The 126783-nt window shown below is 46.1% G+C and overlaps 2 protein-coding genes across 4 annotated transcripts; one reads left to right on the forward strand and one right to left on the reverse strand.

Annotated features, from left to right (window-relative positions):
* Positions 1-13253: 13253 nt before the first annotated feature.
* On the reverse strand, positions 13254-84835 carry MAP2K3 (mitogen-activated protein kinase kinase 3). 3 transcript variants are annotated; one of them, XM_081889323.1, is made up of 13 exons: positions 84616-84835; positions 26874-26906; positions 25763-25832; positions 24831-24879; positions 24286-24399; positions 23784-23903; positions 23287-23403; positions 21382-21433; positions 20534-20661; positions 18423-18500; positions 17442-17581; positions 16425-16470; positions 13254-15567 (listed from the first exon to the last, which is right to left on the reverse strand). In XM_081889323.1, the coding sequence occupies exons 1-13, from the start codon at positions 84629-84631 to the stop codon at positions 15484-15486; spliced, it is 1047 nt and encodes a 348-aa protein (XP_081745449.1). In that variant the 5' UTR covers positions 84632-84835; the 3' UTR covers positions 13254-15483. The 3 variants fall into 3 exon arrangements, with proteins under 3 accessions (XP_081745449.1, XP_081745450.1, XP_081745448.1); XM_081889324.1 differs by lacking the exon at positions 84616-84835 and adding an exon at positions 43862-43885; XM_081889322.1 differs by lacking the exon at positions 84616-84835 and adding an exon at positions 42035-42827.
* Positions 84836-95267: 10432 nt separating this feature from the next.
* NATD1 (N-acetyltransferase domain containing 1) lies at positions 95268-121591 on the forward strand. The gene is made up of 3 exons (XM_081889436.1): positions 95268-95809; positions 107626-107744; positions 118271-121591. Exons 1-3 carry the CDS (start codon positions 95713-95715, stop codon positions 118385-118387), a joined length of 333 nt encoding a protein of 110 aa, XP_081745562.1. The 5' UTR covers positions 95268-95712; the 3' UTR covers positions 118388-121591.
* Positions 121592-126783: the final 5192 nt, after the last annotated feature.

A 126783-nucleotide genomic window follows, 5' to 3' on the forward strand; every position in this document is an offset into this window, starting at 1 on the left:
AATAAAATTACATTTTTTTTAAAAAGATAGGGTGGTAGGTAAGGTGTCCAGGTGGACAGGGCTCTTGCACATTTAATGGTTATGCATAAGAGGGAATTTCAACCACCGTCTTAAAAAATAATAATAGTGACTTTATTCCATTACGTTTGGCACTAAAATATTTCACATTATAACTGTTAAAAAATCTGGAAGGACTGATCTTCCTCGCGGCAGCTGAAGAACAGGCAGAAACTTCACAGATGAGGCTTATTTGAGCAATCAGAAAGCTTCCTGAGCGGAGTTTGCCTGCCAACCACACGCAGCTGTTAAAGGCAGAGGAGTCCTGCCAAGGTGGGCAGGCCAGGAGAGGTTGGCACCCTTTTCTGCTCTCAATTCCAGAAGTGCAGTTTTAGAGGGACAAAGAGGAGGGGAAGGAGGGAGGAGATGAAACACTTTGTCGAGGGAAGGAACAAATAGTTCAGCAGAGGCTCGTGATTGCGAACTCTGGTTATACAGGTATTATTTTTAGAAAGTTTCCAGAGGGGTAGCGGCATCAGTCTCTTGCTGCAAAAACAAAGAATCCCGTGGCCCCTTAAAGACTTGGGCCCCCTACAGATGATATTTATTACACATTCATGATTGTTTGTGCTCGCGATGTTGTCAGGGAGGTCACACAAGATGCTGCTTTCATTACTGTTTCCATTTCAAGATGTCCAGGGGCAGTCATACGTTGTTTCCTTTTAAATAATTTTTATTAAGTTTTACAATTTTATATTCAACGCAATCATTACCATCACAAAAAGAATATATAAATCCCATTCTCCTCCACCTTCCCTCCCGTGACTTCCCTCAACTTCCTCTTCTGGTTCTTTAAATATTTACTTCTCTTGTTTGTTTTATTCTACCCTAATTTTGTAATCATTTACAGTGGTACCTCGGGTTACATACGCTTCAGGTTACAGACGCTTCAGGTTACAGACTCCGCTAACCCAGAAATAGTACCTCGGGTTAAGAACTTTGCTTCAGGATGAGAACAGAAATCGCGTGGTGGCAGCAGGAGGCCCCATTAGCTAAAGTGGTGCTTCAGGTTAAGAACAGTTTCAGGTTAAGAACGGACCTCCGGAACAAATTACCATATTTTTCCATCTATAAGATGCCCCCATGTATAAGAGGCCCCCTATTTGGGGGGGACTCAGATTTAAGAAAATGGGTGGAGATGTATCCGTGTATAAGACGGCCCCTAATTTTTGACATTATTTTTAAGGGTAAAAAACCTAGTCTTATGCATGGAAAAATACGGTAAGTTCTTAACCCGGGGTACCACTGTAGTTTGATATTGGTGTGATCTTAGCATGGTTGTACCATACCTTTTCGTATTACATCTTACCCTTCATTATTTTCTCATTATTACATCTTAACTTTTATGCTTGTTTTCTTAACTGTAAGTGTTCACTCAAACCCTGCTAGTGAGTCCACTTCTTTACAATATTCCTGTAAATACAACATATACTTTTTTAAGTCTCTATTGTCCTTGTCTCTTAGTTTCCCAGTTAGTTTTGCGTACACCAGTTTTTCTTGCCAGTCTTCTTTCGTTGGTATCGTGTCGTGTACTTTGCTTCCAATCAGAACTCTTGCAGCTGAAGCCCTGCAACTTTCTGTACTACAAATGCTTTTTTCGATTGTGCCACATCTTCTCTGGACGGCAACGATGTTCGTTGCACCGTAGAAGCATTGCAGAAGAAACTAAAGCAGGATAAACCCACCATTAATGCAATATTATTGGGCCTTAAGAACATGCTGGTAAAGACACCTGCAGCGCGGAACAACAGTCCCGAGGGACCCTAACCGATTTAATATGGGCTCTACGGAAGCTTAGGCCCTAATATATTTGTTACTCTTTAAGATGCCGCGGGGACTCTCGCCTTATTTTTAGAAAGGTTATTTCAGGTTATTCTGCCTTGAGATGGTCTAATTGCTTCAACATGCCTTCCTGGTGCTTTTCCAGATCCACAAATAGGCCTCCCACATTGCACTAACCTTTCTTTAAATTCCCCACAGTCGATTCCAAAGAAGGTTGCCAACTTCTTCCTCTAATACCAGACCTGCTGCTGTGCTTTTCAACAGTACGTGTGTACTGTAACAAAAGGGGCACCTGAAACTTTTCCTACTACTGTATATAGCAGGAAATGGGAACCTGTGGCTTTTTGGGTGTTGCAGGACCAACTCCTGCCAGACCAAGCCAACGATCAGGGATGGCAGGAACTGTACTCCACCAACATCTGAAGAGCTGCATGTTCCCCCATCCTTGTCTATAGAAACAAAGTTAAGAGGCAGAGCCGTCTTTCCCATATGGCTTAGTGGTTCGTTGCGCCAAGGTGCCAGCCTCTCAGGGGTGCCCCAGCGAGTGAGGGAGCTGCGTGGCTTTCCCGGCGGCCTCCCCTTTTCCTGCAAACCCACCAGCTGCTCCCCGGCAAACATATGGCTGGCGGACATGCAGCTTCCCTCCCAAGCCTCTGTGGGGATTGTTCTCAGCAGCATGGGGGAGAGTTGCACACACACACACACACACCCCATGGCTGGCAGTGCACAACTTCCCACCCCCCACTATCTGTGGTAATTTGGGGGAGCTGAGCGGATATTTGCACCTGGCGCCGCATCTGCTAAAGATGGCCCTGTTAAGAGGGGTGAGCAACTCACAACTTCCAAGCAGAGGTTGAATAACTGTAGAATTTTGAGGCGTGTAATGGTGGAATTTTGTTTTTGCTACTTAATAATAATAATAATAATAATTTATTATTTATACCCCGCCCATCTGGCTGGGCCTCCCCAGCCACTCTGGGCGGCTTCCATAGAAACAAAAAATACAGTAAAATATTAATTATTAGTAGGGATAATGATGATGATGGTGATAATAATAATAATAATAATAATAATAATAATAATAATAATTTATTTATACCCCGCCCATCTGGCTGAGTTTCCCCAGCCACTCTGGGCGTCTTCCAATTGAGTGTTAAAAACAATAAAGCTTTAAATATTAAAAACTTCCCTAAACAGGGCTGCCTTCAGATGTCTTTTAAAGATAAGATAGCTGCTTATTTCCTTCATATCTGAAGGGAGGGTGTTCCATAGGATGGGCGCCACTACTGAGAAGGCCCTCTGTCTGGTTCCCTGTAACCTCACTTCTCGCAATGAGGGAACCGCCAGAAGGCCCTCAGTGCTGGTTCTGTGTCCGGGCTGAACGATGGGGGTGGAGACGCTCCTTCAGGTATAGGGATGAGAGGGGAATTCAACTCAGGTTGAATTTAAAGGCAAACCACCACTATTTTCACTTTCTGTGGGATAGCCAGCCTTGTATAAGCAACATGCTTAAGTCTACTGAAGCCCTTTCACCTCAGCATTCCTCGTTTGCTCTTATTCAAAACTAATCCAGACCAACCCACCGAGTGATGCTTGCAGATGCTCTCCTAATCATGGAGGCTCTCCCTTTCTCATTCCCATGGAAAACTATGTACTGTATCCTTGGGGCAGACCTACAGTCATGGTTTTTAACATTAAGGAAGGGTTAAGGAATGGTTTACATAGCGTATTTGGACACACAAAGTCCCACTTTTAACCTTCATAACGCGTTATTAAAATGAGATCCCAGAGAGCTCTGCAGAGCAACCAGCAACCAGTAGCAGGGAGACAACGTTTTGACCACACACACAAAACAAAGGTAAAAAAAAAGCCGCTCTAATTTACGAGTACGCCCTGTGATGTTTTAGAACGATATTATCTAATATCGTCCTAATAACATTACACAGGTCAGAGTAGATACACCTCTTACTGCTCTCTAGGAAACACCTATGTTTTGTGTGTGAGAGCATCCTTAGAATTCTGGTCCATTGAGGAAGAGAAAGTTCAATTAAATCAGGCTCCTGTTTTTTGGCACAGCAAGTCTGAAATAATATAGTTTAGCCGGGAACAGCAAATGCATCGGGGGACTTTGGGAAACAGCTGAAACCTTATTTCTTTTCGTTTTTTTTTTCTTTTGGTCAGTGTCTAAAAAAAGAAAAGGGGTGAAATAAAACCCTTTTGAGCTAATAAAGTAATTTTAAAATGATGGATTTCTATCTCTCTCTTCTGTTCCTTTCCTTACTGGGGTCTAATGCATTTTTAATGCTTCTTGATGTAGCTATTAAGTTTGTAATTGAAGGAGAGGGGAAGGAAGATCTGTGTAAGTTGGACTTGACCAGCATGGAGGAATGGACAGATCTCCCAATTTCTGGATTTTTCTATTTTAAACTCGGTTCTTCCCAGTTCAACATCATTTTGCTATTTATTTGTTGTTGTTGTTTAAAAACCTGCAACAAAAATTCACACACAGTTCAAATCAAATCAATAAGCAGCATTTTTATGCCCAGTTTTGTATGCCCATTGCACCTCGATTGTAAAACGTTTCGGAAGTCAAACAGTCTTCCGGAACAGATTACGTTCAACAACTGAGGTACCCCTGTAATTTTGTTATTGTTGTTATCCATTTCTATTGATTTATTGGTTGGTTTGTTCCTTGTAGAGGATATTTTGTGTTTAATGTTTGATGTTTCATTGTGTTTTTATGTATGTTGTAAGCTGCCCAGAGTGGCAGGGGAAACCCAGCCAGATGGGTGGGATATTAAAAAAATAATAATTAAGTGACCATCCCAAGGTGTAAGCCTGGGCAGGGGGTATGGGGGTCCTGGGGTACCCAGGCTTGCAGCAGGAGGGATAGACACCTGTGACTCTTCATTCTAGAAAGACCTACATTGTCTCCCTCTACGTTTCTGAGCACAACTCAAAGTGTTGGTGCTGACCTTTAAAGCCCTAAATGGCCTTGGTCCAGTATATCTGAAGGAGCATCTCCACCCCCATCATTCAGCCTGGACACTGAGGTCCAGTGCCAAGGGCCTTCTGACAGTTCCCTCACTGCAAGAAGCCAAGTTACAGGGAACCAAGCAGAAGGCCTTCTCGGTAGTGGCACCCGCTCTGTGGAACACCCTCCCAGCAGATGTCAAAGAGAACAACAACTACCAAACTTTTAGAAGACATCTGAAGGCAGCCCTATTTAGGGAAGTTTTTAACAACCGATGCAATATTGTACAGTGGTGCCTCGGGTTACAGACGCTTCAGGTTACAGACGCTTCAGGTTACAGACTCTGCTAACCCAGAAATAGTACCTCAGGTTAAGAACTTTACTTCAGGATGAGAACAGAAATCGTGCTCCGGCGGTGCGGCGGCAGTGGGAGGCCCCATTAGCTAAAGTGGTGCTTCAGGTTAAGAACAGTTTCAGGTTAATAACGGACCTCCAGAACGAATTAAGTTCTTAACTGAGGTACCACTGTATTTTAATATTTTGTTGGAAGTCACCCGGAGTGGCTGGGGAAGCCCAGCCAGATTGGCAGGGTATAAATATATTATTATTATTATTATTATTATTATTATTATTATTATTATTATTATTATTATTAGCTAGACTCATCTCTGCCTCTTGGCCCTCCTTCAGCTTCATCCTCTGCTTCTGGACTCTCCCTGCTCACTAAGCCCTGTTACCTCTTCACCTTCCAACACCTTCCCAGTCTTCTCCCTTCACCTTCACCTTCCCAGTCTTCTCCCTTTTCTGCCTCTGACCGCTCAGGGACATCCCACCACCACTCCCCAGGACCTGAGCCTTCTTCCCTGGATGGTTCTCCAGCTGGTTCCTCCCAAAATGCCTCTGCGTCCAACCGGTCCAGGACAGCACCCTGTTCCCTGCTAGCGTTGTCTCTCAAGAGCCCTCCCTTCTGGAGAACAAGAAAGAGTTGCTCTTTAGTCGCACCATCTGGTGGCTTCTGTTTCTGTGGGTGGAGGCCCCCCCTCTGCTAAGGCCTCCGGTGACCAATGGCCCCATTGTAAAGGGGGAACAATAGCAATGGTCTCCACCCCTAGTCCCACCCAATCGCGTCCCGTCCCCGCTGCAACAATGACAACAAACGACTTGTGTTAGAGCAACAATGCATATTGTTGAATCCCACACTTCCTTTACGACAGCAAAGGGGGGAAAACAGAAAACTGGAATCCTGGCAGTACATAAGCCTTTGTCCACTTCCTCCGATAGGGCAGGGCCGAAAGCGGAGGAGTTGGGAGATGGGTCAGGAGCGCCAATCACAGGCCTCGTTGTAAACTGGGTGGGTGGTGGCATCCAGTCACAGGTCTTGACACAAATCAGGTGGGTGGCGGCATGTGGCTATTTGCTATAGTTAAAACCTTTGTGGAGCAGTGGTAAAATTCAAATTACAGGGCACTGCCAAGGAGAGTCCTGCGAAAACCTGTGTGGTGTAGTGGTTAAGAGCAGTTGACTTGTAATCTGGTGAGACGGGTTCACTTCCCCGTTCCTCCACATGCAGCTGCTGGGTGATCTTGGGTTAGTCACACTTCTCTGAAGTCTCTCAGACCCACTCACCTTACAGAGTGTTTATTGTGGGGGAGGAAGGGAAAGGAGATTGTGAGTCGCTTTGAGACTCCATAAAGGTAAAGGGACCCCTGACCATTAGGTCCAGTCGTGGCCGACTCTGGGGCTGCGGCGCTCATCTCACTTTATCGGCTGAGGGAGCCAGCATACAGCTTCTGGGTCATGTGGCCAGCATGACTAAGTCGCTTCTGGCGAACCAGAGTAGCGCACGGAAACGCCGTTTACCTTCCTGCCAGAGCAGTACCTATTTATCTACTTGCACTTTGTGCTTTTGAACTGCTAGGTTGGCAGGAGCAGGGACTGAGCAACCAGAGCTCACCCCATCGCGGGCATTCGAACCACGACCTTCTGATCGACAAGTCCTAGGCTCTGTGGTTTAACCCACAGTGCCACCCGCGTCCCTTTTGAGACTCATTAGGGTAGTGAAAAAGTGGGATATCAAATCCAAACTACTACTCTTCTTCTTCAAAGATGCAGGCAGATTGAACCTTTGGTGGGGGACACCTCATACTCCTTCCGGGTTAGTTTGTCACCTTTGGTCCCCACCCTGCACTCAGTTATCACCTGCGGCTCCTAGAAGCTGTCAGCATGCAACAGCGGCCACAATCCCAGGAAAGTGAGTTAGGGACCTCCCCTGCATGCAAAGACAGATTGTGGTTGATTGAGCAGACAAGACCAATAGCAGGTCCAATGGCCCAGAAGGTGGTTTCTGCACATGCCATAGAGGGAAGTGAGGGGCAGATGGGGCTCCTCCGCCTGGGAAGGAGGCCCATCTAGAAGGAAAACTCTGGTGCTAAACGTCCATGGCCTTGGGACTAAACTCATTTGTGAGAAAGGCTTTGGGAGTAAACCCAAGGGGAAATCTGTACCCCCTGCCTTGTGGGATGTCTTTGGGAGAAGAAAAGGCTGAGTAAACGCTACACAAATCCAGAGTGGGGTTCCTAAGACAGTTGAATGGTGCCTTGTATGCTCCTTCAGCCAAGCTAGTGCCAAACGTCTTGCTCTGCTCAGGGATGCCGGGGGGGTGACTTCTGGGCAGCCCAGGACCCCCATATACACTGCCCAGGCTTGCACCCCGGAGAGGTCACTTTGGTCCTGCTAACACAGTGGTTTGACTTCACCCCCGGAAGCAAACTCCACTGTTTCTCAAGACAGACAAATGCCTAAAATTCTATTTTTACCGCCAGGGAATTACGGGAGGTGGGTTTTCTTTTTAAAATCCTTTTAAAAATTGCATTTTAATATTATCATCTCTCAATAAACATATTTTGCATGTAGTTTTGATTAATAAACACATTTTTGCAGTCTGGCATACCTCTCAGGGTTACCGTGAGAATAAAAACGGGATGACGGCAGGTGCCATCAGCATCTTGGTGGAAAACTGGGATCTATGAATGTGATAGCTAGTTAGCAAATTAAGCCTACAATCCCAGCTCCACTCACCTGGAAGCCCCGTCGAATTCAATAGGACTTATTTCTGAGCAGACATGGTTAATACTGTTTCACAGTGCAATCTTCTATGGTACAATGTAGAGGGGTAAACATATGTCAACAGTACCCTCTAGTGGTGAATCATGGGAAAGTTTGGGTATCACTTTTCTTATAATGATCAGAAAATTTCCCAGACAATGGGCCAACAAGTAAGGGAAACTGTATTGCAGTGCCTGATGGGATGAATAGCACCTGTGAGTGGAGACACAATGTGCATTTTTATGTCTACTCAGGTGCAAGCTGCAGTGTAGTGGCAAATTCAGAAGTACAGGGTCCCTTCGCGATAGTCCCCTGTGTGGGATAACTGGCCTTATATAACCAATACTGTATGCTTAAATCTAATTAATGCATGAAGGGGTTAAAACCATAAAGTAAGCTGTCCTGCCAGGCCTAGTTATGTTACTTCCCCTTGTCTTGGGAGGAAATAGGTAATCAGATCTGTCTGCCTGAGAAGCTCAGGATGTGAAGAGCTTTGGACTCGTTGCTCCAGCTCTGCTGAATGGCTCTCACCAGCCACTTTTGAGTTCATATACCAATAATCTAGGAACCTTTACCACTTTGTAACTAAACTAAGTTCTACTGCCTCTGCAATTTTTCTGAAGCACATGAACATGACCTTTGAAGGCTTTGCAAGTAAACCAATTTTTAACTTAACATATATGCCACATTTTTCCTATGAGCGAGGAGGGAAACTTTGGAAAGAAACTGTTTAAGGGGACATTTTGGAACTCACTTGGAGGGTCACATTTTAAAGGACTAACAGCCTATATTTTCACAATTTACTTTGCTGTATACTTTGTGACTTTAAATCTCTGCTGGGGTTCTCATACTAAAGACTACTTGCCACAAACTTGGATCTTGGCATCCAGTAATTTATTTTGCACCAATACTCTTACAGCCACATCTCCTCACAGCCATTCCTCCTTCTACAATTATACAATAATCTTATAACTATGCAATAATAATTATAATTGCAATGTATCCCTAATTATAATTATGCAATAGTTATAATTAGGGATACATTGCAATGATCAGTGGAGATCTCCATGTGTTGCCTTTCAGCTAGATGTATTATTTTCCATGTACATACATAGGCAAATAATTTGGAGTGCTCCAATATCTTATTTTGAGGTGGCTTAAGCTGTGTTTTCGCCAAAGAATTGATGTTTTTGAATTATGGTGCTGGAGGAGACTCTTGAGAGTCCCATGGACTGCAAGAAGATCAAACCTCTCCATTCTGAAGGAAATCAGCCCTAAGTGCTCACTGGAAGGACAGATCCTGAAGCTGAGGCTCCAAGACTTTGGCCACCTCACCAGAAGAGAAGACTCGCTGGAAAAGAGCCTGATGTTGGGAAAGATGGAGGGCACAAGGAGAAGGGGATGACAGAGGACGAGATGGTTGGACAGCTTTCTCGAAGCTACCAGCATGAGTTTGACCAAACTGCGGGAGGCAGTGGAAGACAGAAGTGCCTGGCGTGCTCTGGTCCATGGGGTCACGAAGAGTCGGACACGACTAAGTGACTAAACAACAAAGCTGTGTTTTCCTTGAAGAATTTAAAATAATGCAAGTAATTCCGGTCTGAACATCTGTTGCACAGAGGTATTGAGGTTACCGGGGGGCGGGGTGTGTGTTAAAAATGGATCATTTCACAAAAGCATCAAATGGAATTTCTTGCACTTGCCCCCGGTATGCATCTATTACATTCACCAGGAAGACAACTTTGGCATCGTTAAGCCACTTTGAGTAGACAAAAATGCTTAAAAATAAGCACAAAGCCCCTTACTTCTCTTTTGAAGCTGTGCCGCTATGAATAAAAGATTAATAGGGATATGGTACCCAATTCGGAAGGCATTCGTCAAAATGATGTGATAGCACTCTTGAAGTACCTTCTACAACCCCTCTTCCAACTCTGTGAAAAAGGCAAATGGCACTTAATTCCTTGCTTTAAGGTATAAATTCAGCATGGATAAGAATAAGGAACTAGGTGAGAATCTGCACTCTGCATTTAATCTGCTGGTTAGCCTGCACTTTCTACTGCAACCTTCTCATCGTTTTTTTTAACCGCACCAAAAAATGTGGCGAAATGATAAAACGATGGCAATAGCGTATGACATTTTAAGTTCCACCAGGAATTTGGGAATAAGTCAGGAGACAGTAGGTTGCTCTTGCTTATGCATTCATGGTGGTTTTCTACTCCTGCTGGTACTGAGATGGTTATACAGGATTATTCCAATACCTTTTGCACCTGCAAATGTTTTGTGGCAGACGTACTTGCTTTGTTCCCCATCCTTTTATACAAGTGATGCTTCGGTTTAATTTGTTTATTGCCCTTATTTTGTCATGCAGCGGGACCCCTCCAGATAGCACTAATGCAATTAACATGGGGGAAGTATTGCAGAACCAATAGAGCAGAATGATTTGTCAACAAGTCCAGTGTAAACCCACCGCTATTGCACTATTATTGCATCCATGTCATGTTGCAAAAATGAACAGCAGCGTAGAAGGCCTTGACGGAATATACATTTTAAAAACACTTGGGTTTAACAGTTTTCTGTGAGTTGTCCTGTAAACATGTAAGGCAGTCTGGAGCTATTGCAAATAGGCAATCAGCTCTGATCTAGGTGTGCAACTCATCACAGAATAATGACAACACATTATAGCAAATGGACAGAACAATTTGGGTCAAACCAAGGATGCCTTAAGCAAGCAGTTCTCTTCCCCCAGCTAGGGATTAATGCAAGATTTAAGAGCTGTGATGGCAAACAGCTTTAGAACAGTGTTTCTCCAGCTGTTTTTGGACTACAACTCCCATCATCCTAGCTAGCAGGAACAGTGGTCGGGAATGATGGAAGTTGTAATCCAAAAACAGCTGGAAAGGGACCCAAGTTTGAGAAGCACTGATTTAGAGTAAGAACATATCATCAAGGAAAGCTTGGCTGTTCCTTTTATTTAAAGTGTTTTATAGAAAAAAACACTTTAAATAAGGATAGGGACACGGGTGGCACTGTGGGTTAAACCACAGAGGCTAGGACTTGCCAATCAGGTCAGCGGTTCGAATCCCCGCAACGGGGTGAGCTCCCGTTGCTCGGTCCCAGCTCCTGCCAACCTAGCAGTTCGAAAGCACGTCAAAGTGCAAGTAGATAAATAGGTACCGCTCCGGCAGGAAGGTAAATGGCGTTTCCGTGCACTGCTCTGGTTCACCAGAAGCGGCTTAGTCATGCTGGCCACATGACCCAGAAAAACTGTCTGTGGACAAACGTCGGCTCCCTCGGCCAATAAAGCAAGACGAGTGCCGCAACCCCAGTGTCGGTTATGACTGGACCTAATGGTCAGGGGTCCCTTTACCTTTAAGAAAAAAATCACAGAAGAAACCGGGTTGGGTGGCTTATTTTATTGAAAACCAATGACCAAGTTCGTTGTTATATACAGTCTTCCAATTCATAAAAGCATCCAGTCCTTTCCTAGATACAAAACCATTTTCCATCCCCACCGGTGAGCCTTTTTTTGGAAAGGACCCAGACGGGGTAGGGGAAGCGGAGCAGAAAAAGCAAGCAAGCTGCAGTGTAGTTTAGAGAGAGGTATGTGCTTCTCTCTAAACTAAGATCAACCCAGAAGGTTCTCTCTGGCTCCACGTAGTTCCAGCTCATGTAACAAGGTCAGGAAAGCATTTTCAGACTGAGGGCCACATTCCTTTGGTGGGCCACGTTCCGGGAGCAGGCAAGGCCAGAGGCAAATGCTGAATGTGAATTTTACCTACATACAATAGGCTAATTTCTACACACACACACACACACACACCATTCACCATCCAGGCAAGCGAGAGGCATTTTTAGGACACATTCCAGTCAGGCAAAAACCACTCAACAAGTGTGTGAGGTAAGGTCAGTTATGGGCATGGCCATGACAGAGGGGGCCAGGATTCTCTCTAGTGGGGAAGCGGCCATTTTGTTTATTGGGTGTTCAAAATGGAGTCACTCTCGCTTTCTCAAACCAGGTTTTTATTAGAATATAAAAGTGGAGAAAAAGAGGCTGAAAATCCAAAACCATGCAGTTAAAAAAATAATAATTCACAGAAGCTTTGAAGGAAGAGGAGGATGGGAGATATTTTCCAGAAAAGTACAACCGCAACGTTAAAAATAAAGACGAGTGATAAAAATTATACAACACCTGCAATTCAAAAAACCTGCCACACAACACTTGCAGGGCTAACCCATGACAAAAGTGCAGCAGTTTGCCTTAGGAAGAGGTGAAGGGAGGGGGAATTCAGGAGAAAAATGGAAAGTGATTCATCATAAAAAAAAACATTAAAAATGGTGAAGGCATGGGTTTTTCGGGACAGACAAAAGAACGAACTTGATCATACGACACCTATTTAATTTAAGGAGGTTGTAACGCAATAGCCGCTGGCTTTGGTGGCTACAAGAAGGGAGGTTGGGCAAAGTAATAGGAGCCATGATGGCAATATACCACCTCCACTTTCAGTTGTGGCATGGCTACTGAAGCCCAGGTGTGGAAAGACAACACAGCCAGTGACGGCATTGTTGCCAGCGTGAAAGCAGATGGCGCCAACTCTCTTCACCCATTCCATATACCAGACGTGGGGAACCTTTGCTGAAATACAACTCCCATCAGCCCCGGCGGGGCCACTGATCCCAGGAGTTGTAGGTCAGCAACAACTGGAAGGCCAAAGGTAACTCCACCACATGCAGAAGCTACAGTTCCCATGAGCTCTTTATAGCAACCAATCCCTCTTCCCCAAGGGACTCTGCGAGCTGAATGGGGTTCTCCCAGCAGCTCTCAGCAGTTTCTGGCACTGTTTAAAGTAGGAAGAGGCTACTTCAAATGTATAGAGCAAATGGGGCCAGTGATGGAACTGCTTCAACTGCCCCCCAAATCAGCTTGCTAGCTTAGGAGACATGCGGGTACCACTCTGTAGCTGCTCCCAGCCCCTCGGCAGATGTAGCCTGAGGCAGACACTTCACGCTGCCAAATGGCAGGACCGGTCCTAACAGGGGTCGAGGGCCCTTAGCTCCCCACTTGCAGGTTTCCCGCAGGGATGTGGCTGGTCAGTGATGGAGCTTTGGCCTGATCTTGCTTGCATTTCTACGGTTCCAGAACCCTGGACCTTATTCCACAGAATTACGAAAGTAGTTAAGAACTTTTAGGAGCATTATTGGGTTTGGGGTTAGGAAGGAGGGAAACCTAATTTCTCCAAAGGAGGTGGCCACTTTTGAAGACCAAAGGCATGCTTTTAAGAATCCAGGGGTGCTTCTTAAAAAGGACCCGTTAAAAATTAGGTGGCTTGTTTCCCCCCCCCCTTTGAACCACAACGCTTCGCCAACACTCCCTAAGGCTGGTTGGTCTAACTGAAACTGCTGGTTGTTTTGCCAAACCTATTCCCACCTGGACATAATGCTGAGTTTTCAAAATATAATTTATATGTACAAATATATTAGAAAGAAGGAAGATAATAATAGATATGACTTGGCTGTGTGTGTTTAGGAGAGGGGAGAGAGACGTAATCCACAGAAACCAAGTGGGGCTATATAATATCACAGGTAAATGCTTCCCTTTTGTCGGTCGTGGGCAGGGCATTAGAGTATGACTTAGAAACAAGTGTCAACTGTGTTGGTAAGCACCTTTTCTGAGAGGATGAGGCAGGTGAGCAAAAGGAGGCGGGTCCCTAGCTCACCTGGCTTTCGCATGCAGAAGGTACCAGGTTCAAATACCAGCATTTCCAGGTAGGAATTGAAACGGACACTGCCTGAGAAATCCCAGATAGGGACTGCCATTTAGCACACCCGACACTGGACAACCTGACTCGCAACTTCCCCATGTGCAGGCATTAGCTGGCATGACAGAAAAAAGCAAGTCTGCTTGTCCTCGTGGTGGGGAAATCGACATGGATGCTTCTATCCTGCAATGTGTCACAGATGAAAAAGTGTCTGTGGATTTTAAAAAAAGTCTTATTAAGACTACAACTCCCATTGTCGCCGACTGGCTGGGTGGTACTGAAGCTGGTTTGTGTGTGTAAACTTTGGGGGGGGGAAGAGCAGAGAATGTGTCAACACGCCCCACCCCAATACATATAGACACATTCAACTGCTCTTTTCATTAAAAAGGAAAGAAAGAAAGATCTGGGGATTTGTTAAATAAATCTGGACGTTAGATTCTTCCCTCCACTACGTGAAATATGGCTATGAACTGCCTGCCTGTCCTTGGGACTCTTTCTATAGCGGGAGTGGGAAACACGTGGTGTTCAAAGCGTTGCTCAACTAGCAATCCCATCAACCCCAGCAGAGAGCATGGCCAACGGGTGAGGGATGATGGGTATGGCAGTCCAACAACAGGATGCACCTGTGGTCTTAGGTCAGCAGAGAGATGGCAGCTCAACTCAATCACTGCTTCCAGAACAACTTTGGAGAGGGCGAGACTCTGCTTGTGTTTAAAGAGGGGTTTGTGTATGTGTGTGTCTACTGATTTTGCCACACAACTGTGACTGGACAGAGCATTTAAAAGAAACTGATAATATATTACATTTAGCTGTGGAAAAGTGAAGGAGACGTCTGTTTAGGCCTAAGAAAAACGGCTGTTAGAATTAAATGAGTAAATGGTTTGGGGGCGATAACAAAACTAAGAGTCATGTTAAAAACAGAATTATAGGTGAGAGTCCTTCCCAGACTTCCATAGTGGAGAACATTTAAATAACTCTTCCATTCTGCTCTAAGAGCTAGTTTTCTACATACAGGGAGTAACTGGGGTGTGGGTTCAGTTCATAGATATCAGATCATAGAGTTGGAAGGGACCACGAGAGGCATCTAGTCCAACCTCCTGCAATGCAGGAATCTTTTGCCAACGCGAGGCTCAAACCCACGACCCTGAGATTAAGAGCCTCATGATCTACTGAGCTTTTTTATTATTTTAATGCAATCTGTCACTTGCAAGATGACGTGACACCACCCAAAAAACAACCAGCCCCACAGGTCTGCTGGTTAACCTGCGACAGGTGACACTTCTGTGGCTGCTGTGATTTTGTATGCAGTTTCAGATGGGCTCAGATCTCTCCAAGCAAAAGTACACATGCTCATAGACACACAAACATACACACACACACACACACGTACACACACACACACAGCTGCATTTCAAAAAGGCGCCTGGTTTTAAAAGTAACACAACGTGCTTTTCTCAAAACCCACCCGAGGGGGCGTTGTCTTGAGCGCCCTTCAACCCTTAAGCAGATTGTGCGTGGCTACAGTTGGGATCGAAGACGTCTACGTGTCAAAAACATGTCATTCATAGAGGCCTCTTGTTAAATAATAATAATAAAATCGCTCTAAGTCCAGCATGATGCTGAGAAAGGGGGTGGGAGGGAAGAGAAAAATTATTTGGGGTGGGATGGGGGGGGGAAGCAGCGAAGACATTCATTCTCTTTTGTGCAAACCACAGTTGGTGCTATAAAAATCCTTATTCTGTTTTCTCTCCCTGCCAGGAGAAGGCAGAGCTGGTTCTTTTGTTCCGATGGCGAGGTTCCGTGGGACTTTTAGGAGTCATCTCCTAGGATTTCTGTGACGAAGGAGACCATATCAGTCTCGCGGGTGTCGTGCATAGTGAAGAACGGGTGGGCCTGTTGGGAAAGGAGAAGGGTTTCAGTTTGAGACGAGAGAAGAGGTCTCATCTTGCACAAGGAGCAAAGGAAGAGGCAGTCATAGAATTGTGGACATGGAAGGCACCCCCAAAGGGTATCTGGTCCAGCCCCCTGCAATGAAGGAATCACACACTAAAGAGTCCCTGATAAGATGGCCGTCCAAACTCTGTTTAAAATCCTCCAATGAAGGGCAGTCATTTCCTGGATAGTTCAGTAGGTGGAACATGAGACTCAGGATCATGGATTTGAAGCCCATGTTGGGCAAGATTCCTGCATTGCAGGGGGTTGGACCTACGGGGTCGCCTCTCCTGGTATGCCCCGCGGAGGACCTTAAGGTCCACAAATGACAACATTTTGGAGGTCCCAGGTCGCAAGGTGGTTAGATTGGTCTCAACTAGGCCCAGGGCCTTTTCAGTACTGGCCCCCAACTTGGTGGATCGCTCTGTCACAAGAGACTAGGGCCCTGCGGGACTTGACATCTTTCCGCAGGGCCTGCAAGAGAGAGCTGTTCTGCCTGGCCTTTGGTTTGGACTCAGTCTGACCCTTATGTTTCCCTCCCCTTATGGTTTTTGATCTATGGGCTACTTTTAAAATGAGGCTGCATTTCAAATTGCATTTTGAACCTTTATTTTAAATTGGTTCCCCCCTATTATGTTTTTACTGAGCCCAGCTCTGGCCAGGGCGGGCGGGGTATAAATAAAATTATTATTATTGCTATTATTATTATTATTGATGACTCTCGTGGTCCCTTCCAACTCTACAATTCTATTAATTCCTTGCTGGCACCACATAACCCTTAACCAAATTTGGAGAAGGAAGGAAGAAGAGACACTCACCATGAGTTCCACATAACTCAATCGTTCGGCAGGATTCTTCCTCAAACTGAGAGAACGAAAAACAAGGAAAGGAAATTCGTGAGTGTTAAGAGGTCGGTTATACAAAACATTAAGAACTTTAGAGAAAAGCTGGATAGACATTATGTTGCTATGAAGGAAGTAAACATTAAATGTAACTTTTTCATAGCAAAGAAGCCATTGGTTTTATTTGTGTGGCATTTTAATATAGTCCTGAATCAGGTTGTTTTATGTAAATAGAGTTTTGTGATATAACATCAAAATTATCAAACTGAAGCCTCTAAAAGCCCTTGAATAAGTCACGGTGCCAGATTTTAAAGCTTTGTATAATCGGCAAATGTCCAATTCTGATGTCCAAATCTGAACTCTGCTGAACAGTGTTTCCAAACTTTTAGAGACTTCAGATTGATAATTTTGATGTTTTGCATTATTCCATAAAGTTTTCTATACTGTAAATGTTTCTGGCCATCGTGTTGTTTTTGTTATTGCCGAGTCACATTTTGCAACACAGGGGTTGTTTGTTTACTTATTGCTACCATGTGACTACAGGGGTAAATCTGGGCTGGGGCTGGGGGTGGTGAGAGTTTGGCAGGTGCCCCTCGTTCCCAAGGCACAGGTTTGCGCATGAATCATCCACATGAACCCAGAGATGCTTCTCCCAGGAATTTCACATGCTGGTGAAGTTCACTGCAAGCTGCTAATAACAGACGGTGGGAAAACGAGGTTCCTATTCCTACAAATCACTCCAGCAGCAAAGCTCAGGTGGTGAAGAAGCTGTATTGCCTAAAACCATCAACAGCCAAGGGGCACCTAAACCAGATTAAAATACCCGAGGGTAAAACCTACTTCGATAAAAACCAACTTGGGAGATGTTGCTAGGGACGTTCTGCATGCAAAGCTAGGGGTGTTTTGAAGCACTGTGCTGCAAGGAAATGGATCACCTCCGGTGCAGTGCATTCTGGGAGACAAGATGGTGGCCTGGATAGGAAGAGCACCTACCACTGGGCTGTGAAGTCCACAAAGTTCTGTGAGAAGTGCTCCGCAGGCAGCTGAGGCGAGGGCTCTTCCACCACTTGCTTCAGCTGCTGGAAAGGGGTGCCCCAGGATTCGTACGGGAATCGGAGAATGGCCATTTCAATCTGAGAGGGAGAGAGCAGAACAGAACATAAACAGAGAGCCCTTCCTGGTCAAACGGAACCTCTACCTGGGTCCAGTGTTTCTGCTTGCTGCAGTGGCCAACCAGAAAGCCTGAAGGCAACAGTTTCATAGTCCTACATCCCTGATATTTCTTATTTGGAGGTATCCTGCCTTGGAACAAGGAGGCTCTATTTAGCTATCACACCCAGTAGCCACTGATGAAACTCTCCCTGTGATTTTTTTTTTTTAATCCTCTTTTAAAGCTAAGTACACCAATACACAGGGACGCGGGTGGCACTGTGGGTTAAACCACAGAGCATAGGGCTTGCCAATAAAAAGGTTGGCAGTTTGAATCCCCGCAACGGGGTGAGCTCCCATTGCTCAGTCCCTGCTCCTACCAACCTAGGAGTTCGAAAGCATGTCAAAATGCAAGTAGATAAATAGGTACCACTCCGGCGCGAAGGTAAACGGCGCTTCCGTGCACTGCTCTGGTTTGCCAGAAGTGGCTTAGTCATGCTGGCCACATGACCCGGAAGCTGTACGCCGACTCCCTCGGCTAATAAAGCGAGATGAGCACCGCAACCCCAGAGTTGGCCATGACTGGACCTAATGGTCAGGGGTCCCTTTACCTTTACACCAATACACACCCCTGCACCTGGTAGCAGGGAGTTCCATATGTCTATTCTAAATTGGGGCAAGCCCCACAACAAGGTGACAATATCTCATGCAATATATTTCATAGATCCCCAACAGTGTTCACGTGTTTCCTGACTGTAGAATTCTTAAACCCACTAGATTACTGATGCCTTTACACACAGACACACTTCTGAGTAGATTTCTTACCAAGGTGATGCCCAGGCTCCAGACGTCCGATTTCACATTGTACCCCTGCTGGTTCAGCTCAGGGTTTATTCTCTCTGGCTGCAAAGGAAAGGTATTGAAAAGGGTTGGCACGGTCTGGTGGTTGAGCTACAGAAAGCTGGATTCAAGTCCCTGCCTGGCCACAAAAGCTCACCTTGAGCCAGGCCACTCCTTCTCTCAGCAAACTACCCTGCACGGTTGTTTTAAGGATAAAAAGGGGAGGCGAAGAACCATTCCCCCAAGTTCCTTGCAGGTAGGGTAAGATATAAATATACTGTTTGTGCCTGCAGAAATTTCAGGGCAGACACACTGCACATTACGTACAGTGCTACCTCAGGTTACGAACAGTCCTGCTTACAACTGCTTCAGGTTACGAACTCCACAAACCCAGAAGTAGGTGTCCCGGGTTGCGAACTTTGCCCCGGATACAAACGCAATCCGCTTCCGGGGTCGCAGGAGGCCTATCTAGGGAATGCGCGCCTCAGGTTAAGAATGGACTTCCAGAATGAATTAAGTTCGTAACCCGAGGTACCACTGTTAATTCCTGCTGAAATCCTGTGGGGGGGTTTTAATACTGCAAATACCCAGATACGTTTTGCTGTGCCCTACAAGAGCACAAGAGTTATCCTCCAGGCAGCAATCGTGCCCATTCACATTGGGGGAAGCATCACAGAACAACTAACGAAGTGGAATGACATGTGGACAAACACTACAGTGGTACCTCAGGTTAAGAACTTAATTCGTTCTGGAGGTCCATCCTTAACCTGAGGTACCACTTTAGCTAATGGGGCCTCCCGCCACCGCTACACGATTTCTGTTCTCATCCTGAAGCAAAGTGCTTAACCTGAGGTACTATTTCTGGGTTAGCGGAGTCTGTAACCTGAAGCATCTGTAACCCAAGGTACCACTGTATACACTCCCACCCATTCACCCCAAAGAGAGCCTGGAAAGGGTCCTCAGCCAAGTGACAATCATTCTGTTGAAGCTACCAAGAAGGAGGAATTGGGTTCTTTGTGTGCTCTTTGAACATCACGGGGCATTTATTCTGGCACCGTTAAATGCACTTTTGGAGGGGAAGTTCAAAGAAGTCCCCTATTGTCAATGTAAACGTTTCTGTGAATCCAGAGAGGCAGACTAATAATAATTATTACTACAATTATAATTATAATAATTTTTATGCCACCCATCAGACTGGGTTGCCGCAGCTACTCTGGGCGGCTCCCAACAAATTATAAAACCACAGTAGAACTTGAAAACGCATGCACTTAAGCACCACTTCTCTTCCTGGGATATACGTAAGATTTGTACTTGAACTCACTTTATGGAAATTCCCAGGATGATCAAATGCATTTTATGTTTTTTGGGGGGTCCTTTCAGATAAGAACACATCCATCTCTTTCTTCCAGAGCAGCTAAATATTGCGCATGTGAAACTCACCAGAGTTCATTTGAGCAAACTTATAATTTTGTTTTCCATGCTTGCCTAAGACTGTTATTAGTAATTTTATCAGTCTGGTTTCCCATTATTGATACAATTTATATTACCACCCTTTATCCGAAGATCCCAGGGCCTGGTATTATTGTATAAACAGCTCAGGATCGCAATACCTCAAGGACCACCTCTCCCCATATGAACCCACCTGGACCCTACAGTCATCACCTGCGGCCCTTCTTTGTGTGCCTCCTCTGCAAGAGGTCCGGAGGGTAGCAACATGAGAGGAGCGGGGCCTTTTCTGTGGTGGCTGCCCACTTGTGGGATGCTCTTCCCAAGGAGGCTTGTCTGGTGCCTTCATTTAAACGCCAGACAAAAGCATTCCTCTTCTCCCAGGCCTTTGGGCTAATTAAACAATCTATAGCCTCTTATACTGGTGAGTGGTTATTGTTTACATTTGTTACCAGGTCATGTATTTTTGTGTTTTTATATTGTACACCACCCTGTGATCCTCGGATATAGGAAAAAAACGAACCAACAAATAAATAATTGTGCATGTTTCTTCCTGAAGGCTGATCACAAAAAAACTGATTGATTGAACAGAGGGGGGCTGGGAGACAAGAGAAGGGCGGTGCGCCCCAAACAACTGATCAAAAACTCACCGCCATATAAGGTTTGCAACCAGCATCCAGGGTCTTCGCCACAGAATCTACCAAGTATCCACTGATCCCAAAGTCACACATTTTGACATGTCCCTGTTTATTGATAAGGACGTTGGACGGCTTCACATCTGTTAAGAGGAAGATGCACAAAGAGAGCGGTTAACGCTTCTTTCTCTGGATCGGCTAGGGAGACTTCCCTCCGTTAATTATTTTTTTTTAATGAAAAACTGAGGTCCAGCTCCGAGGGCCTTCTGGCGGTTCCCTCACTGTGAGAAGTGAAGCTACAGGGAACCAGGCAGAGGGCCTTCTCGGTCGTGGCACCCGCCCTGTGGAACGCATCAGATGTCAAGGAAATAAACAACTATCTGACTTTTAGAAGACATCTGTTTAGATAAGTTTTTGATGTCTGGTGTTTTATCGTTTTTTTATTATTATCATTGATTCTATTGGGAGCCACCCAGAGTGGCTGGGGAAACCCAGCCAGATGGGCGGGGTATAAATAATAAATTATTATTATATGCAAGATAAAGATGCAAACATGACAAGGTGTGTCCAGTCAGGCAGAATGGAAACAAACTTTAGTGGCTCTGGAATGATTAATGGTGAAGCCACCTTCTATCAGCTCAGACTGTTCTCTGCCTCTATCTAGCTCAGTATGGCATATTGACTGGCAACGGCTTGGCAGGGTTCTGGGCAGACAATCTTTCTATATTGTCTGCAGCCAGGATCGTTCCAACAGGAGATGCTGGAGGCTGTCCTTAGGATCTTCCACATCCCAAGAGGTGCTCTGCCTATTGAGCTCCATGCTCCCTGCTCAGCTCTTGTAATGCACAAACTCCAATGCCTACCTCTGTGAATCACAGACAGCTTGCTATGCAAATGCTCCAGGGCTCGGACAATCTGGAGAAAGACAAAGAGAGAGAGAGGTATAATTCTAGCTGCAGACCTGCATTGGCCAACAAGGTGAGCTGCCGTGCCTGGAGCGACCCAGCAGTAAAGTCTCTCCTCCTAACAGAGGGGAGGAGTTGTGAGCGGGAGTCGGTTCCCCTGACGGCAGGGGGGTGTATTCAGCCCCCTACGTCAGCTTACCTGGCTGCCGCGCCATGCCTAGGTAGGACTGGCTTGTGGGCAGGGTTTAGCCACATTTAAGCAGCCGCGGCAGCTCCATCTTCTCATTCTGTGCCCCTCTGTCGTCGGATCACCCGCCCACCCTCCCTTTAGATCCTATTTATGCATCTGACCTTGCTATGGACTCAGGTTGGTTGCCCTGGTTGCCCAGGGGGCCTGGTAGGAATTTTTATCCATTTGGCAAATTGGAACCAGCCTCTTGATTTTTCACCTACCTCGTAGCAAACCGTCACAACTTTTTGGGTATTGGCAGTTAGGCATTGGAATACAGTTGTACCTTGGGTTACATACGCTTCAGGTTACATACGCTTCAGGTTACAGACTCCGCTAACCCAGAAATAGTGCTTGAGGTTAAGAACTTTGCTTCAGGATGAGAACAGGAATTGTGCTCCGGTGGCGCAGCGGCAGCAGGAGGCCCCATTAGCTAAAGTGGTCTTCAGGTTAAGAACAGTTTCAGGTTAAGTACGGACCTCTGGAATGAATTAAGTACTTAACCCGAGGTACCACTGTATATGTCGTGTGTTGGAGGGCAGGTGTGGCCATCACCTACCCCTCCCCTTATTTGGGTATTCTGTTAAAGGAATCCGGCGGTTGTGGATCCTGTCCAATGCCCTGCTGATGGCTAGGGCCGTGGCATGACCCCCGGTGACATCATGGGAAGCTTCAGTTGTACAGTGGTACCTCGGGTTAAGTACTTAATTCGTTCCGGAGGTCCGTTCTTAACCTGAAACTGTTCTTAACCTGAAGCACCACTTCAGCTAATGGGGCCTCCTGCTGCTGTTGTGCCGCCGCGCACGATTTCTGTTCTCATCCTGAAACAAAGTTCTTAACTCAAGGTACTATTTCTGGGTTAGCTGAGTCTGTAACCTGAAGCGTATGTAACCTGAAGCATATGTAACCCGAGGTACCACTGAAATTTGCATCAACAAGCTCCTCCCACTGGTTGTTAACCTTCGGACGACTCCCCGCTGAGCAGGGTGGAGTCATGTATAGACTGTCTGATCCAATGCCTAAAGCCAATAGCACTCACATGCTGTAACCAATAAAGTTGTGGCCTTCTTTAGCCCATTAACCTCAAATTCATGTGTCCCTGTGTCTTATTTATCTCTAAGCGGGTGGCGGTTCCTCGACTCACCAATCACGCTATGCAAGCTAGAGTTAACTCTATTAGCAAAAAACACAATCTGCAAAGGAGTGTCAGGCCTAATGAGCACAGCAACTCATCTCCAATAAGTCTTGCCCCCATGAGACTGAAGGTCCCCCATCTCCCCACAGTTGCCTAAGTCTCCTCTTCTCCAAATAATCAGAGACTGCGCCTGCGGGCCGCCCATCTCTCCTCTGCCCATTTCATGCCTCTTCTGGTTCTGAGAGGCAAGCAGGGAAGGGAGTTTGTTGCAGCAGGAGGGGGAGATACACATGCCTCTTCACTAGCGTGAAATAAGCAGCTTGGGAAGACAGTCCTCGGTATAGAAGCTTAATTAATAAAAAGGGTTTTGCATGACCCCACCCTGATTTTTAAAAGAAGCTTGGCTCTCTCCATCTGTGTTGGCTGCTGCATTCTGCACTTAGCAATCATGCAAACTGCCCTCCCTGGCTCACTTGCAAAGAAAGAAGGTGCCACTCACAGACACGGTTATTTTCCCGAGTATGTCTTCGGGGATCGTCTTCTTCTTTTCCAGGACCCTCTTATAAAATTTATCCAGAGACGTATCCATTAGCTCCATGCAGATCCACACATCACCCTGAAAAAGAAGGGAGTGAGAGAAGGAGGAGAAGAAGGGGGAGAGAGATGAATTGGTTGCCCTTCGTCAGAGGACTGAACCTTTAGCAGGTCCTGCCCTGTGAAACTCCCTGCCAATGGAAGGGTGTGGCAGGAGTCATCCCTACTTTATTTTGAGACATGCCTTTGGAACTTGAATGCTATTTGTTTAACCAATGTTATTACTTAAGTGTGACATTTTTTGTGCTGTATACCTCCTTTAAATAAATAAATACATAAGGCATCTGGAAGGCACCAGGTTGGCTTCCTCCTGCTTTTCAGCAAATGCTTCAGAAGTTGTGCTCGCTGTCTGAGGTGGCCAGCAAAAACGAAGAGGCTCTGGCCTTCCCGCTGCTCACCTACCTCTCTGAAAAGGGCTCCGTAGAACGTGACAGTGTAAAAGCAGTCCACGGTCCTCATGGAAATGTCCAAGTCCATCACTAGCCTCTTCTGTTCCTGAGAGTTCACAGTGGCTCGGATTCTCTGCAGAGAGTGGGAAAGGAAAAAGAAAATAACCATACTGTCAAGGCTTCGGGAAAACTATTCCTCCCCCGGTTGTTTTTAAAAGTCTGGAACGGATTAATCCATTTTGCATTACTTTCTATGGGAAAGCGCACCTTGGTTTTGGAACGATTTGGTTTTGGAACGGACTTCCGGAACGGATTAAGTTTGAGAACCAAGGTACCAGTGTATTATAAAAGACGCAGGAGGAAATGACTAACAACAGGACCCACAAAGGGGAGGAGGGACGTCCAGGAGATTCTTTGGAATCTTGTTTTTATGATGTATGTTGAATATGTGATTGTAAAATTTTAATTTGAAAAACCAAATAAATAAATTGTTTATATAGTACTGCAGCCCTTACCTTCACAGCCATGGTGGTGTCGCTCTGCGCATGATACACTTTCTCCACTACGCCATAAGCTCCTCTTCCCAACTCCGAAATGCTCACCAAGTCGTCGGCCTCTACTTCAAAGTTCTGTTGACCGGGAGAGAGAGAAAGAGAGAAAGATGCACAAAAAATTGTCAAAATAACACGTTTAGGATCAAGCCAATATTCGTATTGCTAGCATCAGCCGGCGACCTTCTTTATCTCTTTCGCAAACAAAATTTGTTGTCAAAGAAGTGATTCGCCTCAGAGAAACACACATAGCAAGGGAACGTAGAAGAATATTGAAGAACTAAAGGACTTTGGGAAAGGACTTTGTAACCTCAGGTGTAACAAAAAAGGAAGGAGCTGTAATCCATATAAAACCGGACCCAAAACAATTATTTAAAGATGAACAAGGAAGAATCATGGATAATCCAGATAACATCACAGGGAGAAAAAATGTTGTTAATCGGTGTGCATGTGCCAAACAAGTAAAAAACAAACAAAACAAAAAAAGAACAACATCAGCATCAACATACCTTCTCACCAACAGTAATGAAAGTCCTGGAATCCAAGTTTCTTGGAGGTCTGCAAGACAAAGGCTCTATTTAAAAATCCAATCCCGTATCCACCACCTAGTGTCGATTTTCTGAAATTTTTCAATTTGGCTGCTGGTGAGTGTGAAACAGGTACACTCAGTAAAGTCACTGGGGCTCCAGCAAAACTGAGGGGCACATAAATGGGGAGGAGAATCTAAAGAAGAAGTGGGCAACTGTGCCCCTAACAAAGGTGATGTTTGACGCCAACTCCCATCAGTCCCAAGCCAGCATGCACAATGGTCAGGGCTTTATGAGAGAGAGATAGTCCAGCAGAGCCACAGACTCCTCTCTCCTTATGTAGACAAACAATGAGCTGGAGAGTTCCAGCTTTATTTGTTTTTATTTATTTATTCAATTTATAAACCGCCCTTTATCAAAAACATCCCAGGGCAGCGTACAACACTAAAAACACATTAAAGGTAAAGGGACCCCTGACCATTAGGTCCAGTCGTGGCCGACTCTGCGGTTGCGGCGCTCATCTCGCTTTATTGGCCGAGGGAGCTGGCGTACAGCTTCTGGGTCATGTGGCCAGCATGACTAATCCGCTTCTGGCAAACCAGAGCAGCGGACGGAAACACCGTTTACCTTCCCGCCAGAGTGGTACCTATTTATCTACTTGCACTTTTGACGTGCTTTTGAACTGCTAAGTTGGCAGGAGCTGGGACCAAGCAATGGGAGCTCACCCTGTTGTGGGGATTCGAACCGCTGACCTTCTGATCAGCAAGTCCTAGGCTCTGTGGTTTAACCCACAGCACCACCCATGTCCCTCTGAAAACACATTACAGAGCACCAATAATTAAAAATAATAATAAAAAGTATTACAGCATACAGCATATTAGGAATTTGCAAGAGAGCAAAGCAGCGGTTCTTACGTTGGTGGGACGGATGACTGCCTGTTTGCTGATGGCATGCTCAAGAGGGGCGGCCGTTTCTTCTTCGGCCCTGGAAAGAAAGAGGACACACACTCTCTTATCATCTTTTTCCACAGAACTGTAGAATTGGAAGGGACCCTAAGGGTCATCTAGCCCAACCCCTGCGATGCAGAAATCTTTGCCCAACATGGGCCTCGAACGCAAGACCCTGAGATTAAGAGTCATATGCTCTACCAACTGAACTACCCCAGGTTATTTTTAATAAAGCAAGAACCAGCAGGGGCATAGCAGTGCTGAAATGAGGTTGGGAAGACTCAGGTTCGAATTCACACTCCAACACAATGTTCACTGGACTGGGTGACCATGGGAAAGTTACTATCTGACCTGCCTCACAGGGTTGTTTTAAGGGAGAGGGGTTAACTTGAGCTCTTTGGAGAGAGGAGAGGGAATAAAAAAATGTACACCCAAAATGTAATCAATTAAATCTTGATGTACCATGTTCAGAATAGGACCAGGTCCTAAACATTGATTCCAAGGTGTTGACCTCTCAAGCAAATATGCAAGACAGGGTCTTTTCAAGAGTGGCACCAAAACAATGGAACACAACTCCATGGAGAACCACCAGGGTGTTTCTCCTTAAGGAATCAGTTGAAAACTTCCCTTATGTCACTATGCTTTATTCTGCAACTTTATATTAGCCCACAAAATATCAATTTTAACTTTAATTTTAGTCCACAAAACTTTGTATGAAAAACCCTTTAATTAGAATCCTTTAATTTAGCCTTTTTCAGCTGTCTGCTTCTTGACCTCCTCTTCTGCTTCAGCTTCTGCCACTGAATCTGGACTTCTCTCTGCCACAGACTCTCCCATCTCACTAAGCCCTGTTACCTCTCCAGCTTTCAACACCATCTCTTCCCAGTCTTCTCCCTCTACTTATCATTGTCCCACCACCAATCCCTCGGCTCCGAGATTTATTCTCTTAAGAATTCCGAAGTTGGTTCCTCCCACCATTTGTCTGCTTCCAACCAGTCCATGACAGTCCATGGGTGGGGAGAAGAAAAAGCACTGTGGAAACGAAGAAATGTTTCCGAAAGTTCAGGTGATCCCTTACCTCCTTTCCGCTTTTCCGAGGATCCTTTAGGATCTATGAGAAAGGAGAAAGAGAAAACAAACTAAGAGCCCAATTCTAGCTAAGCCGTTATCCAGGTACTAAAGAATTCTAACCCCCCTGCAATGCAAGAATCTTTTGTCCAATGTGGACCTCGAACCCACAACTCTGAAATCAGGAGTCTCATGTGAGAAGTGAGGTTGCAGGGAACCAGGCAGAGGGCCTTCTCGGTAGTGGCCCCTGCCCTGTGGAACACCCTCCCATCAGATGTCTGGGGCAACCCAGTCAGGTGGGCAGCATATAGATCAGGCAAACTCGGCCCTCCAGATGGTTTGGGACTACAACTCCCATGATCCCTACCTAACAGGACCAGTGGTCAGGGATGATGGGAACTGTAGTCCCAAAACATCTGGAGGGCCGAGTTTGCCTATGCCTGATACAGATATTGAGTTATTATTGTTTTTATTATTTATTTTGTATTTTTTTACATTGTGATTTTATGCTGTAACCACCCTGAGACTTGCAGGTATAGGGCAGTACAGTGGTACCTCAGGTTAAGTACTTAATTCGTTCTGGACGTCTGTTCTTAACCTGAAACTGTTCTTAATCTGAAGCACCACTTTAGCTAATGGGGTCTCCTGTTGCCGCTGCACGATTTCTGTTCTCATCCTGAAGCCAAGTTCTTAACCTGAGGTAATATTTCTGAGTTAGCGGAGTCTGTAACCTGAAGCATATGTAACCTGAAGCGTATGTAACCCGAGGTACCACTGTATACAAAATTAATAAAGAATAAATTTATTATTATTAGGCTCTACCAACTGAGCTATCCCTCTCTGCCAGATGTACCAATGATCAATCCATCAATCATTTCATTTGTATGCCACCTTTCCAAAGTTTAAACCACGCTCAAGGCACCTTACAACACATGTACTAACCATGAACGTAAGCAAAAAGCAGTCAGAGGCAAAACATCAGAACGTACACAACCAAACTGAACGATTTCCACATAAACCAACGATCTGATTTGGTACAAGGCAGCTTCCTATGCCTGGATTTTGCCATTTGACTCCTAACCAGCACGAACCAGCTCTGGGCTGTGGGATGCACAGCACAGTGCCGAATTTCAATTCCCAGGGGTCCTATCAGTACATGTGAAAAGGATCTAGGAGTCTTGGTTGACCACAAACTTGACATGAGCCAACAGTGTGACGCGGCAGCTAAAAAAGCCAATGCAATTCTGGGCTGCACCAATAGGAGTATAGCATCTAGATCAAGGGAAGTAATAGTGCCACTGTATTCTGCTCTGGTCACACCTCACCTGGAGTACTGTGTCCAGTTCTGGGCACCACCGTTCAAGAAGGACACTGACAAACTGGAACGTGTCCAGAGGAGGGCAACCAAAATGGTCAAAGCCTGGAAACGATGCCTTATGAGGAACGGCTAAGGGAGCTGGGCATGTTTAGCCTGGAGAAGAGGAGGTTAAGGGGTGATATGATAGCCATGTTCAAATATATAAAAGGATGTCACATAGAGGAGGGAGAAAGGTTGTTTTCTGCTGCTCCAGAGAAGCGGACACGGAGCAATGGATCCAAACTACAAGAAAGAAGATTCCACCTAAACATTAGGAAGAACTTCCTGACAGTAAGAGCTGTTTGACAGTGGAATTTGCTGCCAAGGAGTGTGGTGGAGTCTCCTTCTTTGGAGGTCTTTAAGCAGAGGCTTGACAACCATATGTCAGGAGTGCTCTGATGGTGTTTCCTGCTTGGCAGGGGGTCGGACTCGATGGCCCTTGTGGTCCCTTCCAACTCTATGATTCTATGATTCTATCCTTGGGGAGCCAAAGGCGAACAAGCTCTGGGCTTCTGCCACTTCAGGCCTTTCTTGACCGCTAGGGGTCACTACACCTCCAAGCATTTGGAGGGGGGTGGAAATGAAGCAAGATATAAAACCCAGTTTGGGACAACGCCGCCTTTTTCCAGAATCCGTTCAAGCTCTTCATTCAGAATGCGGTGGCGGCAGCAACCGCTCACAGGGGGTTATGATCGTTCAGGTCACCAAGTTTCCGAGGCTGGATCCAGCTGGACAGGACTGGCGTTAGCAGCAATCGTTGCTATCCTCAGGATAACTCGAGAGACGGTGCAAAATGCCCATCCATTCCAAGGGGAACTTTGGTCTTTTTTTAAAAAGAATATATAGACGATTTGAGAAGGTTGTAGAATGCAAAGATTATTGTAAATTGTATAATGTGGAGGAAATCGAGTGGGGACAGAGGAAAGTGGGAGGAAGGAGAAAAGAATAATATGATGGACTGAGGAAATAGAAATGTAAATGTATGGGGGGAATGAGGAGGAAATGGTGTTTGGGCTTTGGTACATTTGTATTGTAATGTAGTATGTGAAAACCAATAAAAAAGGGGGGGGGAATTAATAGAGGTGAAGGAAAGAAAAGGAGACAACGGGGCAGATAGATTGTCAAAGCTGGGGGGAAATACAGTGGTGCCCCGCAAGACGAACGCCTCGCAAGACGGAAAACCCGCTAGACGAAAGGGTTTTCCGTTTTGGAGGCGCTTCGCAAAACGAATTTCCCTATCGGCTTGCTTCGCAAGACGAAAATGTCTTGCGAGTTCCTGCGGGGTTTTTCCCCGTTTTTCCCCCTTTTCCTAAGCCGCTAAGCCGCTTAACAGCTGATCCACTGATAAGCCGCTTAACAGCTGATCGCTAAAAGCCGCTAAACCGCTAATAGTGCTAATCCGCTAAGCTGTCAATGGGCTTGCTTCGCAAGACGAAAAAACCGCTATACGAAGAGAATCGCGGAACGGATTAATTTCGTCTTGCGAGGCACCACTGTATGGGAGAATTGTGCATTGAAAATGTTGTCTATAAGAAGACAAGAAAATTATTATTTTAAAAAAGGGAAACTTTGGTCTTAATGGCTCGGGCACCAAGTGTAGGGTTCTTAAGGAGAGCTCTTCTCAATTTCCACATAACAGCATCGGTGGGAGCGGGGTGTTGCTGTGTGTTGAGTTATTCCTTGTTCATTTCTTGCAAAGAGATGAAGGTAGCATGCTTGTTTCTTCCTCCCTCCTCAATTAACTGCCACAACAACCCTGTGAAGTAGGCTAGGCTGAGATGCAGCGACTTCCCCTCTATAGCAAAGTTTTTAATGTTTGGTGTCATATTGTATTTTTTTTATATATGTACTTTGCTGGAAGCTGCCCAGAGTGGGAAGCTAGTCAGTTGGATGGCATATAAACAACAACATTACAAACAAAAACTACTACAGCTACCCCACTCACCCTGTGAGCTTCAAGGCCAGTATCACTGGCCGACACGGGTACTATGGCGCCCTGTGCAAGGCCAAAATTTGGCACAGAGACATGCCCATTCCTTGCTGGGCCTTGGCAGGATCTGTTGATGGCCCTTGATGCTCTGTCTGATTAACGCCTGGGCTCCCCTGCTAGAAAGCTTTCGCCTGGCACATTCCAAAATGCACACCCATCATCAATTCTGCAGAAGTAGGCTGCATAAAGCATGGGGGGGGGAGGATTGTAATAATTCTGGTAAGGGGGGGGACTTGCAGCTCCAGGATTGCAACAGCAGCTTCAACACAGATGATGTGAGCTAAAGGGAAAATCTGTAGTCAAGCCGTAGAACATCTGCCTTGCATGTAAAACATGGGTAAGCAAACTAAGGCCCGGGGGCCGGATCCGGCCCAGTCACCTTCTAAATCCGGCCCTCGGACGGTCCGGGAATCAGCGTGTTTTTACATGAGTAGAATGTGTCCTTTTATTTTAAATGCATCTCTGGTTATTTGTGGGGCCTGCCTGGTGTTTTTACAGGAGTAGAATGCGTGCTTTTATTTAAAATGCATCTCTGGGTTATTTGTGGGGCATAGGAATTTGTTCATTATTATTTTTTCAAAATGTCCCCACAAGGTCTGAGAGACAGTGGACTGGTCCCCTGCTGAAAAAGTTTGCTGATCCCTGATGTAGAAGGTCCCAATTCCATAGCACTTCCCGGCACAGTTAGAGAAGACTCCCCATCTGATAGCATGGAAAGCCATTCCCAATCAGCAGAACAGTTAGAAGGATCAGTCATCTCACTTATTAGAAGACAACTTCCTGCGCTGCCAACCACAGTCTAGGCTCCAAACCACAAATTGTGCCCCCAATATTCAGGCAGACCATAGCATCTATTGCTTCCGTTCCCCTCTGCCTCAAAAGTCCCCAAATCCTACCCCCAAACCAAAGCCTCTCGAGACCGAAGCAACATCACAATTTGTCAGTTCACATGCAACACCAAACCATGATCCGCCTGAACCATGGTTTGAAAAAAAACCAGCTTCAACAGCCACTCACAAACCATAGCTCTATACGGTGGGAGCCGGTGCAGATGCCACAATAAATCAAGCATGCAAAAAAAATCACAGTTTCAGAGTCGAGTCCGAACCCTCTCAGTCTCAGCCAAGCACCCTGAGCAAATTTGTGGTTCTCCTGGAGACATGAAGATGTTGAATGGGGCTTGCAAAACTCAAAGAGATCGTGGGAAGGGTTAACTGGGGAGAGGGAAATTGTCCAACACCATCGCAAAAGAGCGCCAGTGATGTCAGACTGGCACAGCAGGCAGCAGGACAATGGCCATTCATTCCGGCCTTCATGAAGGAGGCGGCAGCAATGGAATATCCTCCTATTTTCTGCTAGTGTGAAAGGACTGAGAGGAGCCATTAACTGCAATGGGCCTCTACTGCTCGGGACAGGTTTACATGGAAAAAATGTTCCGGAACACAAAATGGCCTCCATGCACTTTTCAAGAAAGAGATTTTTGGGTAGAGGGGAAGAGTGGACGGCCAATATTCAAGTTCTGCTTCTGGCCTCATCTGCACTAAACATCTGAAGCAGTATCATGCCACTTTAAACCACCAAGGCTTTCCCAAAAAAAATTATGGGAGCTGTAGTTTCTTAAGGGTGCTGAAGGTTCTTAGGAGACCCTCGTTCTCCTCACTGAACAAATTCCCAGAGTTCCCTGGGAAGAGGGATCGACTGTTAAGCCACTCCAGGAACTAGCTCCGGGAGGAGACTAAAGGGGGGGGGGTGTTCCCTCTCCTAACACCTCACTTAACAAACGGGGGAAGCCACGACTTTTTAAAGTGCTATTACAGTCATACCTCAGAAGTCGAACGGAATCCATTCCAGAAGTCCGTTCGACTTCCAAAACATTCAGAAACCAAAGCGCAGCTTCCGATAGGCTGCAGGAAGCTCTTGCAGCCCATCAGAAGCTCCGTCAGACATTCGGGTTCCAAAGAACGTTCGCAAACCGAAACAGTCACTTCTGGGTTTGCGGCGTTCAGGAGCCAAAACATCCGAGAACATTTAAACCACTTAAACCATTCATTGGTTTTACAGTATGTGTTGTACTTGTTTGAAACTTAATAAATATTATTGGGGGGGAAAGCAAAGATGGGGCCAAAAAGAGTTCGGAAAGATAGATAGATAGATAGATAGATAGATAGATAGATAGATAGATAGACAGACAGACAGACAGACAGACAGACAGAGTGGTACCTCGGTTTATGAACTTAATCCATTCAGGAAGCCCATTCTTAAACTGAAACCGTTCTTAAACTGAGGTGCCTTTTCCCTAAGGAGGCCTCCCGCCGCCGGTGCACTTCCACTGTTCAGATTCCACTCTTAGACCGAAATAAAGTTCTCAAACTGTTTCCGGTTTTGCGGAGTTTGTAAACCAAATTGTTCTTAAACAGGACTGTTCTTAAACCGAGGTACCACTGTGCCCTGTTTCCCGTTGCAAACGGGCAGCCAGAGCATGCATGGGGAGGCCTGTTCTAGCTGTCACCCTTTTCAAAGCTGGGGCTCACTTGCTCCCCAAACCTGGAACCAGCTACTTGGTGTGATGAGTCCGTTTTGGCAACCTGCAGCTCCTGACCTTTCTCCAGCCCCGAAGTTCAGAGGAAGCCTGGGATCTCTCATATCAAGAGAAGATGCAAACAACTCACAAGAGCTGAAAAAGCAGAGGTGAAGCATGCAAAGGCCCCGTCTTTCTTTTCCATTTACCTACCACGTCCCTGAGATCTACTTGCAAGCTGGCAAGGAGGGGTAGAGGCTCCACATGGGCTAATTTCTCCCCAAGAGATGTGGCTTCATGCAAAAAATAATGGAACGCGGAAAATGTCCCTTTGCCCTAAATTGAGTGTGTAACCTGGACCCCGAAAGGCAAACAGATATGAATTAAAATATTTGATGGGTGGTGAGGGAAAACCCATTAAAAACATTTAATGTTACATTTTAATAATAATAATGCAAAGCTTTACCTGGAAAGTAATTTTCTCCGAATACCTGGTAGTATAGTATTTGATGCAAAATAGCATTGTGTTCTTAAGACATATGAAAACTCAAGTGAATATTATTTACGAATAAATAAATAAATAAGAATACCCGGAAGTATTTCAAGGCACGGCCTGTAGTTTCCTTACATTGTTTAAGGTAAGAAAACCATATAGGCCATGCCTTGAAATTACTTCCGGGTATTCTTCTGTTTTTATCTCTAAGCTTTCTTGAGTTTTCAGATGTTTTAAGGAGGGACAAAGGCACCGGGGGGGGGGGGCATTAGCATTTGTAAATTTTAGCACATCCCAAATGTGGTGCACCCATACATACACACACACACACACGTGTGAATTAATTGCAACTCTAAAACTGCCTGATGTTTGACTGGCATTGCAGCTATTAATAATGTCTTTTAGAAAATGAAAAGCTTTCCAGTTGATTTCTCTTCCTCTCCACCATGAAAACTTCCCCAGCCATGTTACTACCCACCTCCCAAATTCAGGAAGATTTTAAAATGTAGGTTAGTGAGGGGTTGCTAAGGTGTTTCGGGGTGGGGGAGAGAAACCTGCCAAGGGCTCGGCCGTAGACTGAATTACTGTGTGAACCGTCCCTTCGTCACCCATAAAATGAGTGACTGCAACAAGGCTAGTCTGCGTAGTGTCGGGTGCTGTAAATCTTTTCATAGCTGAGGGGGTGTATGTTCCCCGCTGCGGCTTTCCAGCGAGCAGGTAAAAGCCCTTAATCTTGCCCTCCGACTAGACACCAATTTATTAAAAAAAATTAAATGCCCATCTAGTAACAGTTTGTTAGTGAACTCTGTTCATAGGGAATTTAGAATGCTGCAGAAGGCAAAGGGGTAGAAATTTGGGATAGGCGACAAGAAAGGTCCTGAGAGAGAAATGTTCAACATTTACCAAGCGCATTTTGCACCTGGCGATTATCCGCCACCTGCAACCAAGTGAAGATGCCCAGGTGCCAAAATGTCACCTGACGTTTGGATCTTGCCTGTTTTCATAAGCTAACAGCAAATCCTGTAGAATTCGACCCATGATATTTTATCTCCACCATCAGAACGAAATTCAGGAACCCAAAAGTAGTGTTACAGAAAAATAGAACTTTCGAGCCATCTGGCCCCCAAACGGCATCTAAGGCATTCGGTTTTGGCGACTGTAATCCCAGTTTAAAGGAGCCATTTGCTGCCTAGTTTATATATCCTAGTTTCTAACACTGAGAGACCCCATATTAGTGAGAGAAGGGGGGGGAGCGTATTTCTAGGCTAGGCAATCCAATACCCTGCATGAAGGAAACCCAAAATTCTACAATCAGCATAAAATTAAGCCAATTGGCTTATTTTCCTCAAGGAACTTCTGCAGCAGTCTGCTATTTTTGCTCCTCAGCTTTCCCAAACTGTTAAATGAGAAGCAGAGCCACCCAGAAGTTCTTACTCAGATGCTTCCCTGGGATTCTGGGATTCCGGCAGCCATCGACCCCACTCACTTTCAAGCACATCCTCGGATCCTTGAGGCCTAGAGACTTGCTCACCGCTCCCCCAAAGTGAAATCTGGGGTGGATCAGGAATCTGGAACGCCGGGTCCACAAACTGCAGCCCACAACTTCTACCAAGAGTGTGTGACACACAAGGGAGGAAGTTCTGCTCATCAGTAGACGGGCACAGCTATCAGTAGAGAGGTGACCAGTCTCCCATAGGCGGCCAGATACTCAGGTCCAAACTTTACCCCCTTTCCTCCACAATCAGGGGCGCTAGTACCACGTCGCCAGCAAATCCTACTTCAAGGATCCAGAGTCTAGTTCCAGATTACCGGTATTATTACTCATTTATTTTATTATCCGCATCTTATCTAAAGGACCGCTGTAAACAGATGAAAACACTAGCAGGATCGCAATAACACTTGTAATGTGGCAAATATTACGGACAAAATGGGAGACATATAACATGTAATACGAAATAATATGCAGTTGAAAAGGATGACAATAGGACCCCATGGAGGGGAAGGCGGGAAGTCCAGAGATTTGGATAAATCTCTAAATATGGATATCTATTTGTATTGCACTGTTATAATTCTATATTTGTAAAACCAAATAAAAACTATTTTTTTAAAAAAATACATAAAATTACTAGTTGCATATTTTGCCACAGCAACTCAAAGCGACTTACAATATTTTAAGCAAAAAAACCATACATTAAACCAGTATTTTAAAAATCTAAAAGATGCATGGGGTTTTTTTGGGGGGGTGGAAAGCTACATTTAAATAAGAAATAAATTTAAATATTAAATAAAATGATAAAAGATGAAACCAGGGCAGTTATATGCAATTCCTCTTTCAATACTGTTTGTGCCTGCAATGTTTTGGGAATGAACCTACTGCTCTGTTTCCAACTAATTCATTCCCCATAACTTCCTACCAAAATATGGCATTTTTTTAATACCACTATTTTTGGAGGGTTGTCCCTCCAGATGGCAATAATGCATTAACACTGGGGAAGCATCACAGAAAAAATAAAGCAGAATAATACTGCATTGAATGGTCCAATATATCAGTCCAATATATATCTACCACCAAAGGACTATCATTACATCTCTGAAAAGTTGCAGGAAATGCTTGCAAAAAGACCCCACACATCTGGAGGGGTCCTACATTAGAATAATCACCCTGTAGGCAGGGGTGAGCAAACTTTTTCAGCAGAGGGCCAGTCTACTGTCCCTCAGATCTTGTGGGGGGCTGGGCAATATTTGGGGGCGGGGGAATGAACGAATTCTTATGCCCCACAAGTAACCCAGAGATGCATTTTAAATAAAAGGACACATTATATTCTTGTAAAAACACACTGATTCCCAGACTGTCCGTGGGCCGGATTTAGAAGGCGACTGGGCCAGATCCAGCCCCCGGGCCTTAGTTTGCCTACCCATGCTGTAGGGGGGCAGGTTGGACGACAACCCCACCCCTCCACAGATCTTCAGGCTGCAGTTTACAGCAACCAGAAAAGCATCTTCAAACCCACCGGCCTCAATGCCTGCGCCCTTGTTAACATTTTTATTTCCTCAGCGGCACCATTGCAACACCTCCGAGATTAAAGGATGGGTTGCAACCTCATGTTGCATTGCAATCTCCACCCTTCTGACGCACCATCTTCCTGGAACACCTCAAGCCAGGAGCATGCATGAAAATATGCACATTTGGTGACCTGTTCCTAACCCAACAAGCTCTGCTGGAAATTCCGCCTTTCTGTTTTGGAGGCCTTGTCAACTGTTTGCTGCGGCTACAGTTTCAGGGTTGCCTCCTTTGCTAAGGCTGCAGCGCAGTTCCCTCCACCTCTTGTATACCTCTTCATCACCGCACAAACACACACACACACACACACAGGGCAAAGAAAAGCTATAAATAGCACAAGGAGATTTACACTCAGCTGACACTTCTCCGAATACTTGTCTGAGCAAGCAGGAGGATGACAAACCAAAACGGAGAAACAAGGAAAGAGAATTCCAGCTGGTCTAAAAATCCCCCCAAAAAAACACACCCCAGGAATTGCACATTAACTAAATGCCAGTTTGCAGGGAAGGGGTCTGTAAAGTACGGGGATAACAGGACCGTTCCCTCGCCTAACCAAGGAGAATGCATACAGCTTAGGAGCCATCTTTCTGCCTTAATGTGCTACAGGGAGAAGCAGCAAGACTCTGTATACCAGCTGCAAGCGAAAAGACTGCTGTTGCACCCAGGAGTCCTGCTTGCGAGCTTCCCAGAAACATCTGCTTAGGCAGCTGGATTAGGCAAGGCTTCTGCCTGACCTGGCTGCCTCTTCTTATATTCTGATGCTCTTATACGGTATGAGACAAATGGACCAGAGCTAAGGCTGTATGCTGTACCTCTTCATTTTGGAGGGAGTCTGCCTCTGAACTGCAGCTGCTGGAAATCGCCAAGTCCCAGGGGAGCAAAGCTGCAACTCAGATCCCCATTCGTGGGTTTTTTATTGGGACAGGACATCTTTTTGGCCACAGGGCACTGGACCAGAGAGAGCTATTCTTAAATCCTCAAGGCTGCTCCACGCATCTTGCAAAGTTCACTCGCACGGGCTTGCATGTTAGTTTGCCAACAGATTCCTAACTTGCAGGCTGGTTTTAACAATGCAGCAAGGAAACTAGTTTAATCACTTCATTACTGGCAATGTGCAGCCCAGACAGAGATGCAGAAATTCTGGTGTAGCTTTGTTTATTGGGGGGAGGGTTCTCTAATTTTTTTGGCTGGCATGGGTAGCCAAAACACATTCCTCCTAATACACGCAGCTAACAGCCGCTATAGCCAGTAGGAGAACCTGTGCTGTGCTAAAGAATGTGCCGCCACACCGGTTGCGGGGAAAGAGAACAAGCAGTCCTCGCTCTTGTCGACCAACTAACCCCGTAAATAAAATCAAAAAGATAAAACTGCTGTTCTGCACAGTGTCATTCTTACCTTTAGGAATTACAGAGAAGCCGATTGTTGACATTTGACCTATTAGCGGACAAGCATGCAGCACACTCAACTATCCTCAATATCTTGCCAAAACAACCCAGGCAACAATTGTTTTCCAAGGGGCGTGCTTTTAAATTATTTCACTTCCAGTGCACTACCTTTTCTTTCACCCTGAGGCCTTCCTTCAATTCCCCTAATGGAAACCCTTCATAAACACATCCAAAATCACTTGAAGGATTAGGGTTGCTGTGTTTTTTTTAATGGTATGTTTGGGGCATCAAGCACCAGCCCTCTCCTAAATCCTTGATTTGTTTGGTACCAAGTCTGGATTTTCACTAGCCTTCCAGACGATCATTCCAACAATATCAAAGCTCCAGGAAGAAGCCTCTTATTATATTCTGGGTTAGCAATTCTACAGCGGACGACACGTAGCGTTTCACTTTGAACTCTCCCTGCCTTGCAGACCATGCGTCATGAGAGAATTGCGCATGTGCATTCAGCGCATGAGCAGAGTAAAGCACAAAATGATCAACCAAAGCCGTGCACATCCAGGAGAGCTGGGTAGAGATCCCTACTCAGGTGCCAAGGTTTCACGGAGGATCTTGGCCCGTTCACACTATACCAGTCTAACCACAATCACAGGATGGGTTTAAGGGATAAAAACCCAGAAGGCTACTCTGAGCTCCTGGAAGACAAGAATAAACACTGTAGTAGTAATGCTGCAAACAGAGACCAATGTGCTGCAGTTTGAAGAACTCCTGTTCCTGGTTTAGAGGTCCGTCCCCCCTCCAACAATCAAGAGGTATATACGTTTTATGGAATAAATAAATACAAAGCCAGCCTGCGTCTCTTGCAGAACACACATTCTAGCCTCCCCCCTCATCCAAGAGAGCTCAGCATTCTATGGTCACTGAGCATCTTCAGGCTTCACTGGACAATACTGTATTTTGGGGGGGGTGCAGAAATACTCCAAACTCTTAAATTACTCCACCCCCATCATTCTACTCGGACACTGAGGGCCTTCTGGTGGTTCCCTCACTGCAAGAATCCAAGTTACAGGGAACCAGGCAGAGGGCCTTCTTGGTAGTGGCACCCGCCCTGTGGAATGCCCTCCCACCAGATGTCAGAGAAGAACAATTACCAGACTTTTAGAAGACATCTGAAGGCAGCCCTGTTTAGGGAAGCTTTTAATGTTTGATGGATTACTGTATTTTAGTATTTTGTTGGAAGCCGCCCAGTGTGGCCGGGGAAGCCCAGCCAGATGGCCGGGGCATGTATAATTAATTAATTAATTAATTTTATTTTTATTATGGGTAACATGTAAGGGTTTGGGGGTACTTCTGCAAAGCTCGAATTTCCTCTGAGCACACAGGTGACCTGTTCCAACTTGGCTACAGTTATGTTGGCACTCACCAGCCGCGTTCACTATTAGATGGAGATACACCTGGTGTCAAATACCGCGCTAAGTGCCAAGCTGACAAAACTTTTATTTGCCCAGACATTTCGGTATACAATGTCTTCAGCTGTTTGGATGGCTTTATTCCTCCAAGTCTCCATCTGCACTATATTTTTAAAGCAGTATCATATCACTTTCAAGAGTCATGGCTTGTCACCCCAAGAATACTGGGAGATTCCCAGTGCCCCTTTGCAGAGCTATAATTCCTGGAGTTTCCGGGGGGGGGGGGTAAAAGGGCCTGGAAAATGATTGTCAAGTTAAGTGCAGCTGGGCCAGGATCAGTGCAATATGCTCAAACCATCCTGTCCTCTGTGTGACATAACCGCTGGCGTAGTAAGTACACAAGGGATGGCCTGGAAAGCCTTAAATCCCACCTCTGCACAAACTGAATGGGTGGTCTTTGGCAAATGAGCAAGCCCTTCCCACGTGTTGACAACAGGATATATAAAACCACTGAGGTGGGTGGCTTGAAAAGCGGAGTGAACCAATCATAAAGGGCAAAGTTATCAATGGCTACACAAGCAAGATGGCTATACACAGTGGGATTTTTTTTCAGGGGGTGCTTAAAGGTATGCAGTACCGGCACCTCTTTTTTTTGTTGTTTTTAAAAAAGTATGGCACTTACTATAACAACTTCATTGCGAGTAAAGGTAAAGGTAAAAGGACCCCTGACCATTAGGTCCAGTCGTGGCCGACTCCGGGGTTGCAGTGCGCATCTCACTTTATTGGCCAAGGGAGCCAGCGTACAGCTTCCGGGTCATGTGGCCAGCATGACTAAGCCGCTTCTGGCAAACCAGAGCAGCGCACGGAAACGCTGTTTACCTTCCCACCGGAGCGGTACCTATTTATCTACTTGCACTTTGACGTGCTTTCGAACTGCTAGGTTGGCAGGAGCAGGGACCAAGCAACGGGAGCTCACCCCGTCGTGGAGATTCGAACCACCAACCTTCTGATCGGCAAGTCTAGGCTCAGTGGCTCATTCATTGTGAGTACCGGCACCTATTTTTCGGGGGGCTGGGAATCACTGGCTACACCATGGGTAGGCAAACTAAGGCCCGGGGGCCAGATTCGGCCCAATCGCCTTCTAAATCCAGCCTATGGACGGTCCGGGAATCAGTGTGTTTTTACATGAGTAGAATGTGTCCTTTTATTTAAAATGCATCTCTGGGTTATTTGTGGGGCATAGGAATTTGTTCATTTCCCCTCCCAAAAGAAAAATATAGTCCGGCCCCCCACAATGTGTGAGGGACAGTGGACCGGCCCCCTGCTGAAAAAGTTTGCTGACCCCTGGGCTACACTCTGTCTCTGGAATTAGCAGTGGGTCTCGGAAGCAGCAATACTTCTGAATATCAGTTGCCGGAAACCAGGCGAAGGGAGAGCGCTCTGGGGCTCAAATCCTGCTTGTGGTTTTCTGGCCGGCCACTGTGAGAACAGGATGCTGGACTTAGAGGAGCCACTGAAACTGATCCAAGCAAGCTGGTTGCATATTCTTACGTCTGCGTGCAAGGATTCCTGCCTGGTGCGCACTGCACAGATGTTGCCTCAAGAGGAAGGATAATAGGCTGCGAAGCAGGGTGCCTTTCCGCGTCCAGCCCTGCCCCTCCCCGTGCAAGAGATGCGGCAGGAATTCTGTGCATGTCTGCAAACTTTTCCTTTCTACAGCCAAACTTTTCCTTCAGCCAGCCCCGAGAACTGGAAACTTGCTCAACGCGAAACCACCGCAGACATCAAGAGATGTTCCGAAGGCATGCCTTAATCCGGCAGAGATTGCAAGAAAGTACACGGAGTCCTGAGCGAGCGGGGCAAAAGTTCGAGTTTCTTTCCCACCCCTCTTCGCCAAAGAGGCCTTTCTGCACCATCAGGTCCCCGGGAGCACACAGAGATATTACACATGTTGCGAACGCATGCATGGGAAGGCAAAAAAAAACACCCTGCTTTTGTGCACGTGCAGAGTGCATCGCCTTAGACCCCAGAATTATAACACCCCCCATGGTCCAAAAACAAGTGGAGACTGCAGAACAAATAAATGGACCGAGCACATCTTGGTCTAGGAACAGAGAGCTTTTAGGTGCGTGCGCGCGCACGTTCTCTGTCATTCACACACACACACAAAACAACTATGGTCATTGCAAGCTTTGCAAGCGCTTGGGGGGGGGGAGCCTCTAGCTGCCGCCCATCACCCCGTCGCCGACCCCCGGAGAGCTTTCTCCTGCAAGGGCCAAGTGACCTTTTTGTTTGCAGAAGTTGCAACTGGGCGTGGGGGAGGGGAGGCGGCCGAGAGAGGAAAAAGCAGCTCACTAAGAAAAGTCCCCTTTCCAAGTCGCAGAGGCCTGTGCAAAGGAAGGGAAAAGAAGGGGGGGGTAAAAACTCAGCAGCAGCAGCAGCTGCAGAGGCAACCCCAGAGATTGTTACCTGTCAACTGCCAAAGCTAAAATCAGAACTTGGAAAGGGGGAGCGGGGAGGGGGGCTTGCAAGGCAGCATGCAACGTTAAAATGCTCTGCAGAACAATAACCCGGCGCCTGGGGGGGGGGGAGTTAAGTTGTGCAACGGGGAAGCATTTCCGCGCAGATACCCCCCCACACAAAATGCACCACCCAACTCTTCCCCCCTGCAAAACTTTTTTTTTTTTTGCACGCTCATGATTGAACCAGGATGACATTTCAGCCGCCCCCACCTTGCAAATCCCTTCCTCCGGCTGTTCCCGGCACCTCCCCGCAAATGCATGCAAGTTTCCTGCGACTCTCCGCCGAGCACAGAACCTCTTTTGCAAAATAAAAAAATTAAAATTAGCAATTGCACGCAGGGCATTTAAAGGAGCCTCGGGAGCAGCACGAGCTGCATTGCAATCGACCTCTTTAAGCCTTCCGCCACCCTTTTTCCGACAGTTGCAACACATCTACCTTGTTTTCTGTCCATGTTGGTTTCCCAGAAGTGAAAGAGCAGCGAACGGCGCGCCTCGGAGGGGCGATTTTGCGCCCTGCAGAAAAGCAACCCCGGGTCGGCTGCAAGAAGCGGCGGCTAGTCGGAAAAGCACGGGTGCATGCTCCCAAGTTCTTGCGGACTAGAACCTTTATCCGCCAGTTGCTTCTTTTCGCCTCCTGCTCCCTTAAAAAAAAAAAAATCTTCCTTCGTGCTCTCGGCGTGCAGAAAACCCGCAGCAAGGAGGCGAGTGGAGGGAGGAAAGGTTTGCACAGAGTCAAAGCAATCCGAATTTTTTATTTTTTTTCCTTTTCCTCCCGCAGGCTAAAAAAAGAGACCCCGCGAGAGAGGCAGCAGGGAGGAGGGAGAACCAACTCCCGGCGGTAGTAAAGCGCAGCGCGATCTCTCCAGGCGGCAGCTGAGGTTGCCCCGTTCCGGGGGCTTCTCGGATTACAAGCGGAACGCAGCGCAAGTTGCAAAAAAAGAGCAGCGGCAGGAGAGAGGAGAGAAAGAGAGAGGCCCGTGACGTCAAACAGGAAACTGGAAGGCCGCCAACTCGGGGAGGCAGCGGCCAGGCTGCCCGCGGGGGGCGGGCGAGGAAAAGCCCCGGCTCCCGGGAATCGGGGCGGAAGGGAGACGGCAGCTCTGGGACGGAACAAGAGGCTGGTCATTGCAGCCTCCTCCTCCTGCTGCTGCTGCTCGCCCAAAAAGGAGATTGATCCAGCAGCCCAAGCGAGACTTTTGCATTGGAAACGCCGGCGCAGGATTCGAACCGGGGACCCTTTCTCTGCAAGCGCGGAAAGGGGGGCGAGCGGCACCCAAGGGGGGCTAGTGGCACCCATGGGCAGCTGCCGCCCCTCCCTCCCTCCCAATCAAGCAAATAAATAAAAAATACTTAACCACAAGTATACACTGTAGCGGTATTGTTTTTTTTCCTAAGGGACGCATAGAACTAAACATGTTGCGAATCTAAAGTTTGGCCTCATTGAGGGGCAGTATTTCAGTATAAATAGGAAAATGAGAGTATGTACCCCTAAAAAATTTTTTTAGGGGGGAAGCACTGCACTGTAGAAAGGTGGGCAGATTTTTCTAAGCACTTGGGGGTCAAAAGAAAAGGAAAAGAACTGTTGTGGAGACATTTCCTTCGGAATTGTTGAGTCTTGCCCCTCCCACCCCCCCCCCCAATCCTGGCTACCTGCCCCCCCCCCACAATATAAATCCTGGCTATGCCCATGCCAGCACCCCAATATTTCGCTCCCTGTCTGTTGGCTCACGGAAAGCCATGCCCCATTCATGTACAAAATTGTAACTGAATCAAACCAATGTGCAACCCAAAGTAGGCTTAGGAAATAATAAGATCATAGAGTTGGAAGGGACCCAGGCGGTCATCTAGCCCAACCCGCTGCAATGCAGGAAGCTTTTTGCCCAAATTGGGGCTCGAACCCACAACCCTAAAATTAAGAGCCTTGTGCTCTACAGACTGAGCTATCCCACTTACTAGAAATTAAATTTGTTAGTCGCTTTTTCTTGCCCCGAGGCAACTCTGGTTGCACAAAAAGTCCCCAAGCAGCTAATCACATAATAAAAACGTATTGTTGTTAATTATAACATTTTATTATTTAGCTATAAATATTGAGTACTGTTTCTAAAAACCTTGCCAATGTTGAATTTTAGTATTCTAAAAACTGCTTTGAGGCTTCCTTGTTGTTGTTTTTTAACAATCAGGTGGCATATAATTCTTATGAAATAAATGAGTTATGAAACAGCAGAAGCATCTACTAAGAACTGTAGGCAGACGGAAAAGTTACCTGAAAGTCGACTTCAGAGGAGATAGTTACCTCAGAGGAATAATACTTTAGGGGAGAGATCAGGTTCAGAGTGGGGGCGTTTGTGAGTAATGTGCTGTTGTTTCTCGGCCGGAAAACTGCCCACTTTCCTAGAAATGTTCCTCTCTATGCACAAAGGCAGAATCTGATTTTTATTTTTAGGTCAGGAGTGACCTCGATGACCCTTGTTTTTAGCTTAAGCCAACAGATAAATGCCAAATTGCTTGTAATACGAATTGAAGGGGGAAAAGTAATAAAAATGTGGATAGAAGATACCTTTATGATAAATAGATTTGAAAGAGTCATTCCTTCCTGGATAAGAGAAAAGGGGATTTCCCCTTCAAAGATGGTGCTCAGCTACACCGCAGACATACACGAGCCAACAATCACACTTTGTCTCTCTAAAACAGTGCTCCCAAATATTTTGGGTAACAGGGTAAAGGGACCCCTGACCATTAGGTCCAGTCGTGGCCGACTCTGGGGTTGCGGCGCTCATCTCGCTTTACTGGCCGAGGGAGCTTCCAGGTCCCTCAGCTTCCAGGTCATGTGGCCAGAATGACTAAGCCGCTTCTGGCGAACCAGAGCAGCACACGGAAACGCCATTTATCTTCCCGCCGGAGTGGTACCTATTTATCTACTTGCACTTTTGACGTGCTTTTGAACTGCTAGATGGGCAGGAGCAGGGACCGAGCAACAGGAGCTCACCCTGTCGCGGGGATTCGAACCACCAACCTTCTGATCGGCAAGTCCTAGGCTCTGTGGTTTAACCCACAGTGCCACCCGCGTCCCCAGTAACAGTAGGCGGAGCCTATTGGACATTGGGTGGAGCCAAGAGCGAGAAACTGGTCAACGGAAGGTAGCTAGACACGAATTCTAGCACCTTCCACTCAGATATTCCTTCCTGCCCTGAAACTTCAGATCAAACACAGAGGGTTGCATCTAAGTTTTATTTAGACTGGGCCCACTGAAATCAATAGATCACGTGCATTAATTTCAACGGGTCTTCTTTGGGTAAGACTAACACTGGAGACAACTCCGAGACTTGGCAACCCTTGTGTGATTTCACACATTACATGGACAAACCCGGGTTTCAGAACTCCAGTGGGGACACACCCAAAGCAGGTCTGGCCTACAAGTTCATGTCCAATGGCACCATCATCCTTTCAGGGCCTGTGGGTACATTTGCAAACCAGAGGAGTTGCTGCTGGCCGAAACTCCCCTATCTCCCCATCTGTGGCATCACTGAAATTGCCCCTGCACCATGGTTGGGCTTTTAAAATGAGTCTTTTATTGGCTAAAGGCGGCCTCTTTCAAGCACAATTTCAGCAGGGATTGTGGGGGGCGGAGAGAATGGAACCCTGTGGGCACGAAGGCAAACATTTGTGGGCAGATGTGTGCCCACAAGTGCCACACTGGCAACCCACATTTCAGCCCCTTGCAAGGCTGTGTGTGTGTGTGCCCTTGGCAAGCGTAGAATCATGGAATTGCAGAATTGGAGGGCTCCCCGAAGATCATCTAGTCCAACCCCGCTGCATTGCAGGAACCTCAACTTACACAGGCCTGCAGACTCCCTGCATTTGACTTAAGAAGCACCATGCATCTCTCCAAGATATCGGAGGGGAAGCCGACGACGGAAACAAAGGCTACCTCGTGTGTGTGTTTTTAAAATAAACCAAATAATAACAGTAATATAATAATAGCACCGGTGAAAAGGTTTTGTTTGTGTTCCACTGTAGCTGGGTAGCTATGGAACTTCTTTGGGAGAGGGTGCCTCCTGGTGACAGCTCTCACCTATCCCGGTTGACGCCAAACTGCCAAGCCCGGCCTCCTTCACAGCAACCTGCGTCAGGAGCGAAACAAGAGATCCTCTTTTGGAACATGAGCAAGCCAGCTGTCAGGAGGAGAGTGGAATTGGTAACCCTATGCCAGTGTGCTTGCGGGGGTTTTGATTTTTTTCCGGGGAGGCGAAGGAGGGCGGCCGGGAGGGAGGCAGAAAGGGAAGAGATTGGATGGACTTGTTTGAAGTCAGGCGGGCACGGGAGTAAAACACAACTCGGTGCAGGATCTGTGCAAGGAGGAGCATTTGTACACTGTTATCGAACTGATGCACCATCAGCCACAAATGTACGATTATTGCATCAATACTGCAAATAAAAAAACTGTCTGGAGGGGCTCATAATGATTTAATAATGTACCTCTCTGCTCAGTGCGGGGTGGAGTGAGAGAGAGATTTTAAGTAAGCACTACAGCATGGTTGCAAAAGTTAGATCCTTTCCTCTGCACCAAAGTCCCAATCAAAACAGGGACCTCTCTGGAGCTGAGTTTTAGGAAGGGTGAGGGGAGACGTTGTTTGCTCCCAAGACGGATAAACCTCCCTCTTCTGCCCAGCTATTAAAGGTAGCAGAGGTCCAGTCCTGATTATTAACTAAGCTGCTAGACACCATATACTTAGTACGATTCCCAAATGCATCTACTCCTTTAGGGACAGATTCGAACACTCAATCCCTGACATGGTACTAAATAGATTCCCAGCTCGCTTTTGGGGGTAACTAGCCCCTCGTAAAGCAGATTACAGCATACTTGTAAAAGCAGAATGAATAAACAAACCATAAATAAATAGTTAAGGTGACGGCAGCAGAGAAAACCTCTGTTGAAAAGCACGGGGCATTGAAACTAACCACATGCAAAAAGGGAGGCCATACGTTCTTCCAAAGAAAATGTGGAGTCACCGTAGAAGAGGCTCTGTCCTTGGTACTCACTAATCTCACAGCTTTCACCAGTAGATTAAGGTAAAGGGACCCCTGACCGACTCGGGGTTGCGGCACTCATCTACTCAGAAGTGTGTCTGTGTGTAAAGCGATCAGTAATCTTGTGGGTTTAAGAATTCTACAGTCAGGAAACACGTGAACAATGTTGGGGATCTATGAAATATATTGCATGAGATATTGTCACCTTGTTGTGGGGCTTGCCTCAATCTAGAATAGACATATGGAACTCCCTGCTACCAGATGCAGGGGTGTGCATTTGTGTAAAGGTAAAGGGACCCCTGACCATTAGGTCCAGTCGTGACCGACTCTGGGGTTGTGGTGCTCATCTCGCTTTATTGGCCGAGGGAGCCGGCGTACAGCTTCCGGGTCATGTGGCCAGCATGACTAAGCCGCTTCTGGCAAACCAGAGCAGCGCACAGAAACGGCGTTTACCTTCCCGCCGGAGCGGTACCTATTTATCTACTTGCACTTTGACATGCTTTTGAACTGCTAGGTTGGCAGGAGCAGGGACCGAGCAACGCGAGCTCACCCTGTCGCGGGGATTCGAATCGCCGACCTTCTGATTGGCAAGTCCTAGGCTCTGTGGTTTAACCCACAGCACCACCTGCGTCCCCTTCACCAGTAGATTACATAGCCTCAAATGCTGATTATAAAGCTCGAGCAAGCTCATATGAACTGATGCAGATCCTGCAATCATCACCTGAGGTCCTTCTTCATTTGCCCCATTCATGAGCAGTCCGGATGGCAGCAATACAAGAAAGGGCCTTTTCTACTGTGGCTCCCCATTTGTGGAAGGTTTTCCCCAGTGAGGCTCGCTTGGTCCCTTTCATTACATATCTTTAGGCGCCAGGAGAAAACATTCCTCTTCTCCCAGGCCTTTGCTTACCGTATTTTTTGCTCCGTAAGACGCACCTGACCATAAGATGCACCTAGTTTTTACAGGAGGAATGCAAGAAAAAAATACTCTTTAAAGGGAGCGCTGAGCAGAGCCTGTATGCATCCCAGGCTCTGCTCAGAGATCCCTTTCACGAGCCGCATGGAGAGTGTGTGCGGCACTTCCAGGCTTTTCCCCCTCCTCGGGGAAAAGCGCCCAAGAGCTGCACACACGCTGTGCGCAGCTCTTTAAAGGGAGCACGGCTTTTGGGGGCTTTTCTGGGCGGTGGGGGAAGGGACAGAGCAACACGCAGCGATCCCTCTTGCTGTTCTGGCTTCTGGGATAGCTGCACAGCCTGCATTCGCTCCATAAGACGCACACACATTTCCCCTTATTTTTAAGGAGAGAAAAAGTGTGTCTTATAGAGCGAAAAATGTGGTAATTAAACAATCTATGGCAGGCTTCCTCAACCTCGGCCTCCAGGTGTTTTTGGCTTACAACTCCCATGATCCCTAGCTAGCAGGACCAGTGGTCAGGGATGCTGGGAATTGTAGTCTCAAAACATCTGGGGGGGCGAGGTTGAAGAAGCCTGATCTATGGCCTTTTAAACTACGGAGGGAGCAGTGTTCGAAATTCAGGTATATAAGGTCATTGCCAAATGGCAGTGAACCCTGCACTCCTTGGGGGAAAAGGTGGGATATAAATACAATAAGCTCTTCTTGCTTACCTGTGTAGGAAAGCTGGTAACAGCCAGCCAGACGGAGATGTCGGCTGCCAACCTGACATCCCAAAGATCTCCATGTGCTCACAATTGGACCAGCACCAGACAAAAAACGCGCCTGGCGCCTGGCTAATTTCGAACATTGGGAAGGGGTGTTGTTTTGCTTGTTACTATGTTATGTATTTTTGCATTTTTATATTGTAAACCACTCTGTGATGTAGAAATTTTAAAAATACATACAGTATATAAATCCTGCTGACCAAGTCAAGCGTTTCTGTTACCTGCTGGGAACAGAATGCAGTCAACGCAGAATTAAACCCCGTCCTCCCACCCATAGGCTGATGTCACCGTGGTTGGGGAATAGCCTGGCAGGCCGAATTGGACCCCATTTTTGACCCATGAGCTGCAAGCTCCATACACTGTATTAAGGGAAATTGCATGCATGGATGTATATGACAAGCTTGCATACCTAAATGTATATACTGTACAGTATCTGGATAAATTTGAGACTAAAAGGCTGGTGAATTTTCATCAGGACTTTTTTTTAAAAAATCACTTAATGTGGAGAACTGAACTTAGGGAAAATGAGAAACCAAATTTGACAGATTCACCAACCTCGCAGGGTGGTTGTTGTGGCGGTGATGAAATAGGGAGAATCAGGCATGCCACCTTGAGTTCTTTATGGGAAAGACGGAACACAAATGCAATAGTAACAACATAATGGAACAGAAATGCACACTGTCTTATTGCTTCCCAAGGGCTGGTAGGAAAACTGGTCATCGTTACCTGATCAAAGAGAAATCGAAGTTTCAGTGCGGCTGGAGTAACTTGTTCATCTCTCTCTCTCTCTCTCTCTCTCTCTCTCTCTCTCTCTCTCCCCTCCTAACTATCATTCCAAAGTGAGTCAGTCTAGGAAACAATAGGGCACCCAATTGCTTTACCTTCAAACGAGCAGAGAGTTTTGTCATCGCCAAAAAATGCCCCAATTACGTTACGTTAAGTTAAACCATATACGTTGAGTGAGGCTTGTGGGGAAAGGGGGTGGGGAGGAGGACCGTGGCTGAGTTAACCGCAAAATTCTTGCATTATGAGGCTGTGCCTCTTCAGCCCCTCTGTAATGGGACCCAGATGGGCTGCAGAGGCACAGATCTCCATATACAGAGAGGCGCGATGAGGTTTGCTCTGCAGAAAGCCTAAGAAGTGGATAGCAACTTTCCCCGCAAGGCTGGCTCCATCGGACCATTTCTGCTGATTGGGTTGTAGAACTGTGATCTCATAAGCCCCTAGAGAAAAGGGGCGGGGGAGACTTTTTTTTTTTCATCCAACTCAGCAAAAAAATTCCAGCTCATGCAAGACTCAGGCACATGAGCTGACCTGGCACTAAACCCGAGATCCAGCGGGCTTGCAAGGCCGTGGGCACAGCAGATTCACCAGCTAGAGGAAGAGAAACCAGGAAGGGGCTGGGTGGGAAGCAGCAATTGAGCCTTGGAGGTATGGAGAACCAGTGGAGAGGAGGGTTTTTGAGACAGACAGTAGATGTGTGGAAAGGAATTGAACACTCATGGCATGCTCTCTCAGATACAAGAAAAAGACGCATCACAGGCAGAAGCAGGGGTGTGGCCAAGAGGCAGGCCCAAGACACAAATTTACATATGCTAATGTATGTGAATAGATGCTAATTTAAAATCCAATCACAGCAAATTAAGATGCACAAGCTCTCTGCTTTGCAGCACAGCCACAAACCCCGTAAGAAAATAATTATATCTCTCTTGGTTATGTTTTTAAAAGTTGCAGAGGGGAGAGAAGGGGATGGAGATATGGGGCCCAGGTAAAAAAAAAACCCAGGTCTTGAGTCATTCTTCAACACCTGGCCAAAAGGTTTCAGATTAGCCTCCTGACCACCAACATGCACTATTTTTCAGCCTGCAGGGAGAAGGAATGTGAGGAGGCAAGGATTTCCATCCTGCTCTGCATTTGTCACAATCAGCGCCGTTTCCCTTCGGCTGCAGTTCGGCTTCCTCCAAAAGCAACATAATTAACATTGGGCATATGCAGCTTTGTATGCCATCGCTCAGTAGAGGGCAGGGTTGAGTGCGCACTCTCTCTCCCCCTCTCCCTCCTGCATGAGACAACCATGAGAAACTAGCTGCACTGTGTAGGTTAGAATCTGATGCCATCCTTGTACAGTGGTACCTCAGGTTACATACGCTTCAGGTTACACACTCCGCTAACCCAGAAATTGTGCTTCAGGTTAAGAACTTTGGTTCAGGATGAGAACAGAAATCGTGCTCCAGCAGCGCGGCGGCAGCAGGAGACCCCATTAGCTAAAGTGGTGCTTCAGGTTAAGAACAGTTTCAGGTTAAGAACGGACCTCCGGAACGAATTAAGTACTTAACCCGAGGTACCACTGTAAATACAAAGAAACTCAGCATGTTCTTTTTCCTTTTTAAAAAAGTAATGTTTATTGGTTTTCTTTTCACATGTCAAATATCCAACATCCTTACTAAACATTCATTTTCCAACCCCCCCCCCCCCCACTGCTGACTTCCCTCAGCTTCCATTTCTGGTTTGTTACATCAAATGATACATTCTGCTGTTTGTATATAATACTATGTTATACTTCTTGCTCTCTGTAAATCAAACTGTACATGTTTATTTAAATCCTGCCAACGAGTCCTTTTTTTTTTTTGTTTCTGCAAATATACTGTAAAGGGTTCCCATTCTTTTTCAAAATCATTGTTGTCCTTTTCACGCAGTTTGTCCGTTAACATTGCTAACTTGTAAAGAACCTGTTCTGTACCAGTGGGACCTTGGTGCAATCCATTTACTCTTCTTAAGGCCATGGTAGTGAGACAAAATGGGCAGACCCAGCTTCCAAACTATTAAAACTCTCCTATAAACTAACTGATTTTCTTTATTTCTTTAGAAACCCAAGGATTCATTATGCTGTTACATAACTAACTTCAGTCAGTTTTAATGGGAGGGAAACATCAAAAACGATGCAGAAAGGTCATCGGCAATTTCAAGTGGGAAAATACTAGGAAAGGTAAAGATTAAGCAGCTCATCTCCCCGTTGCACGACTGCTTTCCAGGACAACCAGTGATGATTGAGAAGCACCAGAGCTCAGAGGTGGAGCATCAGCCTTGCATGCAGAACAACGTCCTAATGTTTGATCCCAGACATCTCCAGTCAGGGCAAGGTGAGGCCTCTGTCTGAAACTCTGTCAGCCAGAGCAGACGCTCTCAAGCCATATGGGCCAATGGTCTGCTCCCAGGCAGCTTCCTATGTTCCTACGAGCAAAAGAAATTTGTATCTGCATATCACAAAAGAAATTTGCATCTGCAATTACACAGCAAGATCCTAGCGTACTGTTTTTCCGCATGCAGGCAGTGTTCTAAATTAAAGGTAAAGGGTCCCCTGACCATTAGGTCCAGTCGTGGCCAACTCTGGGGTTGCAGTGCTCATCTCACTTTATTGGCCGAGGCAGCCAGCGTACAGCTTCCGGGTCATGTGGCCAGCATGACTAAGCCACTTCTGGCGGACCAGAGCAGCGCACAGAAACACTGTTTACCTTCCCGCCGGAGCGGTACCTATTTATCTACTTGCACTTTGACGTGCTTTTGAATTGCTAGGTTGGCAGGAGCTGGGACTGAGTAACGGGAGCTCACCCCGTCGCGGGGATTCGAACCGCCGACCTTCTGATCGGCAAGCCCTAGGCTCTGTGGTTTAACCCACAGCACCACCCACATCGTGGCAAGTGAAGATGCCTGGGCGCCAGGATGGGACCTGGTATCTCTACCATTTGGGGATCATTGGATCTGGGCTGTTTTCACACACTGATACCCCGCGTCCTGTAGAATTCTGTTTTTATGTGCACAATCGGGAGTGAACGTCTGGAACTGAAATGCAGACTGCCCCTGGATCAGGTGACTTTTCTTCTTTAAGTTCTCAAAAGTTCTTAACCTAGCTCAAGGTTGTCATCTGAACTAGCCAGAGGTTTAACTGAGAATCAATCACAATCCGTCCATCATTTGAAAAATAAGACTTTGCAGCCGCCTTGCCCAAAAATGGAAACTAGACATTCCATTTTGGCGACTGCAGCCTTGGGTTTAAAAGTAAAAGGTAAAGGTACCCCTGCCCGTACGGGCCAGTCTTGACAGACTCTGGGGTTGTGCGCCCATCTCACTTAAGAGGCCAGGGGCCAGCGCTGTCCGGAGACACTTCTGGGTCACATGGCCAGCGTGACATCGCTGCTCTGGCGAGCCAGAGCTGCACACGGAAACGCCGTTTACCTTCCCGCTGGTAAGCGGTCCCTATTTATCTACTTGCACCCGGAGGTGCTTTCGAACTGCTAGGTTGGCAGGCGCTGGGACGCCTTGGGTTTAAGGAGCCATTTAATAATAATAATTTATTATTTGTACCCCACCCATCTGGCTGGGTTTCCTCAGCCACTCTGGGTGGCTTCCACAAAGACCAAAAAACACTAAGATGTCACACATTAAAAACTTCCCTGAACAGGGCAGCCTTAAGATGTCTTCTGAATGTCAGGTAGTTGTTTATCTCCTTGACATCTGATGGGAGGGCATTCCACAGGGTGGGTGCCACTACCAAGAAGACCCTCTGCCTGGTTCCCTGTAACTTGGCTTCTTGCAGTGAGGGAACCGCCAGAAGGCCCTCGGCGCTGGACCTCAGCGTCCGGGCAGAACGATGGGGGTGGAGACGCTCCTATCTTATGTAGCTGAGTCTCTAAGACTGCATGGGGGGAGTTTGACATGGGTGGGAACATTCAGATGTGCAGCTCTCCCCCTTGCACTTTGAAGAGGTTCAGTTCCAGCAACACCATAGCTCTTGCTTCCCACTGGCTTTTTACATTATTATTTTTTGGCACAGACTGTCCACATTCTTGTGCTCTTGCAGGTCAGCTCTGAAATATGCGGTGCCCCGAGACCCCGTCTGCCAGCAGCAGCGTGGCTGTCCTCGCAGAACGAAAGCGGGCTGCACACTCAACTCTTCCTGCAAGGGAAGAGATTCTCAGAACGAGGAGCGACTGGAAGACAGGCCAGCGTGACTCAGCGCCTTGCCGACAAGCCTGGAGCTCAGCCAGAGCTCACTTCTATCTAGGGCAGGGGGCCTTTGCAAGCTCTGAAGGTAGCACAAGGAGGAAGGCTGGAGGCAGAAAATGAAAATGCACCCCTTCGACACCGTTGCACCTCTTGTGCAGCTCAGTGTACAATAGAATAGGGACTCAACCATGGCAGATGGCCATGCAACCTCTGCTTAAATGCCTTCAGTGAAGGCAAGCCCCTTTGTTTTTGCATGTTGTTCTCCACTAACACTTGCATTCTTGTGCATATACTTTTATGCAAATTTTACACTAATAAGTGCATTCTTGTGCACAGCACGTGGCTGGAACAGTGCATGCATAATTCAGAGACGTGCAAATCTCAAGGAACTGCTGTGTTTCAGTTTGTTTCAGGAAGGGCAAATAAATTAAGGCTCGCCTTTAAATGCAAACCAATTCCAAATTCTTTCTGCTTCCCAACTGATCACCACCCCCATCTCAAAGATTTCTGCCTAAGACCATCTAGTTTTAAAAAATGGGATAGAAGGAAAGGAGGATTTTTTAAAAAGCATCATTTTAACTGAGATGGTAGTTTCCAAGATTACATGGAAATCTAGCTTTGCAGGTTTTCCCCCTCCGCCATCCACAATTATGACGAAGGAAATAAAAAGTCATTCAGTTCTATGGAAATTGAATTTCCCCACAGCAGGCTAGCCCCAGGCACAAAAGCACCCCATCCCTTTCCAGCTCAAGATCCCAAAGGCTGTGAATCAACCCAGCAGGGCAGGACTTTCAAGGCAGAGGTCTGGGGCCCCACCCAGAAGAATGGACAGGAAAGCCCCCAAACAGATCAGGGCTGCCTTGCCCCATTTTGAAGTGAGTGAAGGAATATACTATCAGGAGCGGGGGGGGGGGGGTGACACATTGCACCCATTCAATGCAGCCTAAAAGTACCTAATGATTGCTTCTTCTTCTTTGGCGATCACTCATAGCCGAGTAAGATTGTCTTCCATAAACACAGTTTTAACAGTGAGTCCATAAGTGACTGGAGGCCAATTCTGGATCCACACGTCCTTCCACAGTGGGGACATAGGTTTCCAGGCGGGAGTTGGTCACGGTGAGGGTTTGCCAAGCATGATTTCCTCTTAGCACATTTCTCCCTTGTGTCCTGAGTTTGAGTGTCTTCAAAGCCCATAACAACAACAATAATTTATTATTTATACCCCACCCATCTGGCTAGGTTTCCCCAGCCAACAAAATATTAAAATACAGTGGTACCTCGAGTTAAGAACTTAATTCGTTCCGGAGATCCGTTCTTAACCTGAAACTGTTCTTAACCTGAGCTACCACTTTAGCTAATGGGGCCTCCCTCTGCCGCCATGGAATTTCTGTTCTCATCCTGAAGCAAAGTTCTTAACCCGAGGTACTATTTCTGGGTTAGCAGAGTATGTAACCTGAAGCATCTGTAACCTGAGGTACCACTGTACAATAGTCTGTTAAACATTAAAAGCTTCCCTAAACGGGGCTGCCTTCAGATGTCTTCTAAAAGTCTGGTAGTTTTTCTGTTTGACATCTGGTGGGAGGGCGTTCCACAGGGTGGGCGCCACTACCAAGAAGGTCCTCTGCCTGGTTTCCTGTAACTTGGCTTCTCGCAGCAAGGGAACTTCCAGAAGGCCCTCAGTGCTGGAACTCAGTGTCCGGGCAGAACGATGAGGGTGGAGACGCTTCTTCAGGTGTCCTTCAGCCCATGACACCTTTGGTAAAGGCTGCTCTCTAATTGGAGCACTTGCAGGCCAGTGTGTCCCAGTTGAAATTTTTTTAGATTTGCCTTGAGAGTGTCTTTAAACCTCTTTTGTTGACCACCAGCATTACGCTTTCAATTTTAAAGTTTGGAATAGAGTAGTTGCTTTGGAAGATGATAATCAGGAATCTGCACAACATGACTAGTCCAACAAAGTTGATGTTGAAGAATCAACCTACAAATTGCACCCAAGTCGTCGCTGCCACACTTTTGCCTTCCAGTAACATTAAGAACAGCGTGTGACCTACCTACATGTCTGCCTTTCCTCTAGCTACAGTTGCTGTGATGTCCAAATGTCCATTTTATTTTTTTAAAATACATTTTCCCCTGTTTTCTTTTATATATGTGAAAAAGTCAGAGCAGCGTACAAAACAAAGTTCTGTTTATTACATTTATAAACCATCTTTATCCTCCAAGGAGCTCAAGGTGGTTGTTTTCTTCCCCGTTTTATCCTTACAGCTACCTTGTGAGGTAGGTTAGGCTGAGAGATTGTGACTGGCCCAAGGCCACCCAGTTAATTCCATGGCCAAGTAGGGATTTGAACCCGGCTCTCCTAGGCCCTAGTCCAACTGTTTAACCACTACACCACCCTGGCTCTCCTCATACACTCAGATCAACTTTAATATATAAAGCTCTTAACCGCTTAGCACCAGTTTATTATGGAATTGCTTTTTCCCCTATATGCCCACTTGACAGCTTCAGTAAACAGAAGTCGCCCTGTTACACATACAGTCCACATTTGTGAGAAACTGATCTTTAACTGTGGTAGCAGCTACACTTTGGAACTCCCTGCCGATTAAAATCAGGCACCTTTGCTGTATTCTTTTCAGCACCTGCTTAAAACTATTTTGTTTAACGGTAAAGGGACCCCTGACCATTAGGTCCAGTCGTGACCGACTCTGGGGTTGCGGCGCTCATCTCGCTCTATGGGCCGAGGGAGCCAGCGTTTGTCTGCAGACAGCTTCCGGGTCATGTGGCCAGCATGACTAAGCCGCTTCTGGCGAACCAGAGCAGCGCACGGAAACGCTGTTTACCTTCCCGCCGGAGTGGTACCTATTTATCTACTTGCACTTTGGCATGCTTTCGGACTGCTAGGTTGGCAAGAGCAGGGACCGAGCAACGGGAGCTCACCCCGTCACAGGGATTCGAACCGCCGACCTTCTGATCGGCAAGTCCTAGGCTCTGTGGTTTAACCCACAGCGCCACCTGTAAGGCAAGCCTAATGCAGACATACAGATGTTGATGTGTTCTTTTTAGATTACTGCCGATTTTAATTACTTTAAGCAACTGTAAACATTTAAACTGTTATTGATAATCTGAATATTTCTTGTAAACTGCCAGGATGTTTTACTGCAATCATAAATAATGAAATATTAGAGGTCCTATCCCCCTCTCCTGCCAGATAGGTAGGCAGAGAAGAAGGATGGTGCTGAGGCTCTAAAGTCTGCAGTCTCCCCAAGGAAGTCTGTCTTGCCTGTCATCATAAGACATTTTCCCCAGCTAATTAAAACCTGACTTTCAAGATGCCTTTGGGGAGATTGGCATTGATCTGCTGCAGCGATTTTGCTGCATCATCAAGAACATGGGTAGACAAACTAAGGCCCAGGGGCCGGATCCAGCTCAATTGCCTTCTAAATCCCGCGCACGGGAAACACAAGAATCAGTGTGTTTTTACATGAGTAGAATGTGTCCTTTTATTTAAAATGCATCTCTGGGTTATTTGTGGGGTCCTGCCTGGTGTTTTTACATGAGTAGAATGTGTGCTTTTATTTAAAATGCATCTCTGGGTTATTTGTGGGGCATAGGAATTCGTTCATCATTATTTTTTCAAAATATAGTCCGGCCCCACAAGGTCTGAAGGACAGTGGACCGGCCCCCTGCTGAAAAAGTTTGCTGACCCCTGATCAAGAACATAGGATGTTGCTTTCTATACCACAGGGGTGTGGAACCCTGCGGCCCCCCAGATTTTGCTGATGCACAGTTCCCACTATCCCTGACCACTCGTCTTGCTGGTCAAAGCTGATACAGAGCTGGAGGGCCACAAGGTTCCTGACCTCACTTAAGCCAAATCAGATTGCTGGTTTATCTTCCTCAGTAGCATTCAAGATTTCTCCAGGGGTCTCAGGCAACTGCCTTTCCCAACCCTTATCTAGGGACATGTTTTGCATCCAAAGATTGTGCTCTCAACTCACTACCATTAAGCAGCACGCTCAATGTGCAGGCCTGCTAGATCTGCAGCTTACACCCACCAGGAGTGATGCCTTAATGGCTTCCACGGCTGGACAAAAATAAAAGATCTTTTAAAAATAAAAAAATGGATCCCCCCCTTTAAATTGGATTTTTAAAATAAAATGCTTTCAGAGGAAATATCTTTCTAAAGATAGTTATCTATTTAAGTTACATTATAGTCCAAAGGCTATTCATCAGGAAATAAGGATTTGGTTTAAGTTTTTCATGTGTGCTAAAACTCAGTCTAAGGCGTTTTTGTTTAAAGAAATTGTTTAACCGCCTCAGTTAACAAACAGGGATACATGTGCTATAATGTTATTGTTTTAGTTAAATAAATTGTTTAAATCCTTATTAAGGAAATGATTATTTTTCTCCTTCCAATGAAGTACAGCAAAAAGGTTGTCCAAATATAAACAGTTAACTTATTAACCCTCACAATAATTTCATAATTATCTGTCTCTGTATTTCTAACAGCATAACCAAATCAGTCATTTTTGATACAACTGTAAAAACTACTCTGAAAAATTTATTATTCCAAAAATGAAACCTTCCTCTGGTTGTAAATATTAAGATTATACCAGCAAGAATGAGTCTTTCTGTAAAAATAAAAAATTCTAATCAAGTCTTAGTAAAGATAAAAGGACCCCTGACCATTAGGTCCAGTCGTGGATGTCTCTGGGGTTGCGGAGCTCATCTCGCTTTATTGGCCGAGGGAGCCAGCGTACAGCTTCCGGTTCATGTGGCCAGAAAGACTAAGCCGCTTCTGGCGAACCAGAGCAGTGCATGGAAACGCCGTTTACCTTCCCGCCGGAGCGGTACCTATTTATCTACTTGCACTTTGACATGCTTTCAAACTGCTAGGTTGGCAGGAGCAGGGACCAAGCCATGGGAGCTCACCCCATCGTGGGGATTCGAACCGCCGACCTTCTGATTGGCAAGCCCTAGGCTCTGTGGTTTAGACCACAGTGCCACCCACGTTCCTAAGTCTTACTGACTAGTGATTTAAAGCTTCTGTGCTTTTATGTTTGTACATATTTTATGGGCTTATAGCCGTAAATAAATATAAGATAAGATTTAAATTGATTTGATTAAAATCAAATCCACCCTGGTCAGGAGGATTTGGGCATCACATGGCAGGACAGAGTCTCAAACATAGATGTGCTCTTGCAAGCCCACATTCCCAGCATGTTCGCAGTCCTGTCTCCGCTACATCTGCGTTGGCATGGTCATGCCAACAGAATGGAAGATGGCAGGATCGCCAAGGATGTGTTCTATGGGGAGCTGGTTTCAGGCACCGGGGCCCATTGCCAGACCCACTCTATGTGTTACATAGATGTCTGCAAACATGACACGAAGGCTGGCAACGTCAACTCCGCCATGTGGGAATCCCTCGCGGATGACTGCAGTGCCTGGAGACAGGCAGTCAAGTCGTGTATCCACAGCAGTGACGAAAGGAGGAATGAAGGCTGGGAGGAGCTCAGAGAGAAGAAACGCAATGGTGCATCTGCAGCAACAAAACTGGGCGCCTTCATCTCCCCCAGCTGCAACAAAACATGTCTCTCCTGTATCGGTCTCTACGGCCACAGCAGGCGCCGTGACTCTCCAACAGATTGACTTTACTCCCAAAAGGCGCAAGCCTCCATGGCCTCCAGAGACAGACGGATGTCCAGAGACAGAGCAGAGGTTATATTTTAATGGACTTTATGGACTTTAATGGACTTTATGGACTTTAAAATCATAATGATGGGAGATTTTAACGGAGTTGTCTCCACAAATATGGACAAGGCACAAAGACAAGTAATATCTAAGGACGGGAGACTACCAAAGACCTTTTTTGAACTTACTGACACCATGGACTTGATTGACATTTGGAGAACTAGGAACCCTCTGGAAAGAGAGGAAACCTTCTTCTCTGAAGCAAAAATGACCTGGACTAGAATTGATCAAATTTGGATTTCTAGCAGTCTGGCACCAAGAGTGAAAAAAACAGAAATCTGCACAAAAACCTGTTCCGACCATAATGCAGTCAAGATGGAAATGAAATTAACAACGGCTGGAACCTTCAGATGGAGAATGAATGACACCCTATTTAGAGATGAAGAAATTTATCATAAGGCCCAAAAAATATTGAAGGACTACTTTGAGATAAATCTGAGAACGGAGGTGGAAAAAAGAACAGTATGGGACGCAAGCAAGGCCGTGATGCGTGGATTCCTAATTCAGCAAAATTCTATAAAAAGGAAGAAACAAAATGAGAGGAAGGAAAAGATTTTGAACCAGATAAAGGAAGGAGAAAAGAAACTGAGATCTAAACCGAAGTCTCATGAGATTTTAAGAGAAATAAAGTACCATCAGACGCAATATATGGAATTGATGAATCAGGAAATAGAATGGAAGATAAAGCAAATGAGACAAAGGACATTTGAATCGGCAGATAAATGTGGGAAACTGCTGTCATGGCAACTGAAAAAGAGGCAAAAGTTAAACACTGTGACATCCCTGGAAATTGATGGGAAAATTATCAACAAACCAAATGAAATAAGTAACTGTTTTCAAAGTTTCTTCAAAAAACTTTATGCACAAGGGCCTACAAACGAACAAGAAATAGAGGAATTTGTTAAAAAATATGGACTATCAAAGATTTCAGAACAAAATAAAAGGATTTTGAATGAAAAAATTACAGAACAAGAAATAGAGGGTGCCATCCAGAATATGAAATTGGGGAAATCACCAGGACCAGACGGTTTGACTGCGAAATACTACAAAGATCTTAAAGAATGGCTAATACAGCCATTGAAGGAAGTATGCAATCAGATATTAGAGGGGAAAAAGGCTCCCGAATCGTGGAGAGAAGCATTCATCTCACTTATACCGAAGACAGAGACTGAGAAATATCAAGTTAAAAACTACCGCCCTATATCACTCTTGAATGTGGATTATAAAATCTTTGCAGACGTTTTGGCGAAAAGATTTAAGAGAGTTTTGGTGGAGGAGATTCATAAGAACCAAACAGGCTTTCTCCCAGGGAGACACATGTCAGAAAATGTGAGGAACATTATAGACATTTTGGAGATGCTAGAGGTGGACATTAATAGGAAGGCAGTTTTGATCTTTGTGGACGCGGAGAAGGCCTTTGACAACATTTCTTGGAAATTTATGAAGAAGAATCTCCACGGGATGGGGGTAGGCCAAAGGTTTGAAAACGGTATAGGTGCAATATATTCTGAACAAAGAGCGAAACTAATTGTGAATAATGTGGTAATGGATGAAATACCAATAGAGAAAGGTACACGACAGGGATGCCCTATATCCCCTTTACTGTTTATATCTGTCCTGGAGGTTTTATTAAACATGATTAGAAAGGACCAGCTGGTAAAAGGAATACAGGTCGGATCTAAACAATATAAGTTAAGGGCATTTGCAGATGACTTAGTGCTAACTTTGCAACAGCCAGAAGCTAGTACCAAAAGAGTTTTAGAATTAATGGAGATATTCGGCCAGGTCGCAGGATTCAAACTAAACAAACAGAAAACAAAGGTGCTGGAAAAGAATCTAACAAAAGAGGAGAAAGATAGGTTTCAAAGTGAAACTGGGTTGGAAATAGAGAAAAAGGTTAAGTACCTGGGGGTAAATCTGACATCAAAAAATGTGAATCTATTTAAAGACAACTATGAAAAATGCTGGACAGAAGTTAAAAAAGATCTAGACATATGGTCTAGGCTGAAACTTTCCTTGTTAGGCCGAATTGCTGTTATCAAGATGAATGTATTGCCAAGAATGTTGTTTTTATTTCAGACGTTGCAGATTCTAGACAAAATGGACTGTTTCAAGAAGTGGCAGAAAGACATATCTAAATTTGTCTGGCAGGGCAAAAAGCCCAGAATAAAATTTAAGATTTTAACTGATGCAAAAGATAGAGGGGGCTTCGCCCTGCCAGACTTAAGACTTTATTATGAATCAGCAGCTTTCTGCTGGTTGAAGCAATGGCTACTTCTTGAAGACACAGACATTCTTGATCTGGAAGGATATGACAATAGTTTTGGTTGGCATGCATATCTGTGGTATGACAAGGTAAAGGTCTACAAAAGTTTTAAAAACCATATTGTCAGGAAAGCACTGTATAAGGTGTGGAATAGATATAAGGACTTATTGGAAAGTAAAACCCCTAGGTGGTTGTCACCAATGGAAGCGAAAGCAGTGAAAAAAATCAACATGGACTCTAATTGGCCTAAGTATTGTGAAATTTTAGAATATGAAGGTGAAAAATTGAAGCTACAAAATTTTGAGAAGCTAAAGCATAAAGTTCGAGATTGGTTACACTACCGTCAGATAAATGAGATGTTTAAGCAAGACAGGAAACTTGGTTTTCAGAAGGAGAGGTCAAAGTTAGAAACAGAATTGTTAGAAACCAATACCAAGAATTTATCTAAAATGTATAATTTGCTGCTGAAATGGAATACACAGGATGAAACGGTGAAATCAGCTATGATTAAATGGGCACAGGATATCGGTCATGATATTATGTTTGATGACTGGGAACAGTTATGGACCACCGGTGTTAAATTTACGGCATGTAATGCCTTGAAAGAGAACATAATGAAAATGATTTATAGGTGGTACATGACCCCAGTCAAACTTGCAAAGATCTATCATCTGCCCAATAACAAATGTTGGAAATGTAAGGAAGCTGAAGGTACTTTTTATCATCTTTGGTGGACTTGCCCAAAGATTAAAGCCTACTGGGAAATGATCTATAATGAAATTAAGAAAGTCCTTAAGTGGACATTTGTAAAGAAACCGGAGGCTTTTCTCTTGGGCATGGTCGGCCAATTGGTACCAAAGAAGGATAAGACATTTTTTATGTATGCAACCACAGCAGCAAGAATCCTGTTGGCAAAGTATTGGAAGATGCAAGAATTACCTACTCTGGAAGAATGGCAATCGAAGGTGATGGAATATATGGGACTGGCAGAGATGACTGGCAGAATCCGTGACCAGAGGAAAGAGACAGTGGAAGAGGACTGGGGGAAATTTAAAATATACCTTAAAAACTACTGTAAAATTGTGGAATGATAAGATGTTAAGGGGTAGGAAACAAAGAATTACAGCTGTAAATCTTAAACTTTAAGAAAACTCAAAAGGGACTTGATTAAAGACTGATTGATGAGTTGCTCGAAAAAATGGTAAAACAAGGATGTGGCGAAGGGAAGGCATGGGGAAGTCAATTTTTGTTGTTTGTTTTTAATGTTTATGTTTGTTTTGTTTGTTCTTATTATGTGTAAAAACCAATAAAAAATATTATAAAAAAAAAAAATTCTGAGAATCCTCTGGAAAAACAATCTCTCAAAGGACCTGTTGATGGCATTTTACCATTGCATTGTGGAGAGTGTATTAATTTATGGTCTGTGTGTGTGGTTTGGGAGCTGCACAGCCAGGGAAAAAACAATGCTGTCCAGGGTTGTAAAGACTGCAGAGAGAATAACTGGGCGCACTCTTCCCACCTTGGATCAAATCTATGCTGTCAGGTGCCATAAGAAAGCGGCAGGATAGTACGCACCCCGGAAATGATCACTTTCAGCTTCTGCCTTCTGGAAGAAGGTACAGGGTTATAAAGGCCAGGACTAGACGCCTGAGAAACAGTTTCTATGCAAATGCAATCCTGGTTCTAAACACAGCATAAGGGGTCTCTATAGTATAGTGTATTTTAAAATGGGGTTTTAGAGTTTTTAGGGGTTTTTGAATGTTTTATGTAGTTTTTCAGTTTCATTGTTCTGCATGGGACAATGACAATAAAGATATCGTATCGGATGCCAGGCAAAGATTGTGCTCTATGCCTGAGCCACCTGTTCGTTTTCCTAAGATTTTTATTTATGGTTGCTGGATTTGAACATGCTTTGCAGTTAACTGATTTGGGCTCTTGAACGTAAGAAAAGTAGAATTTTGTAAATATATTAAGAAGTAAAAAAAAAAAAATACAAAGGACCCCCCCAAAAAAACCTTTAAAAAACCCCACTTTGTCATGAAGCTTCATTTATTTCTGTTCTTGTTCAGTACATTTCCACGCCACCTTTCATCCGAGGATCACAGGGCTGTTTACAACATAAAAACACAAAGATAATGCACGTAGCATAGTAACAAACACTAACAAGGATCATCGGGTGACCTTGAGCTGTCACTCTCAGCCTGACTGACCTCGCAGGGCCCTTGTGAATAATAAAGTTATGGTGGAGGAAAGGACTGATCACACTGTCCTGAGCAGGTGGCATTTTTAAAAAATGGAATAATTGGAATGACCAGTACAGTGGTACCTCAGGCTAAGTATTTAATTCGTTCCGGAGGTCCGTTCTTAACCTGAAACTGTTCTTAACCTGAAGCACCACTTTAGCTAATGGGGCCTCCTGCTGCTGCCGCGCCGCCGGAGCACGATTTCTGTTCTCATCCTGAAGCAAACTTCTTAACCTGAGGTAAGATTTCTGGCAGTGGAGTAGCGTGGGTTGTCAGCACCCGGGGCAAGGCAAGTAATTTGTGCCCCCTAACCCGTGGATTTGCGCCCCCTAACCCTAACCCCCAGATGTTGCGCCTGGTGCGGCCGGCCCCCCCTGCACCCCCCACTCTATGCCACTGATTTCTGGGTTAGCAGAATCTGTAACCTGAAGCGTATGTAACCTGAGGTACCACTGTTACAGAATACAACAGCAGAAACAGCAGCCAACAAGTCAACTCAAAGGCTATTTGGAAAAGGTATTGATCAGTCTTTGAAAGGGAAGCATTCATACCAACATCCTTAAGGAATAGTACTTTGTTTCCTAGGCTTAACAGCATGTTTCCATAAACCTTTATTTTAAACCCACAGGTGTTTTGTGTGGTTTTAAAGCATATTTTGAGCCTGAACCACAATAGAGGATTGAATTCAGGAAATCTTGAACTGCACCAACATTCCTTTGCTTGTGTAAGAGAAACACAGAATAAATAAAGCGGGGGCATCATACAATTCTCCAGGGAGGAACTCAAGAACAGCGCAAACAAGAAGGGTGGTAGTAGTTAGCATCTGAAGATGAAAGAGAGAGAAACATTCCTCAGCTTCTTCCCGTGCAATTGTTACCAGCACAATTCAAGGAAAGGACGTTAACAAGGAAAACCCAACTTCTAACTAAAGCCTTGTCCATCCCAACCTAAAAAGGCTCAGCGAAATGTTGATTTTCTGGCAGATAAGGCGTTTATAGCAGGCCTAGGTTCAAACACACCTGGAAAGTCTGTGGTTCCAGACATTACGGAATGGTTTGGAGACACAGGGAGGAGAGGAAGCACATGTCCCTTCACGCTTCCTGTTCCCTTCATTTCTTGGTACGGTATATCCGACATGGACATTATGCATCTCTCCATCTGTTAGGAACAGGTTTGCACAACAGGGATGGGGAAGCTGCAGCCCTCCAGATGTTGCTACACTGCGGTTCCCATTAGCCCCGTTCAGCGTCACTAATGATCCAGGATGATGGGAGATGTAGTCCACAGGCACCCAACGGAACCATGAGACAGGCTCTTGCTGTGTGTTGTCCCCACACATTACATCGTGTCCGAAACCACTTGTACATTTTTATTTTTATTTTTATTTTTTATAAATATTTTATTAGGTTTTTGATAAACAAATTTCCACTTTCAAATACATACTTCCATAAATCCAATGGACTCCCCCCATCTCCCGGGCACTGCATTCCCTGTGTAACCAAAACCTCAGCAATTTGTTAACTTGTTTTATACATAACAATATATCTTCCATTTTATCGTGTTATCTGATGTGAACATTTCAATACAATTGCATTAATTTTTAATTTCCACACAATAAAAATATTTCGTTACCTCACTTCTGTCTTATAGTGTCTTATTTATCAATTCAGAAATTTGCCGATACTGAAGCTATACCTTCCTAGAGAGGAGCATTTTTTAACATTCATACAACTTATAATGCTTTTTCAAATAGTCCTTAAATTTTTCCCAAACTTCCTCCGTTTCTTCTTCTCCCGAGTCTCGAATTCTGCCAGTCATTTCAGCCAGTTCCATATAGTCCATCAGCTGCGTCTGCCATTCTTCCAATGTGGGTAGATTTTGTGTCTTCCAGTGCTTTGCCAACAGAATCCGCGCTGCTGTAGTAGCGTACATAAAGAAAGTTCTATCTTTCTTGACCATCCTCTGGTCTACCATGCCCAGAAGGAAGGCCTCCGGTTTCTTAGGTAAGGTGAATCTCAGCACCTTTTTTAATTCATTATGTATCATTTCCCAGAAGGCCTTCACTTTCGGGCAGGTCCACCAGAGGTGTAAAAATGTCCCTTCCTCTTCCTTACATTTCCAACATTTATTATCGGACAGGTGATATATCTTTGCAAGCTTGACTGGGGTCATGTACCACCGGTATATCATTTTCATAATGTTTTCCTTCAAGGCAGTACATGCCGTGAATTTCATTCCGGTGTTCCATAACCTTTCCCAGTCTTCAAACATAATGTTATGCCCCAAATCCTGTGCCCACTTTATCATAGAGGATTTGACAATCTCATCCTGTGTGTTCCATTTAAGCAGCAAGTTATACATTCTCGAAATTAGCTTAGATTTTGGCTCAAGCAACTCTGTTTCTAGTTTCGATTTTTCCTCCTGGAAACCCACTTTTTTGTCTGCTTTAAAAACTTCCTGGATTTGAGCATAATGCAACCAATCTCGCACCTTGTTTTTTAACTTTTCCATACTCTGTAACCTCCATTTATCTCCAATTTTTTCAATTATTTCCCAATATTTAGGCCAGTGGGCCTCCATATTGAGTCTTTTACGTGCTTTGGCCTCCATCGGTGAGAGCCACCTCGGAGTTTTACTCTCCAATAAGTCTTTATATTTTGACCAGACCATGAAAATTGCCCTTCTGACAATATGGTTTTTGAACAATTTATGAACTTTAACCTTGTCATACCACAAATATGCATGCCACCCAAAAGCATTATCAAATCCCTCCAGGTCAAGGACGTCGGTGTTCTCCAATAGAATCCAATCCTTCAACCAGCAGAGGGCTGCAGCTTCATAATATAACCTCAAGTCCGGCAGGGCAAACCCCCCTCTTTCTTTCGCATCTGTTAGTATTTTAAACTTTATTCGGGGCTTTTTGCCCTGCCAGACAAATTTAGATAAATCCCTCTGCCATTTTCCAAAACATTCCACCTTATCCACGATCTGGAGGGACTGAAACAAAAATAGCATTTTCGGCAATACATTCATCTTTATAGCAGCTATTCTGCCCAGCAAGGAAAGTTTTAATCTTGACCATGTTTCCAGATCTCTTTTTATCTCTGACCAACATTTCTCATAGTTATCCTTAAATAAATTCAAATTTTTGGAGGTCAAGTGCACCCCTAGGTACTTTACTTTTTTAACCACATTTAATTCTGTTTCTTTTCTGAACTCCTCTATTTCAGTAGTTGTCAAGTTTTTTGCTAGAACTTTAGTTTTTTGTTTATTCAGCTTGAATCCCGCCACCCGACCAAAATCAGAAATTAATTCTAACGCTCTTTTAGTACTAGAGGCTGGCTCCTGTAATGTTAATACCAAGTCGTCTGCAAAAGCTTTCAGTTTATATTGTTTCTCTCCGACCACAATTCCCTGTGTCAACCGGTCATTTCTAATCATGTTCAGTAGCACCTCCAGGACTGAAATAAACAACAGAGGAGATAGAGGGCACCCCTGTCGTGTCCCTTTTTCAATTTTAAACTCCTCTGTCACCACGTTGTTTACTATCAATTTGGCTTTTTGTTCTGAATAAATTGCTTCTATTCCATTTTCAAACCCCCGCCCTACTCCCATCCTTTCCAAATTTTTCTTCATAAACAGCCAAGAAATGTTGTCAAAGGCCTTCTCCGCATCAATAAAAATCAACACCACTCTTGTGTTTGAATTAATCTGTAAAAACTCCAAAATGTCAATGATGTTTCTTGTGTTGTCAAATAAATGCCTACCAGGGAGAAAGCCTGCTTGGTCCTTATGAATCACTTCATTTAAGACTTTCTTAAACCTACTTGCCAAAATGTCTGCAAAAATTTTGTAATCCACATTTAGGAGTGAGATAGGACGGTAGTTTTTAAGTTGAGTTTTTTCAGATTCTAGTTTTGGAATCAACGTGATGAAAGCTTCTTTCCACGTTTCCGGTGCCTTCCTCCCCTCCATAATCTGGTTACAAACTTCCAGCAATGGTTGTGTCAATGAGTCCTTCAGTACCTTATAATATTTGGAAGTAAGCCCATCAGGTCCCGGAGATTTGCCCAGTTGGAGGTTCTGAATGGCGCATTCAATTTCTTGGGTTGTAATATTACAGTTCAGGGTTGCTCTCATTTCCTGGGGTATTTTTTGTAATCCATTAGTTATAACAAATTGGTCCACCTCTAAGCTTTTTTGTGGCCTTTGAGAGTAGAGTTCTTTGAAATATCTCTGAAAGGACCTTCTAATTTCATCGGGTTTCTGAACCATTCTCCCTTCAATCTCTAGATTTGTAACTGTATTAAGTTTTTGTCTCTTTTTTTATTTTTTGTCTCTTTTTTATTTTTATTTTTAAATCAGGGTCTGTATGGTGCAGTATTGGGACACGGGTGGCACTGTGGGTTAAACCACAGAGCCTAGGACTTGCCGATCAGAAGGTCGGAGGTTCAAATCCCCGCAACAGGATGAGTTCCCGTTGCTCGGTCCCTGCTCCTGCCAACCTAGCAGTTTGAAAGTACATCAAAGTGCAAGTAGATAAATAGGTACCACTCTGGTGGGAAGCTAAACAGCGTTTCCATGCACTGCTCTGGTTTGCCAGAAGCGGCTTAGTCATGCTGGCCACATGACCCAGAAGCTGTACGCCGGCTCCCTTGGCCAATAAAGCGAGATGAGCGCCGCAACCCCAGAGTCGGCCATGATTGGACCTAAGGGTCAGGGTTCCCTTTACCTTTTTATGGTGCAGTGGTTAGAGTGTTGTAGGACCTGAGAGACCAGGGTCCAAACACACACCCAGCTTTGAAAGCTCACTTCCCTTAGCCTATAGTCTACTTCGCAGGGCTGTTAAGAGGATGAAATGAAGAGGGGAGAACCATGCACAATCCGGTGAGTCCTTGGAGAAATGGCGGGATATAAATGTAAATAAACAAATAATGCACTCTTGAATTTTCAATGCCCGTGACTTCTTGTGTTGAGGGTTGTGGTATGTCGCACTGACCAACATGCCCTGTTGTAGCCTTAGCCCTGCCCACAAAAATTTCCCCAGAGTCTAGTTTTTTGGGGGCCTGACCCTTCATAAGGAGAGAGGTTAGGCTGGCCTCAACCAGAGCCAGGGCTTTTTCGGCCGTGGCCCCGATCTGGTGGAACGCTCTGTCACAAGAGACTAGGGCCCTGCGGGACTTGACATCTTTCCACAGGGCCTGCAAGACAGAGCTGTTCCACCAGGTCTTTGGTTGGGGTTCAGTCTGACCCCCTCCTTTGGCAATCCTCACAGAACTTCTTGCCCAATGGTTGCCATTAACTTGATTGGAATTAATTTTAGAATGAAATGATTTTAGAATGTTTTATCGTTTTACTGTTGTTAGCCGCTCTGAGCCTGGCTTCGGCTGGGGAGGGAGGGATATAATTAAAATTTATTATTATTATTATTATTATTATTATAACAAAAGCACCAATAATCTGAAGCAATGAAAGAAAATTCAAGAGAATCACACCCGTGAGAAAGTTGCAAGTGCAATAACTTCCAGCCAAATGCTTGCAGATTTTACAGGCTGCAACACAGTTTCAGCCTCGAAAAAGGAAATGAAACAAAAATAACAGTTCCCCGCCCCCGCCCCTTTGTCAATGCTGCCAGGAAGATAAGAGAGCAAGCCGCAGTTATGATCCCATTCACAACTGAGCTACCCACACAAAAAGCTCTCTCCACAGCAGCCGGCCTGACATCCTCTCTTTATATACTGTTGCTTTATTTGGCTTCTGCGAAACACCAGCCAATAAGGGAGGGCGTCAACAGGAAGTGTTGCTAGCTGAGCGAGTTTGAATTAAATGGGCAACGCTGGGTGGAAAGCAAAAAAAATTCACCTAAAGAAAAGGAGAAGGGATACTTATTTTTTAAAAAGAAAAGCAGCGACTCGAGTTAATGCTTTCGACACTGTTTTAAAAATAAACCCAAAGCCACTATGTGGAGCTCTTGTACAAATGCACTCCAGAAATGCAAGGCTGTAACTAGTCAGCAAGGCAGCCTGGTGTACACCAGAGAGAACTCTGCTTGTGCGTCATGTCCAAAAACTTTCCAGGAATCGCAGAGCATTGGGGACATTCATGGGGGATTGAGACAATCAGTGGCTGCTTGGCTAGTCATCCATCTTGGCTGCTTTGTACGCCCGGGATGAGAGGCAAAAATGCCTCCAGATTCTGGGGGGTGACAGCAGGAGACAGTCATTGTACTAGTGACCTGTTTGCGAGTTTCCCACTAGGGTAAACAAAGATGATGAAGTGGTTCAGAGGCGGAGAATCCGTAGCCCTCCAAATGATGTTCGAGTAATACTAACCCATTATATTTGTTTCACTGCAAGCCAGAACAAAGGGGGAAAGGCATTCAGAGCCGAGTCACAAAGTTGGCCGATGCAAACAGAGAACAAGGCAAGACCACGTTAATTTCCCTTGCGCGGCAGCAAAAAGAAAGCAAACTCCACTTGATGGAGCAAACTTTGCCGAGTACAACTTCCATCACCCCAAAGTCCTCTCCTGACCCATTATGAGCTCAAGAGATCTAGGTCTACCTCTAAGAACCTCACGGTCTAAGACAGTGGTTCTCAAAGGGTGTGGCAGGAGACAAGGGCAAGTGTGTTGGTGTTTAAGTGACCAATGTAACACTTAAACATTCCTGTGTCGTATATCATGCTGTGGTTGGACTTGACCGACAGAGGCTCATTCCATTGTCTCTTCAGACAGGTGGATGCCAACAAAGCACAGTACAGTATAATATAAAAATGATTATTATAATTATTTTACTATTATGCTGTCTATTATGCTTTTATTATTATTTAAATGATGTACACTACACTAGGATCTTTTGATTGGTGAAGATCAGTACTGTATATAAATCAATTTATTATTATTAAATGTTATTTGCAGAATATGTAACTGCTTTGTTTTATGCTTTCTGGGTGCCCCAGCTGCATCAGCTACTAGCCACAATGGCTAGATCCTGTCACAGAATTGTGTAGGGACTCTGAGTGAGGATCAGTCCAGCCCTTTGCAATGCAGCAATATGCAGTTGCCCCAAACGGGGATCAAACCTGCAGCCTTGGCATTATCAGCACCACGCTCTAACCAACCAAGCTATCAGGCAGTCTGCCTCGGAATACCAGCTGCTGGGAATTACAAGTGGGGAAATGCTGTTCCACTCAGGTCTTGCTGGCAAGCATCTGGCTGCACAATGTGACCAAAGTTGTTGGACTCGAAGGGCCTTTGACCTTTGTCTCCAAGGAGGCTCAGGGTGAAATGCACAACCCTCATTTCATCCTCACAACAACCCTGTGAGGTAGGTTAGGCTGAGAGGTCAACCCAGTGAGCTTCACGGCCAAGTGGGGATTGAAACCCTGGTCTCTATCAGGTCCGACGCTAACCACTACACCACAATGGCTATCGTGCACAGCCCTGGTGGCATAAGATCCAGATCAGCACCTCCCAGAAGGAGCATGATTAGCCTTCAGGGTTCAGAATAACTTCCATTTTCATTGCGCAGAAAGGGGAAGGAAGAGCTGGTGGGTTTCAAGAGCTGTAGGCGTACTTAAGAGGCTCAGGCACCTGATGGCTCTTTCGGCCTGTCCTTCCTGTCTTACTGGATAACCCCAACCCGCATTTCCTTCCACTATCTGCAGCCACCACCAGCCAGAAGGAACTTGCCCCATTCCCAGCACAGCCCCTTCAGCTTGCTGCACTATTAATTTCCTGCCTCGCCAAGTTCCAAGACGGCACGGTTTGTTTCTCCAGAGATAACGTCTCCCACCAAACAAACCTTCCCTCTCTTATGCATCACATTCCATTAATAGAATCACAACATGACCCCTTTTTTTTACCTGGAAATGTACCAAATTTGTGGGGTCTCCTGGACCAGATTAAAAACGGCTGCTGTGCTAGGTGCTCGTTTCCACGTTGCACACTCGCTTCGATGTCGGGAATCTCAGCTCTTGTGCAAAATCGGGGCTGGTGTACTTACAGCACAAGTTCAGGCACGTGAATGCATGCAACCTCCTTACAAAGGTGCGGTGGACACTTGGACACTCTCAGCACCAGACCAATTTGAGTCAAATTACCAGGACACAGTGGGACACTTCTACCTCAATGGAACCAGCGGATTTGGCAGCATCAACCAATTAATATCACAACATGGCAGATGCAACGGAGCAGAGTTTCTCCAAGTTGGGACAATCTCTTGGCCAACTAGCATTATGCAGTTGATGCCCGTTTCAAGCTGTCTGTTTGTGCATTAAAAAAAATAACATTGAAGGAGCATCTCCAACCCCACGGTTCAGCCCGGACACAGAGGTCCAGCCCGGAGGGCCTTCTGGCAGTTCCCTCATTGTACGTGAAATTACAAGGAACTTTTCAGCAGACACAAAAGGGCAATTAAAGGCATAATGAAGAGAGACACCTTCAAAGACACAAGGGCCCCCTTTCTTTAACTATGTTAATGACCAAAATCAAGACCTTGTTATACTAACAGATCAATATTCTCAGTGGAGAGGTTCCGTTAACTAATCACACCCTCCCTGTGGAACACCTTCCCATCAGATGTCAAAGAAATAAACACCTGATTTTTAGAAGACATCTGAAGGCAGTCCTGTAAAGGGTAGTTTTTATTGAGGTTTTATTGCAGGGGTAGGCAACCTAAGGCCCATGGGCCACAAGCGGCCGACAGGGTCATTTAACCAGCCCACGAGCTACCCCCGAACCAAGCCGCCCACTCAATGAGTCTAAACTTATTGTGCTAAACTGGCGCAGAGGAGCGCGGGGACTCGCTTCCGCAGCGCCGGAAATCGCATCTGCACAGACGCAGACACCGGAAATCGCGGGTAAACCTTGTCAACCCCTGTTTTATTGTGATTTTAATATTTTGTTGCAAGCCACCCATGGTGGCCAGGGCAACCCAGTCAGATAACATCATTATCATCATCATCATCATCATCATCATCATCATCATCATCATCATTATTATTATTCTGGCAACAATCAGGTCTTGTTAGTTCCCAATATCTCCTACTGCACCATATGATTCTACTCTCAAGATATCTCAGCTGTGCAATGCCACATTAAAAAGCTCAAGCTGTTCAGTATTGTTGCTGCTGCTGCTTTTAAACAAAGGAAGAAATCTAATCCCTTCTAGCCAGTTCTATTTTCTACACAAGGAATGCATTTTGCCTGTTGGGTTTATAAATGCTGACCCACTCCAGGGAAGGGTGGGTAGGAGAGACACGCCCCTCAAACAACTTGCAGGCACCAGGCTTAGAAATCTGAATTTATTATTATTAATTGCACTTAGTCCTCTCTTTTCCCCCCCAAAACGTGAACCGGCGGGGGGGGGGCGGAATGTGAGTATATAGAGCTGGGAGGGGGCACAAAATTTTGTCCTTGCTCAGAGAGCCACATTACCAACGTTCGCCCCTGAACCCAGACCTCCACCACATAAGGGAAACGGAAACTGAACCAGTCGGGATCTATCCTTATACAGTGGTACCTCGGGTTACATACGCTTCAGGTTACAGACTCCGCTAACCCAGAAATATTACCTCGGGTTAAGAACTTTGCTTCAGGATGAGAACAGAAATCGTGCAGCGGCAGTGGGAGGCCCCATTAGCTAAAGTGGTACCTCAGGTTAAGAACAGTTTCAGGTTAAGAATGGACCTCCGGAACGGATTAAGTACTTAACCCGAGGTACCACTGTACTTGTACTGCAAACCCTGTCACAACTCAAGGCCACACCATTTCCCCTTTAAAAGGCAGAGCCGCTTGCTTCAAGGACCAGGAAGCCGGGCCCAGCCTACACACTTCTGCCGGTGAATCAGCTTCTTCATTCAGAAACATGACGGTGCTGACTCATAAGAGGGTTACACGCCAATAGACAGGAAATGCAAATCCAGATTCTCTCTGGTTAAACACACACACACACACATATACACACACACACACACAGCTCAGCTCAACCCACAGGGACGTGTTGTGGCGTCCCTCACTGAAACCCAGCAAGAATCCTGCACACCACCTCACCGGAAGGAAGATCCCCCCTCAGTTGTTGAAACCTGGTGGGATACCTAATGCGGAAAGACAACAGATGAGCCCACCTTCGCCAACACACTATTTGTTTAAAGCGGTATTGTAACACTTTAAACCAGGCCTATCCAGCCCACTGCTCTGTTTAATCCAGTCTATCTCCCGGGGTAAAATCCTAAAAAAAGCTCAACAACGTCAATCCTCAAAAAAGCTGAACAACTTTGGTTGGCCCTCATGCATGTTCATTTCATCAAATCTGGACCTCTTTGAAAAAAGTTTGGACACCCCAAAACTGTCATGGCTTCCTGCAAAGAATCCTGGGAGCAGTAGATTGTTGTGTTTAAGCCGTCCGTTGCTCTTCCCAGGGAATTCTGGGAACCTTGTGAGAAGAATAAGGGGCCAGCTAACAATCCTGGCTCTGCCTACTGTGGGCCCCCCGGCCTTCCACCGTAAAAGCACCTACGGGCGCCAGCCACCACCGAGGGTAGCCAAGTCGGTTTGCTGCAACGAAAACGGCAAAGAATCAACAAATTCAGAACGGGAAGCCTTCGGCGACCCCAACCCACCTCTTGAGAACCCATGAAGTGTTGACAAGTGTTACTGGGGAGGAGGGAAATGTGGGAGAGAAAGTTTGGAGGCGGGAAATGGTATGCAAAACCTGCTGACCACAATCCTTCACACATTTCCCTGGGAGAAATTCCACTGCAATCAGTGGGGCTTCCTTCCAAGCAAACAAAGATAGGATGTTCAAGGCAAAAAAGGATGGGACAGGTCTGTCAAAGAAACTCCTGCCCGCATACCAGCCAAGGATTTAAATTTTATTAAAGATTTTCTTGGTTTACAAAAGTATGTGCAATCTCTCTTTTTTTTCAAGTAACATTTTTTACAGTTCAGTTTTTTACAGACCAGCCAAGGATTATTATGAAGTGTAGACCTGTGAACTTTCCCCACATGCCCAGATTTTAATCTTCCTCACCCTCTTCCCTGATGGTTTATTTAAACATCCAGAATTCTGCAGGATAAAAAGCAAGATGAACAATGAAATACACAGACACACCTCTGCAACATTTTGGTTGGTCCAAACAAAGGAATTGCCCTAATGTAGTTATTGCACCATTTCCCCCCCTTCAGAACAGAATATCCAGTTCTGGTGTTTACACTTTTATCCTGCCATATCTCCAAGGAGTTCAAGGTAGCATAGACAATTATTTCTCCACAGCCACCCCATTTACACACACACACACCTCACACCCACTTTGTGAAGTAGGTCACGCTACAGAGCCAGGAAACCTATGGCATCTCCAAGCATTGTTGGACTGTCCAATTCCCATCACCCCTAAGCCCGACCCAGACCAGGGCTCTAGCCACTACACCATGCTGCCTCACACCCTGTCCTTCTATAATAATAATAATAACCAAAGAATTGATGCTTTTGAATTATGGTGCTGGAGGAGACTCTTGAGAGTCCCACGGACTGCAAGAAGATCAAATGTATCAATTATTAAGGAAATCAGCCCTGAGTGCTCACTGGAAGGACAGATCGTGAAGCTGAGAGTCCAATACTTTGGCCACCTCATGAGAAGAGAAGACTCCCTGGAAAAGACCCTGATGTTGGGAAAGATGGAGGGCACAAGGAGAAGGGGACGACAGAAGACGAGATGGCTGGACAGTGTTCTCGAAGCTACCAACGTGAGTTTGACCAAACTGCGGGAGGCAGTGGAAGACAGGAGTGCCTGGCGTGCTCTGGCCCAGGGGGTCACGAAGAGTCGGACACGACTAAACAACAACAACAACCACTAAAGTACACAACGGAAACCTCCATCCTGACTCAAGCTCACTTCCTTTCCTCGAGGGCTTAATAAAGATGCGATGGCCAACATTTATGCATGAGCTTAACCGGATTCAGAAGGAAGTGATTTTTATTCATTTATGGCAGTGATGCCCAATGTGGAGGCCCCTCCGGAGTGCAACCATGGGCTATGCTAGCAGTGGCTGATGGGAATTGGAGTCCAACAACAACTGGAGGGTGTGCAATATTTGCTATGCCTGCTTTAAGACAGCTGTATATTATTATTCTTGCAAATATATACCACAGCAGTTCACAATACGGTCCTAGGTTTTGGTCTGAAGGTGCGAGAGGGCCTGCAGAAGCAAAGTAGGTCTGCTTCTGGTCAGTATCTGGGTGGGTGACCATATCAGAACAGGAGGTTTGCTGATTTGAGTTCCAGGATGGAAGAATGGTGGGACAGAATTTGCTGTTGACATCTGTTTGTCCCGGGCGCAAACCTCAGCAGTGTATATGGAAGGCAGCCCTGTTCGTATCAGGAAGTTTTAAATGTTTGACGTTTTATTACATTTCTATATTTTGCTGCAAGCCCCCCAGAGTGGCTGGGGAAAGCCAGCCAGATGGGCAGGGTATAAATAATAAAATTATTGTTATTATTATTAAATTATTATAGAGGTCCTGGGCTGCTAAAACAACAAGACACCCCACTTGGTCTTGCTGATGTGGTCCAAAAGAAAGCAGTGCATTTAGAGGGATATTATAATATGATGAATGCGCAAGCAGGATTTGAATTGTGAGCAACGGAAAGATTTAGAAATTATTGTACTGTGATTCTGATACAAAAGAGGGAAGATGGGGTGCAGCAAAGAGGGAGGGGGAGAATTGGAAAACAAGATAAGAAGTTGATAAAAGAAAGAATTGTAGTTGTAAATAAGCTGAGTCAGGAACAGTTAGGAGCTAGGAAGACAAGTAAATATCTGAGAGGTGGTTTAGTGAGTGAGAGGAGGTAGCGGAAGTTATAGGTCTGGATAGGCAGCCCATGATTGTAATTGACTAAGACCATTTATGAAACCACACGCTTGTTAAACTGCAATGAATAAACAGAAGTTTATGTTCCAATATAACCCTGACTGGGCCTGGGTGGTAGCAGTGAGAAATAAAGTGGTGAAACGTCCGGGAGCCCTGTGTGAGCGCCACACTTGGATCCCCAATGCCTTGGGAGTCAAACGTTCCGGCTACTGAAGGATCAAAAACCGGAAGCGAGTGTTCCAGTTTTCGAACGTTCTTTCGGAAACTGAACATCTGACGGGGCTTCCACGGCTTCCGATTGGCTGCAGGAGCTTCCTACAGCCAATCGGAAGCCGTGATTTGAAAGTCGAACATTCCAGAAGTCGAACGGACTTCCAGAATGAATTCTGTTCGACTTCTGAGGTACAAATGCATTACATAATGGAATTATATGTGAAATCTGTGAGAATTGAATAAAATACCGTATATTTAAATGAAAAGGAAAGCAGAGCAATACGTTTGGCATCAGCTTGGCTGCAGGAGTTGCCAAAAGGAGGTGAACAAAAAATAAAAATAATAGTACTTTGTAATATAATGCCGCTACGTATTTAAAATACAGTGGTACCTCGGGTTACATACGCTTCAGGTTACACACTCCGCTAACCCAGAAATAGTGCTTCAGGTTAAGAAGTTTGCTTCAGGATAAGAACAGAAATCGGGCTCTGGTGGCGCGGCAGCAGCAGGAGGCCCCATTAGCTAAAGTGGTGCTTCAGGTTAAGGACAGTTTCAGGTTAAGTACGGACCTCCGGAACGAATTAAGTACTTAACCCGAGCTAACACTGTACTCCCCAAAAACACAATTAACACAAAACCCCTTTCTAAATTCACCTCAAAACTTCCAGCAACTGTGTTGAAAATATAATTTCCCTCCATAGGGCTCTGTAGTAAAGCATTTGCTATGCAGGCAGAAGGGGCCCAGGTTAAATCTCTGACGTCTCCACATAGGGCTGGGAGGGACTCTTGCCTGAAACCCTTGAGAGCTCCTGCCAGTCAGTGTAGACAATACTGACCTACATGGACCAATGGTCTGACTCAGGTATAAGGCAGCTTCCTATGTTTTGAAAAGATTATCCAAGTTCCTTGTCATCACGCTCACCTGTAAAGGCACCTGACGAGCCAGCGATGCCTTCCAGGCTCACTCACCTGCACAGGTGATAATTCTCCAACATCCTTTCCACATGAGGTTAAGCAAACACACACACACACACACACACACACACGCAAGCAGCAGCACAAGATACAGTATGCAAAGCTAACAGATAATAGCCGTTGAAAGGACCATACTTTGATCACATCCAGTTATAATAATAATACTAATAATAATATTTATTTATACTTTATTTTAAACTTTTATTTTATTTATGTTGCTTCTCCAAGAAAATATTCTGCTGCTTTAAGTTGGAGAAGATTGGATACTTAGAATAAAAAGAAGTTTGCTGTATAAATTAATATACAAATATATTACAGTTTTTTATTCATAATAGCCCAAAGTAGTGTTTTCTTATGGGTGAGCATCCAATAAAGTCCAGTGCAATCCTATAAAAACTTCCATTGAGTCCATTAAACCATTATTCCATTAACCCATTATTATTTATAATAATTATACTTATCTTTATTATTATTATTATCATCATCATTCCATTAACCCAATAATAACCCAATTCCATTAATGGGGCTTACTTCCGAGTAGACCCATATAGGAATGCACACGTAACTGACAACAATTCCTGTCAGCCCCTTGGGCAACGGACAGAAATATATTGATCCAGCAACAGTGGCAAAGCCACAGGTTCCTCACCCCTGAACTAGGACTGACCATGGATTAGCTCACAGAAAGAGCATACTGGCAGCTATCTTTTCTTTGACAACCTGTTGCATGTTTATGTGAGAAACAGCCCAGGTCGCTGCATGTCTTTATATGCTCGGTTAACACAAGGTCATGCAGGTGGCTTTTGTATGTGATGTTAATACAGTTGTACTTTGGTTTGCGAACGCCTTGAGAGTTGAATGCTTTGGCTCCCGAATGCCGCAGACCCAGAAATGAGTGTTCCTGTTTGCAAACATTCTTTGGAACCCGAAAGTCTGACTCAGATTCCGATTGGCTGCAGGTGGAGTTTGGGGCAGTGGATTTTGGACCGAGTTCGGCTTTTTAGATGGTGTTCCCCACTATACACGATTTCACGTACACATGTGGTACCTAGGAATGTAACCCCCATCAGTGGTGAGACACCTGCGCATCAGGATTTCTGTCATTTAATTCTACTTGGGGCTCATCATGCTCTTCCACGGACAGGCCATGGAGATGGAGGTTAATTGGGAGAGGGGAACAGAGGAGGACAGGTCTCCCAGAGGTTCTATGGTATAATTTGCAGCCAAGTCCTGCCGAGCTAACGCTCGCAAACAACATGCATAAGCTTCTTAATATTCTTTTACTCTATTAAAGGCATTTTCACCCACCTGAACATTCAAGCCGTCCGCCTGTCAGGGGAAGGCAAACCTGGAGACTAGTCAGAACTGGAGGTCTGGTAACCTTAATGTATAGTTTTTAATATATTGACCAAATATTCTATTGCTGCAAACCACTTTCTGTTCATTTTGCAGTTTGGCAAGTAAGATAAGCAGATACACACACCTTTAAAAAAAATAAATGGCACAATGACCCTACAGCTTTCCATTTCCAACTTATTTAAAAACCCACATAATACAAAGTGGTTTTGGAGTCGTTTAAAGGGTTTGTTTTTTAAAAAAAGGATCCAAATAAATTAGCCCACTTCATTAAGTGACTTCCTGTGTCACCTTTGGGCGTTCTCACCCGCCAAAGAGATTTCTGCAAACGTGCCAAAAGGGAAGTGGGCGATGACAGGCCTCCAAGTATGTGCCGAAAGGATATTAAGGATCAATTTTTACAACACAGCAACCACTTGCTTTTATCACACTAGCTTTTGAGGCATTTCCAAAAGCTTCTGGCTGTCTCCAGCAAAACTCTATTCCACAAGACAGTAGCTTAGTGGTAGAACATTAAGTCCATTAATACAGGGATGAGGAACTTATGACCCTCCAGATCAGAGCTTTCCAAACTTTGTGTGTCAGTGACACACTTTTTAGACGTGCATCATTTTGCAACACAATAATTCAGTTTTACTAGCAAACTGGAGGTTAAACTAACCCCTTTCCAGCTCCAGGAGGAGTGCAGGGAGCGTGACACACCTAGAACACACTAACATGTCATGACACATAGTTTGGAAAGCTCTGCTCCAGATGTTCCTGGACTCCAATTCCCATCAGCCCCAGGCAACATGGTCAGGGATTGTGGGAGCTGTAGTCCATCAACATCTGGAGAGGCCCACAGGTTCCTCACCCTTGGACCAAAGTTACTTAGCCCAACCAGAAAAACATTGCCTGCCTGCCCATACATATTTGTTGACTCATCTGCCTGCCTACACATACCTATGTTAGTCAGTGATGGACAACTGTCCTCCAATTTTCAAAATTCTCCCAGTTCATTTGCAGGCAAGAGATTCTTACCCACCGCAGGCAAATCGGGCAAGCTGCTATTTATGAGCCTGCCATAAAGCAAGCCTGGCAAATGAAAACACCGAAACAAAAAGAACATTTCGGTATCTAGCCGTCTCTCTCTTCTTGCCAGTTACGCAAGTAGTAATTACTCTATTATGCCTAACTATGCAAACAACGTGCGGGCCATACCCCAGTAGTCATTAACAGAGTACTTAAAAGGGTTCCCCGGCCTTTGATGTGGGGAATTAACAAATAACGAAGTATTCTTGTTCCAACTGTAATCCCAGAAAGGGACATTCCCTTGTATTTAAATTTTTATTTTTATCTTAAGCAGAACACACATAGGCACACACAGCTCAGGTGTGCTGCCTGGCCAAAAGTGTCAAACACAATTCCCACTGTGCTCAATGGGGTTTATTCGATGGGCACGGGATTGCAGGCCAGTATATGTTTTTTGTACAATTAACTGCAGTGTCAGCACAAACCAAGCTGTTTTCCAAATTTTGCGGCCTTCCCCTCTCCGCCCCCCTCCCCCAAAAAATTAGAATTAAACCACTTCAGCAGCCTTGGAAATTCTAGGTGCAGGACAAGGGTGCTGAACCTCAGTCCCAGGAAATAAATGATGGGGGGCCCCCCCAACCTGTCTTCCTGGCCCTTGGGACCCTCCCTCAGGCCATGCTCCAACCCGGACGAAAGGAATGAATAATCTAAATAATCTTATAGTATATTGAAATGTCTGTCCATTTTATGTCTTCAGGACCAAAGCCCACACCTCCATTAATAATAATAATAATAATTTTTATTTATACCCCGCCCTCCCCAGCCAAGGCCGGGCTCAGGGCGGCTAACAAGCAATAATAAAAACAAGTTGAATGAATACAACTTAAAAACAAGATTAAAATACAACATTAAAATATTGAAACATTAAAATATTAAAATGCAGCCTCATCAGAGGAGGAGAAAGGAAAAAAAGAGGGGGAGGGAATCAAATTGGCTCCAAGCCAAAGGCCAGGCGGAACAACTCTGTCTTACAGGCCCTGCGGAAAGAAATCAGATGAGGCAGAGCGTTCCACCAGACCGGAGCCAGAGTTGAAAAGGCCCTGGCTCTGGTTGAAGCCAATCTAACCTCCTTAGGGCCTGGGACACTGGGGCCATCTGAATAAGTCAGTCTCAGCCTGCCAAGGAGGGAGCTAGTCTAACGTCTCCTGGGAGGGAATTCCACCAAGTTGGGGCCACGGGAAAAGGCTCCCTTTCGTGCCACCGCCAACCATGCGCTTCTGATGCTCATGGGACCGACAGAAGGTGGTTGACCGAGGATCCTAACACCCAGGCAGGTTCATATATAGGGAGGCACATTCTCTCAGAGAGCCCGGGCCCAAGTCATATAGGGCTTCGGAGGTCATAAGCAACACTTTGAATTGTGCAGTTGTTTTCATGACCTGGGGTAGCCCAGCTGGTACAGCACGAGACTCTTAATCTCAGGCTTGTGGGTTCAAGCCGCACAGAGGGCAAAAGATTCCTGCACTGCAGGGGGTTGGGCGAGGTTATCTACGTGCGCTCTCTTCCAGCTCTACAATTCTATGCTCTCTGGAACAAGTGCCAGTCAGCTGCCGGGCTGGAGCATTTGGGGGCAGCTGAATCTTCCAAATAAGGGGTTTGATAAAGATGTTGTCCAGGACAGGAGGACACGGGCCACAGACTCCACCTCTGCAGAGCCACAGGGGTACTTGCGTTCATGCTGGGGGCTTTTAAAGCATCTCCCCATATCCCTTGTTGCCAGTGGCAAGAATTCAGACTGAATCTTGCCCTCTATCTCTGTACTGCTGTCCAGCCACTTAATCCAGGACAGGAAGCTGCCTAATACCAGATCAGACCATTGGTTTTTATCCACCTACATCTATCGTCCACAACAGACACGTCCTACTCTATAGAGACTGCGATCTACTCCCAGTATAATGTGATCTACTCATTGTCATTGCCCACAACTGTTGAGCTTTCCTCGGGGGAAGAGACCAGAGTTGAGCTTTTTTTTGGGAAAGGTGTCAGACCATCAATCACAACAGTACAGCAGTCCTCACTCCTTCTCCCACTCTGCCACCTACTAAGGGAGTTAAAGCTTTCACAGCAGGGGCAGGATGCGTCGCCATTGCTCAGGAACAACCGGGCAATCTCTTTTTTTACTCCTGCAATCGACCTGGATAACCCTGGCGATCTACCTGTCGATCGTGGTCGCCCGGTTGGACATTGCTGGTCTACAATTACCAGCAGCACCTCTCCAGGGATTCAGGCAGAAGAAGGAGAAGAAGAGTTTGGATTTGATATCCCACCTTTCACTCCCTTTAAGGAGTCTCAAAGTGGCTAACATTCTCCTTTCCCTTCCTCCCCCACAACAAACACTCTGTGAGGTGAGTGGGGCTGAGAGACTTCAGAGAAGTGTGACTGGCCCAAGGTCACCCGGCAGCTGCATGTGGAGGAGCGGAGACGGTTCCCCAGATTACGAGACTACCACTCTTAACCACTACACCACACTGGCAGGCAACATTCTCAACCCTACCTGGCCAGGAATTGAACCCGTGACCTTCTGCATGCAAGGCGGAATCTCTACCAGTGAGCTAGGACCTTTCCCCAGCAGGACTCTTATTCTGCCCTGCGTCCTCCGACATGCGGCGAGGACCACAGGAGCTGTGCAATATCTTGCCTCTTGGACAGAGTTCAGGCAGTCGACAACAAGCAGCCAGATCCCACGCAAAGAGGACAAAGATTTGGAAACAGAAACGTGAGCAAGTGTTCCAAAACAAAAGTATGACACTATCTGCCCATCCCACCAAGGCTGAGTTACAGCTCAGAGCTGCTGGATGACACAGAGCGAAGCTCACACAGCCTGTGATGATAAGAGCAGAAATATGAAACATCTGTAGAAAGAAGTGGCGCGGCACAGGGGAAGAACTGCCTGTGAAGCTCATAAGGGCAGGCAAGGCCTTCTGGTTTCTCCATACATTTGTACCTTATACCATCATTATGCCACCCAACCTCTTAAGGAACTCAACCACTTTATCTTCACAAACAACCCTCCAAGGCCAGGTGCAAAGAACCTTGTGGTGGGCCAATGCTCTAACTGCTGCACCACACTGCCCCTCATGTTTATATGCACAGATAAAGACAACACACACATTTATAAGATACGCATTACTTATAACACAAAACAGAATACACCACCTTGAGCTCCTCGAAGGAACTGGGGGAGATAAACGTAATAATTTACATGTTATAGAGAGGATTGCTTGGCTCCCTCTGTCAAGTTTCAGACAAGCTGTTTTTAATTTCACCAATAATTTAGCAACATCTGTATTTTTATGCTTAACTGGTTTTTCAAACCCTGCTCTTAGGTTTAAACCGTGAACGTGTTTCTTAGCCATCCGAGCTGTTTCATGAACATATTTTATGCCTTTTTTCCTTCTTCTGTAAACTACATCAAGTCTATTTCTCAAAGAAAGGCAGGACGCAAACTTCCAAATAAATAAATATTGGCCATACAAATTTTTATACAGAAGCACCTTTTTAAATTCAATTTCTTCACTACGTTGAACGACCCTCGCACACTAGTGTGACCCCAAAATATGTACCGTAACTCGGGGTGAGTTTGGGGTGGGGAGAAGGAAGGCTATGTACCACCAATATTCCATGATACAATACAATTCTTTAGCTGACTCAGTGCCCTGTTTATTTTCTTTATTCAAAAAGATGTCTAGCATCACTCCACTTTTGAATAGCTTGCCAGAAAAGCGGTATTCCTTGTCCAATGCAACACACTGGGCAGAGTGGGGATTACATGACTAAACGACTAAACAACAACAACACTTTCACACTGGTGCAGTTTACAAGCAAAAAAGAATACATCCATCATAAAATACAATCCACTGTGTGGGCACACCTGTTTGCACCCACAGTGGATTACAGAGACCTCGATACAATTTTTGACTGAAAAATACACTCAGATTTGACACCTAAAGAGGTGATTCCGATTCTGCACCAATCACGCTCCTGGCAAGCCACCTTCCAGATATTACTGTACCAAAAAACCATTAATAATCACCTAATTAATAGTACTGGCAAATTGCCTTTCAACACTGTTCTCAAGACATTGCACTGGCATAATAAGGACTGAAAATAAAACGCATTCAAAGAAGTTCGGGAACAACCGATCTCATTCTCACCAATGAATTCAAAACGCGTTTTAAAAACGGTTAAACAAAACAGTAAGAGATACCGGTAATAAAAAAGACAGTGTGACCACCTTTCGGTTTTAAAGGGAAGAGGGCACAATCTGGAAGATCCCGTTCTCGGAGTGCCAGAGCTATCGTTAGGCCAGATTTATAGTCACAAGATTATTCCATTTGACTTGTGCGCTCAAACATTTCGCATTTGCGAGAGATCAGCAAGAGATCTTGCATTGCTTATCCTTGCAAAAAATAATAATTTTTTGGGCGGTTTAGAGCCTTGTACATTTCCTGCCATCCGTTTCTGAACACCGAAGTTTGCATTGGGGTGGAGCGCGGGGGAGCGAGCAGTTGGCCTTCGCCTGGCGCGCAAAAGAGCTCTTGCGCGACCCACGCGAGATCCCCCTCTTACCTTTCGGAAGGGACATGGCTCTCTCTCTCTCTGGCTGCGTGGATCGGCGGAGGAGAGAGAGCGCTGCTTCCTGGCGGGTTCCGCCCGATGAAGATCCGGCTAGGCGCCCAGGTGAGGCAGCGGGAGACGTCGGGGCAGGGCGCGCGCCGGCAGCACCCAGGACATGTCCAAACAGCCTCGCACCCTTCGCAGGGATCAAGCGCAACAGCCTCTGCAGGAGGGGAGGCGAGAAGCTGCATAAAAGGAGCCCCGGCCCCGCCCAGGACCATGCGTTCTGCCCACCGCATTGGCTGCCTTCTCTGAAGGGGCGGGGTTGTGCTAGACCACGCCCCCTTCCCCGCTCTACCTTTTATACGCAGGTAGCCCGGCAGGGAATCCCAGTCACCGGCTGCGCGGTGGAGAAGCTCTGATCTGTGCACAAGGCGGAAGGCTGGGTGCCCCAGGAATCCATGTCACCTTCTTCCCCTGCAAGTTTTTTGTTGCTGTTGTTGTTTCTTAATTTCTGTACCGCTTTATATTTTTAAGAAAAATCTCAAACCGGTTTAGGTAAAGGTAAAGGGACCCCTGACCATTAGGTCCAGTTGTGGCCGACTCTGGGGTTGCGGCGCTCATCTCACTTTATTGGCTGAGGAAGCCAGCATACAGATTCCAGGTCATGTGGCCAGCATGACTAAGCCGCTTCTGGCGAACCAGAGCAGCGCACAAAAACACAGTGGTACCTATTTACCTACTTGCACTTTGACGTGCTTTTGAACTGCTGGGTTGGCAGGAGCTGGGACCAAGCAACGAGAGCTCACCCCATCATGGGGATTCGAACCGCCGACCTTCTGATCGGCAAATCCTAGGCTCTGTGGTTTACAGCAAAGCAGTTTTCAGCATATTAAATCAATAAAACATAAATAAAACAATCTGAAGAAAGTCAAATATAGAGCATACAGTCAAAGCAACATAACAGAAAACTAAAATGTTATCTTAAAAGATTTCAAAAGAAAAGTTGGTTTCCCTGCACTGGGTTACCACTGGCATGCTGTGTTTCAGCATCCGAGGTCTTGCTTCTTCTGCGCCCTTGCCCTCTGAGGTTTGGCAAGAGGCTGCCAGGAAAACAGGAAGCTAGCTGCTGCTACTAGCCTTCGTTGGCATAAGTTAAACCAGTAAAATCATCCAAAGTCATCCAAATGCATTGATAATCCAAACACATGCAATATATAAAAGACTACATAGCCACCATTGAATAAATCAGGAAATGTTAGATTTAGCTTTAAAGATCTTGGCTAAGTACCCCGAAACAATCTTTGTAGTATCATCCCTCGACAAATATTGGATGACAGACTCTTTGTAAATCAATATTTTGAGCTGCAAGGCAGTCCCTAGGAGATCTCTGCGATGAGTATCGAGAAGAGGGCAATCCCAAATTATGTGATGGTGTTTTCCTATTTCAGGAACAGAATCTGTTCTGGGAGGGGATTTTTTTATAAAAAAAAAACTCAGGAAGCTAGTTGTCTTGTTGCACCAAGTCAGAAAAATCAATAATTTTCATGTGGTCCATGGAGGGGGTGTGGGTGGGGGAGTTTGGGAATTTAGGGAAATTTGTATTTAGGGAAAATGTGTTATCTCCAGATGTACCACCATGGGGCACCATAAAAGCTAACTGCTGCAGAACTCAGCCACATTACAACCATGTGTATCCCATCCCATTCGTCTACAGCAGAATAATCCCACAGTGCATTAAAACAGTCCATTAAGAGTTTCACCCAAATGTTCGTACGGTGCATCGTGCATCGTGCAAGATAGAAGTGCTACATTGCTGTCGTCAGGAAGCTGCCCCATGTGGTGAACCAGGGAACTACAAGTGGCAGCATTATCTGCGGAGAACCACCCAAGCTTGGAATCTGGAACTTCCAGAGCAGGATGAGTTATCAAAAGGGATTCTTGTTCCAGCTTAACATTGTGTGGCGGGCAAGAGTCACATCCATGCCACACATTCCTTAGCACTTTGATGCCACATTAGCTGTCACAGGGAATCCTGGGAACTGTAGTTTGTTCAGGGTGCTGGGAATTGTAGGTCTGTGTTTTATTATTTATGAAAACGGTGTCCATGGATCTAAGGCCAGTTCACAGAGAGGGCACAACCAGGAGCCCTCACGCAGGTACTGGCTTCCATGGGGATCCCCGCCCCATTCTGGAAAAGGCAGCAGAGCAACTCAGGTTCATGATGAACAGGTGTGGACCCCAGAATGAGGCGGGCGAGGGGCCCCAGCATGGCTCACCTAGTGCTCCTCTCTGAGGATGTTGGAGGGATTCCCTGCCAAAGGTTGCACTGGCTGGTTGGGCCCTCCCCTGTGCAAGCTCTAGTGGCGGTGAGCTCAGGTGGCGGTTGCAACTTGCCCACCCTGGGTCCCAGCAACCCACGCTATGCTGCTGCATCACCAGAGGCCACCCCTAGCTCTCAGTGTGGTGTGGTGGTTAAGAGCGGTACACCCATAATCTGGTGAACCAGGTTCGCTTCCCCGTTCCTCCACCTGCAGCTGCTGGGTGACCTTGGGCTAGTCACACTTCTCTGAAGTCTCTCAGCCCCACTCACCTCACAGAGTGTTTGTTGTGGGGGAGGAAGGGAAAGGAGAATGTTAGCCGCTTTGAGACGCCTTAGGGTAGTGATAAAGCGGGATATCAAATCCAAACTCCTCCTCCTCCTCCTTCATGTTTGGGCCCTGAAATCTCAGGGTTTGGTGTGCTCCTGAGCTGGCAACACCCTACACCAGGCATGGCCAAACTTGGCCCTCCAGCTGTTTTGGGACTACAACTCCCATCATCCTAGCTGACAGGACCAGTGGTCAGGGATGATGGAAATTGTAGTCCGAAAACAGCTGGAGCACCAAGTTTGGCCATGCCTGCCCTACATGCACTGGGGGGAAATAGGGATCCAAATGCAATCTGGCCTCTCTGTGTGTGTCTTAACTCCCTCTTATCTCGAAGGGTGGAATTGGGTAAGAAGGTGGACAGGAAAAGAGAAGCCTTATGAGAAGAATGAAAGGGCGGGGAGGAGACGTTAGGACAGCATGCGTGGGCGGAGAAGTTATTCATTTCAGTAGGAAAGGAAGGTGTGGAAAGGAAGCTGTTAGGCTGCTAATCTGTGCCATGGATTAAAGGAGTACCCACCACCTGGGAGGAAACAATGAGAGATTGCAGGCCCCTCCCACCAATGTTAAATGCGTCTTTTGCACCTAACAGGCAAATACACCAATAATATAAGCCTCTGCTGCAGGGAAGGTTTGACAGGTATCTGGGCTGCAGCAGGTAAGCAGGTAGCAGGGGAGTTTAACCCATTTTCACCTTGCTGTGGTCCTGAGGGAGGTCCCTTCTCTGAAACTGAGGTATCTTTACTGGGAGGAATCCCCCACTTTGGTTCACTCCTGAGAGCCCCACCACAACTACCTGCAGCGAAAGGCTAAGCATATAATCCAGGGAATAAATAACATGGTAAAAGAGATGCCTCTTTTATTTACTTTATTGATCATTTGTTCATTTCTATCCCACCCTTTTCCTCCAAGAACCACTGTACTGTACATTTAAAGCAGGCTTCCTCAGCCTCAGCCCTCCAGATGTTTTTGGCCTACAACTCCCATAATTCCTAGCTAGCAGGACCAGTGGTCAGGGATGATGGGAATTGTAGTCTCAAAACCTCTGAGTTTGAGGAAGCCTGACTTAAAGCAATATTAGATCTCTCTAAATGGTAATGGCTCCCCCCACCCCAAGTCCTGGGAACTGTAGTTTGTTAAGGGTGGCTGAGCATCGTTAGGTCATAGGGTTGCCATATCTTGAAGAGCCGCCCCTGTTGGCGCATGCACCTCTTTGGCTGGCAACGGCCATGATGTGCAGAGCAGCACGAGCCGGAACCTGAGCCCTCCAAAACCCGGACATTTCCTTTAAAATGTAAACATCAACTCGGATGGGCATGTTGGCCCCCAAAAAGAGGATATGCTCAGGTTTTCACAGACATATGGCAACCCTAGGTAAAGGTAAAGGGACCCCTGACCATTAGGTCCAGTCGTGGCCGACTCTGGGGTTGCGGCGCTCATCTCGCTTTATTGGCTGAGGGAGCCAGCGTACAGCTTCCGGGTCATGTGGCCAGCATGACTAAGCGCTTCTGACGAACCAGAGCAGCGCCCGGAAACACCGTTTACCTTCCCGCCAGAGCGGTACCTATTTATCTACTTGCACTTTGACGTGCTTTTGAAATGCTAGGTTGGCAGGAGCAGGGACTAAGCAACGGGAGCTCACCCCATCGCAGGGATTCGAACTGCCGACCTTCTGATCGGCAAGTCCTAGGCTCTGTGGTTTACCCACAGCGCCACCCGCGTCCCTCCATGGCAACCCTAGGAGACCCCTATTCCCCTCCCACAGCTACAAGTCCCTGAGTTCCCTGGCAAGAGGGATTGATCACTAAACCATTCTGGGAAGGGGAGTTAGGGGGTCTCCTGATGGCTCTCAGCACCCCTTAGCAAAACAGGGGCGGCCCACCAATTAGGCAAGGTGAGGTGACTGCCTTGGGCGGCGGGATCTGAAGAGCCAGCCTCTAAGGAACATATTTGGGGGCTGCTGGCATGCTTCCAAGCAGGCCCCTTCCTCCCTCACCCACCCCCTTTTGATTCCCACTTCAACCATCAGGTAAGGCTGATTTTATTCTTGCCCTTGTTCCCAGTGTAGATCTTCATTCACCCCCATTTTCCCTGGTGGGGTGCTATGCAGGCAACTCCCCATTGTGTTCCGGGTCATGGCCCACTCTGTTTCGGGGCCAAAAAGCAGTGCACATGTTGGCAATTGCGTACATGTCAAATGTGTGCAAAGGGGGAGTTGCCTGTACTGTGGTTCATTTCAGGCGCCAAAGTGCCCTGCGCCAACCCTGTTAACAAACTACATCTCCCAGGATTCTTTGAGGGAAGTCATGACTGTTTAAAGTGGAATGTTACTGTTTTGAAAGCATAGTTTGATGGGGTCTTCATTATGTTTTGGGCATGAGCCTGAGGGAAAGAATGTTCATCACCTATGATGGATCCTAAGCTTAACTCACCAGCGGTATAGAAGTCTTGGGTGTTGCACAGATAGTGTCGTTTGATGGTTTAATCACAAGGTGGCATGGGACTTGTTTGAGCTGTGAGTTTCAAGACAGCCAAGGTGCTTCCAGGTGAGGCATTAGGTCAGCCTTCCTCAAACTTGGGTTCCCAGGTGTCGTTGGACTACAACTCCCATCATTCCTAGCCAGCATGGCCCGCGGCCAGGGATGATGGGAGTTGTGGTTCAAGAACATCTGCAAACCCAGACTCAGAGGCAGAAGAGGAGGGCTGGAGAGGGGGCAAGAGGCAGTGATGGGGCAGGATTCTCCCTGAAGTATCCAGGGAGTTCCTAGCAGGGAGACTGTTTGGGAAAGACCCTGGAGGGGAAGAGTCTTGCAGAGTGGGGAAAGGCAGGGACCTTCAGTCCTTGCAACTGCTTCATTGGAGCAAGACCTACTGGGAAGAGATGCTAGGATCACTAGGCTTGCTCTGTGAAGAGTGAAGAGCACTGACACCATGTTTTTTATTGCTGGTCATGTGACTGGCTCCTGACACCCGGTCAGCTGCTCAAGGAGGGCAGGTGTTGGCACCAGCCCAGGTTGCATCTGGACTTCTACTTAGGAAGCTGCCTTATACCAGGTCAACCAACTGGTTCCTCTAAGCTCGCTATTTTCTGCAATGGCTCTCCAGGGTTTCAAACTGGGACTACCGTATTTCCCTGTCCTACCTGGAGATGCCAGGGATGAAACCATGGACCTTCTGCATGCAAAGCAGGTGTTCCAACATCATACTATGACCATCCCAGAAAGGCTTTGATATGAGGCTCAGGTTATAAATAAGCTCTACGTTCCTACACTGCCAGCCTTTGAGTGTTGGTGTGTGATGACTCGGAAGAAGACAAAAATTTTCCTCCGTCTCCCCCTTCCACCCTGAGCTTGAAAAACATGCCCACACGTCATTCATGCTTCCTTGAGATTCAGCCAACAGAACCTTCCCTTGTTTGTGATTTAACAGGAGCAGGGAGAAGGTCAGGTGGCCTTGCAGGAAAAGGACTCGTAAATGAGCTGCATGAGTAAATAGCACGGCACATACTGGGTGGTTTTCATATTCCCCACCCACTTCCATTCCAGAAATTCTTTGCTGTCAAGGGCGCTCTCCAAAGAATGCACACAAGAGACACACAATGAGAGGCAAGAGGCTGGCCGAGTGCCTCTTTAGGGAAGCGAGACAGCAAGTGACTTGGCATGTGTACACATTAGCAGCTTAAAACACGGTGAGGTCGTCTGTCTGCTGTCCCCACCCCTGCATTTCAAGTTACATTTGCACTTGCTGTACCTAGGGCTGCCAGCCCTCCAGGTCTGAGCTGAAGTCTTCAGGTTCGCCTGGCCCCCTCCAGGTGGCAGGTGAAGGGCTTGAATCTCCAAGAGTGACTTTATTAAGAAAGCGGTGCATGCAGCTTGCAAGCTTCAGCTCAGAAGCTGGCTCCAAATTATAGCATGTACACGCTGGGGGATATGCCTTCCTCTGCTCCCCTCTCCCAATTAACCTCCGTCTCCAGGGCCCATCCCCATGACATCACCAGGAGCTGCCCTTAGGACTCAGGTTTGGGCCCTGACCTGGGTGCATTACCTGATTTGTTTCCCTGTACTCCTCTGAAATCCTATTCTAGGAAGCTGTCATCTGCACATGTGCAATGGGAGTCCAAACTGTACACACTTCAGCTTATCTGTGGCTTGCATTTTCAACTTGTGTTTAAGCTGGTTTGTGGGAAATTTCATCAAACCTGATCATTTATCGGGAAATACAGGGTGCATGTGGATTGTGTAGCTCACATCATGCATACTCAGCTACAAACACCAGTTGTTGGAGCATGCTGTAGTCAGAGTAAACAGCAATATTATTATTATTATTATTATTATTATTATTATTATTAATTCCACTCTGGGCGGCTTCCAACAAAATATTAAAATACAATGGTCTGTTAAACATTAAAAGCTTCCCTGAACAGGGCTGCCTTCAGATGTCTTCTAAAAGTCTGGTAGTTGTTTTTCTCTTTGACATCTGGTGGGAGAGCATTCCACAGGGCAGGTGCCACTACCAAGAAGGCCCTCTGCCTGGCGAGGGAACCGCCAGAACGCCCTCGGCGCTGGACCTAAGTGCCTGGGCAGAAAGATGGGGGTGGAGACGCTCCTTCAGGTATACTGGACTGAGGCCGTTTAGGGCTTTAAAGGTCAGCACCAACACTTTGAATTGTGCTCGACATCCTACCTTTCTGTCAAAAACAAATCAAAGCTAATTAAAAGAGGAGAGAACCAAAATGGAACAAATTAGATCTTACAGACATTTTCACTGTAAAGTCAGCAACAGCTAAAGCTTCATGAAAGATCATATAAAGATAAAAATTCACTAGCAACACATTTAAATAATATGAAATAGCTGTTCATAAACTATAAGTCAGCTGGATGTTGGTTTTGGTTTTTTTTAAAGAAGTCCCCTACTATCTAAAAACACAGAGAGCGGGAGACAAACTAGGATGGCCGCTCGTACATCACCAAAGAAGAAGACAAGAGACAACACCAATTTGGGTTAAAAATGCCTTTGTTAATTTGTGTACCACTTAATGGGAATCACAAGTGGGGAAAGCATTGTCACACTCAGATCCTGTTTGTGGGCTTCCTATCTGCATTCCCATCTTGTAGGCAGCTGAGAACTAGGTTGGCCTGGGGTGGGGAATATTTTTTTGGCTCTACAAGCTGAACCTGGCCTACCTGCTCTCTCCAGTTAACCTAAGAGGCTGTTTTCTGAAAACACACCTGGCTGTCCCATATGCAACATCAGATGCGAGGCCGTCCTGCAACTGCAGAAAACTGGAATGAATTTGAAGCAGATGCACGGGGATTTTCTGTGTTGTGTGTACACACCATGTATTTAAAGCACATTCAAGGCATGTTTCTTTCCCTCAAAGGATTCTGGGAACCGTGGTTTGTTAAGTTAGGTTGCTGAGAGTTGTAGCTCTATGATGGGTAAACTACAAAGCCCAGAATTCTTTGAGGGAAAGAATGTGCTTTGCATGTGATTTAAAGGTACAGTATAGTGTATACAGCCAGGTTTGGGCACACCAGCCAGTTCCCAGACTTTAAACTCAAATATAACTGTGAGAAGGATTTTAGCCCACTCTCTTAAAAAAAGAAAAATACATTTATATTTAACTTCAAAGGGGGACATTGCAAATAAGAGGCTTAATTAAAAAGTGAGAAGTGAATAAATTCAGTCAGGATAGTTTCCTCCGTTTCCCAGTTAGCTATTATGACTCATGCCATTCAGTTTAATCCTAGGCGGAATCCACACAATGGGGCAAATTCAGAGGAAGTTTCGTGCCAGTTCCATCAATGCCCTAAGCACTGAAATTTAATCTCTCTAATGGCAGCCTTCCCTAAATTGGTGCCAGCCATGTTTCCTGAGGGTTTGATGGGAGCTGTAGTCCATAAGATATAGCAGGCACCAAGTTTGACAAGGTTGCTCTGTGGACCGGTTCCTATTGTTACCTGAACCCAACAAAAATGGAATGTTGCCCCCACCCCACCCAACAGAAAGAAACACAATCCAACTGAGATCTGAATATCAAAATTCCACAAGGTATATTCCACAGTATAAGCTAGTTATAGAAGGCAACTTTATAGTATGAATATGAACAGATTTAAAACTTGACATGACTTTTAAATGCTTGCTTAGAGAGAGACTGTACTTTTTGAGAATTCTAAGGAAAAACCATCTTCCGCAGAAACTGCTGCTTGCCTTCTATCACTGTGCCATTGAGAGCATGCTCACGTATGGCTTATGTGTGTGGTACGGAAGCTGTACTACCCAGGACAGGATGGGGTTGTGCAGAGTTGTTAAGGCAGCAGAGAGCATTGTTGGCTGCCCACTCTCCACCTTAGAGCAGATTTATGCCACAAGGAGCCATAGGAAGGCACTGGACATAGTAAAAGATCCATCGCATCCTGGGCACTGTCTCTTCGAGCTCCTGCCGTCGGGACGGAGATACAGGACGATGAAGACAAGAACGAGCCGTCTTAAGAACAGCTTCTTCTCCAGAGCGATCTCGGCCCTGAATGGGAAGCCTGGACTTTGAAAGTCATCTAATCTTCCTTGCTGTATTATACTGTATTGTTTTAATTAGTGTTTTTATAGTTGTTTTGATTTTGTGTGGAGTGCCCTACCTGGGTGGATGGAGCAGCCAAGTAATTTCGTTGTCCCCGAGAGGGGGCAATGACAATAAAGATATGATGATGATGATGATGATGAAAACCCAGATCAACCTAAATATTATTAAGCCAAATGCTTTCTTCTGCGATCTACAAACATATAAAATAGGATTAGGCAAATTCCTGGAGAACAGGGCTATCAGTGGAACAGGCTCCACCGAAGGCAGTGGGTTCTCCTTCCTTAGAAGTTTTCAAACAGAGGCTGGGCCACCTCCCTGCCAGGGGTTCTTTAGCAGCGGTTCCTGCCTTGCAGGAAGATAGCCCTTGGGAATTCCTTCCAACTGCATAATTATTTAACTTACAGGACCAACACAACCCCTATGGAAGCACAAAGAAGACATTAGGCAGCCCAAGTTGGAAAGGGTGAGTTAGGGATTCTTCTCCCTCTTTTAAGGTAGCCTATACAGTGGTACCTTGTTTCTCAAACTCCTTGGTACTCAAACAACTTGGAACCCAAACACTGCAAACCCGGAAGTAAGTGTTCCAGTTTGTGAACTTTAAGAAGCTGAACATGCTCTGTTTTGAGCGTTACGCTTCCGATTTGAGTGTTACACTGAGGTCTGTCTATTTTTTGCTATTTACAGTGGTACCTCGGGTTACAGACAGTTCAGGTTACAGACTCCGCTAACCGAGAAATAGTACCTCAGGTTAAGAGCTTTGCTTCAGGATGAGAACAGAAATTGCATGGCGGCAGCTGGAGGCCCCATTAGCTGAAGTGGTAACTCAGGTTAAGAACAATTTCAGGTTAAGAACAGACCTCTAGAACAAATTAAGTTCTTAACCCGAGGTACCACTGTATTTTGCGTTTCTGTTTATGCGGCTCTTTTTGTTTTGTTTTTGTGACTGTGCGGAACCCAGTTCAGCTACCGATTGTGTGACTGCAACACATTGTTTATCGCTTTCATTTTATGGATCAATGGTCTCATTAGATAGTAAAATTAGTGTTAAAATTGTTGTTTTTAAAAGTCTGGAACGGATTAATCCATTTTGCATTACTTTCCATGGGAAAGCGCGCCTTGGTTTGGGAACACTTTGGTTTTGGAACGGACTTCCGGAACAGAGAACCAAGGTACCACTGTAGTTGCAGACAGGAAGAACTCATCCCCTTTAAACATAAACACACACAAACACGAGACAACCACGGAGAAGATCTGGGGGGGGGGCGCACGCGCGCCCCGCTGAACAAGGGGCCGCGGTCCCTTTAAGAGTCGAATGGAATGTATCAAAACAAAAAAGGCCGAGCACCCATTGGACGGCCAGCTGGCACGTGAGTCCACAGCTGATTTCCTGGCTTTTTTGTGTGGCTTTTATTTTTTTTGTTGCTGCTGCTGCTGTGTGTCAGTTTCAGCAGGAGATTATGATGTCTCTCCCTGGTCACTGCCCTGCACTCTTTCTCCTCTGAAGTTGGCTGGGGAGGGGGGGGAGGCGGTGAAGGGGGAGGAAGACGCAGAACAAGAGGTGGAGGGGTTGGCAGCAGCAGCTCCTGCCTAACTATTAATTGCTCCCCGCCGAACATTTCCCCTTTTCCTTTCTTTCTTTCTTTCTTTCTTTCTTTTGGACACATCTGGCTGGTTTGGCAGGAGCGCGCGGGGAGGGAGGGGGGCAGAGAAGGCAAGGGAGCAGCAGCAGCAGCAGCAGGGGCGGCCCTTTCGCAAGGCGCCCCCCCGCGCGCTCACAAAAGAACCGAGCCCACGAAGAGCACGCCGAAGCGGGGCGCCGGAGGGAGGAGGCAGCCAGCCAGCCAGCCCGCGCCCGGGTCGGCCTGCTGTGCCCGCGCCACCATGGCCCAGGCAGGGCAGCTCAACATCCTGGAGCCCGGCTGCCCGATCCAGGTGGAGCACGACCGCAAGAGGAGGCAGTTCACCGTCAGGCTGAACGGTAAAGGCGAGACCAGGTGGAGGTGGCGGAAGAAGAAGGGGCAGACAAGGGGAGCTTGGGGGGTGGGGGTTGGCTCGTGCGTGGCTCCCCTCCCTCCTTTCATTTGGCCCTATCGGATTTGCTGTGTGTCCCCCACCCCCCAAAAAATACCCCCCACCCCCGCGCAATCTTTTGTTTGGAATTTAGGGAGGCGATGGATGCGCTTGCAAAAAGGAAAAAAAAAATCCTTTCCTGCAATTCTCTTTGGAGAATTCTAAGCAAATCTCTGTGGTTTTTTGTTCTTGCGAGGCTTAATTTTTTAATATTAGTTTCTCTCTCTTTCCTTTACCCCCCCGTATCTTTTTTATTTTTTAAAAAAACTATTGCTGCAGTGTGAGGCTGGTTATGCAACAGATTAGTTATGGTGTCAACCTCTTAGCAACTGGATACAGGGAGATTGTGGGAAGGAGAAGGAGGTGGGGGAGAAGGGGGTACCCAGAAATTTTATTCCTGCTTTCTCTTCTCTTTCTCTCTCTCTCTCTCCCCCCCCCCCACCGCCTGCCTTCTTCCCCTGTGTGAGCTGCGCTCTTTTGCTCCCCTAAGCTGCTGCTACTGCTGTCTTGGTTACTCTCTGGTTGGTAGGGGAACACCTGTCCTCGCAGGATCTATTTTTAAATAAGCTGTGGAGGTTGATACCAGAAGCCCCCACGCCCTCCCCCTTCCGCCTCGCTCTGTGGTACAAACTTGCTTAATTTTTAGTTTGATTGCTGCCGGCTTCTCCCCCTCCCTTTTCTCTCAATCTGCTAATTTTGAGTAAATCATGTGATGGGCAAGATTACTTTTATAAATCCGGTTCCCTACTTATTTTTGCTGCAGGGAACAGTACTTAGATTTTAAGCTGCACCTTAACAGCATGTGGGGCCTGATCCTATGCATAACTTATACCCTGCAGACTTTCCAAAGGGAGTTGCTTTCCAGTAATTTGCTGTGGTTGTCAGAGATTGGCTACGGCTGCAGTCCTGTTTTCTGTGGCGTGGCTTGAGAGTCCTAAAACACGTGTAGTAAAAAAAGCACCACCCATGACCATATGCAGAGGGCATCGCCTTGTTTCCTAGCATCACGGCTGAGGCCTAAGGCTAGTTCAAGGCATGTTGCCGTCTGAAGCGGAGCGGCAAATGGTAACACTAACACAAACCCTTCCCGAGTCTGGGGCTGCTCACAAACCATTCATGTACAGCATATGACTTCCCTCAAAGAGCCCTGGAAACTGTAGTTTGTTAGTGGTGCCAGTCCATAATGACGCCCACCTGAAAGGTGCTGGAACTGTGCTCCAGCTGAAAAAAAGCACTGCCCTGGTCCATGTCTGCAATATTACTAAGGGTAAACCGTGTGAAAAGAATGAAGCTGGGGTGTGTGTGTGTGTGTGTGAGAGAGAGAGAGAGAGAGAGAGAGAGAGAGAGAGAGAGAGAGACCGAGACCCTTTTAACCTTATTTTTTTTGCGAGGTCCATGCTGGGATTCTCAAATGGCTTAAGCATGCTTCATAGCTTTCCTGCTTGACCACTGAAGGGATAGATTACACAGGGTTCCCCAAACGTAGGTCTCCAGCTGTTTTTGGACTACAGCTCCCACCATCCCTAGCTAGCAGAGCCAGCAGTGAGGGATGATGGGAATTGTAGTCCAAAACCATCTGGAGACCCTGGATTTAAGGGGTAGGCAACGAGCAAGGCAAGGGTACCAGGCTTGGGCTGGGAGACCCCCCTGCCATAAACCTTGGAAAGAAGCTTCCAGTCAGAACAGAAAACACCGAGCGTAAATGAGCCAATATTCTGACTCTGCAGAAAGCAGTTTCCCTTGTTTTCACGAGAACTGCTGTTGCATTCAGGCTTGTTATGGGCGTCTGTATGAACAGGACACTGGACAAGAAATGCCTTTGGCCTGATCCTGCAGGGCTGTTATGTAGGCTCCTGTCTGTTTAATGGATCAACAACATAAAGGAGTGCATATTTGCTCCCAAAGCCTGTTGCATTGACTTGCATCTTCAGCAATATGCTGGTGTTAGATATTATCAATGCTATTTTGAAAAGTTGCGCGGAAAGGTACAACACCATTGCCCATTCAGCAGATGGGTTATGTGAGCAATGCAAAAAAACAAGTCCATTAAATATTAAGGGGTGGGGAGTCGAAAATGACGAAGTATCTCCTCAGAGTACCATTTGGTTCAAGAAGGTTATGTGTCAAGTTATAAGAATGGATAAAAGTGTCTTGCTGATGAATACATAAAACCTAACACCCTGCCCAGTCAGAGATGTGCTTCTGTTAGTCATTTATGACCCACAAATGACCTGAAAGGAACACGGAAAATCTCTTCTCCTGTTTGTATAGGAGAATCTCCTGCAACAGATTCTTGCTTGCTGCAGGCGACCAGGCAGGTGGCTATTTCTGTTAACCTCAGCTGGAATATATACTGCATTGCATGGATAACTTTCTCTCAATGAAAATGCTTGTCTTTTCTAAATATATCAAGATATGTTCCATTTTCCCTCTTCTGCTTTTATTTTTAAGCTAAGAACCACCATTTTTGGGTTAAGGAAAAAAGAATCTAAGCGCTTGCTCCTAGTCAAATTGCAGGTTATATTAAAACGGGTAAACAATTTCAAAAATGATATACCCAATAGGAGACATTGTTCATAAGCCACTAAGAATAGTAACGCAGAGATTTTGTTTTTCGCTAAGTACCACCACATGCTGTTTTTTCAGGCCTAACAATGGGTGAAAGTGAACCATCAAATGAATATTGCTGGGACGACTGAAGGGCTGCAAAGAAAACAGTGAAGCCAAACAGTCTCTTTAAATAGCACATGGTTAAAATAGTTTCATCCTGATGGATTCCCGTAGGAAATCTGCCGAGCTGTAAATCAGTTCAGTTGCTCTTGTTGTTTTTAAAAAAGTTGTGTGAGTGAAAAGGTATTGTTGCAGTAGGCTTTAATTTTCTTTAGCTCCGAAAAGAGATCTCGAAAGGGTGTGCGGAACATGATAGGGAAATATTTATACAAGGGTGGAGAGTTTGGAAAAAAAAAAGCGGGGAACAGATGTTAGTGTTCACTCTTTACAATGAAGGCAGGGTGTATAGGGAAACTGTTGAATAAGCTTGCAGCTGGTTTCAATAACATTTTCCACCAAGCACCTGAATGAAATGTGGAACTCTCTGCCACATGATGACCAAAGGAACAGCTGCATCCCCAGAAGGGCTATACAGGAGATCATGGTGCATTTTAAATATTCAGGGTTTCATTGAACAAGTAGTTCCTTTTAGGGAATAGTATGTTCTATTGTTGGACTCTGTCACCTTTTAAAAGAATTATATTTCTTTTCCTCCCAAGAGCTCAAAATAGTGGTACAGCCCTGTGAAGTAGGCTAGTCTGGAAGAGTGACTGGAAGAGGGTACAAAGGTATAAAACCAGTTTACTGGCCTTGCAGTGAGGGCAGACAACTGCACCCAAGACTTGCTCTAATGATCAGATGTAACGCTAAACCTTGGCTTGCCTACTTCTCCTCTGGCACAGCTACAAGAAAACGATCAGAAACTTTTCATTTCCACTTTAGATGAACTGCAGTTTGGTATGTCACTGATCCCTAAACTTGATTAATCTTGACTGTAGCTAGTTGAAACAAGCCACTTTCACAAACTATGGCTTAAACCGCCTACTTTCAACAATCTACCGTTCAGGGTTTGTACGACACACTAAACTGCACTCAATCTGAAATGGAAGTGGAAGCTTAAGGTTGGCTCTTTGCAGTTACATCTGAAGAGGAGAGGGAGGAAAGACAAACCCAGAGCTCACTGCAGATCGACCCCGGTTTAGCACTGTATCCAAACAAAGCCACTATTTATCCCCATTGTAGCCTGGGAACTGTAGGGATCAGCATGACTGCAATAACACATGCGTAAGAGTAAAGTCCACTGAAGTCAGTGGCGACTGCAGAGGTTCAGCTTGTAAGCACGCTAAGCTTTACCAAATGATCGTCACCAGCCAAAATGCAACCCTTAGTGTTTACTTGGAAATGCAAATGATCTTGGAAAGAAGTTCTAGGCTTTAAACCCTGGTATGAAGTGGGACTTTCATTCTCTGACTTTCTCCATTGCCAGCCTTCCCCAGCTTGGTGCCTTCCAAGTGTTTTGAGCTGCATCAGCCCCCAGCCAATCATAGGCTGCTCTGGGCTAACCCATCACAAACTTGAAAGCCTCATTATCGCCGCCTTCCCTTGCCAGAGCGCTACAAGTGGTCATAATTGCTGCTGCCCTGAAAAAAAAAGTATTGGAGCTGCACTCCCAGTCCACAACACAGCTGAATAGTAGTTTGCGGGGAGAAGGTACTAATCTCTCTAAAGTAAAGGTAAAGGGACCCCTGACCATTAGGTCCAGTCGTGGCCGACTTTGGGGTTGCAGCGCTCATCTCGCTTTATTGGCCGAGGGAGCCGGCGTACAGCTTCCGGGTCATGTGGCCAGCATGACTAAGCCGCTTCTGGCGAACCAGAGCAGCGCACGGAAATGCCGTTTACCTTCCCGCCGGAGTGGTACCTATTTATCTACTTGCACTTAGGGGTGCTTTCGAACTGCTAGGTTGGCAGGAGCAGGGACCAAGCAATGGGAGCTCACCCTGTCGCGGGGAATCCCTCTAGCTTAGCCTTTTTCCTGATACGCAAGCTTTGTAGTTTTAGGAAACATTTTTCTGGGGATATATGCCCATTTACAAGGGCGGGGGTGGGAGTGTTCACATCACCCCAACCTGCAAGTCGGTCCACTCCACTACTTGATCATCTGAGGCCCTTTTTTGTGTGCCTCCTCCACAAGAGGCCCAGAAGCCAACAACACAAGAACAGGCCTTTTTTGTGGTGGCTCCCTGTTTGTGGAATGCTCTCCTTAGGGAGGCTCGCCCCGTGCCTTCATTACATATCTTCAGCCCCCAGGCGAAAACATTTATCTATAACCAGGCCTTTCGTTGATTAACATTCTATGGCCTTTTAAATGTGTCTGTTATTGTTTGATTATGTATACAGTGGTACCTCGGGTTACAGACGCTTCAGGTTACATACGCTTCAGGTTACAGACTCCGCTAACCCAGAAATAGTACCTCGGGTTAAGAACTTTGCTTCAGGATGAGAACAGAAATCATGCAGCAGCGGCACAGTGGCAGCAGGAGGCCCCATTAGCTAAAGTGGTGCTTCAGGTTAAGAACAGACCTCCAGAACAAATTAAGTTCTTAACCCGAGATACCACTGTATTTTTTTTTCTCATTTTGTATTTTTATGTTGTGAACCGCCCTGTGATCTTCAGAGGGAAGGCGGTATACAAATTTAAGAAATAATAGTGATAATGATAATGCTTCACGGCTCTTACCATTTGCTCCATGTGTCAGGTATGGGCAACCTTTTGCCCTCCAGGTGTTGCCGAACTACACTTCCCATCAGCCCCAGCAAGCATGTCTGTGGCAGGAGATCATAGAATCATAGAGTTGTCCAACCCCTTGCAGGAATATGCAGGTGGCCCGGATGGGGATTGAACCCACGACCATGGCGTTATCAGCACTGTACTCTAACCAACTGAGCTAACTGCACTCCAGATGATGGGAGAAGTATCTAAGAGACCTCATTCCCTTCCGGAGCTGCAATTCCTAGAGTGGTTTAACTATCAACCCCTCTTCACAGGAAGCTCAGGGAGTTGTAGCTCCATGAAGGGAACAGGGGTTGGCTAAGAACTCTCAGCACCCTTAACAAACGACACCACCCAGAATTCTTCAGGGGGAAGCAATGGCCCTTTAAAATGCTATTGGAGACCCTCCAAGTGTCCCTATTTTCCAGGGACAGTCCCAGATTTACAGAAGTCGTCCCGGTTTCTGTTGTGATCCCAGAATGTCCGCTTTTCCTAAGGGTGTCCCTATTTTCGTTGGACAAATGTTGTGGGGTACGGAGCTATGTGCCACCCCCCGAGCCAAGGAGAAAAGTAACTATACAGCCTTTAGAAGACATCTGAAGATGGCCCTGTATAGGGAAGTTTCTTGATGTTTAATGTTTTATTGTGTTTTTATATATGTTGAAAGTTATGCAGAGTGGCTGGGGCAACCCAGTCACATGGGTGCAGGGTATAAATTATAAATTATTATTATTATGGAATAGGATGTCCTATTTTCATCAGAGAAATGTTGAAGGGTATGGATAACATGCGGCTTGTATTTCAGGGGGGCTAGAGAGGACGTGCCCCATTTACCTTTTTTGCTGGTCTCCTTTGTGAGTGTGTTTTAGAAGGCTAATGGGTGTGTGTGAAATAATATGTCTAAAATTAAGGAAAGTGATAGATAGAGCTTGCAGATTTTAATAGGAAACCTGCAACGTTTCTGCCCCATGATTCTTTGTGTTTGCTTTGTCATTGTGGCCTCTTCCAAACTTCCCCAGAAGATGTGAACGCGTTTAATTCTTGGCACCGAAAACAAAAGCCTTCCCAGTAACTTTTCTCACTTACGTGCAATAATTGCTGTTGCTGTTTTAATTTGCCCTGCCCAGTTTGCCTTCTCTGATTTGAATTGAAGGTGAATCCCAAAGAGGAAGAAGCTTTGCATTGTCAAACATGAGCTGGCCTGTTTGCCAAGCGAGTTCTGTGGCTTAAGCCCTCTCTCTGTGGTCTGTTTGGCGCTCTCTTTCTCTCTAGTAACATGCCAGTTGCTCGAGTTTGAGGGAAAACAACCCCCTTGTAAACAAGAGTTTTGTCCTGAATCACAAGAAAGCAGCGGCGCTCTCGGAACAAACTGTTCCTTTTAATTCTGCAACCTGCCTGGCCTCTCTGTCTCTCTCCCTTTCTTTCTCTTTCTCTTTCTGTGGGCGCTTGCTCAAACAGCATTCATAGCCGTTTCCTGTTGCCTAGTCCGAAGGCCAAGAAGGAGTCTCCTTATCTGCATTACCTCGTTTGCCTGTTTAAAAAGTGTGAGAGACAGGAAGGGGTGGTATGTACACACCAGAGTGTTAGTGCGCGCGTGGGTTGCACAGATCCAACTTTCCCCATGTGCATTTTTGTGCATGTTCCTTTGCGCACAATCACATGCAATTGAACTCTTACCTCCATGTTTCCCATCCACACTAGCTATTTCGGACCCTGACTAGGGGGTGAGGGGACTGGCTGGGCCAGACCAGCGGAGAGGATCCTATATTTTGCTTATCATGTGCAGGCATTGCACAAGGGCCCTTCCAAACTGCCCAAGCCATCTGCCTGATTCTAAGAACGAAGGAGGTGGGGGAGCATTTATTTGCCCTGCACCAGAACTAGGGGCAAACCCCCCCCCCCAGCCAGCTTGCTGTGGTTTTTAGCACCTCCACAGGCAGCAAATGCTGCTGTTGCCAAACCAGCATCTGTTCAGGGCTGGCCTGAGTCATCTTGCGACTTTCTGTAACAACTTCATGGTGAGTTCTCTGAAACTTTCAGTGGTACCTCTGGATGCGAACAGGATCCGTTCCGGAGCCCCGTTCGCATCCTGAGTAGAACGCAACCCGTGGCTGCGCGGATCGCGATTCACTGCTTCTGCGCATGCACGTGATGTCATTTTGAGTGTCTGTGCATGCGCGAGCGGCGAAACCCAGAAGTAACGCACTCCGCTACTTCCAGGTCACCGCGGAGCTCACTTGAAAACGCTCAACCTGAAGCACATTTAACCTGAGGTACGGCTGTATTTTTCTTGGGAAAAAGCACTGGTCAGACCATTGGTCTGCACTGCCTGGCAGTGGCTCTGCGGGATTTCAGACAGGGAGACTTCCCTAGCCCTACCGAGAGGCGCTGGGGATTGAACCTGCGACCTTGTGCGTGCAAAGCAGACGCTTTGGCCCTGAGCTCCAGCTCTTGCCTCTTCCATATTGATTCGCCGTGAGCGCAGATTCCTAAAGCACAGCAGAGCTTAGCTAACCCACGGAAGCGATATTTGGAAATGCCGTGTCCCCAAAGAAACTTCGCCATGTGGCAGCTCCTTCGCCATTGCAGTGGTTTCAGCCTGGCGACACTGAGCTGAATTGTGTGTCTGACACACTTGGCCTGTTGAGGCTGGAAAAGGCCTAGCTGACTTCCGTCATCCCTTGTTTGGGGTTGTACCAGCCTCTTCCACCTCCCAAGAACCCCCCTCCTGCCCAGCATCTTCCCAAGACTCAAAGCTGTGCCTGGGTGCTATTCAGCGCATGTATGAATTGGGGGCTTTTTATTCTGCCTGGGATGATTGACAGCTCTATGCGGGAGTGCATGCAGTCTGCGCACAGAGCCCTGCAACCCCTCCCCTCTGGCCTGACATGCTCCCATGCCTACAAGATTATGAGTCAATGCAAACCTTTCTTTCCTTTTTAATTGGAGTTTAGTCAGTCCTTACCCTGCCTCATGCGTCCTGTGCGTGAAATTTAAACTGCACAATCTCTGCGGTCTTTTGCGCCAGCTGAAAGAAAACTCGGCCCCATCTGCGCTATGAATCTGAAACTGTGTCCTACCACTTTGAAAAGTCATAGCTTCCCCCCCAGAAGCATCCTGGGAGCTGCGGCTTGCAAGGGGTGCTGAGAGTTGAAAGGAAACTCCTATTCCTCTCACAGAGCTACGGTTCCCAGAGGGAGTTGCAATCAATTCCACCAGTGTCGTGTAGTGGTTAAGAGCGGTAGATTCGTAATCTGGGGAACCGGGTTCGCTTCCACGCTCCTCCACATGCAGCTGCTGGGTGACCTTGGGCCAGTCACACTTCTCTGAAGTCTCTCAGCCCCACTCACCTCACAGAGTGTTTGTTGTGGGGGAGGAAGGGAAAGGAGATTGTTAGCCACTTTGAGACTCCTTAGGGTAGTGATATAGCGGGATATCAAATCCAAACTCCTCCTCCTCCTGCTCTTCTTCTTCTTCTCTTCCCAAGAAGCTCTGAGAATTGTAGCTCTTAGAGAGCCACAGCTGCTCAATTTAGACCAGGTGAGTGGAACCTTTTGGCCCTCCAGATGTTGCCTCGCCGAGCATGGCCAGGGATGATGGGACTTGTAGTTTAGCAATACCCAGAGGGCCAGATGTTCCCTGCATCTGGTCTGGACATTACTGAGCTGGATAAGTGAATGGCCTGACTCAGTGGCTTTCTATCTGCAGATAGCAGGCTTAGGATGTAGAATCATAGTAGAGTTGGAAGGGTAATATAGCCCAGCTCCTTGCAATGCAGGAATCTTGGAAATCTGTTGTCTTTTTCTACAATAGTGTTAGAGGAGCACTCCGTTTTCACAGTGGCCAACCAGTTGCCTATGTGAAGTGTGCAGTAAGACCTGAGTGCGAAAGCACCCTCCCCACTTGAGACAGCAGACCTACTTGTGGGAGCCTGCCCCAGTTAAGACATAAAGCAGCTTTGTTCAAACATGCTTATAAGTTGCCTTGATGTTGGCCTTCTTATTTTTTAAAAATATATTTTTTAAAGGAATTTTGACTTGCCTTTCCGGCTCAAGAGCTTAAGCTACACATGGTGGCTAATGCAGGAAGTGAAAAATGCCTTCGTAACACGTGTACTTAACAACTAAGCAGGTGGATTGCGGAGAAAGTTTTTAGCAGAAGGAGAGACAGCAAAATCAATCCAGCGAAGCTGTGAGAGGGGGAAGTCTCTTTGTCTGGGCAGCCCAAGACATTACCATGCACACTACCCAGTCTTGCGCCCCAGAGAAGTGCTGCTAACTTCAGTGGCGTAGCGGCGTTTGCTGGTGCCCGGGGTATGTACAGCCCCGGAGGGTGAATGGACCCCGTTGCACTAGCCCAGCCCTTGTCCCCAGAGCCAAGCAGGCCTGTGCTATGCTGCTTGTCCATCCACATAGGGGGGTTGGCTGGCCAACATGGCCCTTGGTGGGTGAATCTTCCCAATGCCCATGGAGAGGAATGCCAGATCGGGCTACACTGGGGTCACCCCTTGCCCACCTTCGTCTGCGTCCGCTCTGAGCGAGGAGTGAGCGAGCGCTAGCTGGGCGGCCATTTAGCGAGGGGGCCAGGGATGCTGCAGCAGTCCCAGGCCAAGCTCCGGGCCCAGAGACCCCTGGTAGCAGGCAGGGCAAGACAGGGATCCCTGTGTGGGGATGCCTGCTTTGCGCCCCTCCAAATTGTGTGCCTGGGGTCCTGGCCCCCCACATTATGCCCCTGCACTCCATTGTCCCTCAAAACAGACAGAAGCTAACAACAACAGTCCAACACTCAGACCAGAACACTGCACCCCTTCTCCCTCTCTCCAGATGTTCAGCTTCAACCTTCATCACCCCTTGCCAGCATGCCCAATAGTTAGTGCTGATGGGAGTTGTAGTTGAACAACAACTGGAGAGGTATGGGTTTCCCATCCTTGTTTTCCACAAATACTAATCAGCACACACACCCACCCCCGGGACTGTTAAAATATTCAAGCTCCCCCCACCTGCAGTCTATTCTCTGTCCATTATGAAGACTGATTCTTTGCTAATGGGTAATACAATTCTCCTGCCTTAGAGAATTATTGAGAAAATATAGTGGTAGTAATGTAATATGAATGTACTGAAGTGCTGTATAAATAGCGTTTAGTACTCTGTAATACTGACCCTGAGATAATGGAAGAAGAAAGATGCAATCGTAGAATTGTGAAGTTGGAAAGGACCCTGAGGGTCATCTTAGTCCAGAGCTTTCCCAACTTTTCATGTTGGTGACACACTTTTTAGACATGCATCATTTCACGACACAGTAATTAAATTTCACTAGCAAACCGGAGGCTAAATGGACCCCTTTCCAGCCCTGGGAGGAGCGTTTGTGCGACACATCTACACGCTGCAACCAAACACACTAACGTGTCGCGACACACAGTTTGGAAAGCTCTGACCTCGTCCAACCCCCTGCAAGGCAGGAATACGCGGCTGTTCCATACGGGGATCGAACCTGCAGCCTTGGCATTATCAGCACCACGCTCTAACCAACTGAGCTATATAGGCATCCTGTGGAGGTCCATCCCGTACAATGTAGGAATAGAGCCTTTAGTGTTTAGTTGTGAGTGTATTAACTTATAGTCTGTGTGTGTGGTTTGGGAGCTGCACGGTCAGGGAAAAAACAACATTGTCCAGGGTTGTAAAGACTGTGGAGAGAATAATTGGGTGCACTCTCCATACCTTGGATTAAATTTATGCTTCCAGGTGTCATAAGAAAGCTGCAGAGATGGTGCACTCCTCGGAAATGATCTCTTTCAGCTTCTGCCTTCTGGAAGAAGGTACAGGGTTATAAAGATTAGGACTAGCCAGCCTGAGAAACAGTTTCTACCCAAATGCGATTTTGGTTTTAAACGCAGTGTAAGGTAGTCTCTATGTGAGTATACTGTATTTCATTATGGGGTATCAGAGTTTTTAGGGGGCTAACCAGGCTGGGATAGCTGGAATAGAAGGCTTGTTGGTTTCTGAATGTCTGATGTAGATTTTCAATTTCGTTGTTCTGTATGGAACAATGACAATAAAGATTATCGTTTCGTATTGTAGTGTGGTGGCACTTGCCCTTTTGGAATATTAGACAGGCACTACCTCTGTTGTCCTTTTGGGGCCTACCAAACACCTTCCTCTTGCAACAAGGCATTGAAGTTGAGATCTTTCCCAGCCTGCACCTGTGTTGGAATTGTTGTAAAGTTCTTTAAAATCTATTTCTACTGTTGTTTTATCCATTGTTCTTTACTACCCTGGGCTCCTTAGGGAGGAAGGGCGGGGTATAAATTTAAAATAATAACAACAACAACAAGTCCAGGAGATTTTGGTTGGTGGTTTTGTTCCATATTTCTTGTAAGTGTGTGGATGCCATCTTTTCTCCCACAGGTTGTCATGACAAAGCGGTCCTGTTGTACGAGTACGTGGGGAAAAGGATAGTGGACCTGCAACACACGGAAGTACCAGATGCCTACAGAGGAAGAGGAATAGCCAAACATCTGGCAAAGGTACGGGTTGCATATGGTGCTTCTACATGCAGCTCCTTCCGAAAAGAATACACATATTTGCATAAACCTTGCATCCCACAATAAGTTATACTTAGCTCTGGGCGGCTCCCAACAGAATATTAAAAACACTATAAAACATCACACATCAAAAACATTCCCTAAACAGGGCTGCCTTCAGATGTCTTCTAAAAGTCAGATAGTTGTTTATTTCCTTGACATCTGATGGGAGGGCATTCCAGAGGGCGGGCGCCACTACCAAGAAGGCCCTCTGCCTGGTTCCCTGTAACCTCACTTCTCGCAGGGAGGGAACCACCAGAAGGCCCTCGGAGCTGGACCTCAGCGTGCGGGCTGAACCATGCGGGTGGAGACGTTCCTTCAGGTATACTGGGCTCACTGATTAATTTTGATAGGTCTAACTCCAAGTAGGACTAGCATTGGGTACAATCCAGAGTTTGTGGCGAGGAACCTGCAGCCATCCAGATATGGATAGACTACAACTCCCATCAGCCTCAGCTAGCATAGCCAGTGGTCGGGGATGGTGGAAACTGTAGGTCTACAGCATCTGGAGGGCTACTGGCTTGCCATCCCTGTAAGAGATGCAAGTTTGGAAACAAATTGTCATAATTTAGGGAAAGCTTTGGGGAAGACTGTGCTGTCAGGTGAGTATGCAGCTTTGGGTGGGCCAGCCTTTTGGGGGGTTCTTTAATTTGTACTTGGACTAAACTACCACTGATGTTAAAGATACAGTTGTATTGCAGGATACACGGGGATTTGGTTCCAAGGGTGGTGTGCACACGTGAAAATCGCGCATAGCCAAAATTACTTTTCCCATGGCTGGCTGGCAAGGGGAGGAGGCCTTGTGGGGAGGCCTCCCCATTGTCTCTGCTGCCTCCCCTCCTGGCAGAGAGCAGGAAGAGGGACGTCAGCAGAAAGAGATGAAGGTAGAAGGGAGGAGCAGAGAGAGAGAGAGATGCAGGCAGAAGAAAAAGGCTGGAATGAAGCTGCAGCCAAGCATGTGTGGTTGAAATTGTGCATGAGAAATGCACGTCAGCTGCGACTCAACTGTACCTTCAAACAGAGGACCATCCTCTGTAAAACAGGACTTGCGGCCACCCTGCGTACTGGTGTGTGTGTGTCAGTGGCTTCTCATGGAATCATAGAATCATAGAGTTGGAAGAGACCACAAGGGCCATCCCTGCCAAGCAGGAAACACCATCAGAGCACTCCTGACATATGGTTGTCAAGCCTCTGCTTAAAGACCTCCAAAGGAGGAGACTCCACCACACTCCTTGGCAGCAAATTCCACTGTCGAACAGCTCTTACTGTCAGGAAGTTCTTCCTAATGTTTAGGTGGAATCTTCTTTCTTGTAGTTTGGAACCATTGCTCCGTGTCCGCTTCTCTGGAGCAGCAGAAAACAACCTTTCTCCCTCCTCTATGTGACATCTCCTACTGGCAAACTTGATTCTGGGTTTGAAATTATTCAGAAAAGCACTAGAGCAGGCTTCCTCAACCTTGACCCCCCAGATATTTTGAGACTACAAATCCCATCATCCCTGACCACTGGTCCTGCTAGCTAGGGATCATGGGAGTTGTAGGCCAAAAACATCTGGAGGGCCAAGGTTGAGGAAGCCTGAACTAGAGGTTTCCTCGGCCAGATCTGGAGATCTGGCATAGTGACAGGGTAGGTAGGGAGGCAGCGTAATTTGGGGGTTGAACGCATGCTTTGACTTGGAGAATTGGTGGTGGGAAAAGGTACAGAAAGGTCAACGTTTTAGGTAGAGAGCTCTGACCCACATCTTACTATTCATGAATGACGAAAATATTTGGGGTCTGGGGGGCAGGGGGCGAGCTACCTGTTGAGGTGTGGCTCCCCCCGCCCTTGCAACTCTGGTGTGACTTATGCTCACAGAAGATCCCAGGATCAATCCCTGTGGTGGTATCTCCGGGTAGGCTTCCTTTCTCAGACCCTGGAGAATTGTTATCTGTCTCTATAGACAATAGTTAGCTAGGCCTAATAATCTGGTTCTCTATACAGTGGTACCTCGGGTTACAGACACTTCAGGTTACAGACTCCGCTAACCCAAAAATACAGTCATACCTCAGGTTAAAGTAGCTTCAAGTTAACTATTTTCAGGTTGTGCTCCGTGGCAACCTGGAAGTAACGGAGCGCGTTATTTCCGGGTTTTGCCGCATGTGCAGACACTCAAAATTCCGTCACTCGCATGCGAGGAAGCGGCGAAACGTGACCCACAGACACGTGTTATGTTTACTTCAGGATGCGAACGGTACAGGTACCACTGTAGTACCTCGGGTTAAGAACTTTGCTTCAGGATGAGAACAGAAATCGTGTGGTGGTGGTGCGGCGGCAGCGGGAGGCCCCATTAGCTAAAGTGGTACCTCAAGTTAAGAACAGTTTCAGGTTAAGAACGGACCTCCAGAACGAATTAAGTTCTTAACCTGAGCTACCACTGCAATGGGCTGGGGAAGGCTTCATCAAGTGGATGTGATTTGGGGGAAAACGCGCTTGCAGGCCAAATTGGGATCTAGGCCAGGTCAAATTTAGCTCACAGGTCAAAGGTTCTCCGTCCCTATAACCAGGGTGGGGAACTGTTTTTCAGCTTGAGCACCACATTCTCTTCTGCCGAACCTTTGTGGGGGAGGGGAGCACATGCCAGGGGTGGGCGGGGCCAGAGGCAAAAGTGGGTGGAGCAATTTATACAAATTTACTCTGTACAGTAGTCTTGGTTCTTCACATACTTTCTCTCGCAAGAGACATTATCAGAGTTGAAAGACACATTCCAGCTAGGTAGACATGCTCAAGAAGGGTGTGGTGTGTGGTTGTGTGAAGGCGTGTGGCTTGAGGAGAGTCCTGAGGGCCAGGCAGAGAAGCTTAGAGGGGCCACATTTGCCCCTCCCCTGGGGCCTGGGGTTTCCCCTCGCTCCTGGGCAAGAAGGCAGCTTTGTGTGCTCAAGCCAGGTGGAAAATGTGCAAGGGCTTCGCTGTTATGTGGGGAGCTGGTTGGAGGGGAACCAAAATACAGCAAGGGAAGGCTCAATTGAATGCCGAGCTTGGAGGGTTGGAGGTGGGGGGGACAGGAGAAAGCCATATGCCCAATTACAGCCTGCTCTAATAAACCCTGACGAATGTCCGCGTTATCCTTCTGCACTGCTGCCTCCTCCTCTGTCCCCTCTTTAAGCCCTGCTTCTCTGGAAGCTTGCCTGCTATTTTTAGCCCTCCTGTTTTCCAGAAGCGGAACCTGGTCTCTTTGGGAGTAGTAGCACCAGGGTGGGCAAGGCGTGGAGATGGAGAAGGCTCGTTTTTGCATATTTGATTGCCTGTGATTTGCCTCATTTCCATAACGAGGGTTGGCAGGCAGCAGATGTGACGTGCTCTCCCTTCCTGATGTCCTCTCTTGATCTTCAGCGTGAGAACAAGAGATGCTTTCCCCAGGGATGGATGGAAAAGAGGCTGCCCACGTCTGTTGACTGGCTCCTCTCTGTTCAGTGGTAGCCTGATGTTGACAAATGTGAGGAGGTGAAAAAGCTGGTCGGAGAAGCTTTATCTGCCACATTTCTGCCTGTCAGATTGCAGTTTAAATGGTTTGTTGTTTATTTTATTGCTTGCCCTGTTTGTCTGCAGCAGGCTGGTAGGGAATTGCTTTCGCATGAATGCACCGTGCTGGCAGCGCATAGTCTACCACCTTTCTAGGGATAGGGGCAAAATTTTATTTAGTTTGCATTTAAAGGTGAACCTACCTAATTCACACTTTGCAAAACAATACAGGCACAAAACCCCAACCCTCAAAATCTCTGTTTCTTCCAATTTTGCAGTGCAATATTCCAGCCAATAAATACGAACAATTTTTTCATTTCGTTTTATTTATGGTTTTGGATATTATAACTTAAACTTTCTCTACCACACACACATGCGCGCGCACACACACAAACAGGTAAAATGTCCATGAAAATGCCTATATTGATGAAACTTAACATCCAGAAATGCATTATATTGGGAAACTTTCTTTTTGCAAAAATATGTATATTTGACAAAATTGCACACCAAACTCTGTATATAAGAAAAAATTCTTACCAAAAGGTTGGTGAATTTTCATAAGGATCTTTTGTTAGAAAGAGGGGAGGGGAATTGCAAAGTGATACAGAAATACAGTTGTACCTTGGTTTTCGAACAGCTTAGTTCCCAAATGTTTTTATTCCCCAATGTCGCAAACCTGGAAGTGACTGTTCGGTTTGCAAACTATTTTTGGAAGCCGAACGTCTGATGGGGCTTAGCCATGATTTGGTTTTTCAACGTTTTGGAAGTAGAATGGACTTCTGGAACAGATTCCGTTCAACTCCCAAGGTACGACTGTATTGAGAGAAATTTGTTTCAATTCACATTTAAAGGTGTGTCTAAGTAATTCACCCTTTGGAATTCTGAATTTTGCAGTGCTGTTCTCCAGCCCAAGTAATGTGTACAAAAAGACACATGGTAGAGTAGAACATGCACATATTGCTTAAAATAACATAAAAAAATGCATTATGTAAGGAAATGTGTTTTGCAGAAGAAAAATGTCTGCATTCGGTTACATTAGAACTAAAAGGCTGATGAATTTTTGTGAGGCCTTTTCTTTTTTAAAAAAAGAATCACAAATTAGTATGCAAATGAACTTACGATTGGAAAAATGAAAAATGGAGCGAAACCGAAACTGACAAATTTCCCTGCTGGGTTCCCTTTCTACCTAGAACTTGGTTGAAAGCAACCTAACTTTAATATGGGTCTGGAAACAAATCAGAAGACAGTGAAAGCTAGAGCATAATACGAAAGCCAGCATAATACGTTCGTAATGCCCGATTCTGATTCATACAGAATTCCTGCCTGATTCTGTAGAAGAGGACATTTCTAGACTATTTTCAAAGTTAGCTTCTTGTACAACAGTATTGCAGTAATGCAGACAGAATGCTTAGCAGAGCATGAACTGCTGACCTTCAAGTAATCTGTACCCCGAGAGGTTGGTATCTCAGGTGATCCTAAGTTTGTAAAAGGCTCTGAGTGCCACTGAAGCCACTTGTGTCTCTTGTTACAGTGATGGATCCAAGTGCGTCATCCAAGTGATGAACATGAGTTTTTAGGATAGAGCATCTTTCTTGGCCCCAAGGTCTGAATGTGACAGTGGTTTGAGGGCTGGGCTTCTCCTCCTCTGGTCTTCTCCACCCTCTCACCAGCTTATACACACAATCTCGCACACACCTTTCACATGGGGAGGTTCAGCTCCCCTTATTCCTCAGCTGATTGGTGCCAATGGTCTTCCTTGAGATGTTTCCAATGACTATCAGCTGGGCAGTGATGAGGAGGGAGGAGGTGCAGCATTTGGGGAGGCAGTCTTTGGACCACATGGAAGTCGGCCGAGGGCCGCTTGTGCCCTGTAGGCCATGGTTTGGCGACATGCCCTTCACAGCAAGGGCAGCTTCCTCCCAAACAAGGTAAATTACCACTTATCTCAGCTACCTTTGAAGGTGACTCGGAAACTACAACTAATCCAGAATGCGGCAGCCAAACTGGTGACTGGGAACAATCACCGGGACCATATTACAACCAGTCCTGAAAGACCTACATTGGCTCCCAGTACATTTCCAAGCACAATTCAAAGTGTTGGTGCTGACCTTGAAAGCCCTAAACGGCCTCAGCCCTGTATAACTGAAGGAGCATCTCCACTCCCATCGTTCAGCCCGGACACTGAAGTACAGCACCGAGGGCCTTCTGGCAGTTCCCTCACTGCGAGAAGTGAGGTTACAGGGAACCAGGCAGAGGGCTTTCTCAGGAGTGGCGCCTGCCCTGTGGAACACCCTCCCAGCAGCTATCAAGGAGAACAACTGTTCAACTTTTAGAAGACATCTAAAGGCAGCCCTGTTTAGGGAAGTTTTTAATGTTTGATGTTTTATCATGCTTTTAATATTTCACTGGGAGCCTACGGGCTGTCTGGGGCAACCCAGTCAGATTGGCAGCATATAAATAATAAAAATTATTATTATTGTTATTTATTATTATTAACCACTTCCTAATAGTGCCCCTGTCCTGTTGGCTTCATCCAGGCCAAACTACTGCAGCCAGGCATGGAGATCTAATCAGGCACCAGTTGTTTCTCTGCGATCTGAAGCATATATATATATATATATATATATATATATGCAGGTTTTGGTGTCCTCGGGTGTCTTCCCGTGTAAAAGTTGGGGTGTCTAGGCGACGCACCCCAACTTTTACACGGGAAGACACCCGAGGACACCAAAACCTGCATTCCTGTACCCGTGAAAATCTACGAAAGCAAATATATATATATATATATATATATATGCGCAGCGGAATCCCAGAGCTCTTGATTCTCTCTTAGCTGCTCATTCCTGATTCCAGAGCTCTCCATTCTCTTGGATCTGCTGCATTTGAGCCTCCTTCACTTCTGCCTCCCCTCTCCCCCTTCTCCAGCATTCGTTCGCTAAATTAGCTAATGATCCAGGAGAACTGTGCAGCGCTTATTACATCTGAGCGTTGGAAAAAAGAGGGAAAGGAAAGTGGCATCGGTTTGCAATTTTGATCCATGAAGCTCCCAGTAGGGATTTTCTTATTTCTGCCCACCCCTGACCGATTTGTGGGGGTTGGGGAGGGGAGTCCTGCTGTTGCTGCATGTGCAGCTTTTCTTCTTCTCCAGTGGTAATCCTGCTCCCTCCCTCCCCTTTGCAAGAGACATAGGGGAGATGAGGACAATTTACAGCTTTCTTTGTCTGCATGAGGCCATGATAAGGGGGGCCCAGTCTGTGCCAGGCCAGGAGGAATTCCTGCCACATCTTAAAGAGATAGCTATTTCACCAACATCAAATCAGAGGTGGCACTCAGAGGCTTCCTTAAGCATCCAGACAATGGCTTTGTGTATCCCTGAGCAACTTTCTTAGTCAAGCCGCTTCTGTCTTTTTGGTTTGTTTTTAAATTCCCATACACAAGCTTGATAATATCCTCCCAGCATTTATCATCGTTATTACTCGTTTTTCCAACCCTTCACAGCAAGGTCCCAGGGCAAGTTAGAACGCTAAAGCATAGCTACATAAAAAGGCTCTAAGCATCTTAAAGGTAAAGGGACCCCTGACCATTCGGTCCAGTCGTGGCCGACTCTGGGGTTGCGGCGCTCTTCTCGCTTTATTGGCCGAGGGAGCCGGTGTACAGCTTCCGGGTCGTGTGGCCAGCATGACTAAGCCGCTTCTGGCAAACCAGAGCAGTGCACAGAAATGTCGTTTACCTTCCTGCCAGAGCAGTACGTATTTATCTACTTTGACGTGCTTTCGAACTGCTAGGTTGGCAGGAGCAGGGACCGAGCAACGGGAGCTCACCCCGTCGCGGGAATTCGAACCGCCGACCTTCTGATCGACAAGTCCTAGGCTCTGTGGTTTAACCCACAGCACCACCCGTGTCCCACCTAAGCATCTTAAAAAACCTTTAAAAACACACACACAGAGAGCATAACAGCAATGAAAAGGGGGAGGAGAAGAACAATATTTTACAATAAAAACTTCTAAATTCCATAGAAAGACCCGGTAAAAACAGCAGCTGCTCTCTTTGTTGGGGCAATCCTAATTCCTTGAGGTCTAGTAGCATTGTCTTTTCAAATATGTTTTTGAAAGATTAGTGGTTTTTACTTTATTATTTTAATGTACAGTACATTATGCATATTTGTTATATTTATATTTTTAACCCACCCTGGGACCATTTGCTTGCAGGTGGGCTGTAAATGCAAAGGATTTTTGTATGCCTGCCCTCTAGGAACAGAAGGATCTCTCTATTTTGGTTCTCTGTTTCTCATTTTCCAATATGGAATTCAATTCTCCACATTCAATCTGGGCTATATAAATATTTTTTAATCCTCATGAAAATTCACTAGCATTTTAGTGCAAATTTATCATGATGAACACATTTTGTATGCAGTTCTGACTAATGTACACGTTTTTGCAGGCAATTTTCCCTAATACAATGCATTTTAAAAAAAAAATATGTGTGAAAATGTTCTTATGAACACTTTCCCCTAATATATTCATTTTTATAAATACTGTTTGGTTGAAGAACCACATCGCAAAATTCAAAGAAGTGCAGATTTCTAACGATGACTGTATTTCTGATTGCTTCAGAAAGTATAACTATGATAGATTTGGCTTTAAATGTAACCTGAATAAAATTCTGTCCCCCATCCCTATATGCCCTCCTTGGCTGACCGGAATTTACACATGTGTTGTTACAGACATTGCTTTAGAAGACATCAGTGGTACAATTATATGATCTTAGGCCACATCATATGCTATGATACTAAACAGTCATGTCTTCCCTCAAAGAATTTTGGGAGTTTTAGTTTCTTACGGGTGCTGTTAGAAGACTCTGGGAGGGAAACTGGAGTAGTCTAACAAACTACAGCTCCCAAAATTCTTTGAGGCAAGACACGACTGTGCTTTTTTGAGTGTTGCGCGAGTTTGTGCCCCCCCCAACCTGCTTTTTTCAGGGGGAAATTGCAGCGTGAAATCGTGTGAGATCAAACTCCAAATTTACCACCATTCTCACAAGAGAAAATGGGATGCCCTAGTTTTTCTGGGACACTTGCAGGGTATGAAATGGGGGGTTTTTTTGGTTGGGGGGGAAAATACCACTTTCAAGATGATGTTTGCAACCTGCAGTTTTAGGGTTGATTTGGTGTTTGGGGGGTGTTATTGGTTTGCTTGTATGTTATTGTTTTTATCATGTATTTTGTGCTTTTACATTGTATTTTTTAATGTTGTGAATCACCCTGAAATTTGCAGTACAGTGGTACCTCGGGTTAAGTACTTAATTCGTTCCGGAGGTCCGTACTCAACCTGAAACTGTTCTTAACCTGAAGCACCACTTTAGCTAATGGGGCCTCCTGCTGCCACAGCGCCACCAGAGCACTATTTTTGCCTTAGTGGAGTGTGTAACCTGAAGCGTATGTAACCCGAGGTACCACTGTACACAAATTCAGTAAATCATAATCTGCTTTGCATGCAGAAGGTCCCAGGTTCAGTCCCTGGCATCTCCAGGGCTGAGGGGCAACCCTGCCGGAAATCTTGGAGAGCCTTTGCCAGTCAGTGAAGACAATAATGAGCTAGATCAAGGGTAGGCAAACTAAGGCCCGGGGGCCTGATCCCGCCCAATCACCTTGTAAATCCGGCCCACGGACTGTCCAGGAATCAACGTGTTTTTACATGAGTAGAATGCGTGCTTTTATTTAAAATGCACCCCTGGGTTATTTGTGGGGCATAGGAATTCGTTCATTTCCCCCCCAAAATATAGTCCAGCCTCCCACAAGGTCTGAGGGACAGTGGACCCCTGCTGAAAAAGTTTGCTGACCCCTCAGCTAGATGGACTAATGGTCTGGCTCAGTATAAAGCATTTGCCTAGGTTCCTGACATTAACATGTTAAAATCTGCTGTCTGAATGAAGCAATTAAAAATGTGCTCCTGATTAAAGTTTTTAATAATAATAATAATAATAATAATAATAATAATAATAATAATAATAATACTACTACAGTGGTACCTTGGGTTAAGAACTTAATTCGTTCTGGAGGTCCGTTCTTAACCTGAAGTACCACTTTAGCTAATGGGGCCTTCCGGTGCCTCTGCTGCATGATTTCTGTTCTCATCCTGAAGCAAAGTTCTTAACCTGAGGTAATATTCCTGGGTTAGTGGAGTCTGTAACCTGAAGCGTCTGTAACCCGAGATACCACTGTAATAATAATAATAAAAATAAAAAATCCATTTAACATTGCAGCCCTGGTTGAGACAATCAAGGTCATGAGCATCGACATAAAAATAAGGATGGGGCAAATCAGCTTGTAATTTATATTACTGAAAATCAGTATGCACGGTAGGTCATCACCTGTATGGACCACATATTCAACATGCACCAGCAACCTCTATATAGCTTACTTGTTGCACTTTTAAGGCCACATCCTTACCATATGTTGAAAGCACAGGGCTTCTCCCAAAGAATCCTGGGAACTGTGGTTTAAGGGTGGTGGGAGCCGCTGCTCAGGGGGGTAAACTACAGTACCCAGGATTCTTTGGGATGGGAGCCATGTGCTTTAAATGTGTAGGGCAGGCATAGGCAAACTTGGCCCTCCAGATGTCTTGGGACTACAACTCCCATCATCCCTAGCTAACAGGACCAGTGGTCAGGGATGATGGGAGTTGTAGTCCCAAAACATCTGGAGGGCCGAGTTTGCCTATGCCTGGTGTAGGGTATGGATGTGACCTCACTCTTTCTCCAAAAAGATGCTTGCTTGCTTGTTAAGCATTTGTAGTGGTACATCTGGACAGCCAAACCCTATTTAGCCAGAAATTTGGAACCTTGCCCTGCAAACAGCCAATGTCTTATTCAAAGCAGAAAACTCAGCTGCTACATTTGGGTCTTGACAGCGCTTATGAGAGCTTGACGTTGCAAGATGTTGATGGTGGTTCTTTCGCTTTCCTGTGTTTTCAGGCAGCCTTGGATTTTGTGGTCGAAGAGGACTTGAAAGCCCACCTGACATGTTGGTACATCCAGAAATACATCAAGGAGAACCCACTGCCTCAGTATCTGGAACGTTTACAGTCTTAACGCAGGAAGGCTGAAGAGCCTACACTCCTTAAGACATGAGCGAGCCTGGCCTCTCTAGACGGCCCAGTGCAGCTTTTGTTTGTGGGCTGACTTGGGACCCCTGAACTGCCCCCTGCACATGCTCAAGAGTTCTTATTTTTGTAAAGACAAACATGCAACTCCTCAGCAATGCTTCCACCTGGCTCTTGCGATAGCTGGTCTCACCTGGATGCTTGCTGTTTACATCGGCCTCCTATCTTAAGGAAACCATCAGGTGTAAAACTAGGCCTTCGTTAGCGTTGTGGCAATAGAGGGGTGGGCAAGTGGGGGGTCACCTTCTAATTTTGGTTCTTCCTCCCGAAATAATCATCAAGCAGAATGATCTGAGATCAGGCACCGCTTTCCTTGCCAACGCAGGGTTGGGAAAAGCTGGAAATCTACAACCCTGAAGAGGCGACAGTCTTTTTTAAACATCCACTTAGGCCCTTAAGCACATTTTGCTACGTCGGGATGCCAACTCACAATGCAAAATAAACCGTGGCTGTCGCAGGGGTTGGACTTGGAAAGGAAGCAGGTTTTCGGTGCTAACTGCAATAAACACGATGCTTTAGAGACGCGAAAACTGTGTCACTCCGATGTGCTTCTGCAGACGTGAGCAATATGGACTGAGTGAGACAGTTCGCAAGTGTACATGGTGAATTTTGTTCCCCACAACAAGGGAACGGCCTGCCTGGGTGGCCACCCAGAGGCGAAAGGTGTAATTAAGCGATCGTTTGGGATGGAAGGCTGAAAAACTTGACTGCACATTGGAGAAGGAAAGGGCCTGTTGTTTTGTTTTCGTTTTGGGTTTTGATGGGATTCTTCTTCCTCGCCCCCTTCCAGAGCTCTCCTCCTCAAGTGGCGGACGTTTCCTCTCACACGGGAGAAGCAATAACAAGACTGAGAGTTTAACGGGTAGCAGGAGGAAGGAAGGAAATGGCAGGGCAGAGGAAGCTGTGCGAGGCAAATGAATCCTGGCATTTTAACAACAGGAAAGCCAGGCACGATCGGCAGCCACTTTTTAGGGTCCCAAATGGAGACAGCCAAGGAAAAAGCTGTGGCAAGTAAACCTCAGCTGACTTTCTGACAGAAACGGACAGTGCGAAAAAACCCCACAGGATTTGCTTGGCTGCCTTGGACATAAGCATGTGAAAGCTGTCAGAAATTAAAGAGGAGGACTTGGCCTGTTCTCTGGCTTGCTCTAAGCAGCGTTCGTGTGGATGGAGAAGTAATTAACACTTGAACCTCATCTCCGCATGCCTGTGGGTTACATGATTGAAAATGGCAATACCATTTTTTCTCTCTAGTTTTTCAACACTTAATTTTGGCTTCCCCTTTCCATCATGTTGCCCAAACCATGTTCCTCTGCTCCGAAGTCCTTGTGTGGAGACTTATACTCGACTTAAGAGCTATTGTAGCTTTCTCAGCAAGGCGGGCTAGGCCAGGCTGCCATGGTGACGGCAGGCCGCAGGGGCTTCTCTGTTTGTTCCAGGCCTTTATTGCTTTGAAATGTCCCCCTCTCTTGCCCGGCTTGGTTCTTCAACAATGTAGATGGTGGGTTTGGCTGAAATAAGACCATGGGTCCCTGTGGTAACATTACTCCTTTCAACAGAAAGCTAGGTTGATTGGTGCTTATCTGTATTGTATTTAAAGCAGCAGAGAACCAGTTCTGGCATTTGTGGAGGGAAGTCTGATGTATTTCCACTCTCCTGACAACTTTCTCTCTCCCCTCTCTTTGATGCACACCCCTGCCAACCCCTGCTGACATTTTTGGGTTGGAAAATGGGTAGACCTCTGCCCATTTAAGGGCCGAAGGGAGATAAAGCAGATGGGCAGAGGAAGCCACCAGTTTCTTACCGTTCTGTAACTACTGTCGCGTCCGCACCATATTTTTAAAGCACTTTTGTGCCGCTTTCACAGTCGCATAGAGTTCAGAAGATTCTCTGGGGAAGCCGTGGCTGTTAAAAGTGGCATAAGAGTGCTTGAAATGTCTTGTGTGGATGCTGACCGTATCATGATTGCCAATCCCCTCTCCTGTTGTCTTGATAAGATCAACATTTCAATGCAGCACTCGTGAATGGTATGCTGTCGGGTGTCATGTGGAAAGAACCAAGCAGTGAATGCAATCCTAGTCCCACTACTTTTTTTGTACACTGAGTGTGTGTGTGTGTGTGTGTGTGTGTGTGCGCAGGCATTTATGGCTGTCAGAAACACGGACTTGCATCTCCTGCCCATGTATACCACTGTTCAACGCAGGTAGAGTTTCTGCCTAGGATGACTGCAGTGGAGGGTCCTTCGTTTTGATTTCTTGAGAGAGCTTAGCGAGATCAAGGCCGGCCAACCCTGCCTTAAAAACAAGCTCCGTATTTTGATAGTGCTGCAGCTTCATCGTGAAGGTGCTACAACCATCATTTCAGTCTCTGATCCACCTGAGATGTGTTTTGATAGTATTTTATTACAACACCAAGGGTTTACTGCCAGGTCCACCCCCTTCTCTGTTCTCTGTGTTTTGATATTATGTTGAATAGCAGTCCTTGCCAGTTCCAAGCTGGAGTTTCCAGTTACTCATCCCTTGCCATCAAGAGATTTGCAGAAGCAACGGTGGTGGGGTGGAAACAACTTCTCTCTGTGTCTAGATCAGGGATTGAGAACCCATGGCTGGATGTTGTTGGACTCCCAACGGCCTTCACCTCCAGCTGGCATGGCCAATGATCAGGAGTGGTGGAAGTTAGAGTCCAGCCACAGGTTCCCCAGTTTGACTCTAGCTTATTTCTGTGATGGGGTATCTCCCTTGCAGCTTGCTAAGACAATTGCTAGGGCTTGCTGCTGGAGAACAGAACAGAAGATGGAGACATCTCCCTTACTCATGTGTTGAAGGCACAAGCTATAAAGCTAATTGGGGAAACACAGACAATTGAATAACTCCCAAAACCACCAAATGGAATATCTATTTATGACTTGTCCTCCAGTGTTGTTTTCCACTCAGTGTGGATATATTTTCATTGCCCCCAACCCCTTACTATTCAATTAAAAGTGGTAAATAATGTGCCTTTCCTACTCAGGACCTCTTAAAATGATCTTTCTGTTGTTGTTTGTGTCTAACATTATCCTTCCCCTATTTGTCTTATTATTAAGGAAACCCGACCCTATTGCATGGTATACAATAAAAATGTGTGGCTAAACCAATTGGTATCGACTTGTCTTGCTGGTATTTGATGGGGAAGGACATGTAACTTAAGAGAAGAGGTAACTCGCGTGGATTAAATTGTGGGCATTAAAAAATATAAAGGCAGTGTCTCTAGGAATACATTTCAAAACTTTAAAGTAGAGAGAGCCACTGAGATGCTCTCCTGGTGGTTTGACTCCAGCTCTCAGCCCCAGGCAGCATGGCCAGTGTTCTTGGAGGTTTAGACATATTCATGGAAGATAAGGCTATGCACTATGTTCAGTATCAAAGGTGTATGCTTCTGAATACTAGTACAGAGAGGACTGTTGTGGTCAGATCCTGCTGGTGGGCTTCCCATTTGCCACTTAGAACAGGATGCTGGACTCGATCTGCCTTGGGCCTGATCCTGCAGGGCTTTAATTATGGGCGCTTCCAGATTGACTCCTCTTCCTGCCATAGAGCTGCAGTTCCTGGAGTGGCTTAACAGTCAATCCCTCTTCCCAGGGAATTCTGGGAATTGTAGTCCTGTGAGAGGGAATAGGTCTCCTAACAACTCTCGGCACCCTTAACAAACTACAGTTCCCAGGATTCTTTCAGGGAAGTTGTGATAATTTAAAGTAGCATGATACTGCTTTAAAAGTATTAACGCAGAAGGAGGCTTAGTCACTCGTGGTGAGTGAAGGTTATTTCTTGGCTTCATCTTGCTTTTAGAGATTACATACATGTTCTCAATACTGTGGAATGACTAGATACCAATATTTATCCTGGCAGATGTCCAGTTCTTGAGGGCCATTTCATATAAACCTTGCACAAGAGCCCACAGCAATCCTGGCTCAGCAGCCGTGGAATGCTGGCTGTTGAGGTATGGAAAATGTTGGGAGAGGGAATGTAATGGAGTGTCCTGGAAGAAGACATGCCCCTCCAAGCAAGAGCATTCTGTGCTGCAACTTTTTGTTGCAGATCCCACTTGTACATTCCAGAAAAACAAACAAGGATCAGTGAGGGCAGAGGCCAAAGAAGGAACAGACCGTTTATGACATTATCTTAATTTGCAAGAGATAACTTAGGTTGCTGATGGCTCATTTGTACACACAAGAATCACAAAAGATCCATCATATTGTATCATTAGATCAGTGTTTCCCAACCTTTTTTGGGCAAAGGCACACTAGTTTCATGAAAAAAATCTCAAGGCACACCACCATGCCAGATGGGGAAAGGTCACTTTTTACTTATGTAAAAAAAAATAAAAAAATAGTAACTTCCAACGAATTCTGTAGGTCTTGTTTCTGAATCATTAAAGCTGCATTTGGGAAGGATTCGTAAGGGCGCACAGCAACTCAGTCCCACCAACTCCACAGCAGGGTTCTCAGGTTCAGTGAAGGGCTCCCTCAGGGGGGCACATATATACACCTGGGCTCCCGAAAAGCTACCGCAAGAGCCCTTCAGGAGTTCACATAGCACAGGCCTGAAGGCTGCAGCTTCGCACTTAGCATCCCGCCAGAGGAGGAAACCTCAAGTGGTCGACCTGTTTTTTTCCCCTCCCGCCTCCCTTTTGGAGCGCAGAGTTTTGAAGGCCGGCATCAACTCCATTTTCCCGGATACTTCCCGCTCGAACCGAGGGCTGGGTGAAGCAAGGGCGGCGCTGCGCGTTTTACCTCCACGGCGCAGGGGCTCTGGCTCGCCTTCAGCCACCGCACGACAGCGCTGGCTGCCACTTCGTCCTGCAGCAACAGCTCCAAAACAGCCACCATGCCCACCTCTCTCCTCCTCTAGCACTACCGCGCGTGCGAACCTCCGGGGCGGGCGCACAAGGAGCGTGGGCGCCACCCCTCGACGCCGTCCCAAAAGCCGCCAAAAAGCCCTAAAATAAGAGGAGCAGCAAAAAAAACACACCACACACGGGGGGCGTGTTCTAATTCGCTTCTAACTCCGGGTTAGAGCGCAGCACGTGGAGGATGGGTGGGGAAAGAGAGAGGAGGCGCACTGATAGAACGCCAGGCACGCGGCCACCGCCGTCCCTCCCTCCCAGGGAAGGCGGGATTAGAGCAAGCGCCCGGGCAGCAAGAAGCGCGCGCGCGCGCCGGCCCTGCCCTGGATCCCTCAGAACTGCCAGTCTCTGGGAAAGTGGGCGTGGCTCTCAGGCAGCAGCACCCGCCGCCCGGCAAGGCTTCCCATTGGGAGGCGCGAATGCTTTAGTGGACGGGGATTGGTGCAAATATAGGCAGGGCGGGCTGAGAGGAGGAGCTGCCGCCGAGGAGCAGCGGCACCAGCAGCGTTTCCTCTCCCCCCTCCCCTCCCGTGTCAACAAGCGGGGCGCCTGCGCCGGGGGTTTGCGCGTCAGGCAGGCAGCCAGGCAGGCAGACGGCGAGAGCCCCGCACTGGGCGGCCTCTCCTCGCCGCCGCCACCCCGCCTCTCGCCGCCCGACTCGCCCGCCTCCCTCCCACGGCACACCAGGCAACGCCTGGCGGCACACTAGTGTACCGCGGAACACCGGTTGGGAAACACTGCATTAGATTGTCACCTCAACTTTGAGGAGAGTCCATTTGCACATTATGCTCTGGTTATCAAGTGGATGAGCCCAAAGCACCCCTGGAATGACATGAACCTCTGTTCAGAGATGAACATGTGTTCCTGCTATGTCACTGCTTGTTTGCATTAATTTTATCAAGACTGGGCCTAGCTATGCACCCACTTTGGTCCAATTCTCACAGCTGTTGGGGAGAAGGGATACTGCTCAGAACCGTTCCACACACCAGTCATAGCACCTCATGGTGACCATAACACATAAGATCTCAGGCAATATCTAAAAGCCATTTTGCAAATGCAGCTATGTGAAGCTCTGATTCAGATGCTCTAAAATGCCTTATGCAGCTGAATGGAGGAAGTAATGTTTAGCTCAATGTGACCACACTGGACAGGCCACTTCCTGGTACTGATTTCTCCAAGTGTTGTTATTATTTAAATTAAAAATACAGGGTCTGCTGCATTGATGTGAATTGCTACCAAGAAGCAGTAGCAGTTAACCTGGCTGTTCAAAGTATGACATTATGTTCTCAGTGGGGCAGCACCCATGAGTTCATGTAGGTTTTAGAGTAGGAAAAGGGAAACGCCAGGTGCTGTTGAACTCCAACTCCCATCACTCCTGACCATTGACCATGCTACCTGGAGCTGATGGAAGTTTGAGTCTGACAACATCTAAAGGCCAGAGATTCCTCATTTCTGTTTCAGAGCATCTGATCTGGGTCAACATTGTCACCTTTCACTGTTGTGGGTGACTGTTTTTTTAATGTTGTATGGGATGTTAATACTTTATATGAATTTTTCTCTTGGTTTCACGCATTTACGTAAATGTTTTTCACAGCAAGTCACTTGGAGATCTTTTTAGGTAATGAGCAACTAGCAAGTTTAATAAATAAAAAAATGGTGCCTAATAATTACACAGCATAGACCCACTGAAATTAATGGGCATGGCTATTTGGCTTAGGTCTATTCATTTCCATGGATCTATGCTGAGTAAAAGCTAGCTGGATGCAACCCAATATATAATTGAAACTAAAATGCAACCTGAAACCAGCAATAACAGCAGCATGAAAATGCATAAAAGCAAATAAAACAGAAATTCAAAGGATCCAAACATATAATAATAATAATAAAAATAAAATTTTATTTATATCCCGCCCTCCCCAGCCAAAGCCGGGCTCAGAGCGGCTAACAAGAGTAAAATGATACAACATTCTAAAATCATTTCATTATAAAATTAATTCAAATCAGATTAATGGCAACCATTGGGCTAGAGTTCTGTGAGGATTGCCAAAGGAGGGGGTCAGGCTGTGCCCTAGCCAAAGGCCTGGTGGAACAGCTCCGTCTTGCAGGCCCTGCAGAAAGATGTCAAGTCCCGCAGGGCCCTAGTCTCTTGTGACAGAGCGTTCCACCAGATTGGAGCCACAGCTGAAAAAGCCCTGGCTCCGGTTGAGGCCAGCCTAACATCTCTGTGGCCCGGGACCTCCAAGATGTTATTGTCTGAAGACTGTAAGTTCCTCTGTGGAACATACCAGGAGAGGCGGTCCCGTAGGTACGAGGGTCCTAGGCCATATAGGGCTTTAAAGGTTAAAACCAGCACCTTAAATCTGATCCCGTACCCCACCGGGAGCCAGTGCAGCTGGTATAGCACCGGGTGAATGTGATCTCGCAGCGAGGACTGCGTAAGGAGTCTCGCTGCGACATTCTGCACCTGCTGGAGTTTCTGGGTCAGTCTCAAGGGCAGCCCCACGTAGAGCAAGTTACAATAATCCAGTCTGGAGGTGACCGTCGCGTGGATCACAGTGGCTAGGTCAGGGCGAGAGAGGTAAGGAGCCAACTGCTTAGCTTGGCGGAGATGGAAAAATGCCGCCTATAAAACCCTATAAAACAGGGTCCAGTCCGATAGGTCAAAAAGATGAGCCAAGTAGCAGCAAAGGTTCAGTGGTAAGAACCCATTTTGCATGCAGAGGTTCCCTTCCTCTTTATTTAAGAAGCTTCACATTTAAGAAGCTTCATATGAGACCCTGGACAGCTCCTGGCAGTCGAAGGTCGGAGCAGACAATACTATCTAGTGATACAAAGATGGACAAATTAGAACGTTAAGAAGAGCCCCATTAGATCAGGCCAAAGGCTGTCTAGTCCAGCACCCTATTTTCACAATGGCCAATTAGATAATAGATAATAATCACTATACGTTTATTTACACCTCAACTTTTCCCCCTGACAGGGACTCGAGGCAGCTTACAGCCAAAATAAAGAACAGCTGAAAACTGGGAGGTGAGGAATGACAATTATTCAAAACCAATTCACACACATATGAATGAGATCTATTCAAAACATACAACACACAACAAAATCAGCATTGCACCAGCACCCAATTAGATGCCTCAATGAATGAGAAGCCCAAAAGCAGAACCTTGAGCCCAGCAGTGCTATTATCCACACTGGTGATTCCCAACAGCTGGCTTTCAGAAGCATGCTGCCCGCCAATTGTAAATCCTGTAGTTTTAAGTACATAATCTTAAGGAAGCTTCTAGCATAGTGTGGGGTTGGTGTCTGACTAGGCCCTGAGAGACCAGGGTTCAAATCCCCCGTCAGCCCTGATACTCACTGGGTGACCTTGGGCCCGTCTCAACCCACCTCACAGGGCTGTTGTGGATTTAAATGAGGGGAGGGAACCATGTGTGCCGA

Source organism: Podarcis melisellensis, assembly GCF_964234715.1.
Source record: "Podarcis melisellensis genome assembly, chromosome: 14".
Lineage (NCBI taxonomy): Eukaryota > Metazoa > Chordata > Lepidosauria > Squamata > Lacertidae > Podarcis > Podarcis melisellensis.

Coding starts and splice junctions, on each gene's coding strand:
- MAP2K3 (XM_081889323.1), bottom strand. Junction 24,400..24,830: donor TCATTACTGTTGGTGAGAAG/GTATGTTGATGC, acceptor CCCGGTCAACAG/AACTTTGAAGTAGAGGCCGA. Junction 21,434..23,286: donor TCGGGAAAATAACCGTGTCT/GTGAGTGGCACC, acceptor GTCTTTCTCCAG/ATTGTCCGAGCCCTGGAGCA.
- NATD1 (XM_081889436.1), top strand. CDS start 95,713: ATGGCCCAGGCAGGGCAGCTCAACATCCTGGAGCCCGGCTGCCCGATC. Junction 95,810..107,625: donor GTTCACCGTCAGGCTGAACG/GTAAAGGCGAGA, acceptor TTTCTCCCACAG/GTTGTCATGACAAAGCGGTC. Junction 107,745..118,270: donor TAGCCAAACATCTGGCAAAG/GTACGGGTTGCA, acceptor CTGTGTTTTCAG/GCAGCCTTGGATTTTGTGGT.